General features: G+C 46.0%; 1 protein-coding gene and 1 long non-coding RNA gene across 7 annotated transcripts; both read right to left on the bottom strand.

Annotated features, from left to right (window-relative positions):
• Positions 1-22,623: 22,623 nt before the first annotated feature.
• ZNF652 (zinc finger protein 652) lies at positions 22,624-85,589 on the bottom strand. 5 transcript variants are annotated; one of them, XM_084749916.1, is made up of 6 exons: positions 85,518-85,589; positions 44,603-45,744; positions 41,555-41,702; positions 41,119-41,234; positions 40,537-40,681; positions 22,624-31,738 (listed from the first exon to the last, which is right to left on the bottom strand). In XM_084749916.1, the coding sequence occupies exons 2-6, from the start codon at positions 45,497-45,499 to the stop codon at positions 31,218-31,220; spliced, it is 1,827 nt and encodes a 608-aa protein (XP_084606042.1). In that variant the 5' UTR covers positions 45,500-45,744; positions 85,518-85,589; the 3' UTR covers positions 22,624-31,217. The 5 variants fall into 5 exon arrangements, with proteins under 5 accessions (XP_084606042.1, XP_084606038.1, XP_084606040.1 ...); XM_084749912.1 differs by lacking the exon at positions 85,518-85,589 and adding an exon at positions 84,986-85,371; XM_084749914.1 differs by lacking the exon at positions 85,518-85,589 and adding an exon at positions 85,004-85,371.
• Positions 85,590-86,579: 990 nt separating this feature from the next.
• LOC311579422 lies at positions 86,580-94,660 on the bottom strand. 2 transcript variants are annotated; one of them, XR_014773141.1, is made up of 4 exons: positions 94,528-94,660; positions 90,777-90,865; positions 90,125-90,331; positions 86,580-87,764 (listed from the first exon to the last, which is right to left on the bottom strand). It is a non-coding gene; the product is annotated as an uncharacterized lncRNA (long non-coding RNA). The 2 variants fall into 2 exon arrangements; XR_014773142.1 differs by lacking the exon at positions 90,125-90,331.
• Between the last annotated feature and the right edge of the window lie 9,990 nt (positions 94,661-104,650).

Below are 104,650 nucleotides of genomic sequence, written 5' to 3'. Positions count from 1 at the left end.
ACAGACCGTCTTCTTAACCTCTGAGCCATCTGTCCAGCCCGTGAACTCGGTTCTTTGGAAGAGTGGCCAAGTGCTCTTAACCGCTAAGCCATCTCTCCAGCCCCAGGTACAGGTCCATAGGTACACTGCACAGGAGGACAAAGGACAGTCTCTGCTGGTGGTTCTCAGGTGTCCACCATTTTTATTATTTATGTATTTATTAACTTATCTATCAGGGGGGTTGTTGGTTGGTTGGTTTTTTGTCTTTCTTTCTTTTTTTTCTTTTTTTTTTTTTAAGATTTATTTAGTTAGCTTACAGTGTTCTGGCCTGCACACCAGTAGAGGGCACCAGATCTCATAGATGGTTGTGAGCCATCATATTGTTCCTGGGAATTGAACTCATGACCTTTTGGAAGAGCAGTCAGTGCTCTTAACCTCTGAGCCATCTCTCCAGCCTGTTTTTTTTTTTTTTTTTTCCAAGACAGAGTTTCTCTATGTATCCCTGGGATGTTCTGGACTCACTTTGTAGACCAGGCTGTCCTTTGTTTTGTTTTGTTTTTATGGTATTTTGAGACAGGGTTTCTCTGTGTAGCCTTGACTGTCCCAGACTCGCTTTGTAGACCAGGCTGGCCTCGAACTCACAGCGATCCACCTGCCTCTGCCTCCCGAGTACTGGGATTAAAGGCTTGCGCCACCACGCCCAGCTGACCAGGCTGTCCTTGAACATACAGAGATCTGCCTGTCTCTGCCTCCTCGAGTGCTTGGATTACAGGTGTGTGCCATACTATCAGCTTTTAGATTTGCTTATTTATTTGTTTATTTATTTAGTTTTTCGAGACAGGGTTTCTCTGTGTAGCCCTGGCTGTCTTGGAACTTGATCAGAAAATCAGTCTGGCCTCGAACTCAGAGATCTGCCTGCCTCTGTCTCTGCCTCCTGAGTGTACCACCTTCCGCCTCTCTTCTTTTCTTGTGTGCGGGCACACACATGGACAGGCCATGTCATATACGGAGGGCAGGAAAACCTGTGGGAGTCAGTTCTCTTCTTAAATGATTGGGTCCTGAGGCTCCAGCTTAAGTCATCAACCTTGGTGGTAACGGCCTTTGCCGAGCCCCCAAAACTCCTTTATTTAGTTCAGTAGGTGGACGGTGCTGGGGAGGTGAGCCTAATCGCAAGAGAGCAAAGCAGAAAAGAAAACCCCTTGCTTAGGCCTGCAGAGAAAATTCGTGAATGTGAGTATCTTGGAATAACAGCACTGGGGGGCATCTTAGGAGTTAATTTAGTCCCTAAATAGGGAATTCCCTAGATAGGGAAATGACGTTTTAGAATAAGGGAAGACACTATGATGTGGCTTGGAGATACATTGCTTGCTTGGGATGTGTAAGCCCCCAAAACAAAACAAAACAAAACGACCCCAAAAAAGAGAAGGGGCTTGCTGAAGTCATACACTCCCACTCTGAAACACTCAAATAGCCTTTAATTGGACGTATTAAGAAGAAAACAGGAAGTTTGGTCCTGGCTTCCAGGTCTGGTGGAATCAAGCAGGGAGACTGAGACTTAAGTAAGCTATGGACGCCCACCACCCGGTGCCCAGCTTTTTGTAGCCCTGGGCTCTGAGGAGTATGGGGAGAAGCCAGGACAAGGGAAGGCAGAGACTCTTGGAGCCTGCCCTCCCTTCCCCCCGACGCCACAGCCAGGTGTAGGGAGCTGGCCCTATCAGTCTGAGGGCAGAAGGCCTCCAGAGACTCGCTGCTGTGAGCCCAAGGCTTTGCGGTCTGTGAAACGGCGTCGCCCCGGCCACACTTGGGGGCCATCGCGGTTTAAGAGCATCCAAAGAGCAGCAGAGTCATTGCGCCTTGCTTTTCCTAAGCACAGATTCCTCCTCTCCTCCCCCAGGGCTATGGAGGCGTCTGGAAATTGAGCAGAGCCAGCCAGTCTCGGCTCCGAACAATCAGCAGCCCCGACGCGGGGCTCCGCGGAGACAGCGGCAGACGCGGGGGTGGCGGGGGGGGGGGGTTTAGGGGGGGAGGGCGGTGCGCGCTGGGGTTGCCATGGCCCCGGTCTCCCTGCACGCGCCGCGGCGCCCTGGGCGTTCCCGGGGTTACGGATATGGGCAGGCGAGAGCTGAGCTCCTGCTTGTCCGAGAAGGGTCCTGGATGGGTGGCGGAGACCCCGGTTCCTTGGCAGCGGCCTCCACCCAGTCCTGGCCACGCCTCGGAAGGCGCCACCAACGGGCCGGGCGCGGCGGGGGCCCCACGCCTTCAGGGGTCCACTGTGGCTGCCAGGGCGCTGGTCGCTTGGGGCTGGGCGGGGCGGGGACCAGGACCCCTGAGATCTGCGCTTCTACCACAGAGGTTTGCACATGAGACAACTTGCTGTTGTCCCAAAAGCCAGCTGGTAAAAGGGCCGTGACTTCACCGAACTTGGTCCTTACTAGAGAATTCCTTGAGGCTGGCCTATCGTTTTCCTGTCTCAAGAGGATGGGTTGGGGGAATGGTTGGCGCCGTCACCCTGTGTCTAGGTGAAAACAGAGCCTAGGGCTCAACCATGGGCATTTGTGTCTTGCCCATGTGGAAACTGAGGCCCAGACCCTACTGTTGTAGTCAGCGATATGCTGGACTGGAGTCAGTCCCCCAGCTTTTGTCTTGAATTGCTATCTTCTTTCTCCAACACTCCACAGCCCACCTCATATTAAGTCAGAATTGCCCCAAGGCTAAGGACACCCAGACCTTTGCCAAGACTAAATTAGGAAGAAAAAAAAAAAGTCTGAAAAATGAAAGGTTTCTAATAAAAGCCATCTTCTTCGGCCTGCTCACCCACTGGCACCCCAAGTCACCTGCATAACCTTGTTTGACATTTTGCAGCTTGGCAGCTCCAGACACACAACAGCACCTTCTGTGGCATCTAGAAGCAGAAATGCCCGGGGACCTGATGTGACCTTACTCCCCTAGAGCCCTTCTTCCTGTACTGCCAGTGCTTGGGAGGCTCCTGTGGTGTCTCCTAACAGACTTAGTGTCTCTACGAGGACCCTGTCCCAAGGGCTAGTCATCTGTGCCTTCAGGCAGGCCACAGGCCCCCAACCCCACTTTGTCTCCTGTAGCCTTCAGTCTTCAAACTCCCAATGAACTCAAGGATATGCCTTGTTTGAATGCCTTCGCCTCCCAAGTGCTGGAGTTATAAGCAAGTGACACCATACCCAGTTTACGGGATGCTGAGGTTTGAGCCCAAGGCTTTGTTCAGGTTAGGCAAGCACTACACCAACTGAGCAATATATCCCTGGTCCCATTATTAACCTCTTTTCTGGCTGAAGCCCAAACGTCTCTCCATCACAGCTCACACACACACACACACACACACACACACACACACACACACACACACACACACACAACCCTACAGCCTGCCTGGAGGTAGTGGTGGCTCACACCTTTGATCCCAGCACTCGGGAAGCAGAGGCAGACGGATCTCTGTGATTTCGAGACCAGCCTGGTCTACAGAGCAATTCTAGGACAGGCAGGGCTACACGAGAAGCCCTGTCTCTGTGTAACAGCCTTGGTTGTCCTGGACTCACTTTGTAGACCAGGCTGGCCTCAAACTCACAGAGATCTGCCTGCCTCAGGCTCCTGAGTGCTAGGATTAAAGGCGTGCGCCATCATGCCTGGTTTAAAGCAAAACAAAACAAACAAAAAAACTTACTACCCAATTTACTACAGTCTGTGTTTTTCCTCTACATTAACAGAAACGCCTGGCTAGATGGCTTAGTGTGTAATGATGCTCCTACCTAATGGAAGGAGACTCCTATAAACTGTCCTCTGGCCAGCGGCGGCGGTGGTGGTGGTGGTGGTGGTGGCACTCGCCTTTAATCCCAGCACTCGAGAGGAAGAGGCAGGTGGGTCACTGTGAGTTCGAGGCCAGCCTGGTCTACAAAGGGAGTCCAGGACAGCCAACGATACACAGGGAAACTCTGTCTCAAAAATAAACAAACAAACAAATAAATAATAAAATTAAATAAAAATAAATTGCCCTCTTATCTCTACATGCATATGGTATATCACACAATAACCCCATGCACACAGCACAAATTAAGTTAAATTTAAAAATTTAAATTAAATAAAAAAAAATTTTTTTAAAAAGCCCAGAGCTGGCAGGTGGAGATGAGAGGATGAATTTTACTTCTTCTTCTTCTTCTTCTTCTTCTTCTTCTTCTTCTTCTTCTTCTTCTTCTTCTTCTTCTTCTTCTTCTTCTTCTTCTTCTCTCTCTCTCTCTCTCTCTCTCTCTCTCTCTCTCTCTCTCATCTCGTGCCTCTAGATGACTTTCTTTCCTTCTTTCTTGTTTTAAGATTTTCTTTTAAGTTGATTTTGGGTATGTACAAATGTCTTGAGTTGCCCAGAGCCCCGATCACTCTGAGGCTGAAGTCACAGGCGGTTGTGAGCCGCCTGCTGTGGGTGCTGGGAACCAAACCCAGGCCCTCCCTCTGTGAGAGCAGCAGATGCTCTCCGCCAGCCAGTGGGCCATCTCTCCGGCCCGATGAACTTAAGTCACTGCTGCTGGCTCGTACACTGCTCCACAAGCTGATTTGTTATTTCTCTTGCCACGTGCATGTCTGTTGTGTGTGGCTGAGGGCACGGACATTGTCTGCCACAGGGGGGAGGGTCGGGGGTTTCCAGAAACATTCCCCAACGCACAGGGCTTTGGCTTTTGCAATGCAGGGTGTGGCTGCTCTGTTTTCTTTGGCAAAAATAAGTCCCCTTTGCCTGCCTGGAATTGCCACCTTGCTCCTTTCTCTGCTGCACATGTCCTCTGCGGTTATACTTAGGCATGGCTTCATTTCCAGTCTTTATGGAGGGCTAGTTCAGCCGCTATCCAAACACACAGTGTTCCAAACCACACTCTGCTCCCAGTGGCCCACATCAGAGCCCTGCTCTGCCCTCAAACAGGGGCACGAGGGAAGAGCCGCTGGCTCTTGCAGTGGCTGATGGCAAACCCTAGGGTGCTTAGGGAGGCCCAAAGGGGTGCTGAGGTACCCGAGGAGGACTGAGGTATTGGTCACACTTACTCTCTGCGTGACCTATTTTGGGGCACTGGGGGAGAGGAAGGCAGACACAGGTCAAACGCCGTGCTGCCAAGGGTGAACTCAGCTCTTCTTCTCCGCCTTCCACTGCTGGGGTTATAGGCATGAGCGCTTCGTTCAGATTTATACACTCTTGAAAATTAAATTGGGGGCTAAAAGGCTGAAGACATGGCTCAGTGGTTAAAAGTGCTTGTTATTCGTACAGATCTTTCTTTCAGAGGGCCGGGGTTAGGTTCCCAGCACCCACACACTGGTTCACAACCACCTGCAACTGCAACCCTAGCTCCAGGGCACCTGACACCCTCTTCTGAACCCCAAAGGCACCACGCATGTGCGTGGTGTACAGACATACCTACAAAGACAAGCTTTCTCTGTGTAGCTCTGACTGTCCCAGAACTCACTCTGTAGACCAGACTGGTCTTGAACTCTGCCTCCTGAGTCACGGGATTAAAGGCATGGGCCACTATGCACAGCTTTCCCACTTTCTTTTTTGTTTGTTTTGTTTTGTTTTGTTTTTGAGGGCTTTCCCACTTCTTAAAAAATTGGGGTTAAAAAAAAACCGGGCGTGGTGGCGCACGCCTTTAATCCCAGCACTAGGGAGGCAGAGGCAGGCGGATCGATCAATGTAAGTTCGAGGCCAGCCTGGTCTACAAAGTGAGTCCAGGAAAGCCAAGGCTACACAGAGAAACCCTGTCTCAAAAAACAAAAACAAAAACAAAACAAAACAAAACAAAACACCCCCCCAAAAAAAAATAATTGGGAGCTTAAATTGGGCATGGTGCACACACCTTTAATCCAGAACTAACTAAGGAGGCAGAGGCAGGCAGCCAGGATTACACTGGGAGACCCTGTCTCAAAAAGAAAAAGAAAATTGAGGACTTAGCGTATGCTGGATAATCACCTTCCCACCTGAGCCACAGCTCAGCCCTGCTTGCATCTTCTCAGCCAGCAGCGAGACAGATTCCAAAGTGCCTCTAGGTGTCTGACCTATGCTCGCAGAGGGGCGAGAAGTGCATTTAACTCCTAAGTTCTTTCTGGACAGTCATGGTGTTCGGATGCAATCTCCTTAAGTCCTGGCAAGCAAGAGCTACTAGTTTGGGGTGCTTGGGTTAAGCAAGCTTGGTTTGAGGGCTTAGAAATTCCAGGTCTTAGGGCTGGAGAGATGGCTCAGCGGTTAAGAGCACTCACTGTCTGTTCCTCCAGAGGATCTGAGTTCAATTCCCAGCAACTTCATGGTGGCTCAGAACCATCTATAATGTAATCTGATGCCCTCTTCTGGCCTGTGGGTGTATATACAGGCAGAGCATTGTATAACATAATAATAAATAAATTAAAAAGAAAAGAAAAAAAAAATCCAGGTCTTTCATGACTACCTCCTAGACATGACAGCCCAGTCCTGAAGTGTGACTGGGAATCATCACAGAGTCTCTTTAATTATCATTATTTTCTTTGAGACTGGCTCTTCCTCTTGCAGCCTAGGCTAGCCTAGGACAAGCTACCCAGCACCCCACCCGACCCCCAGCATCCGAGTATTCATGTTACCGGCAGCGGCCACCACTCCTGCCTTCATCATGGCCAGTGGATCGCTACAAGTTCCAGGCTAGCCTGGCCTACATACTGTCTGGACAGTATGGTGAGACCACATCTCAAGAAACCAAAAAAAAAAAAAAAAGAGAGAGAGAGAGAGAGAGAGAGATATAACTTGCCTAGCCCACGTAAACAGCCTCCTTAAGCGCTCATTTGCATACCTTTGGTCACGTGCTGTGGACAGACTGAGACCGCGGAGACAGTTTTCTTTCTGCCGTGAGCTGCAGGACTAGGGGACAAGCCTTGGCACAGCCTGCTGGAAACCAGGGTGTTGGTGGTCTAGTTGCTCCAATTTGTCCCTGTTGAGGAGAGGAGAGGTAGTTTCCGTCTAATTCCCCATCCGTAGGCGCCTGGCGAATCTGAACATTTGCTTCCTGACTGTGTGTGGCTTATTCACGGCCAGAGAAAGCGCTTTCCAGACTCCCTGGTCCCTGCCATCTGGCACAGGGTGCTCAGAGGAGACCAGTGTCTTAGCACAAGGCAATCCCAGCTTGAGAGAGAAGGTGGTGCATTCAACACCCAATTACGGGATGATGATTAGCCGCTAAAAAGGCGTTCGGAACCATTTCCTCTCATTTTGAATCAGTCCCTTTCACAGAGGAACAGATGAGAATTTTTTGGTTTGTTTGCTTTCGAGACAGGGTTTCTCTGTGTAGACTTAACTGTCCTGGACTCACTTTTGTACACCAGGCTGGCCTCGAACTCACAGCAATCCGCCCGGCTCTGGGTTTAAAGTGCTGGGATTAAAGGCGTTCGCCACCACCGCCCGGCGAGAAATTTTTAAATTGAGAGTAGAGAGAGATGCCAACATGAAAGAGAAAGGACAAATGAAAGGTGACTTCCTGAGGGACATAGCTGCGGCACTGTCCTGAACTTAGGCCTTTGTCTTAAAGCTAGTCTGGTTTAAAAAAAAAAAAACTGGTATCCTGGCTTGGTGACACAAGTCTGTAATCCCACCTACTTGAGAAGCCGAGGCAGTATGGTGACAAGTTCAAGGCCAGCCTGGGCCACTCAATATTTTCAAAATAAAAAGTAAATGAGGGCTATGGATATACAATATCCTTTAGTGTCTACAAAGCTCTAGGTTCAAACCCCCCAGTGAAAAAGATAAAAAAATAAAAATAAACGTTAAGGATAGTAGAGAAGTGTCTCCTGGGGACAGCCGTCATCAGTCTAGCACGCAGGCGTGAGGGCCACTCCTAGGCACACCAGAGCATATGGGAAACTCTTGGGTGGCGTGGACTCTGAACGGGCAGGAGGGGCCACCTGATGGGGGCCGGGCTGGGGCAGCCGAGGAGGCAGAAAATGCCGCAGGAGGTTCTGGTGGACACCCCTCTTGACGGAGTCCTGACAGAGGCCAGAAGCCACGGAACGACCGATTGACCAACAGGCAACTGGTGGGAACAACTTCTCTGCCTTCTCCCGCTGCGAGTCTGCGAAAGTCACATCAGCAAGCTGCCATGCCGCTTTGACCGGTGGGCCGAGTTCACGGTGTGGCTTCTCATGCCTGCACGCTTGGGCCCAGGAGAGGGGGTTACTCATTAGTACAGGCCAGCACTGAGATGAACACCCAGTGGAGGCCCTGGGAGGAAGCCAGCCCACAGGCCTGGAGATGCCAACGTTCCCAGAGCAGGAATGTAGGCAGGCCGCCGTGAGTGATGTGGCTTGGTCTTTTAGCAAATAGCATCCCAGACAATCTCCAGACCACAAAACGGTGCTCAATCTGGAAAGTTCCGAAATTAGAACTTCAAACATTTTGCTAGTTACAAATTAGGAGTCCTTTATTTACCTCATCTTCCATGGGGTGGTGGAGTGGAGTGGCGGGGGTACGACCCCACATCTTTCTGTGAAGGTGGCCAAAGCAAAGAGAGAGAACAGAACTAAACGCATGGTGCTATGAAGGGCCATGTTTGCGTTGGGGCTCTTTAGACTCACACCCACCGTCTTGAGCGAAAGAACAGGGGCCTCTTCAAAGGTGGTGGCTTTTCCCATTGCTTTGTGATCCAAGTTCTTTTGACCCCCCCTAGCCCAGGTCCAGGAGAGAGCTGGTGACTTGAGCCCAGATGACTGATTGCTGAGGACTAGAAATGCCAACTACCCTTGTGAATCTGAATAAAAGTGGTCTACAACTGGCAAAGGACAAAGGTGGGTCTGCGAGTTCAAGGCCAGCCTAGTCTATAGAGTGACCTCCAGGACAGCCAGGACTACATAGAGGCCCTGTTTTAAAACTCTGTGTGTGTGTGTGTGTGTGTGTGTGTGTGTGTGTGTGTGTGTGTGCATGTGCGTGTATATATGTGTGTGTGTGTGTGTGTGTGTGTGTACTGGAGGGGAGTGTCCATGTGCCATGCTCCCTGGGTTGAGGTCAAAGGACAATTTTGTGGAGTCAGTTCTGGCCTTCCGACTTTGCCAGTGTTCAGGCAACTAAACCCGGGTCACCAGGCTTTCACGACAAGCCCTTTATCCACGAGCCATCTCACGGGCCCTGTCATCACCTTTATTCACATTTAAAACAAAAACAAAAACAAAAAAAAAAACCCAACCAACTCTGCTTCAGTGGAGTTAAAAAAAAAAGTTTATTCTGAGCCAAATCTAAGACTATGGCACAATCTAAAAGACTATGGCACAATGGCCTGGGACCATAGATTCCAGTCACCTCAAATGACATGTTCCACCATGCAAGGGTTGCATGAGCACTGATTTTCAAAATATTGCACCATGTCTTGGATAGTGCACCTCTTAAGCTACAAGCATCACAGACTCCACGGAACAGTAACCTCTGCCTACACAGTCACTGGTGAAAAGATAGTTGGGCTTAGGCAGGCCAGGCAGGCGCTCTGTCACTGAGCTACAGCCGAAGCCTGACATGAACTTTTTATAGTTACAGAAAGGAAACTCATGAATTAATGTGTTTACAAAACGGGCAGCAGCTGGGTGTGGTGTGCACGCCGGCCCTAAAGCCAGCACTCACTGGATCAAATCCCGAAGGAGATGGGAAATTCCTGGCTACAGCAGGTTTTTAGGGCAGCTTGGGCTATCGAGAGATAGCCTGTCTCAAAAACAAGCAATAGTCGGGCGATGGCAGCAATAGCACGCCTTTATTCGCAGCACTTGAGAGTCAGGGGTGGCAGATCTCTGTGAGTTCGAGGCCAGCCTGGTCTACGAGAAGGAGTTCAGGACAGCCAGAGCTACAACAGAGAAACCCTGTCTCGAAACAAACAGTAAAGCCTGACCTTCAAACACAGATCTATAATCCGAGCTACTTGGGAGTGTGAGAGAGGAGGATTCTAAATCCAAGGCCAGTCTTGGATATCAAGTGAGTTCAAGGCTCCCCTGGGCAATTTAGCAAAATCTAAAATTCAAATATAGAGAACCACTCCCGAAGTTTTCCTCTGACTTCTGTGTACACACTGTGGGACATACACTGTTACACACACACACACACACACACACACACACACACACACACACAAACAAAATGTAATAAACATATGTTAGATAATTAAATTTTATTTATTTATTATTTATACAGTATCCTGAGTATCCTGCCTGATGTGAGCTAGTTGGCCAGAAGAGGGCACCAGATCTTATTATTATAGATGGCTGTGAGCCACCGTGTGGATGTTGGGAATTGAACTCAGGATCTTTGGAAGAACAGCCAGTGCTCTTAATCTCTGAGCCATCTCTCCAGGCCATGTTAGCTAATTAAAAAAAAAAAAAAAAGCTAAGCCCAACACACCAGGGAGGCAGAGGCAGGCAGATCTCTGAGTTCAAGGCCAGCTTGATCTTCAAAGTGAGTTCCAGGACAGCCAGGGCTACACAGAAAAACACTCTCTCTCTCTCTCTCTCTCTCTCTCTCTCTCTCTCTCTCTCTCTCTCTGTCTCTCTCTCTCTCTCTCTCTCTCACACACACACACACACACACACAATGGTCAAAAGAGGAGCTTTGGGTACAGCGTTTGCCTAGCACGTGCAAAGCCTTGGGTTCAATTCCTCGTGTGGGCAGGTCTTAGATGTTATCTTAAGTGCGTTCTTAGACTTAGGATGGGTGCAGCTAGGGGTATCAAGAGCTTTCCGTCATGATGAAGAGGATGTTTGATCAAATGCAGAAGTGGATGATAAATGGCTACCCAGGGGGCTGAAGAGAGCCTGAGATAATTTTGCTGCCATCGCTCCACCTCAGCCATGGTCAAGCAGCTTGCAGGCTGTCTGGTGTAATGTCACTTCTTCACAGAACTTCAGTTCCGTGTTCACACATGGCAGGCTCCAATAGCAGGATGAGGGCTGACCATGTCTTCACAGGGGTTTGGCATGGAGCACTGCTATTGGCAGGTTGGCTAGCGGCAGGAGAATGTGTCTCGGTGTCTGGGAGCCCATGCTGTTGGCCCCTGTGACCTTGTAGATTTGACAGAATTGAACTCAAGACGGGGTTCAGTGCTGGCTTCAGGGACATTGGTGCGCATGGTCAGCTGATGGCTTTCTACTGGAGGCCGTTGACATTCAGAAGCTGCCTCCCTCCTGGCCCCAGCCCTCCACAGTAGGGATTAAATCTAGGGCGTGGCATGTGTACTTCCGGTGTTCGACTGCTGAGCTGCACGGCTAGCCTTCAAAGGCCATTCAGCAAAATATGTACTTATGTACATAGTATGTACAAAATAGTGATCTTAGGAGGATGACAGGGACCTGCCCTAGAATCCTACGTGCAGGCCACTTCACTGGAGCTCTTCATGAGCTGTACCTAGTTTCTCCAAGACATCTCTAATACCATAGCTGTGGGCCAGTGGCTGTCACGTGGTAGTGCTCACACTATGGCTGAGGCCTGCTTTCCTCTTCTGGACACTGCCTACAGCTCCTCATGCTGTGAATTGGGGTAGGACCACTAAATATGGGAAGGTGTCTCCAGAACCTGCAGGGTCCCCCAGGCACTGCCTCATCCAACTACAACAGGAATTGTAAGCCTTAAATCTCATGTAAATATTAGCGCAAAACAAACAAACAAACAAACAAACAAAACTGGGAGGTGGTGGTGGAGAGATGGCTCATCAGTTAAGAATATTAAGAATACTGGCTGCGGTTCCAGGGGACCCAGTTTCAATTCCCAGCACCAACAGGGTGTCAATGCCAATCCCAGGGGATCTGGTGCCCTCTCCTGGCCTCCTCCAGTACTGCATGCACAGACATAACTGCAAAACACTCGTACACAATAAAATAAAATGAAAAAGGAAAAGAATCCAAAATTTTGTTTGTGAATCGGGGGTAGCTGGATTCCTTTAGTGTGGGCCTACAAGGAACAGGTCTGGATAAGTTTCTTCTCCACCTCTGAGCCCGTGAAGTTAAAGAAAACAGTTACAAGCCAGGCCTGCAAGCCCAGTTTCTTGAGACCGTAAGACACCATGGTTGAAAGTTCAAGACCTGCCCAGGCTGTTAGTGAATTTGAGGCTGTTCAGGGCAGTTCAGTAAAATCCTATCTCAAAAAGTAGAAAAAATGAGGGTAGCAGGGGATATAGCTCAGTAGCATGAGGGAGGCCTGAGGCTTATTTTCTAGAACCTTAAAAAAAAAAAAAAGATGTTACCAAGAGTCAGAATACATAGTAGTGGGACAGGATCGATAAGCAGTTATATTGGATCCAACAAGCGAGAAGTACCACAGTTCAAGCCAGTTTCCCCAGGCTGTGGGCAGACTCCATTTGGTTTTAATTCTGAGGATGATTCTTTCCAGATCTTGCCTGAACCCTCTGGGCTCTGTAGCCTGATCTTCATCCTCAATTCTTAGCCAGGTATGATCGCTGTAATCCTAATTCTCAAGAAGGCAGAGGCAGGTGGATCTCTGTGAGTTCGAGGCCAGCCTGGTCTGCAATGTAGTCCAGCACAGCTAATGCTACACAGAGAAACCTTGTCTCAAACCAACCAACCAACCAACCAACCAAACAAACAAACTCTTTGATTCATCATGAAAGACCTTCATGTTCACTGGTGAACTATCAACCCGATTCCTGGCAGCAACATTTTGGAAAGCCTGGAATCTTCTATCTTGTACTCCATTCCACTTAGTTAAAAGTCTCCTGAGTTCTGTGGGCATAAACCTTTCAAGAACCCTGTGAGCTAGCACAGGCTTTTCAGAGACTCATTTCATTTTCCTACGGTTCTGCGGATTCTCCCAAAGTAATCCCTTCTGAGCCAGGCACGATGGTTCCAGCCCTGGGAAGCGGAGACAAGTAGCTCAAGAGTTCAAGGCCAGCTCAGGCTACAGGGAGACAGGGTTTCTCTGTGTAGCTCTGGCTGTGCTGGAGCTCACTCTGTAGACCAGGCTGGCCTCAAACTCAGAAGCCTCCCAGTACTTGGATTAAAGGTTTACGCCCCCACATCTCAAAGATTCTGTCTTTAAAAAGAAACAAAAATCAAAAGAAGAAACAGAAACAATAAGCTGGTTGTGGTGGTACACAACACTTTTAGTCCCAGCACTTGGGAGGCAGAGGCTGGAAGATTTCTGTCAGTTCCAGGCCATCCTGGTTTTACAGAGCAAGTTGCAAGTTCCAGGAGAGCCAGAGACCTTGGTGTTTTGTTGTTGTTACTGTTTTCAGGGTTTTTTCTGTGTATCCCCAGCTACCCTGAAACTCTCCGTAGACCAGGCTGGGCTCTAAAATCAGAGAGATCTGCCTGCTTCTGCCTTTAAGCACAGGCACAGAAAAGGTGTGCACCGCTACCACCCAACAAACCTGTCTAGCCGGATTCACAGCAGTGGCCTGAAGTTGCCACCTCCTGTAGTCAGTGGAGCAAGGGGACACAAGTCACTCATAAAACCTTTGACCCCAAAATTGTCCTAAGTACGAGAACTGTAGGGATAAAGATGGAGCAGAGACTGAGGGAATGGCCAACTCAAGACTGGCCCAACTTGAGACCCGCCCCAGCGGAGAGAGCCACCCCTGCTTCTCACACACACACACACACACACACACACACACACACACACACACACACACACACACAAGTTCAAGACAGCCTGGGTTCCATGGGGAGACTGTATCTCAAAACAAACAAAGAAACAAACCAATGAGCTCCACCCGGAATAGGAGTAGGAATAGGGTGGCCCTAGGGCAGTGTGGGTACAGACTTGTGCACAAAGGGAACGCCTCATGAGGGTGAAGGTCAGGTGACGACTTCTACAAGCCAAACAGTCTTAGAGGCTGCCAGCAAACTGCCAGCAAGGGAGTGGCAGGGAGTGTGTTCTCACAGGGTACAGACAGGCACGGTAGTCACTTGAACTGTGAGGCAACTGGGCCAGGCTGGTCCCAGACTCAGCATGTTGCCAAGAATCACTTTGAAATCTTTTTGTTGTTGTTGTTGTTGTTGTTTTTTGTTTTGTGTTTTAAGACAGGGTTTCTCTGTGTAGCCTTGGCTGTCGTGGACTCACTTTGTAGACCAGGCTGGCCTCGAACTTGTAGCAATCCACACCTGCCTCTGCCTCCTGAGCGCTGGGATTAAAGGTGTGCGCCACCACGCCTGGCCGCTTTGAAGTCTTAATTCTCTTGCCTTCACCTTTATTATTTTTGTAAATTAATTTTAATTTTTCTGAGTGTGTGTGTGTGTGTGTGCGCACTTCTCTGTGCAGTGCTAATGCCGACCACCATGATGCCTTGAAGATCCTAATTATAGAGGTGGGAAAGGAGAGAGGAGAGGAAGGGTGGGGAGAGAGAGGAGAAACAACTTTGAAGTCAGTTCTTAGGTTTGTATGGGTTTTGGAGACTGAGTTCAGGCCCTCAGGCTTTCAAGGCAAACACCCTACCCACTGGGCCATCTTGCCCCTTCCGGTACTTAGTTGCAGCACAGCTCGCTCTTTGTTCAACAGCTCTTTGCTGATGTATTTCTTTCTTGTTACATGTCACCATGAGTAGCCAAGGAGCAGAGAGGCTTTGCCCTGGAAGTCCTCATTACATTAGCATTTGCAAACTCTTTTTCTCATAGGACAACCCCACACGGTCCCACCACACCACCACTGCCATGGGATACCAGCTTTCTCTTTCTCTGGCTTCCAAAGGCACATTGCTCTCTCTGGAGTGTCCACTGAGGGTGTCCAGCTGCTCCTCCTGATGTTGGCCAGCACTTGGGAGGCAGAGGCAGGATTGCTGCAAGTTCAAAGCCAAGTTGGGCCAGGTGGTGGTGGCACACACCTCTAATCCCAGCTCTTGGGAGACAGAAGCAGGTGGATCGCTGTGAGTTCGAGGCCAGCATGGACTACAGAGGGAATTCCAGGGCAGCAAGAGCTATTATACAGAGAAACCTTGTCTTGAAAAACCAAAAACCAAACCCAAACCAAACCGAAACAAAACAAAAAAGACATTTACCATGCTCAAATGTAGTGGCTTTAAGAAACTCAAGAGTCCTGTGACTTCACACTTATTCCTCAGTCCTCTGCCCCATGGGTAACAAAACACCCAGAGCCTTTCTTCTTCCTCCAGTTCACCATCTGTGCTCACCAGCAGCCCTCAGACAGGACATCCCTGACTGGCCCCTGTGACCTACATGGGGCACTGGGCTGCTGAATGCTACATTCCTTTATGTAACACACGGTGCTCTGCTGCTCTCCCGCCCAGGTGGGGACCTTATTACTAGCTGGCTAGCAAGAGCTGCCTTCCCCAAGCCACTCAAAGCCATTAGATAGATATTCTGGGCACTAACACCAGCACCCAAAGCCAAGAGTTGGTGGGTGAAGGAAGTAGGAAAGGTCAGAGGTTGTGTTGGATACAGGGCCTGGCTATGATGCTGTCCCAACAAAGTCTGCAGATGATGTCACCGGAGTCCAGGAAAGGGTGAGTCTATTTTTTTGTTTGTTTGTTTTTTGAGACAGGGTTTCTCTGTGTAGCCTTGGCTGTCTTGGACTCCCTTTGTAGACTAGGCTGGCCTTGAACTCACAGGGATCTGCCTGCCTCTGCCTCCTGAGTGCTGGGATTAAAGGCATGTGCCACCACACCCCAGCCCTGAAAGGGTGAGTCTTGAATCCCATTCCTATAGAAAAAGACTTGGTCTGAATATCAGTAGTTGGAGGTCGGCCTCCCGGGGGGAGGGGGACAGCACTCTGGCTGTGAACAGCCCCAGAGAAGAACAGGGCTGAGTTAGCCCCTTCACCCTGGAGTGGTGAGCTGGTGGGCAGAAGCCACAGAGCTATGGCCACAGTTGTTTTCTGCACCTCCTGATACTCTATAATGGTACTTTTTTGTTTGTTTGTTTGTTTATTGATTGATTGGTTTTGTGTTTTCTTTTGTTTTGTTTTTTTGTTTCGTATTTGCTTTTCGAGATAGGGTTTCTCTGTGTAACAGCCCTGGCTGTCCCGGACTCACTTTGTAGACCAGGCTGGCCTTGAACTCACAGAGATCTGCCTGCCTCTGCCTCCCGAGTGTTGGGATTAAAGGCTTGCGCCGCCACCCCCCAGCTGTGTGTACATGTGTGTATGGAGTATGCCACAGTGTGTGTGTCCAAGTCAGATCAATTTTCAGGAGTTGGTTCTCCCCTTTCTCCATCTGAAACCCAGAGATTGAATTCAATTGACAGACTGAGTTGTATCTCCCTATGTAGCACACGCTGAAATGCGCGATCTTCCTGTTTCTGCCTCCTCAGTGCTGGGTTTATAGCTGTGTACCACTGTGTCTGGCTCTCACAATTATACTTTGGGTTTGTTTTGTTTTGTTTTTTGTTTTGTTGTTGTTGTTGTTGTTTTTGAGACAGGGTCTCATGTAGCCCAGGTTGACCCTGGGCTATGTAGTTAGGGGATGTGAACTTCGACTCTTGGTTCTTTTGCCCCTACTTGCCAAGCTCTAGAACAACAGGCATGCGCCACCATGTCTGATGTGTGCAGTGCTGCCGATGGAGCCCACGACTTTGTGCATCGCACGTCCCCCGGGTCCTTGCAATTATCCTTTATTGCTTCAGAACAATTTAGCCCTAGAAGCAGGTCTGGAAATCCCAGCTTCTTGGGGGGCGGAGGCAGTAGGATCTAAAGTTAAAGGCTTAGATGGACTACAAAGTGAGTTCAAGGCCAACCTGGGCAACTTGTTGAGACCCTGTCGCACAACAAAGAACAGCAAGAAGGCTAGGGCTGTAGTTCAGTGACTGAGTGCTCGGCTAGCATGCATGAGGCTCTCGCTTTCCAGTGCCAACCAACCCGCTCCCCCCTTCCTTCCCCCCCCCAAAAAAAAAACCACCTACCACAACTGCCCCAGAACCTAGTGGCTACAAAGCACATTACCTCTTGGTTTGTGTTGTCAGGAGGCTAGCCTCAGTATAGGTAGGTGTGTGGGTCCTGGACTTTGCTGAGATTGTCAACACACTCCCAGCCTAGAAGCTCAAGGCTCTGCCATGACTGGCGAGCCCTCTTCTACCTTCGCTTACGTGAAGGGTGGCAGGCCTCGGCAGAGCTACTTCCAGAAGTAGCTGGGTCGCTCACTTTGCTGTTGACTAGCTTCGGTTCTGTGGCATCCCCCGCAGCTGCCTAAGTGCCCTGGTGACATGGCAGTTGGTGGGTGAAGATCAAGGTCCGCATCCAGAAGTGGTTTTGTTTTGGAGGTAGTGTCTCATACAGCTAGCCCAGGCTGGTCAGAACTTACTAGGTAGCCAAGGATGCCTCTCAATTTTTTTTTTTTGTTTGTTTGTTTCTTTTTGTTTTCGAGACAGGGTTTCTCTGTGTACCCTTGGCTGTCCTGGACTCGCTTTGTAGACCAGGCTGGCCTCAAACTCACAGCGATCTGCCTGCCTCTGCCTCCCTAGTGCTGGGTGCCTCTGAATTTTTGAGTTTCCTGACTTCACTTCTTGAGGGCTGTAATCACGCCAGGCTAAATTCCTAGGGTTCTTCATAATTTCACCTTGCCAGTGGCATATCCTGTCACTTCTGCCATACTACACTTAAAAGAAAGAAGTCACTGGGTCCAAGCCAAATCAAGGAGGGATTTACGTAAGGGTGTGGCCACACCAGGAAGTAGGCTCATCAGGGACATTTTTCAGGCACACGTTATTGGAAGCTGACCGTCCCAAAACCTACCCAGCGGACGTGGAGCTGAGCCTTTAACCCGCACCTGCACCATTTCACCTAATCCACGCGGTGACTTTATGGCGGTGGTGATTAGTGCCACCACTTGCAGGCATGGGAGCAAGCTCTGAGTGGGTAAACTGCTTGCTCATAGCCATGGGACTGCGACTCAGCAACTCTCAATCTGGGAGTCACAGGTCAGATATCCTGCACAGCAGATATTTCATTGCGATTCCGAACAGTAAAAGTACAGCTATGAAGTAATCTTGTGGCCGGGGGTCATCACGGCACTGAAGAGCTGTATTAAAAGGCATTGGGAAGGCCGAGAGCCACTGCACGGTGTGGAGGAGGAAGGAGAGATCAACACAGGCTCCCTTTGCTCTAAGCTCTTCTTCTACTGCACCTCAGGAAGAATGAAGGTTGTGCAGACTGAGTGGAGCTGACCTGGTGCCAGTCAGGTGCCCGGAAAACCCTGGACGTCCCGCTGCCGAGCTCAGGAACAGGGCTGGGAACATGGGGGCGCACGCCTGAAGGGAAAAATGTGAAACGGTTGTACGGGTGAAGTTCTTCCTCCTTCCTGGAGGGCAGAACAGGGGAAACCGGAATCTAGAAACAAATCTAAGGGCTGACAACTGCAATCAAAAGCATTACACTTCACCGGGCGCGCCTTTAATCCCAGCACTGGCAGGCAGATCTTTGTGAGTTCGAGGCCAGCCTGGTCTACAGAGCCAGTTCTAGTACAACTAAGGCTATACAGAGACAACCTGTCTAGAAAACAAACATACAAACAAACAAACAAACAAACGTATTAATACACTTCTTGTATAGGAAGGGGGCTGTGCAAAGTATCAGGTCCTAGTAACTATTGTACCAAATTTGTGGGCTGTTTCAAGATATCTATTGCCACATAACAAGTTGTCTCAATTTTTTTTTTTTTTTGAGGCAGGGTTTCTCTGTGTATTCTTGGCTGTCCTGGACTCTCTTTGTAGACCAGGCTGGCCTCGAACTCACAGCGCTCCACCTGCCTCTGCCTCCTAAGTGCTGGGATTGCGGGTGGGCGCCATCACGCCTGGCATTGTCTCAGTTCTTAGTGGCCTAAATCAGTATTTGATTTCTCAGGTTCTGAGGGCGGGTCGGGTGGTTATTTTTGCTGGTCTCCTCGGAGGCTCTAGGCAGGACGTTAGCCGTTGGACAGCTGAACTGGAGCACCTGAGATTTTCTAACTCTTACCTGGACCTTGGCAGGGACACTGGGAACTCTGTCTACGTACTTCCAATCCTTCTGTGGTCCAGCCTTAGCCTTTTTGTTTAAGTCTAGGCTGTTCTGAAACTTGTTATGTAGTTGAGGATAGCCCTGAATTTCTAATCCACATGCCTCTGCCTCTAAAGTGCTGAGATTAGAGGCATGAGCTGCTCCCATGCCTGATCATAGCCTATGAACCCCCTTTCCTTTTTCATGTCTGTGGGTATATGCACCTGTGCATATGTCTGTGGAGGCCTGAGGTTGGTGTCAGGAATCATGGTCCATTGTTCCTTCATTTCCTCATTGAGACAGGTTCTCTAAACCAAACCCATAGCTCGTCAACACGGTTAGTCTTGCTAGCTGGCTTGTTCTGGAGATCCTGTCTCCACCTTCTGAGACTAGACTCACGGGTCAGTCAGTGTATCTGTGGACTTAGGGGATCTCAGCTCTGGTCCTTACGCTTTAAGTCTATATGTCTTTATTGTGAGTCATGTTCCAAGGAAATGAAAGAAGAAGCTGCCAGAGGGCGCCACCCACAGGGACTTTGATGGGAGAGGTAAGGACACATTATAAAAGGGTATGGACATAGACATCATGGTGGCGTGCACCTTTAATCCCAGCACTTGGGAGGCAGAGGCAGGTGGATCTCTGTGAGTTTGAGGCCAGCCTGATCTACAAAGGGAGTCCAGGACAGCCAAGGCTACACAGAGAAACTGTCTTGAAAAACTGACAGACAACAAATAAACAACCAAACGGTTTCTGTCCTGCTTTAGTTGAGACAGGGCTTCACTGTGTATCCCTGGCTTTCCGGGAACTCTTTGTAAACCAGGCTGACTTAGAACTCACAGAAGATTCACCTGCCTCTGCCTCCTGAATGCTGGGATTAGAGGTGTGTGCCACCATGCCCAGCACAAGGAGATTTTCTCTTAAGTCACAATAACTTACCTTGGGGACCTCAGGGTTATGGGTTATGAAGGGCCTCAAAGGTAGTTAAGCGGTAGAGCACTCGCCTAGGATGGGGAAGTCCTCAGGTCCAATGCCCAGCACCCATTCCCAATAGAGGGCCTGGGTTTGGATTGTAGAGTTAGCAGCCTACTACGGTACTAGTAATGGGGTTATGAGCTCCAGTGAGAAGCAACTGCAAAACGTCTTGAGGATGAAGGGTCTCCACTGCAGGACAATGGGATGAATGATGGTGTGTGTGTGTGTGTGTGTGTGTGTGTGTGTGTGTGTGTGTGTGTGTGTAAGCAATAAAGTTAATGCACGCAGAAAGAAAAACAGCTAAGACTTAAGATATTGGAAAATCCAGTTAAAACAACCTGATTTTCTGTGAAATTGAGTTTAGGCTCCTGTTGCAAAGGGAATCAACATATGCTGCTTGAGGATAAGGTTTTGTGTCCCAAACAGAATTCATTAATGAGCCTTAAAATTAATTTAGGGGCTCATGATGCACATAAAAAAAAAAAAGCGATAAAGCCAGGAGCTGAGGAGAATAGTTCCAGTTCGGCCTGTAAAGGGCTTGCCTTGCAAGCATGAGTCCCAGAGTTCATCTGAGAAGCCACATTAGAAGGCCAGGCATTAGTGGCACTTCACTGTAATCCCAGGGCTGGGGAGGTGGGCACAGAGCGATCACTAGGCCTTGCTGCTAACTGGTGAGTTCAAGGTTCAGTGAGAGATCTCTTCTCAAAGGAGGTGGACGCATGGCATTTCTGTGGATGACACCCGAGGCTATCTTTTGGCCTCCTGATTCTATTTCTTTCGCTCATGTCAACAGGCAGACACACACATGCATCAACAGGCAGGTCAGTAAGTAAATAAAACCGGGCCTGGTGGTATATACTAGTAACTCTGTGGCTCGGGAGGCCGAGGTCAGAGATGCTTGAGTTCAAGGCCAGCCTGTACTATATATCGTGAGCCCCGGGTCAGCCAGAGAGGTACAGAGTGAAACTCTCTCAAATATACAAACGAATAAATGAAAAGCACAGTATATACAGGTATCTTTCTTGACTTTTTTTATTCATTTCTATGAGTAAACGTTTACATGCGTGTTAGACAGAAATATACTAGTCAATATATTTCTTACTAAAGTCGTGGTCAAAGTCTGAAAGCCACCGATGTAAGGTGTGCTGGAGTGAGGGTAGCTACAGACGTACTAATAAGAAAAAACGTGTCGCTGGGTGTGGTGGCACACACCTATGATAGCGCTCGGGCGCTGAAAGCAGGAAGAACAGTTCAGTGTCACCCTCAGATATATAGCAAGTAGTACAGAGCCAGGACGATATAAACCCAAAACAGAAGCAGCTAGGCGCGGTGGCACATGCTCTAATGCCAGCACTGAGCAGGCAGAGGCAGCCAGATGTTTATAGGGAGCGTCAGGCCAGTCATGGCTACTTTGAGGCCTTGTCTCTGGGCTGGAGAGATGAGTCGGTAGATAAGTATTCGGCAGCTACATCGGCAGCTCACAACCACCAGGGACTCTGGCTCCAGGGGGTCTGATACCCGCTTTCTGGCTTCCTAGGCTCCTATTACGAATGGGTGTACACACACACACACACACACACACACACACACACACACACACACACACATCCCAAATGCACACACTATATACTCTATAACAAACCTTAAAAAAAAAAAAAAAAAGAATAAAAATGACAATTCTGTCATCTGTTTAGCCCCGTTCCATTCTAAGAGGCTTCAAACAGAGGGAAATGTGAACAATAAGGTTTCCTTCCTAGACACTGACGTCCCTCAGTGGAACCCTGTAAAAGGAATAAACAGGGTGGATGTGCGCTGGAGAGGCTTGCGGCAGAGCTGGCTTATCTTCCTGTTGGCACAGCCCTATCTCAGAGGACAAGCTTCAAGTTACAGGGACCCGTATCACCTGATACCAAATTATATAACTTTAAAAAAAAATATATATATATACACATATACACACATACATATATACCCATATATAGACACTCCAGTCACCCAACACCATCCTTAGGTCTCCTCCTGTTTTTTTATTTAAGACAGGGTCTCACTAAGTTTTCCAGGCAGGCTTTGACTTTATGATTCTCTTGCCTCAGCCTCCCACGTGGCTGAATTATAGGCCTTGGCTGCAGGCTCAGCTGACATACATGTCAGGTTATCTCCACTGCATGGCATGCTCTGTGAGTGAGGTCCCTGACTTGCCCACTGCTGACTCTCTAGGCACTGGATCAGCACCGGATGCGTGGTAGGACTGACTGGCTGAGGGACTGAACCGGGTGGGGCTGGGGATTACATCTCCAGTCGGTCTCTCACTGGCTACAGGAGCACCAGGGCTGCAGCACAAGATGAGCATCAGGTTAACTGTGGTGGGCAGCCTTGGAGGCCTGTCACTCAGATAGACGTGGTGGTGAAGCCCTGGGACCCCTGTGTCAGGAGGCTTGAGACAGAAGGACAGCAAGATAAAGACCTACCTGAGTGCCAGAGTGAGTTCAGGGCCAGCCTGGGCAACTCAGTAAAGCCCTGTCTAAAACCACAGAGTAAGAAGAGGATGGAGGGTGTTGCTCAGTGGTACAGCTGAGCGGGTGGGAGCAGGAAGTACGTTATTCATAGTTTCAGGCTGGGTTTGGGGCTTGAGGAAGGCACTACCAATAGCACGAGAGATACCAACCAATAATCCATGTGTGGCTTGCATCATTATTTTACACAAAATGTCATTGGAACTTAAGGAAGAAATGAAGACAGACACATGGGAATACAGCTACTTTTTCTTCTTTTTTTTACTTTGAACATTAGCAAGAAGTTGGTTACCGTACACATCCAAAGGCCCAGCATGTTGGGAAAAAAAAAATCATTAAATGGCACACCTTGTACCAGAGTCTTAATAAGAATAAAATATACAATGCTACATCGAGTGGTTAAAAATACACAGAAGTAGTTTTTAACAATCTATAAATTTTTATACTTAAAGTCATGATTGAGTTGAAATAAAAAAAAAGTGCATTTCAATTGCTAAAAAAATAATATTGGTATAGTTAACACAAGGAAGAAAATCATCACACTGGGGATCTGACAGGATGCTGGGGAAAAAGATAACTAAGGGAAAGTGCCAGGCATCGCGGGCCTAGCTCTATCCATCACGCAGCTCCCTGGGTCAAGCGGCCCTCCTTTCCCATCCTTCCTACCTCACGAGATCCCGCCCCACCTACCGGTCACCCCCCACCCCCCACTGAAGGCCCTCTAAGCTTTACAGCATGACAGACATGTTCCCTCATTCAGTCCCAACTTGACCTTGAACTTGGCCTCTACAGAGGTAAGAGAGAGACTGTCCCCGTTCTAGACTAGACATAGCCTTCATCTTCTTGACCTTGCAGACAGGACCGGAAGCAAGCAGTTTCTGCCTTCTCACACTCCTTTGGACAAACATTCAACAACAAGTTTTGTAAACCTAGAAGGATTCCTGGCTAGCAAACTGAACTTCCTTTAAGAAATGACAAAGTGCAAAGTAACCTCAGCACTATGGGGAAAACACCTGGCCCCCTGGTCACAGCTTCCGGTCCGCTTCCGGCTAGTGCTGGAATTACAAGGAGCCCCTACTCTGTGCGTCTGGCATTGCTCAGGTTCTCAGTCTTGCTGGGGAAAAAGGGACCAGGGAGAAATCAGTAAGGGAGGTCCTTCCACAGGTAAATGCATGTCCACAGGCTGGTGTTTCCCCGGGGATACCCAACTGTTCATCTGGAGAGGTTGCAATGAGCACAAATAAAATTTCCAGAGAGATAACCGAGGGCCTCGAGCGCAAAGACTAGGAACTGGTGGAGAGGGATGGGCCAACACTGGCCTGAAGGGGCGCCTGCTGTGGGAGACCCTCCCAACCATCTGGAGCGGACAAAGTGAGACAGTGTGTGCTCACTCATACTCCAGAGCCCCGACTGGAGTCACGGATGTGGTGGAGCAGGCAGGGCTGCGGCAGGATTTGGAAGGAGGAAACAGAGAGGAGGGTCACCTTTCAGCTCTGCATTTAGTAAACACTGATCCTTCATGATAAGCTAGCTTTCAATCTGGGTGTCACTAATATTAACAAAGGATGGCTGGTCATGCTGTCTGACAACCCACGCGGACCCCAGAGCCAGGAGTCCATCTCTGGTCCCGACACCAGGCCTGAGCAACTACTGAATTTACTGATAAGAGAAAACATTGTGGTCAAATCCAATCAGCCGAGACTAAAAGCTGAGAAGAAAATACTTTATCGCTCCCTTGTGGCCAAAACAAGTACTACAGAGGAAACAGGATCAGCTCAAGAAAGGGGGAAAAAAGAAAAAAGAAAAAAAGAAACTCATGTTCTGGAAGAGAATTCACCTGGCTTTCTGAGGCCACGTATCTGGCGATACAACTTGAGAAGCAAATACAAACATTACACAGCACCATTTATTTCTTTTCAACTTAACTCAAGCAAGTAATCACACATACTTTCCAGTGCAGGCAGGCAGTCTTAGACCCTATGCAGGGTGCCAGCGAGACCCTGTTTCTGGCTACATGGCCCCCTTCCCCTGTAGGGCAGACAAAAGAGGCTGCGTTCATTCAGGGGAGTCAGAGATGCAGAAAGTAGCCACTTTCTTCTCAGACACATACGGACTCTTGACTCTGTTGAAGCCAGCCAACACAAGACGCAGATTTCCTTCTGACATTAGGCAGAACCCAGCTTCCATCCTTTTTTGAGCATCTCCATTTCCTATAAAATCATTTTCAAGTAATTTGTCACACCCTCCCATCTCACCAGAGAAGCTCAAAGAGGATGAAGGAAACCTGGAGTTAAGCTAAGCAGTGGTGACACCTGTGAGGGGCAAGGACTCTCTCTGAAACCTGACCAAACTATCCTAATAAAGACACACACACAAAAAACAAGCAGCCACCCCTCCAAAGACACAGCTCCTCCCAGTGACAGCTAAGCATGGTTCTCACCATCCTGGAGAGGAAAGTAACCAATTTAAAAGCAGGTACAAAGTTTTAGGCATCCAGTTCTCAAAAAGTGACTTTCTAGGTCATTGATGGGCAGTGGCAAGGTGGACGAACGTTAGAAATTTGTTCATGATTTCTGCAATACGGCATGCACTTCTTTAAGCTTGTGTGCTGCTTTCAACCTAAATAGCCAGTGAAGTTTTCCAATGTCTTGACTTCTATATTTCCAAACCAATTTTTCACATTTTGTTCCACCAATTAACATCCTGTCTGTTCCCAGACAAAAAGGACTGGACATCGACCAACAGCTTCCTGTCAAGAATCCTACTTCACTCAGCTGTCAGTCTAGGGTGCCTGAGTGCTAGTACCTTGAAGGAAAGAGGCAAGAGATTCTAAGTCAGAAAGCAAAGATTTTGAATAAGGTCAAAATACTCATTAGTGTTCATTCACCTACAAAACCAACAAAACAAAACAAAAACCTGAAACAATATTGAATTTCCTCACTGAAAGAATTAATGTTTTCGCTTGGGGGGGGGGGAACAATCAACCCATTACACAACACAAACTTTAATTTGGGATGTGAAAGATCAGCCTGGTGCTAAAGTAATGTTTTTTCTGTTTTGTTTTGTTTTGCTTTTTAGTTTTTTGAGACAGGGTTTCTCTGTGTTATCTTGGCTGTCCTGGATTCGCTTTGTAGACCAGGCTGGCCTCGCACTGACAGTGATCCACCTGCCTCTGCCTTCCGAATGCTGGGATTACAGGTGTGCCAAAGTAATTTTTATCAATGAAGTGCACATATTATACACAGAAAACACCTCAGCTTCCCTTTTATTTCGTCACCAATCACACTTTTCAAATGACGTATAAGAGGACAACTAGAAAAGGAAATAAACTGGGGTTTACAAGGGGGCAGGTGGCTGACAAGAAGAGGTGGTCAAAGACCAATAAAGGACTTCCGTTAAACCCAGAGAGCACTTTGCTATTCCTATGACTATGGTAAGGTCACGGGAAGAACCCTGTAAAATGTTTCTGAGAGAGGATGTGCACCGGCAGCAGCATTCCTTTAATTCGAAAGGGTAGGCATTAGGAAGACTTCAGATGAGAAAAAGATGGCGCAGAGACACACTGGGCGGCCTCTGATTTTAAGGGAACAGCCGGCCCGCATGAAAGACCAGAAGGCGGAGGACAAGGACGGCCCTAGGATAGGGGGGTAGGATGTGAGGAGTAAGTCAGAAAGAAGCTATAAAGGTAACCCAGCAGTGAGTGACATGGGGTAACAAAACACAAGTGTGTTCACAAACCTCAGCCAGGTTTTTTTTCCCCGCAAGTTTGTAGTTAAGCCCTTAAGGGTAGGGGTGAATTGTAATATTCAAGGAGAATGAGACAATCAGAGGTAGGATTCAGACTGGGGAAAGAAGGTTCCAGGATATGGGCTTTTTGAAGGCACTCGAGAGCAAGAGTGATTGAGACTAAAGCTGCACATGACAGCAGGAGACAGACGACAGGTAACAACTCACTTCTCTGTGCTATGGTAACAGAGACAACTCCCGGAACACGGTCGCTAAGCACACATGCACCAGGAACCCTGAGTTACCAGGGTGGAGAGAACCACTTTATGACAGCATGGCCTCTACTACAGAAACGAGGACAGGGAGCTGGCTTTCAGAAGATGTACATCTGCAAAAACAGTTTTGATTTAAACGTGTATATTTCTGAGTGGTACAGCATCTGGTTCTTTAAACATATTTGCTGAAACTAGAGCCTCAAAGCTGGAACATTTAAGGAATTTGATTTTCCTTGGAGTCTTGCAAAAGCTACCCTTTAAGATGAAAAGGTCTCATTGTAAGTCTATAAAAAAGTCTAGCGAGTATAAAAGTGGACAACTGTGAAGGTGGATGTACTGACAACGTTTATGGCTTCCATAGAAAGGGTGGCGAGGATCTCTGGGTTGCTTTATCGAGGTAGTTCCAGGGTTGGAAGGTTGGCATTACTTTTCAGGAAAGGAACAGGTGACAAAAGCGGGTTAGCTAGTGAGTTGTTACTGTGTAACAACGCCACTTTTCTAATGGCTTATGACCTTTTATTCCTGAAAAACAAACAAACAAACAAATGCAGAGAACTCTGGGGAAATTTTCTAACTTGGTTTAAGTAAAGAAAAAACAAGCTGGGCATGGTGGCACTCGCTTTTAATCCCAGCACTCGGGAGGCAGAGGCAGGTGGATCGCTGTGAGTTCAAGGCCAGCCTGGTCTACAAAGTGAGTTCAGGACAGCCAGGACTACACAGAGAAACCTTGCCTCAAAAAACAAAACAAAAACAAAAACAAATACAAAAAAACCTTAAGCTTTAGAGTTTTAAGAATCCCAGCTGTTTTTTGTTTGTTTGTTTGTTTTTGAGTTGATAAAATGTTAGATCTAACATACCCCCTTTGCATGACATGCTTCGTGTGTAGTCTGGGAAGCATCAAAATCTGTATCATATGCACTATCAAAGTAACAAAAGTGGTATTTTCCATACAGCAGCTTAAACAGAGGGGTTCCTTTAAGTGAAACAGGGGTCCCTTTAATGAAAATTTTAGTTTTTCCTCTCTTTCAACACAAAAAACTCACCTACCATAGTATGTTTTCCTAACCAAAATCTGAAAGAGGGAATAAATTTATGTATATGTACATGTGCATGCGTGTGTGTGCACACGCACACCCACACCCACTCTGCAATGGAGTTCTTTCTGTTTCATAGTCTCAAATTTTAAATCTTCCAGTGAAATACAAATAAAACCAAACACATAACCACTCAACAATAATAACATTTGAAAGAAAAAATTCAGACGTTAAAATTTCAAAGCTTCGGAGATTTTGCCTATGGTTAGCAGTGGCAGGGATGGGGGTAGATAGGTAGGGCTAGCTCAGAAAGATACTGTCAACATTCTGAGACAGCACACAAAGGTCTGTGCTGAAAATGATTTTAAAAAGTTTTATGTAGGGATTTCCCCATTTGCTAAAATTAAGAATCAGGTTAAAAAAAAAAATAACATACAGAAAAATGAAGCCACACATGCCTTTAAATGGTTTATCGTATTTTCATTCAGTCTTAAAAGTCTAGTGCAGTATGAGCCTGCCTGACTCCACCCAAGAGCGGCAGCCTTTCATTAGGCTAAAAATGTTTGTATCCGAATGATAAGCCTATGAGAAAAGAGCAAAAAATGCACAACCCAACCTCCAAAATGTAATGCCAACTCAAAACATCCTGTGGAAGCCAGGCAGAGTAGAGCAGGTACCCATAATCCCAGCCCGTGGGAAGCTGAGGGGTCAGGGGTTTGAGGCTACCCATGGTCCACTTCCACTAGGGAGTTCAGAGCCAGCTTAGGTATTTAGTAAGACCTCTCTCAGAAAAACTGACAACCAGAAAATTCTTGGGTGGACTGGTTGTTATAGTTTAGTCCTTTAGACCCAGCACTCAGGCTGTGAGTTCAAGGCTAGCCTGGGCTATATATAAGTAAGTAACTAATCCTTGCAACAATAAAAGCCTTTGGAGATAATATAAAATGACACAACGAGAAAGCCTTGATTTAAGACCTGTTATTCTGAAATGTGGCCTATGTCTTTACAAGACAACTGTGGAGAAGGGCCTAGAACTCAAACTCTCCCACAGGCCTTTCCTCATCAACAGGGAACAACAAGTCATAGCTCTGCAGAACTCACGGGACAGGGCACGCAGCACATGCGGGAGAGCACAGCGCACGACGCAGCTTGTATCTCAGGAGCAGACACCAAGCGCATTTTCAACCCTGAGTTTGCGTCTTCAGCACGTTGCACCTGATGCACCTGATGTTTACAGCTGGGCCTGTGGCTCCTGACTGAAGTGTCTGCTATGGATTCCGTTATGCACATGGTTGTTGTTTGTACATGACCCTGTGGAGAGCAGGTTCCCTGCAAATCCCGAGTCAGGAAAGGTACACTTATCTGGTGGGGAAAAGTGGCATTTCTAGATTGTTTCACAATACACTTCAGTAAGGACTATACAGGGTGACAGTGCTAATTCATTTTTTTAAATTCTTTTTTTCTGCTTCTGTTAAGGATGGTGGTGGTTACTGACTTGCTATTGGTTTTCCTATGTAGAAGACAGTTTCTTATGGCTATAGTCATTTGAATAAAAAAATCTTAACTACCTGAAATTTTCAATGAATGTTCACAGTACATCCACAGAATGGTTGATCCAACAGCCCCAAGTCTAGATTTCAGACTCTCTGCCCAATATTGTAAAATTATTTAGTACAAAATAAGACATAACCAATTAACTAAGCTACAACTTATACCTTTTTTGATAAAAATACTTTAATATTACAGGCTTGACCATGAAATATTGATATGTCAGCATGAAGGTGTGGATTTGCAGACTTCCCATAGGATGCAAAAGAGACTGTGGAGGTACACTGGAGCTGGCGGTGGGGCCTGAGCAGCTTCTCAGTCACAACAGCCAGACAAGGCATTGGCTTCCTTGTTTGCCTTAGATATGTGGGTGCTCCAAGAATGTATGCAAGTATTAAAAATACCATTCATGAAAATGTATAGAGACTGTAGGAAAAGTGTGCCCTGAGATACTTTTCTGCCTCGGCACACGATTTTTTTCTATGCTTTACAGAAGATAAAGGTAAAACTAGAGTAAATCTCGAAATAGTAAACCAAAAAAAAAACCTACTGTAGTATGTGATACTTAAAGCAGGGCCCTAACCTCATCCATAGTCCACCTGTCCCCCCTGCAGAGGCAAGGGGCTGGGGAAAAAGTGCATGACGCAGATCTGCACATTTAATATCAGAGATAAATAAATAACAGCGAAGGTTCTGACTTAAGAACCTGAGGGAAGAGAAGTGAGGGACAGAGGGGAAGGCAAGTGGCCGCTCTGGGAACTCAGCCTCTGCTGTACAAACGTGTCAGCTCACTGAAACCACTGTGCCAGCGCTTTTCTTTAGCCATCTTGTATCATCTGCTCCAGGGTAACCATACCCTGTGAAAGTTCCCCAGATATTGAATGAGTAAGCTGCTGAGAGGCAGGGGCATTGCTCTCTCCTCACATAAAATGCTGCTGGGGTCACACTACCTGCAGAGGACGAGCAGCAGTATTTGGGGGGGCTCCTCTCACTACAATTTAAATGGCGGACACAGATCAGTTGTGGACATCCACATTTTAAAATGTAAAAGCCAACCTGTTTTCTCATCCACTCTCCCCAGCCACCATCAGCCATTACACCTGTGATTTCAGTTTACCATATTTAGCTCTTCCTAACGACTCTTAGAAAACACAACAACCTCAAAATAAGAGATTCCAACTTATCTTCCCCTAACAGCCAAGCATGCCATAGTTCCTAAGAGAAGTAAGAAACACATGTGATCAAAAGGAAACGACCTCTGCTACTTCCTTCTGAAGGTATTCCCAACGTAACTCAGATTTTCAAACCAGGAAAGCTTTGGGTGACCCCATTCCCATGTACCACCCCACTGAGTCCACAGAGGAGCTCAAAGGGACACCAAGGTCAGAACCTGTCCTTGAGCCTGATGGACTGACTTCCCAGCAAAGATTTTCAGCTCAGATTACTAACTCTGTACTGAACCTTGCTTTTGGAATAACCTGGTCTAATGACCCTCTCAGATACATCCAGTCTCAGAAGCACCTTTGAGTTGTACAGATGTAAGAATAAATTTGAAATAGAAGTTATTATATGTATCTTTAAGAATCACATTTTGATGATTATAAAAATTTATCTATTTTACAACATGGGTTTAGCTACACTGAAAAAATTACACAGCTTATTGAAATACATTTCATTTAGAAACAGACTACTAAAATCTATACAAAAACTCTAAAATAATTTCTGTAGTAAAATAAAGAGTGTGTTAAAAGAGCTACACAAAGAAGAAAATTCCCATCTTCTCTATAATGCTTGATATTGTGTGAAACATGGCCAGCTCAACTCTGCAGCCAGCACCAAAGCTGAAAAGAATTCATTACAATACACAGTGATACAGTTAATGCTCCGGGTTAATCTCACAGCCTTCCCGATTAGTATAAAGGAAACCAGACCCGTCTCCTCTTTGAGGAGAAGACCTGGATATAAAAGCAAGCATACCTCATCCGCTGATATGAAATTATAAAATCCCACAGTCTCAGTATCTGAAATTTATAAAAGTCATCAGAAAATGCAAGCAACTTGGGCTTTAGTCCGGTGGTTCCCCTGGTTTTGAGGGCAGTCTTCTTGGTCACTCCCTCCAGTCAGTCTGATGGTTCGCCAGGACAGTGGCGAAGGCCCTGAAGGCGGCCATGGAGGCGGCCATGGAGACGGAGACCCCAGAGAGGCACAGCTGCTCCAACTTCCGGTGGGGATGACATTCCTGCTGGCGCTAATGATGCTGGGCCTGCGCTGCACTGTTCTTCTCTGCCAGGTGCCGCAGGAAGGTGTCCTCACTCTGGGCTCTGTGGTTTAGGGGCTCACTCTTGAAGAGGGCTGGAGGTGGGGGCAGGTGAGGCACGGGTGGGATGGGGAGGTGGTGCGCATGGTGTGGATGCGTGTGGATGTGCAGGTGTGAGAAAGGGTGCGGGACAGGCCTTGAGGGAAGCGTGCCACCCACTGGGTTCATACTGACTGCAGGGGCTGGGCTCGCGGGAGTGTTGGCCACAGCTGGAGCAGGCGCAGCGGGAGCTGAGGCCAGGGGGATCTGGACAGCTGGTGGCACATTCACTGGGCTGGTCACTCGGAAGCACTTCTCCTTGTGGGCCTTCAGCATGTTAGAAAAGCGGAACCGCTGGCCGCACACATCACAAGGATAGGGCTTCTCGCCTGTGTGAGTTCTGCGGTGCCTCTTCATGTTGGGTCGACTGGTGAAGCTTTTGCCACAGATTTCACAGATAAAAGGTTTCTCTCCTGAGATGAGCACAGACAAATAGGGTTGATGTTCCAGGTGTAAAAACAGGCACCTGCCACTCATGCTTTTCCCCACAGCATTTTGTCCCCAAACTGAGACTTAACATGCTACAGTGGCACAAATACAACTCATAACCTTCCATGGCGGTAGGGGAAGAGGAGGAAAATTACAAGCAGTGAGGGGTGCTGCCGCCTATGGGCACTTTTTCTTCGAAAAGTAACCACTGATGTGCCAGTTCACTGTCACTTCTGGTACCAGCCCTTTCCTTGCAACAGCGGCTCACTCTAGACTGTGTATTAAGTCTTATTCAGGGAACTCGGCTCAGCTCCAATCACTACATCCGGTAGCTGTCCACTCTCACAGCAACTGTGTAAGGTAGTGTACTACCCCTACTGTCTGAGGGATATCTTACCCAAGGTGATCTGTTAGGCACAAAGTCAGGAACCCTGAAGTCTAGACCCCAAAGTGCACTCTGCTAACACAGAAGCCACAGTACTTCATATGCTATGGGTGTATTTCTACATGTGTGAAAAAATGCATTTTCTACCAGGCATGGTGGTGCACTCCTTTAATCCCAGCTCTTGGGAGCCAGAGGGAGGTAGATCTCTATGAATTCAAGGCCAGCCTGTCTACAAAGTGAGTCCAGGACAGCCCACAGAGAAATCCTGTCTCAAAAAACCAAATTAAAAAATTTTTTAAAAAAGGAAGAAAGAAGAAAAAGAATTTTCTTAATTTTTTTTCTGTAACTGTCCCATAACCAGGAGCCAATGCCTCTTCACCCACACCATGGTCCAATCTTCCTATTCTAGTAGAAAGCTGGATCTCCTAGGTCCTCTTTCCATTGAAGCCTCCAGCCTACCCACCCTCAGTCCTTTTGTTTGGTTTTTCAAGACAGGGTTTCACTGTGTAGTCCTGGCTGGCCTTGAACTCAGAGATCTGTCTGCCTCTGCCTCCTGAGTGCTGGGATTACGGGTGTGCGCCACCACATCTAGCTTCCCCATCAGACTCTTTCGCCCCATCTCTTAGGACTGGGGGTGAAGCTGGACGTGGTGGTACACTCCTTTAATCCCAGCACTTGGGAGGCAGAGGCAGGAGGATCTCTGTGAGTTCAAAGCCAGCCTGGTCTACAAAGCCAGTCCAGGAGAGCCACAGAGAAACCCAGTCTCAAAAAACAAACAAACAAACAAACAAACAAACAAGTCAGATGGGGTCAGCTACCCCTTGCTGAAGGGCCCTCCCTGTGACTCAACTCATCTTTCTGGTTGAGTTCTGAGCTTGTCTCCTTTTTATCCATTTTTTTCAATCTTTTCTTCCTTCCTTTGAGACATGGTTTCACTATATATCTCAGGCTGGTTTGGAACGCAAGATCTCTTGCTTCAGCTTCCAAAGTGGTGTGAGGCACAGCATTTGGCCCCTCCAATCATCTCCCCCGTCCCTTAGAGAAAGGGGCTCATGTATCCCAGACATGGACCTTAAGTTCCTATGTAGCCAAGGATGACCTTGAACTTCTTCTAGTTCTCATGCCTCTCCCTCCCAAGTGCTGGTATTACACGCTTGTGTCACCATGCTGTTTCACTTTAATCATCTTAAAACCTTCAACTATGGCGAGTGAGCTGGCTCCGTGGGTGAGGGCACCTGCTGCCAAGCCTGAGAACCTGAGTTTGAGCCCCACGGTAGGAGAAAATTGACCTCAAAAGCTGCTCTCTGATCTCCATAAACGTTCCACTGCATAAGTTCATCCCCATCCCAAACAAATATTGTAATTAACCAGTCAAACAAACAAAGCCTCCAAATTGTATGCTAAGTGGTTTTAGTTATCTCTATCTGAGAGAAATGTCATTGGAAACAATTGTATATAGCACAGAATTATAACTATCAACATGTAATCTGTGTGAAGGCATCTATAATCTATTAGTAAAGTAAAACAAGCAAGTTATGAAAGTATGTGTATGTTCCATATTTGTGCCAAAAAAACCTTGGGTGTCTTGGACATTTGATGTAAAATATGCACAGAAAATATATAGAAAAGAAATACATTGTGTTGTCAAGATTACTTCTAGGACATCTAGGTAATAGGATTGAAGACAGTTCATTATTTTTTGTTTTTTGTTTGTTTGTTTTTGTTTTTTGAGACAGCATCTCACAATGTAGCCCTGGTTGGCCTACAACTCCATATGTAGATCAGGCTGGCCTGAAACTCACAGTGATCTACCTGCCTTTGACTGGCAAGTATTGGGATTAAAGGCGTATACCACCACATTAGCCTTATTATTTATTTATTTTTAATGTATATAAGTGTTTTGCCAGTATGTATGTTTCACATTTGTGGCAAATATCCACAGAGGCCAGAAAATGGTACCAGATCCTCTGGACTGGAATTATAAATGCTTGTGAACCAACATATAGGTGCTGAGAACTAAACCCAGGTCTTCTGCACGAGGATCAGGTGATCTTAACCATTGAGCTATCTCTCCAGCTCTCACCCTTTTTTTTTTTTTCTGAGACAGGGTCTCTCTGTGTATCCCTGGCTGTCCTGGACTCACTTTGTAGACCAGGCTGGCCTTGAACTCACAGCGATCCGCCTGCCTCTGCCTCCCGAGTGCTGGGATTAAAGGCTTGCGCAACCACCGCCCGGCCACTTACCCTATTTTTAATATTTGCTTATATTTATTTTGCTGAAATAAAATAAACATGACTTAGCCGGGCATGGTGGCGCATGCCTTTAATCCCAGCACTTGGGAGGCAGAGGCAGGTGGATCGCTGTGAGTTCTGAGGCCAGCCTGGCCTACGAAGTTAGTCTAGGACAGCCAAGGCTGCACAGAGAAACCTTGTCTTGAAAAACAAACAAAACAAAACAAAAAGCAATAAATAAATATATAAATAAAACTACTTACTTATTCAATAACATTTATTTACTTGGTAGGTTTTGATATGTAGCCCTGGTTGGCCTGGTAATCAGTATGCAGTCTGGGCTGACCTTAAACTCATGGCAATATTCTCTCTCTCTCTGTCTCTCTCCACTTATAATGCCCTTGTTTAGGCTACTTACAACACTTTTTCTTACAGCTGGGTCAGCTTTGTCTGTTAGCTCTTTAGACAGGTTCATGTACATGCTTTTCTAGTTATCTTGGTGAATTTAGCTGTTTCTCTATCTTCTAGCCCACATTTCCCAGCTCCTCCTTCTCCTCTTTTTAAGATTTATGTATTATGTATACAGTGCTCTGCCTGAACATACACCTGCAGACCAGAAGAGGGCATCAGATCACATTATAGACGGTTTGTGAGCCACCATGGGGCTGCTGGGAATTGAACTCAGGACCTCTGTAAGAGCAGACAGCACTCTTAACCACTGAGCCATCTCTCCAGCCCCTTCCCAGCTATTCTTAAAGCAGAGCATGGTACCATGATTGACTTCAAATGCGACATTTATTTATCTTAAGCTTCAGAGTAACCTTAACACCAACCGCTAAGCACAATTGGACAATGGGGCCAAATAATGAGTCAGAGGTAGGTGGGGTAATGTTTTTTTGTCAAGTGAAGGCATGGGACAGCAATGTGGAAAATTTTGCTAATATATTAAGAAGCATGTAAAAGGTTACTAATGCACTAAGGTTCTCATGTGAATCATGGATTTGTGATCATCCCTAATTCCTTCTGCACTTCCTATGGCAAGCCATACAGCCCAGGAGATTGTGGATGGAGAGGACTGAAGGTCTACAAGGTGAGCACCTATTTATTGAGTGAACATTCAAGTAGGTGCTACTTGTGAGTCAAGTGTGATGCTGTCAGTGAGTCACCTGAGAGTGTATGCTCTCTCTGGACTAGTTGGTCAGAGAGTAGGGTCCTTGGGCTGTTTGTATATGGCTGCTGCAAGTGAAGATCACTGGCTTTGAGAGCAAGGATTGGAGGTCAGGGCTTAAGAAGTTAGGAAACAGCTGTACTTTTAAAAGATTTTACTAAAGCACGGTGTGGTGGTGCATGCCTGTAATCCCAGCACTCTGAGAGGCAGAGACAAGCAGACCTTTGTGAATTCGAGACCAGCCTGGTCTACAAAGTGAGTCCAGGACTGTTGAGGCTGTTACACAGAGAAAGAGAAACCCTGTCTTGAAGAGAAAAAAAAAACTTTACTAGGAAACAATCCTGTTTCCCAGACTTTAGAAGGCTGAGGTAAGAGAATTACCATGGGCTAGAAAGATGGCTCAGAGGTTAAGAGCACTGGCTGTTCTTTCAAAGGTCCTGAGTTCAATTCCCAGCAACCACATGGTGGCTCACAACCATCTATAAGATCTTGGGCCCTCTTCTGGTGAGCAGGTGTACATGCAGGCAGAACACTGTATATAAAATAAGTAAATCGTGAGAGAGAGAGAGTGGGGTGGGGGGAGAAGGACTTGGGGAGTTGTCTTTTACCTTGTGCAAAGGTAAGTGATCTGTCCTGAGAACCCAAGCACTCCTGCCCACATAGCATGAGTGCCCTTGGGCAGCATCAGAAATCCATTCATCTATCTCAGGTAAATCTCCTTCTTGAGCTTTAAATCCTTTCTCAACCTCCTTCCTGGATACTTCCACTTGAATGTCCCATAGAGCTCAAAATTAACCAAAGCAAGTTAAATTCATTATCCTACCTAGCAAACTACTCCATTCCCCCAATGTCTACCTAAATAACTCACTATTCTAAACCTAACTGGTTTTACCACCTCTGTTCTTGACCCCCTCACTCTCCACACCGGAGCCAAACTGAACTCTCAAAACACTTGTGTCACACACCACATAAACCCACACCCTTCTCTTAAGTCCAAAGGTTTCATACTTGGTTTAAAGGGTTTCTGATGTGATCGTCTCTGCTCTTTAGTATGTCTTATACTCTTTGCCTCTTTGCACATCTCTGGTACTTTCACTTCAGTGGACTCCCAAACTGTCAGCACAAAACTTCGACTGGGCTTTGCTAGGCTACACCCACATGCAACCTGAGTATAAACTTTATGGAGCTAAGGGCTATCTCCAGCTTTCTTATTACACTAGCGTCATTAGCTAGGCTCTTCTCCTCTGCTTTGGTTTTTTAAGACATGGTCTCTCTATGTAGCCCTGGCTGGCCTAGAACTCACTGTGTGGACCAGGCTGGCCTCGAAGAGATATTTGCCTGCCTCTGCCTTCCAGGACAGGGCTTAAAGGTATGCACCACCAGTCAGTCTAGCCTTAGTAGGCTCTTTATAAATATTTATAAATAAATTAAAAAATGTTAAAGACCTAGATTTCTTCCCACATTTTAATGCCTCTGAAAACATCATTTACCTTATAGTCAATGGCACACCATTGTTTAACTTACATTTTCTCAGCTGCATATAAACTAATTTTTGTTTTGTTTTGTTTTTTGGTTTTTTCAAGACGGGGTTTCTCTATGTAGCCCTGGCTGTCCTGGACTCGCTTTGTAGACCAGGCTGGCCTTGAACTCACAGCAATCCACCTGCCTCTGTTTTCCCAGTGTTGGGATTAAAGGCATGTGCCACCATCGCCCGGCCATTAACTGATAGCAACCTGGACTCATGAAGTACGGTGATTACCATTTAGATTATTACATTAGCTTCTTTTGCTAATTCTCTATCCCTGGCAATCTTCTCATGATTCAACTTCTAATACAGAGTTTAGTTTAGGCAAACAATGTTGACCAAAAAGCATTAACAGTTTTGGCCTGGGCTGGAGATCTGCAGTAAAGAACTTGGCTAGCACATGCCAAGACCCAAAGTTCAATCCTGCAGGCAGAAACAAACACACAAACAACCTGGGCTGAGAAATGACTCAGCGGTTCAGACCACTGACTGTTCTTCCAGAGGACCTGAGTTCAATTCCCAGCACCCACAAGTTGCTCACAACCAACTGTAACTTCAGTCTCAGGGGGATCCAACATCCTCTTCTCGCACCTTCACCAGGCAAGCACAGACATACATGCATGCACGCAAAATATTCATATACATAAAACAACAATAACAACAACAAGCCTTCCAAACGACTTGTCATTCATAAGTAACAAGCAATCTGATATCACTAGAACCATGTAACAAACATAAGAACCTCTGACCCTGGGCTGCTGAGCACAGTAAACAATTCCTAAAGTCCAAGAATACGAACCTGTGATGACGCTCACTATGTTTAAGGTCCTATATATTTTGTATTATTACTTGCTACAATAAATTGATAACAGAATTACTGAGTGCCCAGTAGGGAGTAAGGCTGCCTTGAGCAAACTATTTACTCCTTTAGCTTCAGTTCTTCAACTGAAAAATAAAGATGACAACCCCCTAAAAAGGTCACTGTGGAATAGACACAGCTGGTGTTAGAGCAGCATCCTGCACACAGGGGCTCCGTTCAGTAGCTGCGGCCTCCATCACTGTCATTATCCCTGTTATTCTGTAGAGCATGGACTTTTAAAAGGCAGAAACCGGGTCTTTCCTCATCCTTGTGTCCTTGTGTACGTGGTATAGGGACAAGCAGCAAATACTCTGCTTTAAACTTACCCTGTGCCCAGACTATACTAGGAACCTTGTCTGATGGTGGCCAGCTTCCCTAGCCAAGATCTGCCTTACTTCTCTTTAACTGCAAATAACTCAACCCACAGTGGTGTGATTCCCACTCAAACAGACTGCTACCTATCATCCTGTCTCCCCGCCTTTCTCTCTTCTCTCTTCTCAAGCTCTCCTAGCTGCCCTCTCCCAGACACTACAGCCACTCTTAGCTGCTGCCATGGGCCTGGAGGCTGTTGAGCTTGTGTAATTCCGCTAGTGAGGTTCTTTCAAACCTACTCTCCAGCTGCTTTCCCAATTTCTTCTTGTTGTTTTGTTTGTTTGTTTGGGTTTTTGTTTTGTTTTTTCAAAGACAGGGTTTCTCTGTGTAACAGCTCCGGCTGTCCTGGAACTCACTTGGTAGACCAGGCTGGCCTCCAACTCAGAGATCCACCTGCCTCTGCCTCTCAAGTGCTGACACCATTTTTGGCTGTCCCCTTCTAACATCTGTCCCCTTCTAACATATTTTAATAGGTATGTGTTACTCTAATATAGTGAGGAAGAATTGTATTCTTTTGGAAGAAACAAACCTTGCCTATTGGCTAAAGAATATTGATCATAAATGTTTATGCAATAACTAAAATAACCACAAAATAAAATTTTTGGACTGCAGACACAGTCCAGTTGATAGAGCACCAAGGTCAGCTGTGGACAGTGCTAGTGTTTGCAAAGGGAGCTATTATTTTAGCCAGCTCTCCAGAAGCTAGGTAGGCAAATGTTCCTAAGAGTCTTATCAATGCTATGGAGCAAATATCCCTATATACACCGAGAGGATTAAAATTGATTTAACTCCATTTGATGGATGTGTTCCTGAAAGGCAGTGAATTTTGGGAATCAAATTGGATCAACTCTAAGGCTATTAAGAGTGTTTTAATGCCTTTAATCCCAACACTCCAGAGTCAGAGACAAGGCCAGCCTACAGAGAGACCATGTCTCAAAAAATAAGACAAAACCAACAAACAAGTTATTTAAAGTTAGGCATAGTGGCACACACCTGTAACCCTAGTACATGGGAGCCAAAGGCAGGAGGATTGCTGTGAGTTCCAGAGCAGCTTATGCTTCAGTATGACAATCTATCTCAAAAAAAAAAAAAACAAAAACAGAAAACTCAAAGGGCAATCACATAAATAATTCTTTTAAAAATAGTTATAAAGAGAAAATTTCAGTATTATAGATTTATTTTTATATTTCAGGCTTAAAGTGAGTTTACAGTGCAAATCTGTGCTAGTCATGGTAGTGCATTTTGACCTTAGCACCTGTGAGATTAAGACAGGGGGATTAGCTGGGCGTGGTGGCGCACGCCTTTAATCCCAGCACTCGGGAGGCAGAGGCAGGCGGTTCGCTGTGAGTTCGAGGCTAGCCTGGTCTACAAAGCGAGTTCAGGACAGCCAAGGCTACACAGAGAAACCCTGTCTCAAAAAAACCAAAAAAAACCCAAAACAAACAAACAAAAAAAAAAAAAAAAAAAAAAAAAAAGACGGGGATTGCTATGAGTCTGAGACCAGCTGGGGCTGTACAGCAAAACTTCACCTCAAGACAAAAACTGTTGGGGTATGGTTGGTGTTTTGAATTTGTTAATTGCTTGCCCCCCAAGATTCTTACTGCAGACTGTCATGTACTCCAAGTTTTGATGTTTAACCTTGCCTCCTTGTTTGACTAAGAAAGAAAGCTGATGCCTGGGCAGGGCAGGAGGAAGGTAGGCATGGTGAAGGTTCACGGGCTTTTGAGACAGAGAGGATCTTGGGAAAGAGAAGCAGACGGGCACAGGAGGAGGAAGGAGGAGGATCACCATGCGGTAGGAAAGAGCCCCGTGGAGCCAGAGGAGCAGCTCTGAAGTTCTACACGGAAGATATGGCTCAGTGAGCAGCCTTGTCAGGTGTTTGGGATTATGGATGGGAGGTAGTCCAGAGAGAAGCTGTTAGGACAGAAGGCATGGGATAGAGGATGAGAGACACTGGAAGGCAGTTTAGGGGTTAATATCTGCCATGCCCAGGCGATAAGGCTCTTCTAAAACAAATATAACAAGTGTCTATGTCTTTTATTGATTGTGACAATGGGTAAATGATACCAGCTTAATAAGTATAAGCCTAAAAATAAACATTTATTAGGCCATACCAATAAATCAACCACAACACAAAACAATACAGGAAAATAATGCAAGTTTTATGGTCAGGTTGACAGACCAGCAGATGGCTCCCAATAAGCACTGGGGGGTATTTATCCCTTCGCCAAGAAATCCTTACCAGTGTGCGTCTTCATGTGTTCATCGAAGTACTGCTTCATGTTGAAGTCCTTGCCGCACCACTGGCACATGAACTGCTTGTGCCCGATGTGGATGCTCATGTGGGAGCGGAGCTGGTACTTGTATTGGAACCTCTCATCGCAGTTCTGCAGTGGACACAGGGAACAGCGCTGGGTGCCACACACAGAGCCTCACGCCAGCCGCCCTCACAGGCCTACAAGTTTCTTCTCATACTTAAAACATAACCTGCTTATGCCAGCTATTTGGATTCACTATGTTCCTGGAGCTGAGTTGGGAATACAAGGGAAAACTTCTCATGTAATTATTACTGGCTCATCTTCAACTTTCCTGAATCACTGAGAAAGAAAGACCAGTTACTGCACATTACTCTCAAGTCAGCTTAAGACACTCGGCTGTGTGCTAATGGGGCATTTCCCTTCCAGCAGTGAGAAGACATGGAGGACCTGGCGCACAGCTGAAGCTTCAGCGGCACATGGCCTCCCGCTTTGTCCTGCACTTCGCTCTCACTGCTGCATCATCAACACAACTTTAGTCTTGGACCTGGCCTGGGCTTGCTCCTTACCTCACATCTGAAGGGTTTTTCTCCAGAATGCTGCAAGGAGTGCACCTTGAGTGACATGCTGCGCTTGAAAGACTTTCCACAGGTTTCACATGTAAATGGCATGTCTTTTGTGTGTGCTGTAACACAGAAGGCATTTAAACTCAAAACAGTTCCACCAAGCTCAGACTGGAAGAGACAGATGTCCTAAGGGGAGGCAGCTAAGCCATCTTAATCCCACCTCTCACTTCAATGCTCCAGAGGAAATAAATGGCAATGCTGAGAGGACTCTGGGTAGGGAAGATGGCACCATCCAACCTGGTGATGCTTACTAAAAACAAGCTGCATTCAGTTTCAACAAGCTCCACCGGGCTATAGTATGGTGGTGCTGCACGGCCTGCCCATGGACTCTGGGATACTCCAGAGACGCCACCGGCAGAGAACACAGGCAGAGACTTACCGACCATGTGTTTCCGTACATGAGCCATGGTATAGAACTTCTTCTCACAAATCTCACAGGCAAATTTTTTTTCTGCATATCCATGGACAATCTTGATATGTTCGTGAAGGGACCAGAGTTTCTTGAAGGATTTGTTACAGGAAACACACTGAGCAGGATAAACAGAAAGAATCTCTATTTATCTAGGCTTCAGGAGGCCATCCTGCCTCCTGGCAGATGAAATGGATCTACTCTAGATTTGTGGCACAAGGCCAGAATCTTGATAAAACTATTACTCCAAGGAGTCCAAAATATAACACCAACATCTGTATGTCTATTTTTCAAGACCCATTTTTTAGACACCGTGGAAGCATGCAGACAGTGGCAAACCTAAGGCAAGAAGTGCAAAGTTCCACTAGCACCAAAGAAATAATTGCTATGAGCACTCCATGTTCCACTCATGAAAAGAACTTCCACTTTGTTTGGTGTTTATGTATTTTGTTGCTGTTGCTTATTTGGGATAGGCTGTCTCACAATATAGCCCAGGGTAGCTTCAGACTTACTATGTGGCTCGGGCCAGCCTCAAATCATGATCCTGACTCCACCTCCCAGGGGTTAGGAGCATAAGCATGTGCCAGCACACTGGGGAGAACCTTCAGGCTTGACACGACATAGACCAGCAAGCCAGGTGCCTCCTACCCAGGCTGCTATGCAAATGAGATGTGTTTACCAGAGAGCATAAGTAAGTTTGAGATTAACACAAGTAAAGACAAGATATATAAGCATTATAGATCTGAAGGGACATAAAAATGTCCCTGTGCCTTGGAAAACACATTTTAAAGACTTCTGTAGCAAATACTCAAGACTTACTAGCTTTCCCTAAATTTAACTCACTGTTTTGCCACTTCCCTGTAGCAGAAGCTAATACAATCTTTAAGCCACTGGCATACCCCACCCCCACCCCACTCAATTCCAGACCTCCTTCCGTCACAATGCCTAGTTCCTCAAATCATTAGCAGCCTGGACTATTAGGCATAAAGTATGACTAAATCAATAAAGCAATACCAGAAGGTCCTTGACAACTGCCAGGCTTTGAGGAATGAACAGTAAAAGAACTCAGTCACTAAAGGCTCCTGAGTGCCACTGCCACTGCTGAAGTCAAGAACCCAAGAGCTGAAAGACCAGCAGCTGGCTGAGCCGTGTCCTGGAAAAGGACAAAAACCCTGCCTTCTCTGCAAGGGAAAATATGAGGCTGCCAGGATTATCAGGAGCTGTATGAAGAAACATAGCACAAGATTCTTTAGGAATGTGAAGGGTTTTCTTTTAAAAAACCATTCCTTTACGTATTTGAGTGTTTTTGCTGCTGTATGTACGTACACTGCATGTGTGGCTGATGCCCAAGGAGGAAAGATGCCCAAGAGGCTTTGGCCCTTGGAACTGGAGCTACAGATGGTTATGAGCTGCCATGTGGGTGCGGGGTACCAACTCAGGTCCTCTTCGAGACCAGCCAGTGTTCCTAATTGTTGTGTCATCTCTCCATCCTGGGCATGTGTAAAGTTTTTATCCAACAGAAGCCACATGATGTAAGTGCATGTGTGAACATACTATGACAAGGAAAAGCACAGAGGCTCACAAAAAAGAACTGTTGTTTTCTGTAACTTAAGCAAATTCAAGTTTAAAAAAAGAAGAAAGGAAGGAAGGAAAAGAAAGAATGAACCCACAAAACAAGCAGGTTCTAGAGACAGAAAGGAGAAACACCTTTCAGTAAGGAGCCACTGTGAATTCCAAGTCTGACCTCTAGGGGACAGCACTGAACCACACTCCACTGGACTGACCCTGCAATCAACTCTTGCCCAGCCACCTGCTGGACAACATGGCCCAGTGTTTTTATTTACCCAGCATATCTCAGTCAAGTCATGATATACAAGTCAAATCAGTGGATTTAAAAAAAAAGTCTCTTTAAAAGAAGGCACTTATCTCAGTTATTGGTTAAAAACAATGGCCAAAAAGAAAAAAACTAAAGGTGGTCACCAATATTATCAGTTCCCAAACCAAAAGTAAAACAATATATCTTTTAAAAAGCTACTTTCAATATGGTAATTATTATATGTATCATATGGAAACATAACAGACTTACCTTGTATGAATATCCATTAATACACAAACATATGCATAAACCAAAGTATTCAACACTTTTTTCCCCTCGTTTTTTGAGACAGGGCTTCTCTGTGTAGCTCTGGCTGTCCTGGACTCACTTTGTAGACCAGGCTGGCCTTGAACTCACATCGATCCGCCTGCCTCTGCCTCCTGAGTGCTGGGATTAAAGGCGCGCATCACGCCTGGCTTTTTTCTGGGGTGGGGGGAGATTCAACACTTCATAACCTGTCACAGTACAGTCTTTCCAAGACACCAGGCTGGCTTGAAAACCGTGTGTGTTACATTAGCAGCACTGTTCAGCAACATTAACCCTACTGCCAGGGAAGCAACATTTCCACACTGCTCAGCCTCTGTTTAAAGCTTGCGTGTATCCCATGAGCTCGCTCGCCTCTTGACACATTTACTGTTGCCATCTCTCCACGGTGAAAGGAAACTCACTGCTGGAGATCTTCCATTTCCACAGGTCTGAGTCATTATGGTTTCTGTCCTCATCAGCTGCCCTGGCCTCTGGCACCCTTTTAAACAGAAAGGAACCTCTCTACTTCTGACCTTCACTCAATACCTCTCACCTTGACAGAAGATGCCAGAACGAATTATCTCACAGGTCCTACAACAGTGACTCTCAGTGCAATGTCGGCGCTGACTTTACATCCCAGTCAATCATCTATAACAGATCCCCCTTCCAGTGTACCTGAGTTCCCACTAGTCCAGCGTCAGTTAGTGTAATGCTTTTGAAATACAGGATTAAGCCTCAGTCCTGAAAAGACCCAAGCAGCAGCGTCTAAAGTGATAAATTGGTGGAGTGTGTCCCTTCCGGCCTCTATTGCATTTAATGTCTTGGGCAGACACCAGATGACTCTGAACAGCCAGGTTCTATCCTGGAAACTCTGCCCTCCTGGTGGTCAGACCTACCTGGATGTTTTTTTCACAGTCTGTTTGCTGGTGAAGGGACAGCTCACTTTCCAGGACAAACTTCTTGCCACACTTATCACAGATCTGCATGCGCCTATGGGTAACGTTCATGTGCTTCTCCAAGTACCAGCGAGTGTTAAACACCCTGGGGCACTTCTCACACGTCAAAGTCTCTTTCTCTTCACACTTAGCTTTCTGGACTGGCGCTCTAGGCTCCTTGGTGGCCTGCTTCTTCCGCTTGGGGAGCTCTGCACTCTTCCTACGGCCTCGAGTTGTGCGGGGTGTAGGGGAAGTGGCAGCTGCGGCCACAGAGGCAGCTCTCCGGGTCCTCCTCTGTGTGGCCCTGACTTTCTCCACTCGCTTCTCCTTCCTCTTCTGCCGCCCGTTCTCCCCGTAGTCACTGCTGTTATCTGTGGCCTCCTCCTCGCTCTCTTCCTCTTCCTCGCTGCTTGTCTTAAGAGCAGGAGTCTCTTTGGACTGAGAAGAGACACCCTTTTCCCCTTTAGACACATTTAACGTTTGGTTATTAAGGTTTACCTCCACTATGATCTGCTCCCTTTTGTAGGAGACTTCCTCCTCCTCTTCCGTGTCATCAGAATTCTCCCGGTCCTCCTTGACAGTGTGCACCTCAGACACTGCTCTTGGCTCCCTGAAGTATGGCTGTTCCTCGGTCTCGTGGAGATGCGGTTTGCTCATCTTGCTGTCCACTAGAACAGAATAAGGGCTTCCAGATGATTCCCTCTTATACACTTTGGTGGACAGGTCGAGCTCCTGGCTGGCACCATGGTAGAAGGTGGGTGGCGCCTGACTTCGATGGCTCTCTTCCTGTGCCATTCCTTCTGAATGCACTGCACAGTTTTCAACCAGCTCCTGACAAGGATTGGCTGTGTAGCTCATTGGTAAGTGGCCCAGTTCAGACTACACACAACTCCTTGAAACAGGGTAATCAAGACTGAAATCCTTCTCCATCCACTGAAAAACTAACTACTTATATGAAAACAAGAAACTCCTGGAGCCTGCATGCAATTCTTCCTGTGTCACAGCACCAACGCGTTGAGTCAAACAGAGCTATTCTTATGGCAAGAGCAGAGCACTCCTGATTTTCTTCCAAAAAGAGCTACAAGGGATGTGGAGCATCTTAGCTACAAAGAGAAAAAAATAAAAATAAAACAGGAGAAAAAATTCTATCACCATTTCATTCTTAAAGCCAATGTTTTTCATAACATACAAAATTTTAAATCATTAAACTCCATACACTATGAAGTACTACACTCCTAGAACAGGTTGGGACAGACATTATTTTACAGGCGTGCCTGAGCTCCCGTTTTCAGTTAGAATGTAAAGAGCCACATGTGTCAAATTTACCGAGATCTCTTCAGAGCTTACTACAGTGTCTAGCACATAGCGCGTACCCCATGACTACACCTACTACTGCATGACAATGGATGCTTCAGGACCTACTGATACAAGGACTGATACAAGAGAGTTGGTCCTACAGGCAGTTTCCTTCAGACCAGCCTCTGCATTCACCACAGTGAGAGCCACAAACAAAGGTGGCAACACAGGCACTGAAGACCACGGAAATAAATCAACTAGCTAGCATAATCACAGAGAAAAAGGTCCCGGCGTTCAGTAATTATAAATTAGCTGTAAATATAACTGGCTTCAGGTCTATGGGGGGTAAAGTTGAAGCATTTTGACATTTGTTGCACAGCTCACTTGATCCACTCTACAAACAGGCGATTTTTATGTGGCAGTTGTGGAGAAGTCAAATTTCTGAGAATCAGTAACCACTAGGTCAATGTGGTTCTAAAAAAAAAACCCTAAAACCATCCATAAAAAAAAATTAGAAGGGCATACAAAGTTTGCAACATGCCTCATATATTGCTAGTTAGCCAGCTATCCAACAGCTGAGTCATACAAATAACTCTGAAGTATCTATCCTGTCTAGCTGACGAAAGGAAGGAAGGCAGTGTTTACCAAATGTCTGTTGTATGACGGGCACTGGAGACATTTTTATTATTTATTATCTACTTAGTACCTACTGCACAACTTTGGGGTTGATTTTTAAGTAAGCAAGTAAAGCTTAGTCCCCCTCCCCCTTTTACTGAGACAAGGATCTTCACTTTGTAGCCCTGGCTGTCCTGGCACTCATTACACAGGCCGCCCTGGTCTCACAGAGTTCTGCCGACCTCTGCCTCTCAAATCCTGGGATTAATGATGAGCCTACCACTCCTGGCTTTTTCTTAATATAATCGGCTCCACTTGCCTGAAATGAATGAAATCTTGCTATGTTGTCGTTTCTTTTTTGAGACAGGGTTTCTCTGTGTAGCCTTGGCTGCCCTGGAACTCAGGATGTAGACCAGGCTGGCCTCAAACTCACAAAGGTCCACCTGCTTCTGCCTCCCAAGGGCTGGGATTACAAGCGTGAGCCCACGACTGCCCAGCTCCCTGTTGTTTTTTCTTAAAAATAACTTTAGTAAGAAACTGTTCAGTACACTTGACACTGAACCGCATTGTAACTTTAACAAATAACAAGAGTCACTTAGGCCTCTCTGAGCTATTGTACATAAAACAAAGCACTAGGCTCATAAAGGGACCAATAAGTAGGGTTAATTTCTAACTTATCAATTCTAAACTGTACTAACAATCTAAACCTTAGTAGTCTAACAGTGCAAAGAAGTGGGAGCCAAGGCAGCAGACTACTAACTGTAAAGCTTGGCCAGTTCTCCGGTTTGTAACATAACCATAAGGATTTGCATTTATGCAAAGCACTTTGTCACAGCCTGTTGAACACTTAAGTGCTCCCCATCTGTTAGGTACTATGTGAGGTATAATAAGCTGGCTGCAAGAGGACAAAGCAGAGTTGTTTCTAGGCACTGGCTAAGGGCTTGCAAGGATCAAGAGTCTCCACATTTCCACACAAGAATAAAACTAAGCAACTTTAACTTTTATCAAATAATCACCTTGGGCCAAAGAAGCAACCAAATACTAAGTAAGCCACACTGCAAAATCTACAGGATCCTAATGGGCGTTAGAAGCATTTTCTATTATTCAGTTCTATTCACAAACATCTATAGGTAGAAATACATTTTAAACAAAAGGAACTATTTATTTTTAAGGTAAGTTTTATGTGTATCACTGAGACATTTTCTATTAAAATCTGACAAAGTCCAGGCTGTAATAAAATTTTACACCTCTCAAGAACCAGAAGAAAACCTAGCATCACTCTGCCTACTGTGGCTCCCAGTAGGGAGGGGTGGCGGGACATTCTCAGTCATTTTTACATATGTATCAACTCTGATGCTGGGGTCTTAGGAGGGCTCAGTCTAGCCATGACCAAGGGTAGTTTTCTAGAATGCAATTTTTAAAAAAAGATTTATTTATTTATTATGTGTACAGTGTTCTGGTCACATGTACACCTACAATGCCAGAAGAGGGCACCAGATCTCACTATAGATGGCTGTGGGTTGTTGGGAATTGAACTCAGGACCTTTAGAAGAGCAGACAGGGCTCTTAACCTCTGAGGCATCTCTCCAGCTCTAGAATGCAATTTTGAATACAGTCATCTATCCTTATGATGGTTAACAACAACAACAATAACACCCCCCCCAAAAAAAAGAAACAAAAAGAAAAAAGAAAAAAACCACAGAGAATAAAAATAAATGAATAAATGAGAAATGCCCTCTTTTAATAAAACACAAATAAAAATAAACAAAACAGAACAAATTCTTGCTATGTAGCCCTACTGACTTGAAACTCTCTATAGACCAGTGTACTCCGCAAGTAACAGAGATCTGCCTGCATCTGACTCCAGAGTGCTAGGATTAAAATTGTGCATCACTGCTGGGCATAGTGGCACTCTCCTTTATTCCGAGCACTGAGGGAGACAGAGGCAGGCAGATATCTTTGAGTTCAAGGCCAGCCTGATCTAAAAAGTGAGTCTAGGACAGCCAAGGCTACAAAAAGATACCCTGTCTCGAAAAACAAAACAAAACAAAACTTAAGTGTGCATCACCATGCTAGGCCGTACAATTTTATATTTTACAAAAATTTAAAGTCACAAATACTTATATTAAGTTTTTTTTTTCCTTTTTTGAGACAGGGTCTCATGTAGTCCAAAACTGTCCTTAAACTATGTAAGTTAACTTTGAACTTTAAAAAAAAGTATTATTAATTTTATGGGTATTGGTGTTGTCTGTCTGTAGATCTCTATACTACGAGCGAAGCTGGTGCCTTTGAGGAAGCCAAAGTAGGCCTAGAATCCTCGGGGCTGTAGGCCACCATGTAGATGATGGAAATTGGTCCTGGGTCCTCTGGAAGAGTAGCAAGTGCTATTAACCCCTGAGTCATCTCTCCAGCTTCTACCCTGAACTTCTGATCCCCTTGACTCTAACTCCTGAGTGCTGGGATTACCAGTAGATGCCACCATGTCCAGATTTATGTGGTGCTAGGAACCAGACTCAGGTCTTCATGTGTGCTAGCCAACAGTCTGGCACACAGTGTAGACTGGCCTTCCATCTTGGGCTCCTTCCCACCTCTGTCTCCCAAGTACTCAGGTTTGTGCCACCACGGCTCGCACTGGGCAACAGTATCAGGGAGTGCAGAGGATCTGTTGTTTTCTGAATTGCTTTGGCATTTCAAAAAGTAGCGGGAGGGGGAATCTTATCTAGTCTTAGACCAACAGGTATAAATAAATAGTCCAAAATAAAAATATTTGAACCAGATGGGAAGGTTTACTCCAAACCATAACGTGCCTAAACCCCAGCCAATGTCTTTTCCTGCCAGCAAGCCTACATACATCTCTCAGTAGCAATTCTAAAACACTGTAACATTCTTTTAAAAATTAAAATTCTTTTCACCACCACAAAACTAAGCATGGAAGATTTCATATGCAGTTTCCAGTTTGCTGCCTACTTCTGAAAACCCACCAACGAATCCCCAAGAGCCCCAAGCTCCAAACTAAGAAAAGAGCAGGTGTTGTTCTTTCTTTTCTGTAGTGTGTATTTAGACAGAGCACAGAAACTGAGTTTTTCTCCACCTTTACCCGCTCCGCTCCCTACCCGTTCTTCTTACTTCTGAAGCACATTCATGGGTCAGAAAGAAATCAACAACATAAAAGGAGATCAACTCTGAGGTCACATGTTTTACACATAACTGCTATAACATCAAGCAGGAAGCAAGGTACAGCCTCAGGGCCTACTGTGTACCTCAATGTGCCAGTCACCTAGGTCTGTGACACCAGACAAGGTGATTCTCACGCAAACTCGCTCCCTGTCTAAGGGCTGTTTTGAAGGTTGAATCCAACCACACGGCCACATTTCTGTGCTATACGGAGGACTGGGTGCTGGCTCCTTTTCCACTCTGCTTGGGGCAGGCTTCCGGAAGAGGCTGTAAGTGTGAGCGGTACATCAGAGGCTTATGTATAGTATGCTGCACACCCTTTGCAGAGTAAATGTGGAGGAGATGAAGTAAGAAAAAGGTTAAAAATGAGAAGGTGGGGGGCGAGGTAAGATGGTTCAGTCAGTGAATTCCTTGCCACAGAAGCATGATTCAGGCCCTGCACCCATGGTTAAAAAGCCAGGCACAGTAGTAGATGTCTACAATCCTAGTGCTGGGGACCCAGAGGCAGAAGGATCCTGGGGCTTGCTGGCCAGCCAGTCTAGCCAAATCAGTAACTTTCAGGTTCAGTGTCTCAAAAACACAGCGGAGAGCAGTTTATGAAGACACCCGCTATCAACACTGTCATCCACTGCATGGGCACACACACAATCACCAACAAAATGACAGCCGCTGGCTGTGCAAAGCAGCATGTGCAAAGCAGGAATGACTAGCCTAAGGTTATGCTTAGCTAAACAACAAATTCACAGGATCCTGTGTTCCAGAAGACCCTGTCCTACCCAACCCTCGATAAAACATACACGCACGCATGCATGCACGCACGCGCACACACACTCTCGCACCCAGCACTCAACTGCCTCTGCTGTATCAGCTTCCTGGCTGCTGACACCATGTGCCCAGCCACACAGCATCCAGCTAGCAAACCTTCCATGCCATGATGAATTGTTTTCCCCTCACACTTGAACTAGAACAAAGTTCCTTTCCTTAAGCTGGTTCAGTCAGCTGCTTTGTTACTGCAGCAAGAAAGGTAACTGACAAAAAGAAAATTTCTGTGAAGAAGTGGGGCTTTTGCTGTAAAAAACCTGACTGTGCTGTCCACTGGTTGGGAGAGGAATGTAGAAGAGTCTGGCACTGTAGGCTAAGAAACCCTAGAATGCTGTTAACAGTAGGATGGGCCAACCTAATGGGAGCCTGGAAGACCTGTGTGCCAATGTGATAAACAGAGGTCTGCTGGTCCAGGGGAACTGGGCTAGTGGCCTTTCATGTTACATTCTGGCAAAAACTTGGCTGCAATCTTCCCAATCCTCAAAAATCTGAGTGAGAAGTTGTTTTGAGAAAGAAATGTTAATGCATCAAATATCCAGTCTGTGGCACAGTTACTGCTTACTTAGTCATGTCTACAGTGAGAGAAAGCATAAAAATATGATTAGTGTATTACTTGAAAAGAGCTCTAAGTTTAAGGATATAGACATGGCAGGTGCCGAGAAACTGCTAGAGAGAGGCCTGCTCTGCACAGAGAGACCACAGGAAAGGTGAGACTGGAGCGGTGACTGCTGCAGAGCGGTTCTTTGAATTTCCTAAGAGACTCTGATCTTGGGTTTCTGAAGAGTATTAGAATTGTTAATACTTTGGGAACTTTCACAGATGAGTGAAATGCATTTTGCATTATGAGAAGATGGTCATAAACCTCTGAGGAGGAGTGGTGAATTATGGCTTAACAGTGATGTGTTCAGGTGTCAAACAAGTGGCAACAGTTCATCTTCACTGTCAACGTGACTGTATTTGCAATCACCTGTCTTTGTGTGTATTTCCAAGGAGATCCATCAGGAAGGTGGGTGACACCATTCCATGGAGTGTGGTCCCAGACTGAATAAAAAGGAGAAAGGCAGATGAGCAAAAACATTCATCTGTCTCTGCTCTGTGACTGCAGACAGTGGCCAGCTGCCTCACGCTCTGTTCAAATACCTTCCCTACCATGATATCCCCTCAGGACAGCCAGGGCTGCACAGAGAAACCCTTTCTTGGAAAAAATTTTTAATTTTAAATTATTATTATATTATGTGTGTGAGCATTTTGACTTTGTGTGCGCCTGTGACCATGTGTGCCTGGTGTCTGGTGAAATTCAGAAGACAGCACTGACTCTCAGGAGCTTAAGATATGGATGGCTGTACACCACTGCATGGATGCTGGGAGCATCTGAGTCTTTTCAGAAACTCAAAGAAATGCCTTGTGAGCCTATAAAATAAAATAAAGCAGGTTGCACACTTCCAGTATACACCGACACAGCATAAACCTCCTCAAGAAAAGAGTAGGACAAAGCAAAACTAATGTGAGCCAAACTAAAAGAGGAAGGGGAAGAAAGGGAGAGGAGGAGGAGGAAGAGGAGGTGGAGGGCAGACGCAGAGGAAAAACTACGAACTCCCAAAGAAACACTACAAATTGAGCATTGTTAAGGTTAATAATGCTTGTACACCAAAGGATATCAAGAGAATAGAAGCAATAGATAGAATCGGAGAATATTTTAATAAGTCATAGGTTTGATAAAGGTCGGGTATCCAGAATATATAAGGACCTCTCACAACTTAACAATAAAAAGACAAATAATAAAACAACGTGGGCTAGAGAAATAACTCAAGTGGTTACACTGGCTGCTCTACAGAAGACCTGAGTTTGGCTCCCAGCATCTATGCAATGGTGTACAGCCATCAATAACTTAAGCTCCTGAAAGTCAAAGCCTTCTTCTGCATTTCACCAGACACCAGGCACACATGATGCATAGACATACACAAAGTCAAAACATTCTCACACATAATATAATAATAATTTAAAATTAATTTTTTCCCCAAGAGTTTCTCTATGCAGCCCTGGCTGTCCTAAAACCAGGTTGGCCTTGAATTCAGAGATCCACCTGCCTCTGCCTCTCCAGTGCTGGGACTAAAGTTGTGTGCTACCACACCTGGCTAAAATAAAATTTTAAATTAACTAATTAAAATTAAAAAGATCAAATGGGGAAAAAACTTGAATAGTTATTTCTTCCAACATGTAGAAGGGGGAAAAACCTCACTTGAAAATGTAAATAATTGTACTTTCTGGTTTTGTGTCAACTTGACACAAGCTAGAGCCATCAGAGAGGAAGGGGCCTCAGCTGAGGAAACACCTCCATGCCAGCTGTAAGGCATTTTCTCAATTAGTGATGTGTGTGTGTGTGTGTGTGTGTGTGTGTGTGTGTGCGCGCGCGCGCGCGCGCGCATGCGCGCACGCGCACACACTATCCCTGTACTGGTGGCCATGGGTTCTATAAGAAAGCAGGCTGAGCAGCCATGGGAATCAAGCCAGTCAGCAGCCCCCCTCCCTGGGTTCTGCATCAGCTCCTGCCTCCAGGTTCCTGCCCTGCTTGAGTTCCTGTCCTGACTCCTTTGGTGATGAATAGCAATGTGGGAGTGTAAGTTGAATAAACCCTTTCCTTCCCACCCTGCTTTTTAGGCATGGTGTTTCATTGCAGCAATAGACACCCCAGCTGAGAAGATAATCCACACTGAGAATCCACTCCATGTTTACTGAAACAACTATAATTTTTTATAAGCTGAGTTAGAGAGGATATGGAAAAAGCATAAGCTCCATACACCATTGGTACATACAAACTGGCACACTTTGGTAGACAGTTTGCTAAGTCCCAAAAAGGTTAGCAGAGAGTTACTGGATGACCTAGGCGTTCCACTTCTAAATGTATCCAGGACTGGAAAACATACACTCATATAAAAGCTTACACAAACACTTACAGCAGCAGCTTCCCTAACAGCGGAAAGTGAGAGCAACATGGAGCATGTCAGTGGGAAACAGTACAGGGAAACCATACAGTCGGCCATTATCAGGCGCCCAGCAGGGAGAAGCTCTGGTGCCTACTCTAACATGGACGAACTCTGAAAGCAGTATACCGGCTATGCACATCTACATAACTGGAAAATTCTTTTTATGTGAAATGGCCAGGGGAAACCAATCCACAGACACATAAACTTAATCAGTGAGCAGGAGGAGTTACTGCAATTAGGGAGGGAGGGATGGCAACCACTGCTAACGGACTCAGGGTCAATGAAAATGTTAGTGGAATTATGTATTAGTGATGGTTATGCAGTCATGTGAATGTGCGCGCATGCGCACACACACACACACTGAAGTGTACACTTAAAATGCTCCTATGGTATGTCAAGAGGAAAGGCTAGAGACGTAGTTCAGTGGTAATAATGAACTATATTGCCTACATGTGTGAGGCCCTGGCTTCAATCTGTAGTATTGAAAAACAAATAATAAAAAGAAATCGACTATCTGAACAGAAACAATTCAAAGATTATATGAAAGTAATACAATATTTCACAAAGAAATGATATTCTTGATCCCTTGGACAGCTCAAGTACAAACTAGATGACAAATAACAGCCACAGTGCAGGGTGTGGACGGGCCCTTCCCCATGTGATGCTCTTCTGGACTTTGGGGAGGGACAGGCTATACTACATTCCTAACCCTCAGGATTTTTTTCAATGGGAACTTAACAAGTTCCATTCCAGTAACATTTACTGTCGCACAAAATAATTCATCTGGCCACCTATCTGCCACACAAGTAATTCCCAACCTCTAAACCTAAAAGCTATGACATACTTTCTCTTTGCCCTAGCATGCCATGCTTTGTTTTGAAAGACTGCATGTATACATCACTAATAAAACAGCTAGTCACAGCACCTTAGTTTGACCGTAAAATGCTATCATGGCATCTATTTGACTAAACAATTTATTTATAAATCTCATGCTGGGGTAAAGATAATAGTATTTAAATAATGTGCTTAATGGGACTGAATTAACCTTAACCATGGGATATGTAAATTTTCAACTTAAAATTTTGCAACTAAGCCGGGCGGTGGTGGCGCAAGCCTTTAATCCCAGCACTAGGGAGGCAGGGGCAGGTGGATTGCTTTAAATTCAAGGCCAGCCTGGTCTACAAAGTTAGTCCAGGACAGCCAAGGCAACACAGAGAAACCTTGTCTCGGAAAAAAAAAAATTGCAACTAGCCGGGCATGGTGGAGCACACCTTTAATCTCAGCACTCGGGAGGTAGAGGCAGGAGGATCGCTGTGAGTTCGAGGCCAGCCTGGTCTACAGAGTGAGTCTAGGACAGCCAAAACAACACAGAGAAACCTTGTCTCAATAAATAAATAAATAAATAAATAAATTTGCAACTAAGCTGGGCGGTGGTGGCACACGCCTTTAATCCGAGCACTTTGGAGGCAGAGGCAGGTGGATAGCTGTGAGTTCGAAGCCAGCCTGGTCTACAAAGTGAGTCCAGGACAGCCAAGGCTACACAGAGAGACCCTGTCTCAAAAAACCAAAACGACAACAACAACAAAATGTAACTAAAAAAGGGGTTCTCTCTTTTTAAATGTAACTCATAATAGGCTAAGTGAATTAAAACCTGGCAACAATGCCACAGCTTTATCAAAATTCAAAGCAAAAATGTCCAACAACCCCATAAGCAGCTTGAGCTACTAAACCACTAAAGACAGGTCTTCCCTGGTGGATGCTGGGAAACTGATCCAACAGCACCTTTCTCCTTTGTGTGTAGGGGGGTACAAGTGAACATAGAGAGGTTGATACTGAGATCTAGGGTGTTACACTAACTATGATTAGTGAATTTTTTTATTATTTGTGTGTATCCACACGTGTTTTGTGTAAGTGCATGAATGCTACATACATGTGCTACCCACGGAAGAGGGTGTTGAAGTTCCTAGAGCTGAAGTCACAGGTGACCCTAAGCCACCCATGTGCTAGGAACCCAACTTGGGTCCTTTAGAAGACAGCAGATGCTCTTAACTGTTAGCAATCTCTGTAGGCCCCAGTGATTAATGAATTATATACAATACTGCATATCATCATATTAGAACCGAGGCGCGTATTACGGAAATTAGTGCCACTCAGCCTGGGGATATGTGTGAGACTGTCCATGCCTTCTCTTTCCTTCAGTCTCCTTTAAATTCCCTTGTTATAAAGATGAAGCTACAGGTAAGATGGTTTATACAGCAAGTGTTTCCTGCTTAATTCCTGCATACTATGTGCTTTGAGTACTGCCTACACAGGTGTAAGAGGAAGATGCTTATTGATTTCTGCAAATAAGTACTATATTTACTTGTTCATTAATTTATTTTTAAGACAGTAACTCCCTATGAATACCAGGCTCACCTCAAACTTACATCTGCCTGCCTCTTCCTCCAATGTGCACTACCATTCCCAACTACTGTATTGATCTTAACTTTCACAAGCTTAAAATTTGTCAGGAAGCAAACCCTATACACAAAGTAAGTCAAAGTTGCCAATGATAATATTTAAAAGGGCAAGAAGGAATAAACTGCAAATACTAGAAGGCTGTGTACAGAGCTTAGATCCTGGCTGGATTTTGAAGAATGCAGATATCTGAAAGCAGAAGAAATTAAAAGATATTCCAGGCATAGAGGAGCCTCAGAGAAAGCTGTCCTGTTCTTGATGAAGCACAGCTTACTTAGGAGGAGATGAAGCCATGGACCCACCTAAAGAAACCCAGAGGCTAGGAGGAGATATGGTTACAAAAGTAAAGCAGAGAGAGAACAGAGGGGTTTTTAATTATTATTATTATTAGTGTGTGTGTGTGTGTGTGTGTGTGTGTGTGTGTGTGTAATGGTGCATGCACCGTGTGTAAGTATGGAGGTCAGAGGACAGCTCTGTAGTTGGGTCTCTCCTTTGGCCTTCATCCAGGTTCCAAGGATCAAACTTAAGTTATCAGGCTTACACGTTTAGCACCTTTACTTGAAGAGCCATCTTGGCAGCCCAGAACAGAGTGTTTTCATGGAGTCTGAGAAATAAGGACAGTGAAGGTGGCAGAAAGAGCCATAAAGAGGAGATATGAGAGAGACTCAAGGCAAAGCTTGGGCAAAAGTCCAGTCAACCTAAGCAGCCAGAGAGAGACCATCTCAGACAATTAGAAATTCCATGCCTACATTTGTTAATGGGAAAATGCAGACGGGAAAGACAAGAAGTTACATTATTTCTTATTAATTTTCAAATAAGATCTCAAATTTAAACACAGCATCTAATTCTACCTTTTGTATAGTATATGAAAATTGGGGGTTTTGTTTATTTGTTCTCAGTATTTGGGAATTGAGCTTAAGACTTTGTGCAAGTTGCAAGTACTATATCCTCTACCAATAAGCTGTATCTTCAGCCCTCTTTTAGCCCTTTATTTTGAGCCATTCTCTATGAACTCACTCTAGCGCAGGTGGCTGTGAACTTGCAACTTTCTTGCCTCCATAGCTGGAGGGTCTGTTACTACAGGCCTGTGTTATAATTCTGGCTCAAAAATTGTTTATCCATCTTCACACCCTTTCCCAGGGATTGGTCTGGAGGTGGCCTGATGGAGCTATGCATGATGGGATTTAAGTGGCACTTTGCTGACTTCTGAGAAAATGGAGTGAACTGCCATACAAGGCACAAGCAGAGGAAAGACTTCTGGATGCCATCGTGTGCAGAAGTGATGCCAGGAACCAGGCACCATCTTGCACCAGTGCTGGGAATTGGGCAAAGGACAAAGCATGCTCACTGGTGTGAGAAGTGGGAAGAGTGGGTCTTGAAGTTTATCATTAAGCCAGAATCGAACCAGTCCCCAACAAAGACATCCTGTTAATGGGGGTAAATTTTCCTTACTTTCAAACACTTTAAATCGGACTTTCTAGTATCTGAAGCTTAAAACATCCAGGTTCATCTAGTCGTGGTTGCCACGTAAAACAGACACTTCTGAAGGCCTACCAAGTAGTCAGGTGGACAGATGAGACTGCAGATCAGGGCGAAATCACGGTGTGTGTGTATGCTGTCTCTTACAACAACTTAAGATTTTTTCAACTTTATTATGACACAAAACTTGTGCTCAACAACCACATAAGAAAAATTCAAATGCTAAGCATAGTAGCACATGCCTTTAACTCCAGCACTCAGGAGGAAAAGGCTGGCAAATCTCTGTGAATTTGAGGCCAGCCTGGTCTACATAGTGAGTTCCACCTCAGCCAGAACTACATAGAGAGATCTTGTCTCAAACAAACAAACAAACAAAAAATTTGAAAAGTTCTAAAATGTAAAACCACTCTATGATAGACTAGAAGGACTTCTGCAGTTGGACTGAGTGCATTTTTGAATTGTGGTATGTTCGACTCTGGCTTAATAATAAAATTCAAGACTGGTTCTTCCCACTTTTCTGCCGCACCAAAGAACATGCTTTGTACTTTGCCCAGTTCCCAGCATGGGTGCAGGATGGTACCCAGTTCCTGGCATCACTTCTACAAGCCTACGGGAGCTAGTGAATAGAACATGGTGGTTTGAATGAGGATGGCACCAAAAGGCTCAGATATTTGAATGCTTAGTCAACTGTTTGACTAAGTGAAACTGTTTGAAAGGATTAGGAGGATTAGGAGGTGTGGCCTTGTTCGAGGAAGCGTGTCACTGGGAGTGGGCTGTGAGGTTTCAAAAGCCCAAGTCAGACTAAGTGTGGCCCTGCCTATGGATCAGAATGTAGCTCTCAGCTGGGCGTAGTGGCGCATACCTTTAATCCCAGCACTTAGGAGGCAGAGGTAGGTGGATCTCTGTGAGTTCAAGGTCAGCCTTATCTACAGAGAGAGTTCCAGGACAGCCAAAAATACACAGAGAAACCCTGTCTAAAAAAAAAAAAAAAAAAAAAAAAAAAAAAAAAGAAAAGAAAGAAAGAAAGAAAGAAAAGAAAAAACCCAAAAAACAGAATGTAGCTCTCAGCTACCGCTCCCGTGGCTGCCTGCATGCCATCATTCTCCCCACCAAAACGATAATGGATTAAACCTCTGAAATTAAGTAAACCCTCAACTAAATGCTTCCTTTTATAAAAGTTGCCATGGTAGCTGGGCATGGTGGTGCATGTCTGTAATCCCAGCACTTGGGAGGCAGAGGCAGATGGTGGATCTCTGTGAGTTTGAGGCCAGCCTGGTTTACAAAGCCTGTCTCCGGGGTGGGGTGGGGAAGTTGCCATGGTCATGCCTCTTAACAGCAATACAACAGGACTAAGGCACACTTTAAAATTAAAATATGACCACTTCAAAGAGAAGGGATAATCTCAAAGTCAAGACCAAGGCAGCTTTTGATGCAAACCACTACACGTTGCAGAAGCAGTAACCTGGTTTCGTTCTGAGTGGAGCATCTGCTGCCCTCAAGAGCTGTGACTTTCGAGCAAGATTTCCTTCATCACATGCCAGATAACAGTACGGCAGAGGGGCCAGGGAGGACCAGCAACACACTCCTGTGCTGCAACCTTGCTCATGTCTTCTGTCTGAGGAAAAAGTACACTTCCAGAGAACATGAACGAACACGAACGAACACACACACACACACACACACACACACACACACACACACACACACACACACACACACACACACACACACCCTCTGTTCGTTATTCTTGATCTAACACTGAAATCTAACTGGAGGCTAAAGCCAGGACTGGTGATGGCGCGATGATCTGCTGCACCTCTCCCACCGTACACAGAATTAATTTAGCCTGGCCTTTATCCACAACTGCTCATGAATAGCCTCAGCCCGGAGACCTGATGAAATCTGAACATATAAAGTTTTGTCCACATGGCCTGTTTTTTGTTTTTTTCTTCATTTTTATATGTATGGGTATTTTGTTTCCATGTATGTCTGTTCACCACCTGTGTGCCTGATGCCAATGGAACCCAGAAGAGGACATCAAGCTGGGTGTGATGGCGCATGTCTGCAATCCCCTCAGGAGGCAGAGTCAGGCAGACGTCTACAAATCTGAGGCTACTGGTCAACCAAAGCTCTCTCAAAACAAAAGAGGGAGATGGTTGCCCTGACCTCCAGCCCTTAGAACAGGGAATTAAATCCTCTAGAACTGGAGTTACAGGTGGTTGTGAGCTGCCATGTGGGTGCCAGGAAGCAAATGAGAATCTTGTAGAAGAACAGCCAGTGCTCTTAAGTGATAAGCCATCTCTTCAGACTCTGTTCTTAGGTTTTTAACTGGAGTGCTAGAGACAGCTCTAAGGTTTTTGTGCATGCTAGAGAGATGCTCTACCTTATTCATCCTTCTCTGAAATATTTCACTAAGAAAGAAGTCCCACACACTTGTATTTCTGATTGAACAATCTGTTCATTCCTTGACGTCTTCATACATGCCAAAGAAATTACTTTCAAAATATAAGATATATTTGTTAGTAAACATCCATTTGTTTCAGACATTTATATTTTAACTGTACAAGAATGTCTAAAAAGTGTCAATGCGCAACAGGGGCACTGAGCCAAGAGAAGTGAACAGAAACTTGGGCCTGCAGACAGGGAGGTGGAGGAAATGCTTACTGGGAAAATGATCTCTATGTTAATCACTGTGATTAATACACAGTGCCTGTATTAATCTAAAGAAAACCCTAACTCCTCACATTGTATGTGCCAAGAATAAAAACAATCAGTAGAAACTTCAATGGCTCTTTCTTTGTTTCTCTTTCTTTCTTTCTTTCTTTTTTTTCAAGACAGGGTTTCTCTGTATCACCTTGGCTGTCGTGGACTCATAGCTGCTGAGATTAAAGGCATGTGCAGCCACTACCACCCAGCTAGAATTTTTTTTTTTTTTAGAAATTTCTTTTTTTTTAAGGGTTATTTATTTATTTAGTGTATGAATGCTCTATCTGCATGTACACTTGCATGCCAGAAGAGGGCATCCGATCTCATTATAGATGGTTGTGAGCCACCATGTGGTTGCTGGGAATTGAACTCATGACCTCTGGAAGAGCAGACAGTGCTCTTAACCACTGAGCCATCTCTCCAGCCCCCAGCTAGAATTCTTACACTAGCTCAAACCATGGGAATTTCTTCTTTACAAAATTTTTACAGCTGGGGTTGGTGGCAAACACCTGTAATCCCCAGCACTGAGGGAGGCAGAGGCAGGCAGATCTCTGTGAGTTCAAGGCCAGCCTGGTCTACAAAGGGAGTCCAGGACAGCCAAGGCCACACAGAGAAACCCTCCTGTCTTGAAAAACAAAAAATATATTTTACATATTGGACAGAGGAGATTCCTGAGGAGTTAAGAGCTCTGGCTGTTCTTTCAGATAACCTGGATTTGATTCCCAGTACCCACAGGCAGTTTACAACCATCTGTAATTCCAGCCCCAAGGGATCTGATACCTTCTTCTGGTCTCTATTGGTCTTTACAGTCAGCAGGCACACATATGGTGCAGACATATATGCAGACAAAATATCTATAAACATTACAAAAAATAATCTTTTGAAATGTTGGAGGGGGTGAGAGAATGAGAGCTAGAATGCTTTATGTGCAGGTGCCCCCGATCTCCTGGGGTTGGGAGTCACAGGCAGGTGTGAGCTGACTCAGGTCCTCTGGAAGAACCACAGCACTCTTGTTTAGCTATCTCGCCAGCCCCTGGTAATTTTCTATCACTGCCTTTTATAACATCTTCAAGAAATACAGCTAACGCAGGTGACTGAAGTTCAGACTGGCCAGGCGGTGGTGGCGCATGCCTTTAATTTCAGCACTTGGGAGGCAGAGGTAGGTGGATCACTGTGAGTTCTAGGCCAGCCTGGTCTACAAAGGGAGTCCAGGACAGCCAGGGCTACACAGAGAAACCCTGTCTCAGAAAACAAAACAAAACCCCAAACCCTCATGCATTATTTTAAATGCCACAAAGTTCCTTTCAAGTCAGTACTCTTCATGAACTGAGGAGATGAAAGCCCACTGGCTAAAGCATCAATCAGACTTTGTGATAGTGAGAGCTTGTCCTGTATGTGGCTGCAGTGCCTATTCTTCCTGAAGATAAAAATCCAACTAGGATAAATAACTTTTTCCCTTTCTGTTTTAGAATTGGAAGTGAGGAACAATGAAGTTGTCTAGCTTTTCTAATTTTTCTTAATATCTAATTTGGTATGATATCTGTGTGGGGTGTGTGCACAAACAAATACATGCTGGGTAGCCAGAGGAGGATGCTGGGTGTCCTGCTTCATTACTCTCCACCCTGCTCCCTTGAAAATAAACTGGAGCTAGGCTGGCAACCAGCAAAACCAAGATCAACCAGCCTACCACCACTACCACCACCACCACCACCACCACCGGAGCAGGATACAGGTATCCACAGACACACCTGGCCTCTTACAGGGTTGCTGGGAAATGTGAACTCAGATTCTCAGCTTGTGTAGAAAACGTTCACAGATGTTGAGATGACTCTCCAGACCCCAATTTTCACATTTCTTTTTCTTTTAAATGTAAATGTGGGTGTCATGTAAATGTGGGTGTCAGGGGACAAGTCTGTGGAGTCAGTTCACTCCTACTTTTATAGGCTCCGGGGATTAAACTCAGGTCTCCAGGCTTGGAGGCTTCCACCCACTGAGCCCACTCTGCCTGGCCCTTTTCCTTTCCCTCTTTCTTTCTTTCTTCACAGAAAACATGAACTGTTCCTCAAGTAAATAAAATAACTTTTCCTAACCCTACCCCTAAAGACATAAATCACCATCTTCAGATCCAGTGTGTAAGGTCCTTAAATCAAAGTGTTCATAAGATGAGAAACGCAAATACAAATTAAGCGTAAGAGCCATTTCAGGGCTGGACAGATGGCTCAGAGGTTAAGAGCACTGCCTGCTCTTCCAGAGGTCCTGAGTTCAATTCCCAGCAACCACATGGTGGCTCACAACCATCTATAATGTGATCTGGTGCCCTATTCTGGCCTGCAGGTGTACACGTGACAGAGCACTATATACCTAATAAATAAATAAATCTTAAAGAAAAAAATGAGAGAGAGAAGGTTTCAGGATGGGCCCCAACTTAAAAAAAGAACCACTTAAAATGTACATCATTAGTGATTTCATGGTCAACAAACATTTACTGGGCACCAACTATGTATCATCTGTCATAGACACAAATATGAGCCACTAGCCAAGATCCTTGGTCCCCAAAGGCTGACAATGGGGGCAATAAAGGAGTATGACCATTTGGCCTCGTTTTCTCTAGGTCTAGTTAATGCCTGATTCTCCTACAGTAATTTTTAAAAATAATTTATTTAAGTATATTTTATGTGCATTAGTGTTAAAGTGTCAGATCCCTAGGAACTGGAGTTATGGATAGTTATGAGCTGCCGTGTGGGTGCAGGGAATTGAACCGTGGTCTTTTGGAAGAACAGACAGAGCTCTTAACCACTGAGCCATCTCTCCATCCCTCAGTAATTGTTTTTTAAGATTTATTTTATCTTTGTTTTTTCGAGGCAGGGTTTCTCTGTGTAGTCCTGATTGTCCTAGAACTTCTCTGTAGGCCAGGCTGGCCCTGAACTCACATAGATCCACCTGCTTCTGCCTCCCAAGTGCTGGGATAAAAGGCATGTGTCCCCACAACCCGGCAAGATTTATTTTATTTTCTATATATGGGTTGTTTGCCTGCATGTATGTGTGTGCATCATGAATACACAGTGTCCAGAGGCCAGAAGAGTGTCAGATCCCCTGGAACTGGAGTTTCCATATGGGTTTTGGGAATCAAACACAGGTCCTCTGCGAGAGCAGCCAGTATCTTAACCACTGAGACCTCTCTCCAGACCCAACCACAGTAATTGTTAGTCATGTCCCTCTCACAGATCTCCCAGTGGTGATGTTACACATCTTTTATTGAAAAATAACAACCACGGGGGCTGGAGAGATGGCTCAGCCGTAAAGCACACTGGCTGCTCTCCCAGGGTCTAGGTTCGGTTCCCAGCAACCACATGGTAGGTCTTAACCACTTGGAATTCCAGCTACAGGGGCTCTGACACCTCTCCTGACTTCTGAGGCTTCAGGACGATTGCAATGCATATGCATATACTCAGTTACACACACACAAATATTTTTAAAAACAAACAACTGTTCCTATAACGCAGTGGTTCTCAGCCTTCCTAATGCTGCGACCCTTTAATACAGCTCCTCCTGTTCTGGTGACCCCCAGTCAAAGAATTATTTTCACTGCTATTTTGTAATTGTAATTTTGCTACTGTTATAAATAATTATGTAAATATCTTTTCCTAGGCATCCCAGGAAAGGGTCTTTTGGCCCCTACAGAAGTTGTGACCCAAGGCTGATAAGCACTGCTGTAGGGACTTAGGTTTGTAAAACATGTCTTTCTTTTATTTTAAAGACAGGGTCTCACTATGTAGCTCTTGCTGGCCTAGAACTTACGATGTAGAGTAGGCTAGCCTCAAACTCATAGAAGTCAATCAATCAATCTCTCTCTCTCGCGCTCTCTCTCTCTCTCTCTCTCGCTCTCTCGCTCTCTCTCGCTCTCTCTCTCACACACACACACAGACATACAACCCCTAACTCTGCCTCCTGGGTACTGGGATCAAAGGTGTTTGAACCATGCCCTTTTTGTCCTTTTCCTTTTTCTTTAAAAATTAAAGCTGTTTGAGTGCTTAGCCTGCATGTGCATGCACCACATGCATGACTAATGCCTGCAGAGGTCAGAAGAAGGCATCAGATCTCCTAGAGCTGAAGTCACAGATGGTTGTAGCCACCTTCTGAGTACTAGAAACTGAAACTAGGTCCTCTGCGAGAACAACAAGTGGAACTGGAGAGATGGCGCAGAGGTTAAGGGCACTGACTGCTCCTCCAGAGGTCCTGAGTTCAATTCCCAGCAACCACATGGTGCCTCACAACCATGTCATGTGATGCCTTCTTCTGGCCTGCAGGTGTCCACACAGGCAGAGCACTGTATACATAATAATAATAAATTTTGAAAATCTTTTTTAAAAAAGGGGGGGGTAGGACAGGAAGATACAACTGAGGAGATAACAACTGAGATGTAGCCGGGCATGGTGGCACACACTTGTAATCCTAATAGAGGCAGGAGGATCTCTGTGAGTTCGAGGCCAACCTGGTCTACTGGTCTACAAAGTGAGTCCAGGACAGCCAAGCCTACACAGAGAAACCCTGTCTCAAAAAACAAAAACAAAAAAAAAGAATTGAGATGTAATCTGAATAACTTATTTACATTAAAAATTAATAGTAAAAAAAGAGCAGGGTTGGTGAGATGGCTCAGCAGTTAAGAGCATTGTCTGTTTTTCCAAAGGACCCGAGTTCAATTCCCAGCACCCACATGGCAGCTCACAACATTCTGTTACTCCAGTTCCGGGGATTCTAACACCTTCAGACCAATGTACTTAGAATAAAATTAAATAAATCATTTTAAGAGAGAGAGAGAGAGAGAGAGAGAGAGAGAGAGAGAGAGAGAGAGAGAGAGAGCGACAAATGCTCTTAACCACTGAGCCATCTCTCCAGACCTTTTCAAAAAAATATTTTTAAAGACAAAGTTTTATTTCGAATCCCAAGCTGGCCTTATTTATTATATGGCCAAGGCTAACCTCAAAGTCATAAGCCTCCTGCCTCAATTTCCATATGCTGAGATTAAAGACATGCCTATAGTTCTACCTAGCTACCTAACATTTACTTATTTAAACATGGTCTCTTTGTAGGCCAGGTGACCTTGAACTCACTATGTAGTCAAAGCTAGCAATGCTGGACTTGGACTCTTTTTATTGTTTTGTTTCTGTTTTTTCGAGACAGGGTTTCTCTGTGTAGCCTTGGCTGTCCTGGACTCAACTGGTACACCAGGCTGGCCTCGAACTCACAGAGATCTGCCTGCCTCTGACTCCTGAGTGCTGGGATTAAAGGCGTGCGCCACCATGCTCAGTTTTGAAATCTTAATGTAAATGACTCCATCTTCTGAGTGCTGGGATAACAGACATGTACCACCATGCTGGATTATCATGTTTAACTTCAGTTTTTATTTTACTTGAGATTTTCACTTCTTCCTTTTCTTTCTGACTACACGTATGTGCTGGGGCTCAAATCCAATTTCTGGACTAAGTTAGGCAAATACTCCAATACAGAACAACTAACTATACATGAGATTTCTCAAATTATATAAAATATTATTTTACATAGCTCATTTACACACACACACACACACACACACACACACACACACACACACACTTTATTTAATCCCTATCCACCTCCACATGCAAATAAACAAAATCTGATTTTGGTTTTAACAAAATGTACATAAAGTAGTTAAATTCAATAACTTTTAAAACTCAAAACTTCATATATTATCAATTCCTTGAGGCATGTAGCTTTTTTTGGAGACAAGCATTTCTTTGAAATTTCCCAATGCTATCCAGACTGGATATTTTTAATGTGCAGTTTGGAAATACTTAATATTCTCAATTAATTTAGAGACAGGGTCTTGCACTATGTAGTCCAGGCTGGCCTCAAACTTGCATTCTCCTAGTTCAGCTGCTTCTGGGCTTACAGAGTGAGCTAGTACACTTGACTAGAAACTTGTTTGTTAGTATTCCAGACAATAAAGGGAGGAGGAGTTATACAACTATATATTGCTCTGCAACTCCTGATGGAAGAATGCCTAGGCAATGCTAATCAAGGAAGAGCTGAGTAACAACATTAAGAAAGAAACAAATGTTTCCTGCTAGAACTGCATGCCATTGTCTATAAAATAATCTTGCCCACGGCAGGCAAGAACTGAACAGTAATCTCATCAAGCATGGGGAGCTAAGACCAAACTGCAGGCCTAGAGAGAACTAAGAAGTATGTGGAGACAGTCAGCCAGAGCCAGACTAGAGGAGACTACAACAAAGGACTGGAGTCTTCAACAGAAGAACTGCAAAGGTGGGGGAAGGGGAGCACAGAAGTCAAGCAGCCTAGAGATCTAAGGGGATCCGAATGGATTAACTGCTCTGCAGCACCCCTCCTCCTCCTGCTGCTGCTGTTTTATTTTGAAACAGAGGAGGCTGGGGGCGGGAGGGGGTGTGTCACCATGTTACTCCATTGGCCTGGAACTCTCTCTTTTTGTTTTTGTTTTGTTTTGTTTTTTTGTTTTTCAAGACAGAGTTTCTCTGTGTAGCCTTGGTTGTCCTGGACTTGCTTTGTAGACCAGGCTAGCCTCGAACTCACAATGATCCTCCTGCCTCTGCCTCCCAAGTGGAACTCTCAATGTAGACCAGGCTAGTCACAAACTCAAGACTGCTTCTTCCTCTCAAGTGCCAAGATTTTAAAAAGGTAATCAGAAAATTTGTTTTTTGAGCATAACAATAATGGTAGCTGTCTTTTTCATTTGTATTTTTAAAGTTAGAGTCTCATGTTGTCCAGACTGGCCTAGAATTCACTGTGTAAACAAGGACGACCTTCAACTTCTGATTCTCCTGCCTGTCTTCCTGAATATCAAGGTTACAAGTGTGTGCTACTAGCCCCGGTTTCATGTGGTGCTGAGACCTAACTCAGGTCTTCAAGCACGCCAGGCAAACTTCCTATCAACTGAGCTGCACCCCAGATTGGTAGTTGTCTTTTAAAATAAGAGTTCTTAAAAAAAAAAAAAAAAAAGAGTTCTTATGCTGGCTGGGCGTGGTGGCACACGCTGTTAATCACAGCACTTGGGAGGCAGAGGCAGGAGGATCGCTGTGAGTTCAAGGCCAGCGTGGTCTACAAAGTGAGTCCAGGACAGCCAAAGCTACACAGAGAAATCCTGTCTTGAAAAACAAAACAACCTCCCCCCAAAAAGGGAGTTCTTATGCGGATAAATAACTGAAATTGCTTCAAATTAATGATGGGTTGTAGGCTGACAAGTACAGTGAGCATCAACATTCATAAGCAAAATTAGTTCCATATATGGCTAAATGAAAGCAGAACTGGCTAGATGGATACGCTGAGCCTGTCATCCCCCCCTTCCCCTCCCACGCCCCCCATTCTTTGAGGGTGAGGACCACGCTCAGTAGCCCAGTTTTCTGGAAGCTGCTAGCTCCACTCCTGAATGCTGGAATTACACACATGAGCCACCAATATTTACATTTAAATTTCCCTATTTATTCTTTTTATAATACAAGAGTTTTGTTTCTTTGTTTTGTCTCTGCTCACTTGTTTTGTTGTTGTTTAGTGGTTTTTATTTGCTTTGTTTTCTGAAGCAAACTCACAATCCTCCTGCCTCTTTCAAGTGCTAGGATTACAGCTAACAACATGCTTCCCAACTCACCCCTCCCCACCCCAACCAAAAAAAGCAGTATTACTTCTTTTTCTTGTTATGGTTTTTCAAGACAGGGTTTCTCGGTATAGGCCTGGCTGTCCTTGAATTCACTCTGTAGACTGGCCTGGAATCAGGAGATCCACCTGCCTCCCCAGTGCTGAGATTAAAGGTGTGTGCCACCGTGGCTTGGCCAGCATTACTTCTTTGGAAAGCTCCCAAATATCATAATATGCTCCTGAGACACCCAATGCTGAGCTCTGCCCATGGCTCTCACAACACACACACAACACAGGACAACTTCGTTTAGCTCTTTAATCTCACTGACATATGTGATAAAGGCCACATCTCTTTTCTGCTTTTGACTCCAAAAATGGAAGATGTACTTCAGACTTACTGTCTTTAAAAGACAGTGGGGCTGGAGGTGTAGCTCAGTTGGTAGAGTGCTCGCCTCGCATTCAGGAGACGCTGAGTGTTGCTCAGCACTTAGGAGGGGAAAGCAGGAAGGTAAGAAGTTCAAGGTAATTTTCAGCTACATAAGGAGTTGAGAACGACGTGGGCTAAATGAGAGCCTGTCTTTAAAATATAATAAGGGGGGGCCGAATGAGTCCTCAGCAGTTAAGAGCACTGGCTGCTCTTCCAGAGGGCATGGGTTTGAGTCCCAGAACCTACATGGCTGCTCACAACCAGCTATAGTTGTCACTTTAGTTCCAGGGGACCTAATACTCTCTCCTAGCCTCTTTAGGCACCACACACATAGTACATACATGTGGGCAACACAGGCAAAATACCCATAAAGGACTATTTGTTTGTCTGCTCGTAACAGGGTTTCTTGTGTAGCCTGGCTGTCCTGGAACTTACTTTATAGATCAGGCTGGTTTGAATTCAGAGATCTTCCTGCCTCTGCCTCTCAAGTACTGGGAGGTATACAACCACCACTGCCTGGCTTCTTCAAGGCAGGGGATTCTCTGTGAATTTCTTTTTCTTTCTAATTTTTAATCTTTAGTTTGATTTAAACATTGCTTTACCAACAGCACCATCACCACCACCACACTTAATCGTCTGCACTGCGGAAGTAGTTTTGTATCCACTTTTAATATTTCAAATTAGATGCTGACCTCAGCTCTTCTGCTGGGCGTGGCGGCACTGCCTCTCTGTGAGCTTCAAGCCGGCCTGGTCTACAGAGTGCATTCTATGGGAGCAGAGTTTCTCTGTAGCCCTATAGAATTAGTTAAAAATCCATGCACATAAAATTAAAATTTTAAATTATTTTTTAAAAGCTCGTATCTGGGGCTGGAGAGATGGCTCAGAGATTAAGAGCACTGTTTGCTCTTCCAAAGGTCCTGAGTTCAATTCCCAGCAACCACGTGGTGGCTCACAACCATCTATAAGGTGATCTGGTGCCTTCTTCTGGAGTGCAAGTGTACATGCAGGCAAAACACTGTATACATAATAATAAATAATATCCTAAAAAAAAAAAAGCCCATATCTGAAAGCTGGAGAGTTGGCTTAGTGGTTAAGACCACCTGTTACTCTTGCCAAGAACTTGGATTTGGTTTGTGGCACCACATGGTAGTTCATAACCTGTGACTCTGGTTCCATGGGATCGGGTGCCCTCTTCTATCCTCCACCAGTCACTGTGTGCATGTGGTACAATTATCCATATACATAAAATAAAAACAAGTCTGGGGGGGGTGGGAAGGCAATCTTTAAGCAGTCAGATGGCTCAAAAAGGTAAAAGTACTTTGCCATCAAGCTGACAAAGCTGTGGTTGATCTTCAGAACCACATGGTGGAAAGAGAAATGACTGTCCTCAGCCCTCCAAGCACACTCACAGAAAATAAATAAAAATATAAATTTAAGGGGCCGGGCGTGGTGGCGCACGCCTTTAATCCCAGCACTCGGGAGGCAGAGGCAGGCAGATAGCTGTGAGTTCGGGGCCAGCCTGGTCTACAAAGTGAGTCCAGGACAGCCAAGGCTAACACAGAGAGACCTTGTTTCGAAAAACAAAAACAAACAAACAAAAATTAAAATGCTCTACTTGATGTTATCAATTCCTTCCATCTCTGTCATAAACTAATCTGCTTAAACGAATGACTCAGATTGAGTCAGTGAGTCTGGCTGAGTAGCACAGGCAGCCTCGGCAGGGTTCTATAAAGCCCAATGGTATTCTGCCTCAAGGCCAGCGCCAGACAGGGCTGGGGATGAGGGAGGCACCTGCCTAGAATGCATGAGGCTCTGGTTCAGTTCCCAGTTCTAGAAAAACAAAACAAAAAACCCAAGATACTTAACTAACTTAACAGTGAAAGCACCCTACCTAAGACCTTTGACTACCATTCTCAATTAGGTCACTTCCTAGTAAATGAAAGTGGTTTCTTCCCTATGCTCTTGGAGATGGGGGCTTCTAACTATACCGGAAAAGGCAGCACTGTGCAGGAACCACACAGGTGATTGTAAATCATGTTTCTGCAGGAACACAGAAGGGTGGAGAAAGCTCTTTAGGCCTACCTTAAAATTGCTCTGGGCAGAATTATCCATAAATGTTAAAAAGATAATTTTTTGAGATATTAATGTCAAAGATAACATTTGTTTAAACAAATAGAGATCCATTTAACTATATATAACACATATGTATATAATAAATGTTATAAAACATTAATCTATGACAGGGTTCAAGCATTTAAGCCTAAGGGCTTAATTTGTTTTCAAATAGAAAAAGAATGTATGTTGAAAAACTAGTGAAATCTGAACTCTGAAATCCAGTTAAAAGGAATGGAGCAAAGTTGTTTCTAAGTTCTGAGAAACACTGTTACATAAGATTTTATCAATAGAGAAACTGAGTAGAGTGCAGGTAGCTCTTTCCAACTCACCCCAACATCCCCTATCTTTGTGTCTTTGCTGCAAGGTCTCACTATGTAGCCCAAGCTAACCTCGAAGTCATCAGCCTCCTGAGTGCTGGGATGACAACTGTATACCTTTTTGCAACTTTTCTGTAAACATACAATCATTTAAATACATCAACAATAACTCACTGCAGAATTATAATCACCTTAGAAGTTTTTCTCTGCTTTAAAAACAAAAGTGGGAGGAGACAGGTTTGGGTTTTGATTGTCCTACTGTCCCTCCAGCCTCCAGCCTGCACTGGAAATGAAACCTGGGGCCTCATTCACAGTAAAAGCTCTACCACTGAGATCTATTCCTAGCCCTTTTTTTTATTTTGAGACATAGTCTTGCTAAGTTGCCCAAATCAGATTTTTTTTAAAATGGTGGGCTTGTTTGTTTTTCTAAGTTTTGATGTCTTTTGATATTTTTAGTTTATTTGGTAGAGAGCAAATGGGCTTGATTTCTACCAGAATCCATGCACAAACATGTGTAAATACGTTTTATGGCATAAGTCCCAAACTGACTAATGCCAAGATAACCTGACTGACTCTTGGCACTAACTGGCACTGCTGCCTACAGCTCACGACACTGTGAATCTGGAACAACGTGCCTGAGTGTAGCTCGGTGCTGATCCTAACTCTGAGGTAGCCCTGCCATCAGAGCCAGGCAGGGAAAAGTCACCATTACAAGTGTCTGGACACTTGTAGGGACATCCGTAGAGCACTTAAACAACAAATGTTGGAGGAGGGTCTTGTGCACTATGTTTTCAGATGCTGCTTTCTGTGCCCTGAGATCTGTCATAATAATTTCCTGTATTAATTAATACATACAGAATAACTAATTCTTTTTACATATAGATACAGAAATATTACAAAACGAACTGCATATAGGAAAAGAGATTACAGAAAATGTGAGAAGGACACCATGCAGTTTCATTCTGCAGCACCATGGACATACTCTCACTGGATCTGGAGCCTGCTGCTAGCTATGTGTCCCTAGGGCCTTCCTGTCCTCACGTCTGTAACGCCACATTCTCTCTGACACACAGACATCATATACATGGATTAAATTTAAATTGAAATAAATTTTTAAAAAATTGAGATAGACATGGTGTTTCACACCTGTAATGCCAGCACCAGGAATAACAAGAGCAGAAAGGCAGCCACGAGCTCTAGCCCAGCACAGTTCTACATCAGAGTTCCAGGCTGGCCAGTGCTACCTGGCTAAAGGCCACCTCAAATAAAATAAAACAGCACTCGGGCAAGCTAGATGTGGTAGCACATTCACAGTACTTGGGAGGCTAAGGCAGGAGGAACCTGAGTTCGAAGCCAGACTAGAGTACACAACCAAAGCTGGTTACAAAAACACAAACACAGCACCAGCAGACAGGCTAGTGGCTTTTTATAGCATTAACATATACATCATGTGACCCAGTGGCTTCCCCCCAAACTTGTCTGTGTTTAAAGTGGCTCTGTTCATAACCACCAAAAACTGGAAGCAATCCAAATGCTCTTCAAATGGTGAGTGATAAATAATTAGTGGTACACTCGACAATGGGATATTACCTGGCAATAAAACTCAACAAACTGCTGATGTGCACAGAAACTTGGATACACCTCAAAGACATTGCATGCAAGAAGTCCTCTTTATAGGTTACATCCTGCATGGTCCTATCTCTATGATCTTCTCCACAAGACAAAGTGAGGGGGAGCTTGGGGAGTGGTGAGGGACGATAGAGACAGGAGGGAGGTCTGGGTGGGAATTACACTGGACCTTGATTGTGGTGGCATAGCTACACAAGCATACACTCACACTGACAGTCACAGGCTTCTAGAAGCCAGAAGTATGTGTGGGATTTAAATCTTTACTTTCAATTACTGAAGTCGAAATAGTTTCAAAGTTCTTTTATCAATGCAAAAACAGTCAATCTAGAACATTAACAACTGATCTGCTGGAAATATGGGACGGATAATAATTGATATAATAATATGATGATATAATAATACTTCAACAGGTTCTAAGATTAACTAGTAAATGCTATATAAGTTTGTCAAATAAATATGTATACATATACAGAACATACAACCTTGGGTATAAAAATGAGAGAGCACTCCAACCGAGGAACTTGGACTTTTACGCTCTGGATGACCAGGTTCTCCTTACAACTATTTTCTGGCAAAGGGTCTCCATGTGACCTAGGTTCACTGAGCCTCTGCCTCCTGAGTACTGGACTCCAGGTGTGCATCACCCTGCCCAGCCTAATCGTTGCTCTGACAGAGTCATCTTGGAAATACTGTCACACATGGATTTCTACACAAGTAATGTCCACCGCTGGGCACTCACTCTGTTTTTCTTCTGGGGCCATTCCTCATGTAACCTGCTGCAGTTGTAGGCCTGCTATCCTGGCACCGGGATCCAAACTCAGGTTCTCTGCTGGAGCAGGAAACGCTCTTAGCTACTGACCCAGTCCATACGTGTATATATAAATAACGATCCCTTCTTTTTCCACTCTATCTGGTGAGCAGTTGAGCCTCTATTTCAGCGCTTGCTCTTTGTGAGATAGACAGGCAGTGGGTTTTCTTTTTCTTTATTTTAACCTTTATGTGTGTGGGGTTTTTTGCTTGCATGTATGTCTGTGCACCGTGTTTTGTAGATGCAGTGTCTGTGGAGGCCAGAGGAGGGTATCAGATCCCTGGGACTGAAGATACAGGCAGCTACGATCTGCCATGTGGGTTCTGGGAGCAGAACCAGGGCCTGTACAGGAGCAGCCAGAGTGCTCTTAACCGCTGAGCCACCTCTACAGCACCCACCCCCAGCAGTAGCCTTTCCAAACTGCATGCCCAGCCCAGTTCAATTCTTCTAAATGAAGCAGCCTGCCTACAAACAGAATGCCCCACTAACAGCAAGGGGAGCGCTGTAGCCCAAAGCTTTGTTCAGCTGTGGATGTGGGTGTGAATATGAGTGAGCGGATGTGAGCACGCACGGACTGCTTCTTCTCGTGGATCATGGTGCAGAAGTTTAACACTGTTAGATGGAGATAAAAAATGTCAACTCTAGATCTGGAGCGGTCTAGCCTTGCAGCAGGTGGCTTCTGTGAACACCTCCTCAAGCTCAGTCTACTGTTTCCTCACAGATATGTCATCTTCAAAGACATCTTTAAAAATGTAGCTTTCTATGTGAGGGGGTATGTGGTCTGAGTGAAAATGGCCCCACAGACTCATAGGGAGCGGCATTATTGGAGGTGGGCCTTGATGGAAGAAGTTTATCATGGGGGAGGGGGAGAGCTTTGAGGTTTCAGAGGCTGAAGCCAGTTCCAGTGGCTCAGCCTCTCTTCCTGCTGCCTGCAGATCCAGATGTAGAGCTCTCAGCTCCTCTCCAGCACCATGTCTGCCTGCGTGCCGCCATGCTTCCTGCCGTGAGAATGGACTAGCCCTCTGAACTGTGTGCCAGCCCCACTTAAATATTTCCTTTGTAAGAGTTGCCATGGTCATAGTGTCTCTTCCCAGCAACAGAACCCTAACTAAGACAGGAGGAAAGGACAGGGAGATGGGAAAGGAGAGCAGACAGACTGAAATCTGACAAGCAATGGGAAATGCACAGCGCTTATCTCTTTACCAAAAACTGACAGGAAGAAAATCCCCACATAAAAACTATATTTAAAATTTATACTTATTATCATTTTAAACATTCTTTTTTTAATTTAATTTTTTATTTTATGTGCACTGCTGTTTTGCCTGCATGTATGCCTGTGTGATGGTGGTGGCTGATGCCTGTAATTGCAGCACTCAAGGGACCAAGGCAGAGGACTACCATGATTTTGGAAGCCAGCCTGGTCTAAATTTTAAGTTTCAAGCTAGCTAACACTACATAGTGAGACTAACTGATTAACAGATTAGACTAATTGATTAAATATATAAATAGGGCTGGAGAAATGGCTCAGCCATTAAAAGCACTTGCTGTTGTTGCAGAAAACCTGGGTTTGGCTCCCAGCACCCACACGATGGCTCACAACCACCCTTAACTCCAGTTCCAGCGTGTCCCAGGTCTTCTTCTGGCTCCCATGGTGCACAAACACACCCCCAGGCAAAACACCTATACACATAAAGTAAATATAAAAATGTTTAAAATAAACAAATAAAAGAAAGTCATTTCATGTGTATGTATCTACAAACCTTTAAAAAAATTTTTTTTTAATTTTAGTTTTTTCACGATAGGGTTTCTCTGTGTAGCCTTGGCTGTCCTGGACTTACTTTGTAGACCAGGCTGGCCTGGAACTCACAGAGACCCACCTGCCTCTGCCTCCTGAGTGCTGGGATTACAAGTGTGAAGGCCTCCCGAGTTCTGTGATTACAAGTGTGTGCCATTGCATCTGGCTAAAAATGTTTAATTTTAATATTTTCCCACTAGACAATGTTAGCATAACATATTATATCCAAGAGTTGAATATTACTAAATTTAAAAATAAAATGTAGGGGCTAGAGAGACATCTCAGTGGTTAAGAGCACTGGCTGTTCTTCCAGTGGACCCAGGTTCAATTCCCAGCACCCACATGGCAGCTCACAACCGTTTACATAACTCTAGTCCCAGGGAACCCGTCACCATCACACAGGCATACATGCAGGCAAAACAGCACTGCACATAAAATAAAAAACTAAACTAAAAAAAGAATGTTTGAAATGATAATAAGTATAAATTTTAAATATAGATACATACTAATATCAGGTCAAGAGCTGACATTATAGAGCAAAGAGGCGCATTAAGAATCATGGATTGGGCCGGGCATAGTGGTGCACACCTTTAATCCCAGCACCTGGGAGGCAGAGGCAGGTGAAGTGCTGAGTTCGAGGCCAGCCTGATCTACTAGCAAGTCCAGGACATCTAAGGTTATACAGAGAAACTCTGTCTTGAAAAACAAAAAACAAAAGAAAAAACAAAACAAAACAAAAATCATAGATTTAAAAAAAAAAAAAGACACATGGATTGGGGCTGGAGAGATGGCTCAGCAGTTAAAAGCACTGCCTGCTCTTCAAAAAAATCCTGAGTTCAATTCCCATGTGGTGGCTCACAACCATCTATAATAAGATCTGGTGCTCTCTTCTGGTGTGCAGGTATACATGTAGGCAGAGCACTGTATATGTAATAAATAAATTTAAAAAAAAAAAAGAAAGAAAGAAGAAGAATCATGGATTGCCAGGCATGGTGGTGTATACCTTTAGTTCCCAGCACTCAGGAGGCAGAGACAGGAGAATCACTCTGAGTTTGAAACCAGCCTGGTCTATAAAGTGAGAAAAGGACAGCCAGGGTGAAACAAATCTTGTCTCAACCCTTATCTCTATAAAACTTCTCAGTTAAAAGCCATATTCCCAAACAATTTTCTTTACCCACTACAAAACTACAAGAGGGCTATTCTTCAAAGGAAGGGACTGGGAGCTGCCACGTAACTATGAGGACCTGAATTAGGATCCCAGAACAGGCCTGCGACTGGACTCAGCCACACACTTCTCTGTAAGGCCAACACTCCTAGGCTGAGATGGGAGAAGACAAAAATCTCGGAGCCTACACACCAGCTAGCCTGGCACACACAGGTGAATGAAAGACCCTGTCTCAAAATGAGACCAACATCTGACGTTATCTTGTGACTTCTGCGCATGCACACCTAAACTCACATAAACACCAATATCCATGAATACAGACTTGCCAGGCATGGTGGCACATGGCTTTAGTCCTAGGACCTTTAAGGCAGAGGCAGGCAGAACCCCCAGTTGACCAGCCTGGTCTACATACCAAATTCCAGTCTCAAAATCAAACAAACCAAAACTACCCACTATACCTTATACTAAAGTCTTTATACTTAAGACTATTTTTATTTAGAAAACAACCTATTTTATTTCTTTTTTAAAAATGTTTTACTTATTTATTTTATGTATAGTGCTCTGTTTGCAAATACACCTGCAGGCCAGAAGGGGGCATCAGATCACATTATAGATGGTTGTGAGCCACCGTGTGGTTGCTGGGAATTGAACTCAGGATCTCTGGAAGAGCAGACAGTGCTCTTAACCGTTAGGCCATCTCTCAGCCCCCTTACCTTACTTCTTCACTAAACTAGATTAATGAGTTTCATTCATGTACTAAATCTAATAAAGTTGAAGCTAAAATTGTCCCTTGCCTCCTGGCATCAGCGTAGTCACTGGCTTCTCACCTGGGCACTATAAGCACTCTATTCCAGCTGTGGTGAGGTAGCCTGTATAGTGGAGGGTTAGCAGCACCCAGTAGCATATTCCCACCTCAATCCCAAAGTTAAAACAAAATGAAACCTCTCTAGACACTGCCAAATGTCTTCTGCAGACAAAAGAAATGACCTGGCTAAGAATCTCCTTTACAGATTTATAGATTTTAATCATTTCTGCATTGGAGCAAAAGGGCAGGGGTGGGAAACATTTCTACAATACAGGAAAAACATCTGATCCAATGTGGGTTTTAATGGGAACAATAACGCTCAAGATTTAATCAAGTGTGTATTTATCATTGGCTGCACTTTATCAGCCAACTGGTTGACAAATCTAACAAATCCTAAGATGCTCAAAGCAGGGTTTTGCCATATTGCTATTTATCTAATACTTGTTACACTCCAAAATATAGCTTTACATGGGACATTTATAAAAATTATATTAGCCAGGCAGTGGTAGCCCATGCCTTTAAGCCCAGCACTTAGGAGGCAGGGGCAGGCAGATCTCGGTGAGTTTGAGATGTGAGTCTAGGACAGCCAAGGCTACACAGAGAAACCCTGTCTCAAAAATCAAAAAGGGGGGGGGGCGTGGAGGGAGAGCGCCTTTGTTGCTCTTGCAGAGGACCCTAATCCCACACAGCAATTCCCAGAAATCCATAACTCCGGTTCCAGGGAACGCAACACTGTCTGTTGACCTCCATTGCTCAAGGAATGTATGTGGTACACCTATATACATGCAGGCAAAACATTCATACACATAAAATAAATAAATATAAAATAATTTTTATTTAAAAGCATTTCAATTCCTGGTGTGGTGGTGCACATGGAGGCAGAGACAGGAGGATCTCTGTGATTTTGAGGCCAGGATGGTCTACACAGGGACTTTCAGCCAGGCAGAGCTACACGGTTAGCTTCTGACTCAAAAAACAAAACAAAAAACCATCTCCTCTTCTGGGTACTGATTTCACAGAAAGAAATCAAACTGCACACTGATGATTCTTCTATTTTTCTATGTGTAGTTTAACAAAAAATTTACTTTTAAAAAGTATATACTGAACTAGTTACCCTCAACTCAGGCTCCCCATCGTTCAATTTCAGCCCCCAAAAATAACTAATATCATTAGCTTTTTGGGAAACTATTAAGTTTTTTTAAAAGTTACTTTTATATAGGAAAATCCCTCTAATATAAACAGTAGCACATAGAGAATATTATTTTGTACATTTTGATTTTGTTTCTGCTTTTTGAGACAGGGTCTCCTGTAGCCCAAGATGGCCTCAACCTTACTATAAAACTGAAGCTGGCCTTGAACTCTTGATCCTCTTGCCTCGGCCTCCTAAATGCTGGGATTACAGACATAAGCCACCACACTAATTTTCCTCTGGCCTTTCAAAATTAACACCGCTACACAGTCCCCCAGCAATACAGAGTGTCTTCATTCTTCACTGTGGTTATATATTATCCTACTATGTAAATATATGCCAGTTGATTTAAGTAATTCTATACTGGTGGACACTGAGATGGTTTCAGAACTTTTTTTTCCTCTCTTTTTTTTTTTCTTTAGACAGGGTCTCTGTACAGCCCTGTCTGGCCTGGAACTCCCTGTCGACCAGGCTGGCCTTGAACTCATAAACACCTTGAGAATCTAACTTTGCCTTCTGAGTGCTGGAACTAAAGACCTGCATCACCATGCCCAGCTGGTTTTTGAACTTTTGATGCAATACTTTTAATTTAAATGGTTCTGTATGCTAAAAAGAGAAGTGCAAGGCTCTCTCCAGTGCGTAGCCTTCAAGCATGGTATTTCAAACTACAGTCATGTACTAGTAACAGGAAAAGTCCTAGCCATTCCAGCTGCTCAGTCACACAGATTTGTCCACAGACTTGAGATCACACCCTCTTCTCCAGCACAAGAAGCTACTTTAAATGTGTTAGAATGATACACACAATAGGGGAAGCCATTTAGGGCTTCATTTTGTAGGTCACATAGTGTAAGTAAAAAGTTCTGTTCCAATGCCCAGCCTGAAAGAGTCCAATTTCCAAAGTTGAGAGGCAAAGGTATACTTAAAAATATATTCTGCACCATTGACACTGTCTTTGCCGGGAGGCAGAGGCAGTCAGATCCCTGTGAGTTCGAGGCCAGCCTGGCCTACGAAGCAAATCTAGGACAGCCAAGGCTACACAGAGAAACCCTGGGGAGGGGGGAAGACACTGTCTTTGCTTAACCTTTTGATGTGACATGCATAGTAAAGGCCAAAATCTTACTACCCATTCATAGGTTTCTGACCGTGGGCGGAGGATCAACAGTGACTCAGGAAAATACTTGTTTGCTTGTTTGTTTGTTTGTTAAAAGAAAGCATCCCTTCCAGAAAATTTTACTGAGCAAAATCTATTACAATTGGTTAGAACGTGTAGCCCCATTCTATTTTGTTTGCTCTTTTGTTTTGGGTACACACGGGGGCTAGTGCTATTATCATTACATACTATAGCCAAGGGTAACTTTTTCTCAGTGTGCAGCAAAATCTATGGCAAGTCAAAGACTACTGTTTGCCAATCCCTCTTTATCATAATTCTAAACTAGTGACTGATCCCACTGCTCCACAAGCCACTAGGCAGCTCAATAATAAAAGAAAGGATTAGCAGATTCCCTTGAGGTAAGTCCTAATGCACTGCTGATATATGTCTTCCTTATCTGAAAAGTGTCTAGGTAACTTTTGTGGGTTCAGAGACTTACCACAATGCTGTCCTGCAAAAAGTGACAGATTTAATCTATCCTATACTAACCAAAGAGATTCTATTTTAAAAGTTGCATGCACCAAAAAATACTGTATGCATGACCTTAACTGAACTTATTTTTTCTTTCTTTCAAGACAGGGTTTCTCTGTGTAGCTTTGGCTGTCCTGAAACTCACTTTGTAGGTCAGGCTGTCTTCAAGCTTCCAGATATCTCCCTGCCTTTACTTCCCAAGTGCCAGGATTAAAGGTCTACATCACCACCACCAGGCTGAACTTATTTTTCGAGCAGCTGATCTCCATCTTTAGAAGGAAATGAAATGACATACTTGACCACAAACTGCCTTATTTAGTAGTAAGCAAGGTTACATACCTTTTTGCTATAGACCAAAAGCAGACAGTTAGTTAAATTTTGTTGTTGTTGTTTTGTTTTGTTTTTCAAGACAGAGTTTCTCTGTGTAGCCCTGGCTGTCCTGGACTCACTTTGTAGACCAGGCTGGCCTTGAACTCACAGTGATCTGCCTGCCTCGGCCTCCCGAGTGCTGGGATTAAAGGTGTGCGCCACCACGAGCACACCTAACAGGTAAAGACTTTACCTTTCTGAGTCCAGGAGAGCCAGGGCTACACAGAGAAACCCTGTCTCAAAAAGCCAAACCAAACCAAACCAAACCAACAACAAACAAACAAAAAAAGACTTTACCTTTCATTCCTTCCCCAACCAAAGCAAAACTGAGAAAGCACATACAAACCGCCAGCTCCACTGATAGTTCATGATCAAAAACTCAGGCGAGCAATGAGATTTCTCACAAGTATTCTCACAAAATATTCACAAGTGTTTTCTTAAGCCAAACATAACTGCTATACAAATAAACCAATTAACTAAAACAAGCATCTGATGTTTCCACTAGCTCTACCAAGCACTTTAAGGCTTGCATTAACCATGAGAGCATTTGCACGAGATTCAGCTCTGGACACAGAACTCATTGAGATACGTTCATGTCCTAAAACACCCTTTTTACCTCATAAGCTCTGAAGAGGCTTAAAAACAAGCACAGCCTGTAGGGTAACCCTGAAGAATGTCGAGCTAGGTTTTATTGTCTCTACCAAGTTTGACCAGCTAACAAATCACATACACTAACAAGTCAACTTTTCTAATAATCACGTTGCACCTGCAAGACACAGGAAGGCTCCAAGTCAAATATTTGCAATTTTTTCATCTTAAGTCTGTGCAAACAGAATATACCAAACCTCTCAGGCTTGTTCTAAGTTAAAATATCTTCACTCTAGTTTCACTCTGACATGCTCCAAATCCCACCATTTACTGAGTTCCTAACATGAACATATACCAGGAACTAACTGTGCTGGGAATTTGCATACTTTATTTCTAATCCTCACAAGAAATCTCATTGTACTGTTGAGGAAACTGAGGCTAAAGAAATCAAAGTGATTTGTCTAATGCCGTAAGGCAAGAAAACAGTGGGACTGGAATATCAGCCCTGTTTACCTGGTTGCAAGGAACTCTTTCTTTAGCTAAAGTCACCAACTGCAAACCAGTTCATCCCTCTCAAGTCAACACACACACTACTGTCTCAAAGACAAGAGCTAAGAAAAACACTGTACCTAAAACAGTGTCAGACAGCCCATGAGTGAGCACGGAGATGTAGTCACTTCCAGAAGAACTCAAAGACTATTTGTCCAAACTCCAAAACAATCACTCTTTCCACCACCTCTTTCTTGCTATCATCTTTCAGCTGACTTTTTGAACAAGGGAAAAGAAACTCAATCATATATTCCCAGTTTTGGTACAATCATCAAAAACCCATGAGAAAAGTATAGTTCAAATTATAGTTTGCTTCTTCAATACTCCTCAGACTTGCAAAACCAAAACTCACATCAATAACCCTACTAATCTGTCTGTCTATACCTACCTGTAACTCTATACTTCCTACAGACTTGAAAAGTATTTTCTTACCACACTAGAAGCTTACTTCCCAAACTTAGAGCACAAATGGCAACAGTTCTTCTGGGTGTCTGGAAGCAGATCTCGAGGCAACAGCTGCTGGTCTGAACCCTCCTAAGGGGAAGGCTGTCTGAAGAGGAGTGCTGAAGAAACTGAAGCTGAGGCTGCTAATGAGGGTGAGCTACTGGCACCCCGGCTCCACCATCCCAACGCTATGCTGCGCAGCTGCTTCCCAGCCTCCATGTTCTGACTGGCAAGCAGGTAGAGAATGCTGCTCTCACACCCCTATGTGTTACTTGATCAGCTGCTCCATGGCATGTGGGTGTTTGACTAGGTAAGTGACTGGTTAGAATAGGTTCTGCAAAACTAAACTACATAAGCACACTGTTCCCTGAGACTCCAGGGTCCTCCCCTAGCATTACAGTCACTGTCAAGAAAAGTAAAATATTTGCAACTTTGAAGTCCTTTGAGTGTAGGATAGACAAATAATTCAGATGATAAAACTACAGGCGTGCCACCAACAAAAAATATATATATATATAACCTGTAATATAAGTCACTTCAGTCATGCATATTAGGTAATAAAAACACGACATATGCAACCTCAGCATACCTTCAAACAGCACAGCGTACACTACATAATTATTAGAATAAATGCTATTCTTCAGGAGTGTGGAACAGGTTCTATGCAAGATTCCAAGCCACTCTTGCCTTTCAAAACGCCAGTTAATACCAGGAATTCCTTAAGCTCTCAGAACCTCAATGAACTTTTTAAAGTGGAAACTGTATGCTCCGAGAGACCCAGGACTGTGGTTACCCTCACTGCCTATTACAGAGTTATCATAAGCTGGAACTCAGGATAAAAAGACAAGAGCTGTGTGCAAAGTGATTTACACACTCCCACACACACACTCTCTCTCACACACACACTCACACACACACACTCTCTCTCTCACACACACTCCCACACACACACTCTCTCTCACACACACACTCACACACACACACACACACACACTCTCTCTCACACACACACTCACATACACACACTCTCTCACACACACACACTCACACACACACACTCTCACACTGACATTTATCAACTGCTTATTGACAGAATGGTATAAAGTTCACCCTCAGCTCTAGATGCTGAACATGAAGAGCAAATTTCCCAATTATAACCGGAATCTTCCCATTAAGATCGGTGGTTTTGATGGCACCATGAAATCAAATTTAGCAAACTACGGAGAAAATCCTCGGCCCTGAACAGGCACTCCACCGTGGGGTGGCAGAGATCAGCCTCAATCTGTAGGCGCTGGTTAGTCCCACGCAGGCACTGTAAAATAGATTATCCCACACTTTGCTGTTGAACTTTACTGCACTTAGAATACGCAGGGAGATAAAGGATCAGTTGGTCGAATTTAGATTATTTTGTCTCTTAGTTTTAACTTCTGAGAAATTCTCACCTTTTTCACGGGAAGATAGGGAGAAAAATAATTCCTAACTGGCCCTACTTCAAAGAACAAAAGTGACAGGCCACCTGGAGGGATGGCTCTGCAGTTAAGAACACTTGTGGCGCTTACTGAGGACTCAGGGTCTATTGCCAGCGCTGACATGGCTGTCACAAACATTCTCAACTCTAGTTCCAGGGGTTCCACCACACCCTTTCTGATGGCCGAGGGCACCAGGCACACACATGGTACATGCACCTACCATGAGACATATGCAAGCTCCTTTGCTCGAATGCTTAAGAGAAACAAAACACAAACTCAAACCGCTTCCACTTCTGCATTAACAGAGATCTTAACTTGAGGTGCCAGGTTCGAGACGACTGCTGCATACATAATCATGTACGTATCTCACTGCTAAGAGGACCCTAAAGACCTCCACAGCCCTAGGGAAGAGTTTAGAATCACAGAAACTTAGCTGTGAATCTATTACACTAAAGACAGTTTCTATGTGAAGACATGTGCACAGTGGTGATATATAAAGAAGCAAGCCGTTGACACAAGGCAACACACCCGGAACAGACCAGCCCCACTGGGGAACATCACCTGCCTTCAGCCCGCATTCCGAGAAAAGGCAGCTTTCCTTTCCTAAGCGAACATGTGTCAACAAAGCATGTGCTCTTTCTTTGCCTTTCTCAGAACAATACGCGACCCAGTCATCCTCCGGAAAAAAGTACACCGACCTTCATCCCAAAATAATGCACTACTTATATAGGCTATGCCTTGTTAAGCTAAACGTCACACGCACACACATACAAACTATGAAATTACTGTGTGCAGTAAGTACCTAATTAACGGGGGAGGGGGGGCAGTCACCACTCAGGTGATCTCAAGAGTGCACTGGAGAAGCACATAAGGGAAACATCATGAAGGTGCTTAAACACGGGTAAGATCCGGGGACAAGCATAGACTGCCCGACAGAGGTACATCCTGTAGCTTGGTTGTGGAAAACATCTTCCGCCAAAGGCACATTGCTTTGATTGGCATAAGCTATTTCTGACAATGGATCCGCACTGACAAGGGCCGTTCTGCAATCAGGAAGTGCGCGAGTGTGCGTGTGCATATGTGTGTGTGTGTGCTCGCGTGTGTTCGTGATGATGTTGTTGTTGTTGGGGGAGGGATGAGCTAGATGTAATCAAAGACTGGCCCGCTTCAAAGAGGAGCATATGGGCCCTTAAATCCTGAAGACTGACTTGGAGGCGAGGCAGAATCTTATCATTTCTACAGGACACGTTCCCTCAACAATAAACATGTTTCGTGGATATGTAACAGGGGTGTCACTCTCTCTGGTGTCTCCGATCCGAGACTCTTCAGTAGAGCCTGATTGGAGGGGAGGACGAAGTGGGGGTGGAGAAAGGTCTGCATCGCCCACTGGGCTGAGTGTGGTGCTGCCGGTGGCAAGTGTACATCACATGCGTGTTATCTCCTGGTGCCACAATACTCCCGAGGGCTGGAGATTTGGGCGCAACCGCAGGGCGGGGGAGGTAGTGGGTGCAAAGCCACCAGCTGCAGGGCAGGAGAATGTTCCCCTCCGCCTGCTAACCCGTGCACCCAGGCCACCCCGTCAGGCCTCGAGGCGAACCCACACGCTGCAAAACTGCAGCCAAGCTGGGGTCCCGGAGGGAGGGGGTGGGAATAAAGAGCCGGCACCCCCGGGCCAAGCTGGGAGCCGCAGACGCGCAGCGCCCCGGGGCCTGCCCGCCGGATAGGGGTTGCTCCGGCCTAGCGTTCGCAGCTGCCTCAGCGCAGGCTCCGCCGGCCCCGCCAGCCCGGCCAGGCGCAGAGGGGAAACGCGGCTGCCAGGGCGCCGCCGCGGCGGGGGGCGAGAGCGCGGGGGGGAAGGGGCCCCTACTCACCCGGGCCGCCGCCGCCACCGCCGCCACCGCCGCCGCCGCCGCCGCCTCGGCGGCCCATCCCTGCGGCGGGGGCCTGTCGCCGCGCCGCGTCGCTCCAGTCCCCACCGCCCGCCGGGCCGGCCCCTCCCCCTGCCCAACGTCTGCGCTCTGGGCCGCTCGTCAGACCCGGCCTCGGCCGCCGCCGCCGCCGCAGCGCTACGTGGCCGCCGCTCCGACGTCTCGCGACTCCCTTCCGAGCGCGCGAGGCCGAGCGGGGCCGCGGGGCGGGCGGCGGGGGAGGGGGTGTGCTGTAGGGATGTGTACGCGAGGGGGGCAGGGAGGCCGGCGGGAGCGCGCGCGCGCGGGCCCGCGCCCCTGCGCTCGCGCTCCCCCCCCTCGCCGCCCCCCCCCTCGCCGCTTCCCCCCCCCTCGCCGCGCGGTCGGGATCTCGGACACCTCCTCCCCCCCGCCCCCGACACACACACACCCCTCCCCACGTCCCCGGCTGTGGGGTCGGCGCGCATGCGCGGCCCTCGGCTCGGCCTGGGCGCACCTTTTCTCCCTCCTGCCACAATGTGAGCGCTCAGCCGCGCAGATAACCGCCGGCTGCCTGCTCCACCCCCGGCCCTCGCCCACTCCGCCCACTCCCGAGCGCCCAGGTAAAGGCGTGGGGCTGCGCATGCGCCTCGCTTGGGAAGGGGGGGGCGTGGTTGCCAAAAGGAAGCCTAAAGGCAGAAAGGGAGGGATCTATGGGCAGGGGGTTTGAGACCCTACAAAATAGGGAAAGGTATGAGTGGAAAGGGGGAGAAAGTGGAAAAGTGGGTCAGAGTGAGATTTGGAAATAAATGTCTTTGACTTACGGAGTACGATTTAAAACAAAAAACCCCTAACTCCTGGCCACTCACTGGAGTAAGTGACAGACAAATAAGACTGGCGACACACTTATAAGCAGTAGTCATTCTCCAGATAAATGGGATAGCTGATAACAGGGGAATTTAGAGACTGCCACGATGGTCAGCAAAACAAATGTTAAGCTTGTCCTGTGGCCATGAATAGGGAAGGGGTGTGAGTGTGTGTGTGTTGTGTGTGTGTGTGTATGTCTGTGTGTGTCTGTGTCTGTGTCTGTATCTGTATCTGTGTGTGTGCATTGGAGTCCCAGAACTTTTGCAAGAAAGGAAGTCTCCATTGTAAGAAGTATGACCACATTATGACTAATTAGCTATTAATCATTAATATAATTAATGGTACTATTAGTTAACAAGGTAGCATTTATCCAAGCTCAGAGCCAAGAGAGAGTCTCTGCAATTGAAAGTGCTTAGGATACAGCGAGAGAAAATGACTTGGCAGGGTAAAGGCTCCATGGAAAAGACCCATGGGGACACCCCTAAGGTCAGGATAACCCTTTCCCACCAGCAACCAAACTTCCTGAAGTTTTCCAAGTCTTAATTGGAACTCCTTCCATTATTTTTGATATTTTTTTTTAATTTTAGTTTGTGCGTATGTGTTTTGTCTGTGTGCATGTATGTACACCTCTGACTGTTGGATCCCCTAAAACGGGTTATGGGGGTTTGTAGGCTACTGTGTGGGTGCTAAGCATTGAATCCAGATCCTCTGCAAGAGTAACAAATGCTCTTAGCTTCCGAGCCAATCTCTCCAGCTCCTTTCTTCTATCATTAAGAGCATACAATATTAGCCAGGCATGGTGGCACATGCCTGTAATCCTAGCACTCTGGGGGGCAGAGGCAGGCGGATCTCTGTGAGTTCAAGGCCAGCCTGGTCTGCAGAACGGGTCCAGGACAGCCAGGGCTACACAAAGAAACTCTGTCTCAAAAAACCAAACCAAAACAAAAAAACATATGATATTAATGTTCTTCACTAAAGCTGACCTCCACAGCATGGAAATAATGTCTGTATACACACAGCTAGCTTTTACTCCCAGAACAGCTAGCCATAAACTCAATCACCCAAATCCTCCAGGGAATAAAATGATCTGAGTCTGGGACAAAGTTAAAGAAGAGATTGAAACTTTATACATAAGGGGTCTAAGAGCTGACTCTGTCTTTGGCTCCTTCCAAAAATAGATGTTTGGATTGTATTATGCAGACTCCAGGGATCAGGGTTTGGGAACTTTGGGCCATGTTCTCCAATAGTGAGTGCTTTCTGTGGATAAACAGTGAAATTCTGTATCTGTTAGAATTCTGCTTCAGTCGGCCTATCTGTGACGTCACTGCCTACCTGCCATGGGGGCGTGGCCCTACCCAAGATTATAAAATGCCAAACACTCCTTGTGGCTCTCTCTTACCTCTCTCTTTCTTCTCCTTCTCCTTCTTCTTCTTCTCCTTCTTCTTCTTCTTCTTCTTCTTCTTCTTCTCCTTCTCCTTCTCCTTCTCCTTCTTCTTCTCTCTCTCTCTCTCCCTGTCTCTCTGTCTCTCTTTCTGGGGTACCCCTCCTCCCCCCTTTCCTCCTCTCCCCATGCTCATTCAATAAACTCCTCATATAATATCGTTGCCTGACATCTTATTATCTTATTTTAAACATAGAAGCATCACATGGCAACAGGTAGAGAGAAGATGTTCAAGCAGAACAGGAGAAAGTGTGCACAAGTAATAACTAAACTCAAGATGAGAACAAGGTTAGGATCTGGTGAACTCAGAATGTCTTCTTGGGTACCTGCTCCATTCCTCCACCCTCTGCTGCTCAGTCTGTCCTGCTTGGAAGAGGATATTCAGCGTGATGGCCAAACACGGTGACCTTTCAGGCGTTATAACTCTCCATCCATAGGCCAACTTTCTGGATGACCCTAGAAATCACAGTATTCTATTAATTCAGCTTTCCATTTCAATAGTGCTTTGTGAGTTTTTAAAAATTATTACATATTTATTATTTATGTTTATGTATATGTGTGGACAACTCCATGCGTGCAGAGGTCGAAGGACAACTTGTGCCAGTCAACTCTCTCTTTTTCTTTTTTAAAGATTTACTTATTTATCACATACACAGTGTTTTGCCTGCAGGCCAAAAGAGGGCACCAGATCTCATTATAGATGGTTTGTGAGCCACTATGTGGTTGCTGGGAACTGAACTCAGGACCTCTGGAAGAGCACACGGTGCTCTTATCCTCTGAGCTTTCTATCATGTGGTCCTATGCATTGAAATCAGGTCATTGGGCTTGGTGACAAGCAGTTTTACCCAATGAGACATTTCACCTGCCTCACTCGATGGTTCCTGAAGGGAATTTATATCCATTATCTCCTCAGATCTTCCAACTGCGAGGGCAAACAGAAAGGGTACAATTCCCAATGAAGGAATTTTGAGCCAAGGAATATTTCGATGGCTTAGCCACAACGGAGCCAAACCAAGACCCAGGACCCCTACTTCCTACTGTGCTAGTCTCTTAGAGGGTTTGGAAGCCCCACTCTCAAAAATTGTCACATAGCCCTACGTGGTGGTGCACACCTTTAATCCTAACACTCAAGAGGCAGAGGCAGGTAGATCACTGTGAGTTCAAGGCCAGCCTGGTCTACAAAATGAGTTTAGGACAGCCAAGGCTACACAGAGAAACCCTGTTTTGGAAAACAAAAAACAAACAAAAAAAATTAAATTAAAAAACAAAACTGTCACATGAGCGCGCCAGTGATCCCAGCAGTTAGGAGGCAGAGGCCACTGTGAATTTGAGGCCAGCCTGGTCTACAAAGTGAATCCAGAATAGCCAAGGCTACACAGAGAAACCCTATCTCGAAAAAACAAAAAACTGTCACTTATACTTTAAAAAAAATTTTTTTTTTCTGTGTATTGGTTTTTTTTCCCTGCATATCTGTGTGAGGGTGTCAGATCCCCTGGAACTGGAGTTACAGACAGTTGTGAGCTGCCATGTGGGTGCTGGGAACAGAACCCAGATCCTCTGGAAGAGCAGCCAGTGCTCTTAACCTCTGAGCCATCTCACCAACTCCTCCTTGCATATTCTTAATGAGTGAAAACTGGTACCTTTGGCACATGATAGGAAGGATTTCTAATATTCAGCTGTCTCTTTGTCTTCTGGTTTGTTTGTTTGTTGTTTTCCTGCTTTCTTTCTCTTGACCCCTGAGACTTGTCTCTCTCTCTCTGGAAACCTTTACTGACTGGTATTTTGCAAGTGCTTGGGATTCAGGCTTGACTAACAAGATCCAGCCAGAGAGACCAGTTCCTCTGCTCTCATTTACTCTTTCCCCTCCACTCCACACAGGCAGGGGGTCGCCTCCCAGGGCTACTAATCCTGCAAATCACAAGGAAAGAGCCAATAGCCGGCCTCCCTGATTCAGTGGCCACACTGAGCTTGTCAGTCACTGCAGGAGACCTTTAGCATATGTCCGTTCTGGTTTCTTGCTCTTAGATAGCTCTTCACTAATTTATTTTTTATTTTTTCATGAAGACAGTGAGCAGAAGCCAATAGGAACCCACCCCACTTTTTGGGGACAGGGTCTTATGTAACACACACCGGCCTCAGAAACTCTAGGTTGCTGACAATGAGCTCCTAAACTTTTACCTCCACCTTCCAAATACTGTAGTAACAGACATGCATCACCTTGTGGGACTCGGAGCACCTCTCCCCAGCCCCTTTTTTGAAAATGGAAACAAGGTCTCACTATGTATAGTCCTGGCTGGCCTGAGGCTGGCTGTGGAGACTAGGCTGACCTCGAACTCACAGAGATCCAGCTGCCTCTGTCTCTGGAATGCTGGGATTAGAGGCATGCGCCGCTACACCTACCTGGCCCTACACTAATTTCTCAACAGCCAATAACAATAAGGCCCTAATTTTAAGAGCCACATGGGCAGAGCTGGAACCTGGCTTTCCAGGGTCCAAGTCCAGGACTTCTCCAACCCCATCCCGCAGCTCGTTGCTGGATACCATACAAAGCAAACTGAACAGATCTGGTCTCTGCCCTCTGAAATGGACAGCCAAGATGCTGACAAACACAAAAGAACAAAGCGATGTGTAGTCAACACATGCCAATAGATGAATGAGTTCAACAGATGAGGAAAGCTATGTTTATCTGGTCTACTAATTGTTAGCACAAACCATTCTCAATATTACAACACTAATATTCCTTTAATTCCAGTCAGGCAAAAAGAGCAAGACTAGCAAGACTAAGGTTTAGGGCTGATTTCAATCTGCCCACTTACTATTCACAGATGAAAAAATATTTGCGTGAGGGGGTTAGAGATATGGCTCTGCAGTTAAGATTACTGGCTGCTCTTGCAGAGAATTTGGGTTTGATTCCCAGTACCCGTGCAGCAGCTCATAAACATCTGTAACTCCAGTTCGGACTTCCACAGGCAACAGGCATGCACAAGACATATAGACGTTAAGTGCAGGCAAAATACCCATATCTGTAAAATAAAAATAAAGGGAAGTCTATAAAAACAAATAGAGCCAGCCATGGTGGCCCACACCTTTTAATCAATTCTAGCACCAGGAAGGCAGAGGCAGGCGGATCTCTGTGAGTTCGAGGCTAGTCTGGTCTACAAAGTGAGTCCAGGACAGCCAAGGCTACACAGAGAAACCCTGTCTCAAAAAAACAAACAAACAAACAAAAAGAGCTCCAGGACAGCCAGGGCTATTACACAGAGAAACTCTGTCTTAAAAAAAAAAAAAAGAAGAAGAAGAAGAAGGAAAGAAAAGAAGAGAGAGAAGATGATGGATGTTTGCCTCCCTCTCTCTTCCTAGTCAGTAAGGTCTTCAACATTGCTCTCCGTGCAACGTCTATACTGATGGCAAAATGACAGATCAATAACCGTTTTAGTGTTGGAGCACACGGTAATGGTTCATCCTTACCTTTGCCCAATGGCCAGTTCCTATCATGGAAATGTGGACTTTTACACTTGAGAGATGTTGGTCTGGTCCCAGAGAAATGAGGCCACCACCTGCAAAGGCAAGAAGGAACCCTGGCCTTAGGAAGCTGGGCCCAGGTTCCTCTTTAGAGTGGGTCTGTCTACAGCAGAGGGTTCCAAGACCTTTAGGCTGCAGTTGTATGCGAATCTTCAGAGAGGCTCCTGCACTCTTTTAGGTGGTAGGCTTAATTGGTTTTGGGCTTTTCTGGTTTTGTTTTTTTTTTTGTTTGTTTAGGTGTTTGTTTGTCTTTGTTTGGAGGATTGTTTTGTTTTTGTTTGTTTTTTGGTAATTGATGTGACATGTGCCCCAGAGGCATGTGCTGAGGTCCAATGGAGGTTTTGTTTTTGTTTTTGTTTTTAATTGGAATTAATTAATTAGAGACGGCGCCTGAGAGGGGCTAGAGTCAGTGCCAAACTCTGTAACCCTAAACCAAGCAACCCACCCAACCGGCTGTACCACCTGCGTCTTTTAGACCCAGGAAGAAGGGCAGGAATTGGGGGGCTGCTAAGGAATCCTGGCCACCTCAGATTTCAGCCCCCTCCGTGGACCCCAGGGCACTGACTCTTGAAGACTCTTAGGAGTAACTCGGTAGCTGCAAAAGGGAAATCGAAGGTCAAAGGAGATGTGTGAGATTATCACGCCTGGGAACAAGGGGGCGGGAAGAGCTAGGATTGGCAGGAGTGAGAATAAAGGCGCTTCCGGGGGATCTGCTTAGGGAGAGGACCTGGTGAGCAGAGTCAGAGGAGGCGGAACCTGTTGTGGAGTTGTGGGGGCGGCCAACACGTTGCCTGAGGGCTCAGCCTTCAGAGGTATTAATTAAACCCAGACCCACGGTTGTTAACAACGCTGTGGCAGCTTTTCATAGGAGTTGGGCTAATAACAATAACAATAACAATTAAGGATGAGAGACCTTATCGGGAGCAAGTTTTTCTTAGAGGTTGTACCAGTAAGTCTTTAATTCCCCTGGCCCCTGAGGGCCACATTTCCTAGAAAGTAAATAAAGGTTTAAGAGGATACCCATTGCCCTTGTGCTCCCGAGATCCTTCTGGAATCCCTTGCCAGCCCTCAAGGCCTACTGCCTCCGGTTACAATGCCTTTGTTCATTACGCCATTACTTGGGAATAACCCAGGATTTCTTTTCAGATTTCACTTTGGGGGAGGTGGGGGTGGGGGCGGGAGGCTGGAGAGATGGCTCAGCAGCCCGCTCAGAGCACTTAACTGATTTTGCAAAGAATCAAGATTTGGTTCCCACATGGCAGCTCACAACCACTTCCTAATTACTGTTCCTGGGTACTGATGCCCTCTTCCGGCCTCCACAGAAGTCATGAGCTGTTAAAAGTATTCTGCATTGTTTAGTCTCTGAAAGAATACCTTTAATCCCAGCACTTGCCCTCGGGAGGCAGAGGCAGGCAGATCTCTGTGAGTTCGAGGCCAGCTTGGTCTATCTACAAAGTGAGTCCAGGACAGTTAAGACTGCAAGAGAAACCCTGTCTCAAAAAAAAAAAAAAAAGAAAGAAAGAAAGAAAGAAAGAAAAAAGAATACTTAAAAAGAGTGTGGAACTGTAGACATCAACATCACAAGAGGCCTGGACACTCAGCTGTGAAAACTGAAGTCTGTCTGAGAGCACTGGGCAGGACAATGACACAGACTATGACTTATTTGGAGTGGAGAGCTGAGAAGTGCTCCTGGGAGCAAAAGGGTAGGTGGGCTGCAGGGAGAGGTCTGGCTGGCACAGCGCTGATCTTTGGCCTTCAGTCATGATAACCCAGGTCAGACGTGGGTGGTACACCCCTTTAATCCTAGCACCTGAGAGACATAGGCAGGTGGATCCCTGGTCAGGCTCAGCTACACAGAAAGACTGAAAAAGAAAAGATAGTGGTGTCGGGAGGACATCAGGCAGCTATCCACAGACCGTGGAAGGAAATCCAGAATGAGGGACGGTTGTGTGTGTGTGTGTGTGTGTGTGTGTGTGTGTGTGTGTGTGTGTGTGAGAAGTGTCAGCAGGGGAGGAGGACGCTAGGCTAGGGGAGACATGTGTAATGGATCTTTAGGGGAAAAGCTTCAAGCAAACGTTTTTGTCAATAGAGAGACCAGCCTTGTAGATTCAAACCGCAGCTGGTTGCAGCAGGTCACATACTCCAAGCTAATGCACATCCTATAGGTGGCCAGAGTGGACTCTGTCCTAGACTGCAGTGCAGAACACGCTTTGTGCAGCATACACTGGTTGGTTTGATTTTGAAAGATAGTCTTTCTGTGCAGTTCAGGCTGGGCTCAAACATGAAATCCTTCTGCCTCAGCCACCCGATTGCGGTAATCTTTCTTCAACAGAATGAGACCCTGAGCTCTCCTCAGACCCCAGGGAACAAGGCTGTAGTGCCCCATTAGTGGGGCGTGCCGGTGTTTGCTGTGAAACTTAGAGCTGAGTAGCACAGGTGTCTGTGTCCTGAGGAGACGGCAGGGACCAGTGCCCAGCCTTCTGACCACCATCCCTCTAGAACCGTCTTCTTCCTCCTCTCCTGTAAAAAGGACACTAGAACTTTCTGGACTTGAATACCAATTTACCTTGTAAATTGCATCACAGAGCACAATAAAGTGTTACCTGGTAATACTAGGGAATGGAATGTTCTGGTTAATCAAATAACTTGGTTAGTAAAGCACTGTTTGGCTAGGGCTGCACAGAGAAACCCTGTCTCCAAAACAACAACAAAACAGACCATCTACCCTTTAACGCCCAGAGCAAATCTCAGTAGAAAAGGAGAGCGGATGTAGGTGGCTTCCAGCCCTTTTGTTTCCTTGTGCCAACAGAGGCAGCAGGCGGGTGTCATCCAGAGGCGTCACGTGTTCTTCTGTGTCAGAGAATCCCTAGTGCTTGGGTGTCTCCTTCCTTCCTGTGCTGATGAGCTATGTAGCAAGCTAGGTTCTGTTTTTAGCACTGAGCACCAAGATATTTGCAGTTTGAGCCAGGCATGGTGGCGCACGCCTTTATCCCAGCACTTGGGAGGCAGAGGCAGTTGGATCTTTATGAGTTCGAGGCCAGCCTGGTCTACAAGTGAGTCCAGGACAGTCAAGGCTACACAGAGAAACCCTGTCTCGAAAAACAAAACAATATATATATATATTTGCAGTTTACTGAATGGTTGCTCCTGTCTTCTTATTTTTTATTTTTTATTTTTTTATTTTTATTTTTATTTTTGAGACAAGGTTTCTCTGTGTAGCCTTGACTATCCTGGACTTGCTTTGTAGATTGTAGACCAGGCTGGCCTCAGAACTCACAGCGATCCGCCTGCCTCTGCCTCCCAAGTGCTGGGATTAAAGGCGTGTGCCACCAACCGCCCGGCTTCTGTCCTAACTTTCATCATCCCCCCTCACCTCTATATAACCGAAATAACTAGGGAGAAAGTAGGTATCCCTGTTTTACAGAAAAAAAAAAAGAAAAGAAAAAAAAAAACTCAAGTCACGGAGACCCTAAGTCGGAAATGACATAAGGTCACCTTGCTCTTGCAGAGAGGCAAGCGTAAACTGGGGTAGCCAGAGCCCACAGCTGCTTGTTTCTTCCCCTAAGATTTTTTTTTTAATGTGGATATGTGAGTACCTACATGCATACGTGTGCACCATATGCATACCTGTTCCCCCCCCCCCCCAGAAGACGATGTCAGAGCCCCCGGAACTGGAATTATAGCAGTTGTGACTCACCATACGGGTGCTCAGAATGAAATCCCGGTCCTCCGCAAGAGCAGACTGCTGAGCCATCCCTCCAGTCGCCACAGTGCTGGCACCGCAAGCTCGGCTCAGATCTCTTCACCAGTTCCTGTCATGCACGAGAAGAATAGTGGGCCCCCCCCCCCCCGCCCCGCTCCAAAAAAAAGCCCACATCCTCTTTTCTGAACCTGTGAATATGTCACTTTACATTGCAAAAGGGACTTTGCAAGGTGATCGAGTTAAGGGGTGTGGCGCTTACACTGATTCTAAGGGGCCCAGAGCCACCGCGGGGAGCCCTTGGAAGACTTGAGTGCAGGAGTCTGAGACCCAGTTAGGGAAGCAGGATTGAAACCACGTGAGGCTGGCTGTGAAGATGGAGAAGGATGTGAGCTGCGGATTGTGGGCTGCCCTGAGAAGCAGAAGTGGGCGAGCAAGGAGCCGCTTCTCCCGGTAACTATCAAAAAGGACACGATGCTGTCACTGCAGCCCAGTGAGACTTTCTGGCCTCCAGGATGGAAGGCAACACACACGTGCGGCTTTATGCTACCCAGTTAGTGGTGATTTGCTAGGGCAGCCGCCTCAAGAAACACATCCAGCACTCCACCGGCCTGCGCGGAAATCCCAATTGTTTTGCGGGACATTTCGGGACTTGCCCAAATGTGGAGTAGGCTTCTCTGCCCCTGACTCTCCCCCGTGCTGTACATGTTAAAAATCTAAAGCATCTGCGACTTTCCTCTACGTCGTTTCCCCACACCATGTCTCCCACCTGGAACACCCTGTCCTTACTTGATTACCTGACAAGAGTCTTTGTCTTTTACAGTTCAGCTCAAATGCCGCTTCCTCTGGGAAGCCTTCCCTGACCACCACAGCCGCAGCTGCCACCGCCACCCCCACGTCCCCCCACCCCCACCCCACCCTCGCCTCACACACAGGGCCTTGGGCCACTTCCTCTCTGTTCTGCTATATTTTATATTCAGCAGGGTTAAAGCAGGGCCTGAAATTTATGGGTCTCACTGTTCCCTTCCCGGATTATAAGGTAATTGAGGAGGGTAGGGTTTCCTCTCTTCTCCTTGGTATCCTTCAGCAGGCATAAAATGAAGGCTGCCAAGAACTAGAGCTCTTCCTTGCCTACCAGGGTGCCCTGGACCAGTGGCGTGCTACTCCGACTCCTCCATTTTCCCACCACTAGCATGCGTTGGATGAACTACTACTTTCTTCTCTAACAAGAGATGAGGATAAAGGGGGCAAGAAGAAAAGGTGCAGGGCCATGGTGGCTCACGCCTTTAATCCCACTACTCGGGAGGCAGAGGCAGGTGGATCACTGTGAGTTCAAGGCCAGCCTGGTCTACAAAGCAAGTCCAGTAGAGCCAAGGGTACACAGAGACTCTTGAAAAACCAAAAAACCAAAAAACAACAACAAAACAAAAAACAAAACAAAACTGAGAGAGAGAGAGAGAGATCCTACCCTGTTCCTACCCTGCGTAAATAAAACAAAACAAAGAACCGGCGCTGTGCTGCCATGTAGCTCAATTGGTAGAGTGTTTGTTGTCTAGCGTACACAAAGCCACGGGTTTGCTCCCTAGCAGTGTGTAAACAGTGAGTGTAGTGGTGTACCTACCGCTTAGGAAATGAACGCAGAAGAATCAGAACTCAGGAGACCCCATCTCAAAAGAGGGAGGAGGAGGATGGGGAGAAAGGATGATGATAAGGTGGTGGAGAAATAATAATAATAATAATAATAATAATAATAATAATAATAATAATAATAATACAAAAATAATAATAGTAGTAGTAATAAGTAATAATAATATTCTGGAGACAAGCTTCACGACAAAGAGCCGTGTCTGCCTTGGTCCTTATGATATCTCCAGCATTCACGCTGGTCTTTGGTCTCAGGTGAGTTCTTCCATGTCGACAGGCGACAATCCTACGGAAGGCTTTCCCACATTCTTTGGATTCCTGGTTTCTTCCTAAGGTGCATGCTGCATTTGGAGTCACCTGGACAGCAGGTTTCCCCACAGACAATTGAACTCAATGCCGGTAACTGAGCTCCGTGGTATTGTGAAAGCGGCCCTCCAACCTCCAGGCTGCCCCCAGGGCTCTCCACAGTGGATCTAAAGGCGGGGACTCTGTCTACCCGGAACCGAAGTGATGCTGTATAAGTTGTTTCTCTACCCAAACAAGCTGTGGGCCTTGGCTACTCTAGTGGCTGCCTTTCAGGGCATAGTCTCCCGCGTTTGATGAGAAGTAGAAGAACAAGAAGAAGAAAAAGCTCCATCAAGTCCTCCAAGGACTCATCCCTGTGCTCAGCGCTTCAAGGGACTAAAATGGTCTTGCTCTCTCCACATTTACAACAATCTGCCTGGGGAACCAAGTCTCAGGTGTGCTACACAGCTGGGCAACATCAGGTGTGCCCAGTCAAATATAGAAAACAGCACACCTTACACAATGGAGCTAGAATTCAGAGAAAGGAGAGTTCAAGCCAGGCCTTGACAAGATGGGGAAGGGGACGGGGTTGAGCTGAGGCACGCTAGAGTGAAGGCTAGTCGGGTAAAGGGGGTACTTGGCTGCCAGCTACTGGAGCATCCTGGTGTAGGGGCTCACTGTTCCATCCCACAGGGAAGCAAAAAGGAAAAGGGAGGCCGGAGAGGGAGAAGAGGAAAGGAAAGAGAAAAGAGAACTGAGAGAAAAGAAGGAGGAAGGGAAGGGGAGGGGAGGGAAAGGAAGGGAGGGGAGGGAGGGAGAGAGGGAGGGAAAGGAAGGGAGGGGAAGGAGGGAGAGAGGGAGGGAAAGGAAGGGAGGGGAAGAAGGGAGAGAGGGAGGGAAAGGAAGGGAGGGGAAGAAGGGAGAGGGAGGGAAAGGAAGGGAGGGGAAGGAAGGGAGAGAGGGAGGGGAAGGAAGGGAGGGGAAGGAGGGAGAGAGGGAGGGGAAGGAAGGGAGGGGAAGGAGGGAGAGAGGGAGGGGAAGGAAGGGAGGGGAAGGAGGGAGAGAGGGAGGGGAAGGAAGGGAGGGGAAGGAGGGAGAGAGGGAGGGGAAGGAAGGGAGGGGAAGGAGGGAGAGAGGGAGGGGAAGGAAGGGAGGGGAAGGAGGGAGAGAGGGAGGGGAAGGAAGGGAGGGGAAGGAGGGAGAGAGGGAGGGGAAGGAAGGGAGGGGAAGGAAGGGAGGGGAAGGAGGGAGAGAGGGAGGGGAAGGAAGGGAGGGGAAGGAAGGGAGAGAGGGAGGGAAAGGAAGGGAGGGGAAGGAAGGGAGGGGAAGGAGGGAGGGAGGGAAAGGAGGGGAGGGGAAGGAGGGAGGGAGGGAAAGGAGGGGAGGGAAGGGGAAAAGGGGGAGGGAAGGGAAGGAAGCAAAGGGGCTCTTACTTTTATGACCTACCCTTTGACTTGGGAACTCTACACTTAGGGCAGCATCTTGACCATGATGGTTCTCACACCTGTCTCACCGACTGGCCTCAAACACGTTTGTTGCCACCAGGCCGACCTCAAGAGGACTGCTCTCCTGCTGGCCTTCACGGGCACAGCAGCTTCTCTCACCAAGTTTTGAGAGCTATCCCAGTTTCATGACCGGAATTCTACCCGTGTGGCACAAAATCACCAAGTTGTGGGGAGAGCCCCAGTTATGAGAGAACCCTAGAAAAGCACTGGGAGACCAGTCAAGCATGTTCTGGCTTCTATCTGCCCCCCGTTTATCACGTCCTTTCAAATTATCCATACGGAATGTTGATACTTAAGGAAATGAGGGTGATCAGATCCAAAGGCTTTTGCTTATGTTGCCTTATAAGGGTTGTGCATTCAGAGTAGTGGACATTTCATAACTTGCCATATGGTCTGGGGCAGATAAGCAAGAAGGAGGAATTTGTAGCATCTTGCCTTGGTGAGACAGTTGGAAGACGTTTCTTCTGATTAGAGTGGTTAAGCACCCCACCCTACATCAACCAACCATGTGAGGAGTTAGAACCTTCCTTCATGGACAACACACACACACACACACACACACACACACACACACACACACACAAACAGGAAAATCAGCTACACCCAAAGCTAGAGCCAAGGACAGTGGACTTCTTTCGCCACAAGATGGCTTCCCTATGGTTCATGGGGTGGGAGATGTTATTTCCCAACAGTGAAATGGCCTTTTGCAGCCCTTCAAAACGTCTGTTGTTTAATGGGTATGTGAGTAAGGTGATCATGTTCCTGCATACACGTGTGTGGAGGCCGGACAGCAACACTGAGTGTCTTCCTCAGTCATTCACCATCTTGGGTTTTGAGGCAGAGTCTCTCACTGACCGTAGAGCTCACTGATTTGGCAAGACTGGCTGACCTGCAAACCCCTGCCAGCCTCTGGGCTGTGCTTCCCCATGCTGGGATTCCGATGTGGACCTCTGAGGTTGTCTTTTTTTAATTTATTTTTTAACATGGGTACTGGCATTTGAATTCAGGTCCTCGTGCTTGTTTCACAAGCATTTTACTTACCAAGCCTAGCCTGCAAAGGGATTGGTTTTGTTGTTGTCGTCATTGGTTTTGGGGGTTTGGTTTTGGTTTTGGTTTTGGTTTTTCAAGACTGGGTTTCTCTGTGTAACCTTGGCTGTCCTGGACTCGCTTTGTAGACCAGGCTGGCCTCGAACTCACAGCGATCCACCTCCCTCTGCCTCTCGAGTGCTGGGATTAAAGATGTGCCACCACGCCTGGCTGTTTTTTTGTTTTTTGTTTCGTATTTTAACATATTTTAGAGTCTAACATCTGTCTCTGTTTCCTGCATCACTTCCAGAGGATGCTGACCTCAGGGCTGGAGAAACTTTTTCCACTGCAGAAGAACAATGTGGTGCCTTCTGGAACCGTGCTGTGTGCACACCTCATTAGAGCCTTCTCCACTTCCCCCAGCAAGGCACTCTCTTTGAATGCGAAGAGGCCAGGAAGGAGAGCTCTCTGAGACCATGGTGGGCAGCAGAGCAGAACTTGGAGAAGCCGTGGGCTCCTCTGTCTGACCTCTCACCGTATCTGTCTCCATTAGTGTCTCTCCTCCCGGCTCAAGCATGCCCCTTCGCCATGGCAGGAGGTCTGTCTCCGCCCCCCCCCCAACATCAAAAGAGCTATTTCAGTGGCTGCTGAGGTACCTGGTCCAGAGCCTCTAGTCTGTATGTGATTGCCAAATGAATTGGCTATAAACATGGAAAGGTTTCCCTTGGAAAGGTTTAAGCTGCTGTTCAGACGTTGAGAGTTACCGTACTGATATTTGTGTGCTGCTGGTGGGAAGGGACACTATTGGGCAGTGAGACTCAGTCAGAGCTCGTGGCAGGGCTCTAACCCCCCACCCCCACCCCCACCCCCACCCCTGGAAGTTTGCTCCAGGTTCTCTGGGTCACTAGTATGAGAAAGCAAATGGATGGAGAAGGGCAGAAGGGTGCGTTTGGTCTGACAGGGCCATGGTGAGTCTTACAGTGGTGTGACACAGTGGGACACTCAAGAGATATTTTTGCAGCTGAAGGCTGGATCTTTTGGCTGGGTAGGTGTCAAGATACCAGCAAGAGTTGTAGCGAAATTGCTCTGTGTGTGTGTGTGTGTGTGTGTGTGTGTGTGTGTTAAATGCCAGAGAACCGGCAGACTGATGGCAGAGGTAGAGATGGTAAAACTACCTCCAGGGAGGTAGATGTCTCTGGACTCTACTCAGAAGTTCTTCGAAGAGAGAGGCTTGTCTTTCTCCAGAGAGCCCCTGAGAGAAAAGAGTGTATCCCATGCATTGCACTATAGAGCCAAGTAGCCTGCCTCACTCACAGTAGCTGCTTAATAAACGCCCCGTGAACGCGTGGCCGCTGGCTGGCTCTGGGAGTCGTGGATCGGGGGAGTGCTCCTGGAGGCCGCTGGAGCACTGTTTATCACTTCCTCTTCTCCAGCTTCTATAGCCTGTTCTGTGCTGACCCACTTTTCCTTTAAGCCAGAAGATGTTTCCAGGGGCCATTGCTCTCTAGGTGACATGCATGGATGGAGAAAGGAGACAGGGCCTCAGCCTGCAGATTATTGGACCACTCCCTTCCTTCTCCAGTGGGCCAGAATCCATGTGCTCTGTAGGATTCCACTCAGCCCCTCAGCCAGTCATCAGTCTGCCAGTCACACTCCCTTCCAGGCCTTGTCTCTTTCATCTCATCCCGGCGAGCAGAGACACGTCCCCTCTGGAAGCTGGTGTGAACCAATGTGCCCCACAGCACATGTGGACGCACACAGACACCCAGACACACACACCTTTCTCAGTCTATGAGCCTTTGTCTGGCCCTTGGCTCCTGGGCCTGACCCATCTTTACGAGATCTAGGCTCTCCCAACCCCAGGATGCTGGAGCTGGCCTCTGATGGGACAGAGATGGGCATTTTGCACGTCTCCAGCCTTGCCCTCCCTTGGGGGCTTGTGGGAGATCCACCCATATGGCAGAACCTTCCAAAGAGACTCGAAACCAGGAGCCTGACCTCATGATGCCCGAAGCACCTGGCACAGAAGGTACCAGCTCTGATGTTCTGGCCCCGGCCCAGTTCTCTCTTCCAGAATCCACGCCTTCTCTGGCTCTCCTCCAGCCCTACGGGAGAGAGCAACCCCAGCTTGGAGAGAGTAAGCTGGCCCTGTGAAGGACACAGTAAGGGTAGAAGGGGCTGAGGGACCTAGGCCAACTCATCCTTTGCTGGCGTGTCTCAGTCCCCCCCTCCCCCCCAGAGAAACTCTGCCCATGTGCCCATGGGTACAGAGGAGCTCAGATCTGCCAGAAAAAAAAAAAACCCGGTTGTGTCCTGTTCCCTTGCTGCCAGGAGTCACCCGCCCCACCCCTTGCTAGTTGGTGACGCTTGCCCAGCCAGGCAGGGTCCTGTAGGATGAAAGTTCCAAGAAGCCCGAGCAGGGATAATAATGATAATCATCAACAGTGGCGGCGTCTTAGCCACCTGGGAATGCGAGGCCCCACACCCTGTGCCTCACACCCCGGGACACTGCGAGGGCTCCTTTCCTTGCGTTTTATTGCAAGGATCCCACACTCTGCCATTCCCAGCCCAACCCACCTGAGTTTCCAAGAGTTTCAGTCCAGCCGCTGGCCTCATTCGCCACCCAGGTTCCATGGGAAGACTTGGCTTAACAAGACCCAAGCCAGCAGCAATGAAGGATGCCCAGCCCAGCTGCTTGGAAACTTGAGCTCTGGGGTTTCTCAGAGAAGCAATCCACCTGCCGCTGGCCCAGGGCACTTTCCCACAGAGCCATCAGTGGTCAGTACAAAGGCTAGAAGCCTTGCAAGTGGCCTTCTGAATCTCCATTCCCAGGCAACTCACCATAGGGCCCTGGACACTTTTTCTTTCTTTTTTACCTTCACACACCTAGAAACTTTCCAAGGCTTGATCTGCCCATGAGTGATAAACGGGGGTTTAGGCGGGGGTGGGGGGTGGGTGGTGAGTGGGGTGGGGGGTGGGTCGGTTTGTCTCATTTCCGATACACATTTGCAACCCTGCTCTTCTCTCATAGTCTTCACTTTGCCAGCCTGAACTAACCTCCCAGTTCCCCGCACGTGTCCCACGTGCCTCCGTTTGCAGGGCTGGCTCATTTGTGGGGGCTGTTGGTGTCTCCATCTCTACTTGATCAGATTCTCTGACCCTTCAAAACCAGGCCTTGGCCGGGCGGTGGTGGCGCACACCTTTAATCCCAGCACTCGGGAGGTAGAGGCAGCCTGATTGCTGTGAGTTCAAGGCCAGCCTGGTCTCCAAAGAGAGTCCAGGATGGCCAAGATAACATAGAGAAATCCTGTCTCGAAAAACCAAAAAATAAATAAAAAATAAAAGGGGGGGGGCTGGAGAGATGGCTCAGTGGTTAAGAGCACTGCCTATTCTTCCAAAGGACCCGGGTTCAATTCCCAGCACCCACATGGCATCTCACAACTGTCTGTAACTCCAAGATCTGACACCCTCACACCAAGGCACATAAATTAAAAATAAACAAAATATTAAACAACAACAACAACAACAAAAACAAAACAAAAAAACAGGCCTTGACCATGACCTTGTCTCACTCAAGTCCTACTCTGGCTGCTCTTCATCTGCACTTCTCAAGTCCCATCTGTGCCCTAGTTATCTGCATATCCTGCCTTACCCACAAGGTCATCTGTGCCCTGGCGTCTCCTTCAAGTTTTCTCTTTGCTTTTTGGTTTTTCCAGACAGGGTTTCTCTGTGTAGCCTTGGCTGTCCTGGACTCGCTTTGTAGACCAGGCTGGCATCGAACTCACAGAGATTCACCTGCCTCTGCCTCCCGAGTGCTGGGATTAAAGGCGTGCACCACCGTGCCTGGCACCTCTATGTTTTCTTTTCTTTTCTTTTCTTTTTTTAAATAAAAGTTTATGTATTTTATGTTTAGCATGTACACCTGAATCCTGGAAATAAGGATCAAATCCCATTATAGATGGTTGTGAGCCACCATGTCATTGCTGGGAATTGAACTCAGGGCCTCTGGAAGAGCAGCCAGTGCTCTTAACCCCTGAGCCATCTCTCCAGCCCGTCTATGTTTTCTTAGTACAAGACTTTTCACCTAAGTCATGAGCTCAGTGAAAATGTGTTGGGTATAAATTGTAGAGAAGAATCATTTTTATCTTGTTAAGTTCCTCACACAAACGTACTTTTTAAATAGAACGCATAATTATTTTACTACAAAATGTAACTGGTATGGAGAAAAGGTTGCGGGGGGGGGACCCCAATCTAGCTTTCTTGGCAGGTGGGCTGCAGGTACCTCAGTGAAGACTTCATCCCCATGGCTTTGGCCCCAGGCTGACACATATAATGCTTTATATGAGCAGTCACTGGCCCAATTCACTAACAGCCTCGATCTAGAAAGAAGTAGGCTCTTTCTTCCGTAGAGAATGACAGAGTCCCCCCACCCCACCCCAGCCTTTTTCCAAGCCCCAGCATCCTTCATGCCCCTCAAGACTTATATGTCACAGGAACCCCTAGATTCATATGGTGTCAAGAGAGCAACAGTTGGATAGCTTTAGACCCCTGGCCTGGATGTTCACTCAAACCCCTTCGAGGCTCATATACCTCCAGCTGCGAGTGTTGTTAATAATAGTAACAATAGCTCAGCAACGTCCTGTATTTACCTAATGCTTTTTCTCCAGGGAGCTCAACTAATCTTTCTCTCATCTCCAGAAGGCAGGGAAGTACCAAGGCGATGAAGGACAAGTGAGCCATTGCAGCCACACTCCCGAACACAGGTATCCTTTGTTCCGCAGGGTAAATACAACCTTTCGTATTTCAGATGTGGGGCGCTGATGAAGCAGAAAAGCAGCTCGTTCTCCGAGATCCAAGACCTATGACTTAAAAACTTTTGCTGAAATTAAAGCCTCTGAGAAGCGACAGTTCCCCCCCCACACACACACACACATACACGTCAAAACATTACATCTTGTTGTTTTGAGACAGGATCTCACTATATAGCTCTGGCTGCCCTGGAACTCACTGACTCTGACTCGCCTCGAACTCATAGAGATCCACCTGCCTCTGTCTCCCGAGTGTTGGCATTAAAGGTGTGCATCTCTGTGTTTGACTAAGGTATCACATCTTATCAGCGATAATGGTGTTTTGCTTTTGTTTGTTTGCTTGTTTTTCTGAGGCAAGATTTCTTTGTGTAGCCCTGGCTGTCCTGGACTCACTTTGTAGACCAGGCTGGCCTTGAACTCACAGAGATTCGCCTGCCTATGCCTCCCCAGGGGTTGGGATTTACAGGAGTACAACCACTGTGCCCAGCTCAGCAATAATACTTTAACATTATTTTGTGTGTGTGTGCATGCATGTGTGCTCAAGGTCTGCGTGCTTGTTAATAGAGGCTGAAGGAGGACATTGGGATCCCTGCTTCATTATATTCCGTCTTATTCCCTCAAGACAAAGTTCTGTCACTGAACCAGGAGAACTAGGCTGGTGGTTACCAAGCCCCAGTGATCTACCCACGTCCATTTCGCTATCCCAGCACTGAGGCTACAGGTCCACGGACGCAGCCACGCTCAGCTCTCCGCACAGCTGCCGGAATCCAAACTAAGGTCCTCGTGCTTTCAAAGCGAATGCACTGAGCCCGGGCCTCCTGCAGCCCAGGTTAGCCTTATGCTTGCTGCCCA

Source organism: Acomys minous (assembly GCF_964271855.1).
Source record: "Acomys minous genome assembly, chromosome: 12".
NCBI classification, from domain to species: Eukaryota; Metazoa; Chordata; class Mammalia; order Rodentia; family Muridae; genus Acomys; species Acomys minous.
This window is presented reverse-complemented; position numbering and strand designations above follow the sequence as displayed.

Excerpts from the sequence above, each read along its gene's own strand:
- ZNF652 (XM_084749916.1), bottom strand. The coding sequence starts at position 45,499 with ATGAGCTACACAGCCAATCCTTGTCAGGAGCTGGTTGAAAACTGTGCA. Across the intron at positions 40,682-41,118 it reads AAAAACCCTTCAGATGTGAG|AACTGCGATGAGAGGTTCCA; the intron begins GTAAGGAGCAAG and ends TGTCCACTGCAG. Across the intron at positions 31,739-40,536 it reads ACACATGAAGACGCACACTG|GAGAGAAACCTTTTATCTGT; the intron begins GTAAGGATTTCT and ends TGCTCATCTCAG.